Source organism: Oncorhynchus keta, chromosome 26 (genome assembly GCF_023373465.1).
Source record: "Oncorhynchus keta strain PuntledgeMale-10-30-2019 chromosome 26, Oket_V2, whole genome shotgun sequence".
Lineage (NCBI taxonomy): Eukaryota > Metazoa > Chordata > Actinopteri > Salmoniformes > Salmonidae > Oncorhynchus > Oncorhynchus keta.
The window spans coordinates 40,884,484-41,028,662 of record NC_068446.1 but is presented as its reverse complement, the minus strand read 5'-3'; the positions used below and the strand labels follow the sequence as shown (position 1 = coordinate 41,028,662).

At 42.8% G+C, this 144,179-nt stretch overlaps 4 protein-coding genes and 2 long non-coding RNA genes across 9 annotated transcripts in view; 4 read left to right on the top strand and 2 right to left on the bottom strand.

Annotated features, from left to right (window-relative positions):
- The window catches only part of LOC118371259 (ubiquitin-conjugating enzyme E2 Q2-like), a 20,201-nt gene extending 12,410 nt beyond the window's left edge, over nucleotides 1–7,791 (top strand). The window contains exons 5-14 of one of the 4 annotated variants that reach the window (XM_035756640.2): nucleotides 288–374; nucleotides 2,415–2,471; nucleotides 2,788–2,872; nucleotides 3,942–4,002; nucleotides 4,105–4,195; nucleotides 4,325–4,383; nucleotides 5,717–5,765; nucleotides 5,934–6,029; nucleotides 6,131–6,197; nucleotides 6,301–7,791. In XM_035756640.2, coding sequence (XP_035612533.1) covers nucleotides 288–374; nucleotides 2,415–2,471; nucleotides 2,788–2,872; nucleotides 3,942–4,002; nucleotides 4,105–4,195; nucleotides 4,325–4,383; nucleotides 5,717–5,765; nucleotides 5,934–6,029; nucleotides 6,131–6,197; nucleotides 6,301–6,332 — 684 coding nt within the window. In that variant the 3' untranslated portion in view covers nucleotides 6,333–7,791. Of the gene's footprint in view, nucleotides 1–287; nucleotides 375–2,414; nucleotides 2,487–2,787; nucleotides 2,873–3,941; nucleotides 4,003–4,104; nucleotides 4,196–4,324; nucleotides 4,384–5,716; nucleotides 5,766–5,933; nucleotides 6,030–6,130; nucleotides 6,198–6,300 lie in introns of all 4 variants that reach the window. The other 3 variants (XM_035756638.2, XM_035756641.2, XM_035756639.2) reach the window with 3 other exon arrangements.
- A 1,099-nt stretch (nucleotides 7,792–8,890) lies between these two features.
- On the bottom strand, nucleotides 8,891–9,410 carry LOC127912107 (uncharacterized). Its single transcript, XR_008080769.1, has 2 exons — nucleotides 9,263–9,410; nucleotides 8,891–9,090 (listed from the first exon to the last, which is right to left on the bottom strand). It is a non-coding gene; the product is annotated as an uncharacterized LOC127912107 (long non-coding RNA).
- Nucleotides 9,411–13,608: 4,198 nt separating this feature from the next.
- On the top strand, nucleotides 13,609–31,550 carry LOC118371264 (neuronal acetylcholine receptor subunit beta-4-like). Its single transcript, XM_052480856.1, has 10 exons — nucleotides 13,609–13,872; nucleotides 17,524–17,669; nucleotides 17,842–17,886; nucleotides 18,006–18,115; nucleotides 18,279–18,459; nucleotides 22,370–22,531; nucleotides 22,776–22,968; nucleotides 23,406–23,724; nucleotides 23,996–24,161; nucleotides 31,183–31,550. The coding sequence occupies exons 1-10, from the start codon at nucleotides 13,830–13,832 to the stop codon at nucleotides 31,372–31,374; spliced, it is 1,557 nt and encodes a 518-aa protein (XP_052336816.1). The 5' UTR covers nucleotides 13,609–13,829; the 3' UTR covers nucleotides 31,375–31,550.
- A 23,946-nt stretch (nucleotides 31,551–55,496) lies between these two features.
- On the top strand, nucleotides 55,497–115,488 carry LOC118374997 (neuroplastin-like). The gene is made up of 8 exons (XM_035761490.2): nucleotides 55,497–55,806; nucleotides 93,231–93,405; nucleotides 93,990–94,084; nucleotides 104,389–104,522; nucleotides 105,078–105,351; nucleotides 109,494–109,515; nucleotides 109,865–109,947; nucleotides 110,532–115,488. The coding sequence occupies exons 1-7, from the start codon at nucleotides 55,716–55,718 to the stop codon at nucleotides 109,923–109,925; spliced, it is 852 nt and encodes a 283-aa protein (XP_035617383.2). The 5' UTR covers nucleotides 55,497–55,715; the 3' UTR covers nucleotides 109,926–109,947; nucleotides 110,532–115,488.
- LOC127912106 (uncharacterized) lies at nucleotides 89,352–90,153 on the bottom strand. Its single transcript, XR_008080768.1, has 3 exons — nucleotides 90,037–90,153; nucleotides 89,473–89,500; nucleotides 89,352–89,398 (listed from the first exon to the last, which is right to left on the bottom strand). It is a non-coding gene; the product is annotated as an uncharacterized LOC127912106 (long non-coding RNA).
- Nucleotides 115,489–134,296: 18,808 nt separating the features above from the next.
- Nucleotides 134,297–144,179, top strand: part of LOC118358797 (potassium/sodium hyperpolarization-activated cyclic nucleotide-gated channel 2-like) — a 52,918-nt gene continuing 43,035 nt past the window's right edge. The window contains exon 1 of the mRNA XM_052481117.1: nucleotides 134,297–134,937. Coding sequence (XP_052337077.1) covers nucleotides 134,297–134,937 — 641 coding nt within the window. The remainder of the gene's footprint in view (nucleotides 134,938–144,179) is intronic.

The window sequence follows — 144,179 nt, the reverse complement described above, 5'->3', positions numbered from 1 at the left end:
ATTTGTAAATCATTCTTTCGCCTAGACTTGCCAAAATAACAAGGTCTAACACTGTTTAGGCCTAGCAATGTGTCCTTGTATATTGCTTTCTTCCCGCCAATTGACCCCTATTGTCTATTCCTGCCATGTTTGGATTGGACGATCTGTCATTTTAAGACCGCCCAACCCTACTATGTGTAATGATATGGAGACTGATAATGTCCACATTCATCAAAAACTTATTGTGCTGTATATACATTCTCTTGTGTTTCTATACAATATGCAATAAAACTGTAGATTATGTTCAGCAGGACATTGAAGACTTGGACCACTATGAGATGAAGGAAGAGGAGCCAGTGGACGGGAAGAAGTCAGAGGATGACGGAATAGAGAAGGTAATTACCCTGCATGCATCTGTCTGTCTACAAAACATTATGAACACTTGCTCTTTCCATGACAGACTTATTGATGTCACTTGTTCAATCCACTTAAGTGTATTTGTAGAGGGGGAGACGGGTGAAAGAATGATTTTTTTATGCCTTGAGACATGGATTGTGTATGTGTGCCATTGAGTGCTTGAGGTGTCACTACAGACCCGGGTTTTAATCCCGGGCTGTGTTGCAGCCGGCCTCGACCGGGAGACCCATGAGGCGCCGTACAATTGGCCCAGTGTTGTCCAGGTTAGGTGAGGGTTTGGCCACCCGAGATGTCCTTGTACCGTTGTGCCCCAGCTACTCCTGTGGCGGGCCTGGAGCATGCACGCTGACACGGTCACCAGGTGTGCTGTGTTTCCTCCCGACACTTTGGTGCGGCTGGCTTCCGGGTTGGATGGGCACTGTGTTAAGAAGCAGCACGGCTCGGCTGGTTGTTTTTCGAAGGACGCACGGCTCTTGACCTTCGCCTCTCCCGAGTCCGTACAGGAGTAGCAGCGATGGGACAAGACTGTAACTACCAATTGGATACCACAAAATTGGGGAGAAGGGGGGGGGGTGCCAACAAAAAAAATCTGTATCAAGAATAATCCAACCACCCAAAGGGCATTCAACCAACTTGACCATACTGTGGGAAGCATTGGACTCAACATGGGCCACCAGCCCTGTGGAACGCTTTTCTTTTTACCGTCTTCCCTAGCCTGGTTGCGTCTGTTCAGCTATTACGTTCCACTCCTTGTACTCCGTGTCGTTTACCAAAGAGGCCAATAGCGTCTGGTTCCAGCAGATGCACGTTTCAGGAAACGGACGCTGCGAGACCTACGAGCTCACACAAGACGCAATGGTGCAAGAGGACTAGCTAGTGTTAGCAGAACTGAGTGATTTACCTTTTAGCTATATTGTAGAATTAATGGAAACGAACACAAACGGCTTTGGCATTATGAATACTCTGTTAAAAAAAAACGGAAAAATCCCTGACCAGGAAATGTAAAAAAGAGAGAACAGAATTCAGGAAATACAAAATCTAATTTTATGTAATCCCCCCTGATAGTTTATTAACCATTATTTTACCAGGTATATTTACAGGACACATCTCTTGTACACCAATGACCTGGTGAAGTGTTGCAGGGTAGAGGAGAAGAATGTGCTTATTTGAAAGCTATACAAAAATAGCAGCTCGCAACCTTTTCAGTTTTTAAAAAGTAGCTGATTTTGTCCGGTCGAAACCAGTCTGTCAAAAGTTGCTAGCTAATGTCTTTAAATACGCTAACTAAATACGCTAACTAAATACATGCAATTGTGACCCTTCGCTAAGCCCCGCCACCCTTGGTTACTGTTGCCTTTTCCTGGGAAGTCCCTATTTTCCTATTTTCCCATTCAACCACTGCTGAAGACCCCTCACAATGATCTCAAACTGTGTTAAATACTCAATGAAAATGAACACATACTACCCCCTTGCTAATCAAGAAACTCTTGGGTGTGTTGTGGTGGACTTGTCATTACAATTGCTTCAGTGGAAACCTGTCAAAATGTTATTTCCAACCACCAATGACCAACTCGGCCATAAATCCCAGCTGCATATTGAATGTTGAGATTTGACGAAAAGGCCAGTCTCGTTGTAAAATGACATGGAGTGGCGTGTTAGACTGTTAGGCGTGTTAGTCTTCCCTACATGTCATTTTTTTTTTTATGCCTCTTACATTTTTTTTTTACACAATACCTTTTTTATACTTTTATTCGCTAATGTAATTCATAGGAGAAATTTGCAAGTAACCATTTCATTATACATACATACATACATACATACATACATACATACATACATACATACATACATACATACATACATACATATTTTACTATTGCTTTACTATCTTATATTTATATATATTTATATTCACAAAAAAAAAATGTCATCTAACTTTTTATTATTAAATTAAGCACTTCCTACTGCATTTCTTTTTTGGTACGAAATGTGCTATATAAATACAATTTGATTTGAAGGAGAACCTGGCCATCCTCGAGAAGATCCGTAAGAACCAGAGGCAGGACCACTTGAACGTAAGTGCTCATTCGGTAAGGTTTCTTTCTTCTTTTTCAGGGGGGGATGGGAACATTTCTACAGTTATATAGTGTCTCTGTTTTTTTCTTTCTTAACCTAGTCCTTGGGGACCACCGGCAAAATTGAATCCATTCCAAAAACTAGCTCGCCTGATTCAACAAGTTCACTAATCATAAAGCCCGTGATTGGCTAAATCAGGTGTGTTAAGTGTTTTGGAATAGATTAAAAGTAGGTGTGGTCCTGGAGGACTGGATTGAGAAATGGTCCTCTGTTAGCCTGGTTCTGATCCCAGTGGTGTTGTTATGCCTGTTTCAGGGTGCCGTCTCTGGTTCCGTTCAGGCCTCCGATCGTCTCATGAAGGAACTCAGGGAGATCTACAGATCACAGAGTTACAAGACAGGTGAGTCCTGGCCTGGTTCAGTTTAGGACTGAGGTATATATATATTCCCGTTTAAAAAAAAAAAACCTCACGCCAACTAAGTTGAGAGATCATATCTTCCTCTCTGACAAGCGGTTTCAACTCACTATTTACATTTGAGGTTTGGTCCAAAATAATTGGTGTTATGGACACAAACACATTGAGACCTTATTTTACTGTAATAGAGGAGTTCACTTCTCTATCAATACCCTTTTTATGTCTCAACTAGTCAAATTGCATGCAGATCAGACACTACTAAGATACTCCATTCCTTTAGTGTCTACCCCTCCCCAGTTGGCCCTCCCCCTTTAGTGTCTGCCCTCCCCCTTTAGTGTCTACCCCTCCCCCTTTAGTGTCTGGGCCTCCCCCTTTAGTGTCTGGGCCTCCCCCTTTAGTGTCTGGGCCTCCCCCTTTAGTGTCTGGGCCTCCCCAGGTGGCCCTCACCTTTTTTTAGTCATTCAGTTTTTGTAATGATTTAGTTTGTTGTGTAGTGAAGATTTCAGCTTTTATTTTCATTGTTTTTGTATTAGTTTTCTCCTGTGAAGCACATTGCGTTGCATTCCTGAAATGTGTTGTATAAAAATAGCTGGATTTTGTCTACTCCTCCCCATTGGTTCAAACTGTTCAGTGTCTACTCCTCCCCATTGGCTCAAACTGTTCAGTGTCTCTCCTCCCCATTGGCTCAAACTGTTCAGCGTCTACTCCTCCCCATTGGTTCAAACTGTTCAGCGTCTACTCCTCCCCATTGGTTCAAACTGTTCAGCGTCTACTCCTCCCCATTGGTTCAAACTGTTCAGCGTCTACTCCTCCCCATTGGTTCAAACTGTTCAGCGTCTACTCCTCCCCATTGGCTCAAACCCTTCAGTAGTGCTTGTAGATCTGGGCTGATGAAAACAATCATAACCTGTTTATTAACTCCTTAGGGTCCATGTCCACGCTCCTTGGAAAATGTTATTGGCATAATTGGGAGAGAGAAAAAAATCCCCATCAAAATCCGCCTGTTTTTTTTACAGTGATGTTCACCTGTATATATCTTGTTATTCATTTCCAGGTATTTATTCAGTGGAGCTAGTCAATGACAGCCTTTATGAATGGCACGTCAAAATAAGAACGTAAGTATTCAGATCCGGGTATTATTTCATAGAGATGTGTAGTTTCCTAGCTGTCCAAGTCTGGATAATATAGTCTAATCATTCGGTCATTTATTTTAACAGGGTAGACCCAGATAGTCCGTTACATAGTGACTTGCAAGTTATGAAGGAGAAGGAAGGGGTGGACTACATTCTGCTCAGTTTCTCATATAAAGTAAGTTTCATTTGTTGATCGATTAAAAAATATATATTTATTATTATTATTTTATACGTTAATTTGTCTTTTATTTGACGTGAAAGAGGTTTTGAGCTAAAAATATTTCTTCTTGTTTGACTCTTGCAGGATAACTTTCCTTTTGACCCACCGTTCGTACGGGTCGTCTCTCCTGTGCTGTCTGGCGGGTGAGTGCTGCTCAGTGACGTCCTCGGAGGGATCGGTTCATTGTGTCCTCGGAGGGATCGGTTCATTGTGTCCTCGGAGGGATCGGTTCATTGTGTCCTCGGAGGGATCGGTTCATTGTGTCCTCGGAGGGATCGGTTCATTGTGTCCTCGGAGGGATCGGTTCATTGTGTCCTCGGAGGGATCGGTTCATTTGTGTCCTCGGAGGGATCGGTTCATTTGTGTCCTCGGAGGGATCGGTTCGTTGTGTCCTCGGAGGGATCGGTTCGTTGTGTCCTCGGAGGGATCGGTTCGTTGTGTCCTCGGAGGGATCGGTTCGTTGTGTCCTCGGAGGGATCGGTTCATTTGTGTCCTCGGAGGGATCGGTTCGTTGTGTCCTCGGAGGGATCGGTTCGTTGTGTCCTCGGAGGGATCGGTTGGTTGTGTCCTCGGAGGGATCGGTTGGTTGTGTCCTCGGAGGGATCGGTTGGTTGTGTCCTCGGAGGGATCGGTTGGTTGTGTCCTCGGAGGGATCGGTTGGTTGTGTCCTCGGAGGGATCGGTTGGTTGTGTCCTCGGAGGGATCGGTTCGTTGTGTCCTCGGAGGGATCGGTTCGTTGTGTCCTCGGAGGGATCGGTTCGTTGTGTCCTCGGAGGGATCGGTTGGTTTGTGTCCTCGGAGGGATCGGTTGGTTTGTGTCCTCGCAGGGATCGGTTCATTTGTGTCCTCGGAGGGATCGGTTCATTTGTGTCCTCGGAGGGATCGGTTCATTTGTGTCCTCGGAGGGATCGGTTCATTTGTGTCCTCGGAGGGATCGGTTCATTTGTGTCCTCGGAGGGATCGGTTCATTTGTGTCCTCGGAGGGATCGGTTCATTTGTGTCCTCGGAGGGATCGGTTCATTTGTGTCCTCGGAGGGATCGGTTCATTTGTGTCCTCGGAGGGATCGGTTCATTTGTGTCATTATCCATCACAAATGCAAATCATTCTGAACTACTGTTTTAACCAATGAGAATAGTTTGATGATAAAAGGAACATGACCTTTTAAAAAAAAAAAAACTTAAAATAAAAAGGTTTAAACAAAAAATAAAAATATATATATATACACATTTTTATTTTTTGTTTAAACCTTTTTATTTAACGAGGCAAGACAGTTAAGAACAAATTATTATACCTACTATGATATGTAGTTGTCGTACAGAGCTACTTTATGTTGAATACACTGGTACGTTGAGTGTCTGCTAAATGACAATGATGAGATGGGCCTAATCGTTGTCTGGTTACGTGGACCGGTCCTGGTACTTCTCCATCTTGAACTGGTACTGAGCTAATACTTCTCTTCATTCATTCTGTTACAGTTACGTTCTTGGCGGAGGGGCCTTGTGTATGGAACTTCTCACAAAACAGGTCTGGATCATATTTAACCATTCACACAATGTTCATCCCTAACCAAAGTGGTTGAGGAAGTTGGCTCTTTCTCTTAGCTCAATTGTCTTCTCTCCTTTGTTGCTCTCTTCTGACAGAAGTGACCAGGTGAAAATCGGCCTAATGATGTATTTCTTTACGTTGTTTCAGGGCTGGAGCAGTGCCTATTCCATAGAGTCTGTGATCATGCAGATCAATGCCACTTTAGTCAAAGGAAAAGCCAGAGTGCAGTTTGGAGCCAATAAGGTAGGCTAATGCATTCAACATCCTGGTAATTGGTACCAGAGTTATGAGGTTGTTGAAGATGAGTCTGATCTGCTTTAATTAATTAATTCATTTCCTTTCAGAACCAGTACAACCTTGCCAGAGCACAACAGTCATACAAATCCCTGGTCCAGATTCACGAAAAGAATGGTAAGTCCCAACTATCAATCCATAGGAGGTTGAATGATGTATAATATTGATAATATATACACCAGTGGGTACTATGGCAACCTCCTGTGTTATTTTTGTTCAGGCTGGTACACACCTCCTAAAGAAGACGGCTAAAGAAGTCACTCCTCATACTCACTGGGAACAGAATAATATCTTTGGGTCAAAAACTTTCTTTTTTTTCCTTCTTTTTTTTTTTGAGGGGGGGGGGGTGACTATTTTCTCCCTTCTGACTTATCAGGAGTAAGTAAATAATTTTTCTCCTGGAAACCAACTGACAAAATTCTTCCATCTCGCCTGTCGTCGTCGTCGGCTCAGTTGACCGGTATCTCTGCCTGGTCCAACAATAGGCTAGCCCCCCCCCCCATCCCCGTCGCTAGGCTCCCCGTCGTCACTCCACTTCCTCTGAGGGCCGTGTTTGTGGAGACTGAGGGCATCGTGCACATCTTTTTTTTTTTTCTTTTTTCTCTACACAGAAAGGTTCTTGTTTTCCCTTCTCTTAAAAATGTGGAGAATGTTTTTTTTTTTTTTTTTCTGTACATACGCTGGTGTGACAACGTGGGCTTGACATAAAATCACCATCTGTTTCTCCTGGGAGAGAGAGAGAACACTGATGTTCTGACGAGACGAGAGCTAGTTGGTTTGTTCGTAGCCATGTCCTTCTCTGTTTTTAGTGTGACTGTCAGCTCTTACCTTACAGCCACGGCATGGTCAGTGGGATTTAACTGAAAGCTCTGTGATGACCGTTTGAATTTAAAGCGAAGAAGATGATGATGAGGATGATGTTTCAGTGATGTCATCTTTCGTGACACTGCTCCTTATTCCTCTTCACTTTGTGTAATATTTACTGGTACAAATTGCAGGCATTGTTAAAATATTATACGCTTAAAATTGTAATTGTACTTGCTGGCTTGTTTAATGTCCCTTGAGCCAGATTGGTGAAAAAATGGTGTGTGACTTGGATGCAGGAGGGGCTTTAAACTGAGTCTGAGGTTCTGTCCTAAATAACGTCCTTTTCCCTATACACTACACTACTTTTGACCAGGGCCCTATGGGAATACAAACAGAATGTTGACCAAGCTCTTAGAAATAAAGCAAAGCATCTCTGCTATGGGTTTCAGAAAAATGGTTGGGCAAAAGCAGTTAACTATGTAGCCCAGGGCTGCCCAACCCACTTCCTGGAGATCTACTGTCCTGTAGGTTTTCAGCCCAACCCACTTCCTGGAGATCTACTGTCCTGTAGGTTTTCAGCCCAACCCACTTTCTGGACTGAAAACCCACAGGACGGTACATCTCCAAGAAGAGGGTTGGACTGAAAACCCACAGGACTGTAGATCTCCAAGAAGAGGGTTGGACTGAAAACCCACAGGACTGTAGATCTCCTGGAAAAGGGTTGGGCAGTCCTGATATAGGGAATCACTCAATACCATCTCATTGCTGTCCTGTAGCATGCAGCTATTGATCCCCAGTCACCACACCCAGTCTGAATATTATTAATGTACTATAGTTGAACTGGGCTCCACCTGTCATTTTGTAAATCCATGTACCTGTCTTAAATATAACATTGGGGGGGGCAGAACAGGTGTGCTTACCGGCCACAGACTGATGTCTCAGAATGCAGGAGGATGTCTCTGGTGTGAGGCCAGAAGGTTTTGTCTGTCCCAAAAGGCACCCTATTCCCTACATAGTGCACTACTTTTTTGACAAGAGCTCTATTGGTCCCTGGTCTAAAATATTGCAGTATCTTGGGAATGGGGTGCCATTTTGGATCTAGGTGTTGTCTGACATAGCACTGTATTCTCTTCATAGTGCACTATATAGGGAATGGGGTGCCATTTTGGATCTAGGTGTTGTCTGACATAGCACTGTATTCTCTTCATAGTGCACTATATAGGGAATTGGGTGCCATTTTGGATCTGGGTGTTGTATGAGCATTATGACCCTCTTGTTTTATTCGTAAGGAATGCAAACTAGGATAGTTTTGTTCCTCCCAACCGACACTGAGGTTAATATACCTTCTCGTGCTCTTTCACAACGCGCAGTTCTTCGACTTGCACCGCAAAAGGTATAGCCATCTGAAGTAAGCATTAGCAGAGCTAACGCAACCCTGTAGAGAGTGGTTAGCGCCATGCTAACATTAAGAGGCCTTTATGAGTAGCTAACAATCCAGTGTTTTTATTTGGTGGTTGGTGGGTCTGCTCATGACATGGCGACCACTTGTTGTACTTGCATTTAAAGACGCCGGTGGTTCCAGATCTGTTTTGTGCGTTCTTTCCAAAATGCCACAGGACTTGGCAAGACCGCACAAAACATACCTGGGACCAACCGGGCGAGAGCGTAGTGTACGAGGCTTCCGTGGCACAACACACATGAGATGTAGAGGGATGAAAGATGCTGTGGCTATGTACCGTTCACTCTTATCCATTCCTGCACCAAACTTGTAAAGTAAAGCTCAGATTTTTTTTTTTTTTTACCTCTCCCTCAGACAAACACCCTCCTTCAGTTAGTAGTCAGTTTACTATAGTCAGTTTTCATTGGAGGTTGAAGCATTTGTGAGACTTACACAATTGTGTGTTTTCAATCGATCATATTATTACAGGACAGTGTTTTCATTGGGCTATAGCAAGGCAGCCCAACCCTCTGCCTGGAGATCTACTGTCCTGTAGGTTTTCAGCCCAACCCTCTGCCTGGACATCTACTGTCCTGTAGGTTTTCAGCCCAACCCTCTGCCTGGAGATCTACTGTCCTGTAGGTTTTCAGCCCAACCCTCTGCCTGGAGAGCTACTGTCCTGTTGGTTTTCAGCCCAACCCTCTGCCTGGAGATCTACTGACCTGTGGGTTTTCAGTCCAACCCTCTGCCTGGAGATCTACTGACCTGTGGGTTTTCAGTCCAACCCTCTGCCTGGAGATCTACTGTCCTGTTGGTTTTCAGCCCAACCCTCTGCCTGGAGATCTATTGTCCTGTTGGTTTTCAGCCCAACCCTCTGCCTGGAGATCTATTGTCCTGTTGGTTTTCAGCCCAACCCTCTGCCTGGAGATCTACTGACCTGTAGGTTTTTAGTCCAACCATAATTTATTGGTTTTGATTCATCTTGCTACGGTCTTGTTGAGCAGTTAATTAGTAGTGAACCTACAGGACGGTAGATCTCCTGGAAGAGGGTTGGACTGAACCTACAAGACTGTAGATCTCCAGGAAGAGGGTTGGACTGAAAACCAACAGGACTGTAGATCTCCAGGAAGAGGGTAACATATTCTAAATTCTATAGCTTCCTAAGTTGAAACACAGTTCACTATTTGGAGGGGGATCTTCCTTGTCCTGGTAAAGTAATAACATCTTATGCATGTCCCAGATGACACCCCTATTTCCTTTATATAGTGAACTACTTTTTTTTTAGTAGGGCTTAGATCAAACAAAAGTAGTTCACTATGTGAGGAATAAGCTGCCGTTTGGGAGGTAGAATACAAGGCTTGGCTGAACATATAAACAGTGTATGGGGAGGTTCTGTGTTTTTCACCGTGTATACCAAGAATGTTGGGCTAAATATCTCAATTTTTTATTTTTTTTGTGTACTAATAAGAAGGATTACTGTATTATACTGTGTAAGTATAAATTGCTCTTATGAACTGATGTGGAAGTTTTGGAATGATGTTACTTCCCCCTTGTTATTTTTTTTTTTTTTCGCGTTTCTCATGTAACACATCTGCAGTGCAACTATAATATGTCTCCCAAATGGCACCCTATGGAGTGCACTACTTTTGACCAGGTCCAATAGGATATAGGGTGCACTGCTTTTGACCAGGGCCAATGGGAAATAGGGCGCACTTCGTTTGACCAGGGCCAATGTGGAATAGGACGCACTTCTTTTGACCAGGGCCAATAGGGAATAGGGCGCACTTCTTTTGACCAGGGAATAGGGCGCACTTATTTTTACCAGGGCCAATAGGATATAGGGTGCACTGCTTTTGACCAGGGTCAATGGGGAATAGGGCGCACTTATTTTGACCAGGGTCAATGGGGAATAGGGCGCACTTATTTTGACCAGGGTCAATGGGGAATAGGGCGCACTTCGTTTGACCAGAGGAAATGGGGTGCCATTTGGGATGCAGTCTTGTGTTTTGTCCTATGGGGTGTCTCAACCTTTCTGCAACAGCAGTTTTGAACTGAATGAAACTCGGGTAAACAAACTGTTTACCTTTTGGAGGGGATATTCTGTGGCCCAAATAGCAACCTATTCCCTATTCCCTATCATTTTGATCAGAGGCCCATATAGGGAATAGGGCCCTGGTCAAAGGTAGTGCACTATATAGGGAATAGCATCTGGGGACACCCAGGGCCCTTTCTGCATGTCCACCCCCATGCTTTGACTGGTATCAAAAACATTATGGGCATCTGCTGTATGTTTGTCTTTTAGCCTCTTAACTAATACATATATGCAGGCTAGGCTACTATGGTTTTTTTTTTGATAGTGCAAGAGGTCTTTTAAATATCTCATGTAATGTTAAATATATATTTGCACAAAATGGCAAGGATGTGCCTCAGTGGTCAATATATACCTAAAATAACAAATCAAGTCCTTCAAGAACCTCACCTTTTCTGAATCAGGGGGAAACATTTTTATTTCTATATCAACTCTTCTATTCCTTATTGATAGCGGTCTGAATGATGTTTCCAGTCTGAATCACACAGGCTGTGTCTCCCTTCTCCACCTTCATCCCAAAGTGTACGACTTTGCATACTTCATGTAATGGATTTACATTGCTGGAGGGAGTTTCAACCATTTGTTAAATCTACGACCGTTGAGCATGCGGGTGCCCATTTTCTGGAGAAATGTGGAAAATGGCGATGTTAGCCACAGGTTGTTGTATTTCTAGGGGTCGACGGGGGGGTTTAATTCTGTACTACATCTACTTAACTCCAGATGACCGGTGTACTGTCTTAAATGGCACAATTTTATTCCCTACATAGTGCACTACTGTTGACCAGGGCTCTGGTCTAAAGTAGTGCACTACGTAGGGAATAGGGTGCCATTTGAGATAAGCCAAAGGCTTGTCCCGTTAACTTCTGCACAGAATTGATTGTTAGTATACGATTATAACTTCACTTCACATGATGAATCCATTTAAAGTATCTTAGGGTCAACTCAGTAGAACATTTTAGCATGTCTCTAGAACCCTGCGGATACCCAGATCCTGTCCAGATTACACCCCCTGTCCAGATTACACCCCCCCCAGCCCCCTTTCCTACCCCCAGACACGGACTTGTGGAGAACTGAGGCTGTATGTATTAAGTGTCTTTAGCAGGAGTGGCAGATCTAGGATCATTCCTCTTCATAGATTATGATGACTGTGGACAGGAGGGACCTGATCCTAGATCAGCTCTACTACTCTTGACGTTGGATACTCTTTACCCTGATTACAATTTGATAGAGGTTAAGCAATATGATAGGATAGGTGGATATGTTGCCATATTGCTTACACGTGCCCAATACTTTCAGATCTAGGGGGGGTAGGTAGTCTGTTTCTGGACAGGGCCCAAATCTCTGGTCAGGGTTTAGGAGTTCAATCACTTTGGGGTAGTCAGTCAGTTCAGTCAGTTCATTCTGTGATGAATAGGTTTCCGTGCTTCTCTGTGACTGGACCAGTGTTTTTCATTAAAAAAAAAAAAGTTCAGTTATCTTCTCTTATCTAGACTAATTGTGAATTCATTTTCTGCTCGTCAGCAAATGGTGGACAGATTGTCAAGTTTTGCACCGTTGGGCTTGCTTTTGATTTGTGTTCATTTATTTTATTATTTTTTCCATTTCAAAACGAATTTTGACCATGTACAGTAATTTATAAACTTGCATCAAGTTTATGAATAAAGAATTTTAAGATTATTTGTTGGTGATTTGTTTTTTTTTTTGTTTTTTGTTACTTTCATTTATTTTGTTGGGGTGGATTGGGAGACAACTGTCACATCAATAAACTAGTTTTGGGGGTGGCTGTGCATGTTTCGTGAAGGGTAGGCTACCAATGCAAAAACAAACAAAATACTTTACTGAAATACGTTACGTTGTCACTTCACGAGGATAAGTAGCAAATGGCTTCAGTCAGGGTTTGGGGTTTGTAGTCAATTACTTACTTAAAAAAAATATTGCTTGTAGTATTCCTTCACAGCCACGGGGAGGGGGGCTGATTTAAAGTTGCACTTGTGCTCAAATCACATAAAGTAGCAGCTGGCCATATTACAGATTGTACTTTGTAAATTAATGCTATAGATTATTAGATTAACTCGTAGATGCCATTGGGAAACACTGGCATCTATCCCAAATCTTCTTTTGCTCCTTAAACAACAAGTACAGTACACCCTTTTGGTTCCCCATGATTGGGGAAACACTGATATAGACTAACATCCAGCCACCATCATGAGCTTTGGGGAAGAGAGACGCCGAGTCTGCATCTGTTAAGGAAAAGAACAAGGGATGGATTGCTAGTTGTCAGTTCATCGGTTCTGAGTGTTTATAGTTGTCAGATCTATGGGAGTCTGATATCAAGCCAACTCATTGTCATGACGAGCACAAACAGATCTGGGACCAGGCTGTAGGAGACAACAGATCTGGGACCAGGCTATAGGAGACAACAGGTCTGGGACCAGCTTATAGGAGGAAACAACAGATCTGGAACATTATGGCCACACTGCTGATCTTAATATTTGTTTTATTTTTTAATAAATGTAACCTTTTATTTAAGTAGGAAAGTCGGTGAAGAAAAAAATTATCTACAATGACTGCCTACACCAGTCAAACCTGGACGACGCTGGGCCAATTGTGCACTGCCCTATGGGACTCCCAATCACTTCCGGTTGTGATACAGCCTGAGCACTTACTGGCCAGGTCGTGACAACAGAAAGGTTCTGGTTTAGGCCCCCAAATATCTGGACTTAAGAAAAGTATAATTGGAATCTTTTCTACCGTATCTTGGTCTATGCCGCTCTGACATTGCTCGCCCAAATATTTATATATTCTTAATTCCTTTACTTTAGATTGTGTATTGTTGTGAAATTGTTAGATATTACTGCACTGTCGGAGCTAGAAACACAAGCATTTCGCTACAACCGCAATAACATCTGCTAAACACGTGTCTGTGACAAATAAAACATGATTTGATTTTGTATTTGGTAGTTTCATGACACATTATGCGTTGAATGCATATGATTTTAAATGGTCTATAATCACATTAGTTTTTTGTTTTGTATAATATTGTATTGTTTCTGGGATAAGTCTATGCTGGATATGGACGTCTGATTCTCACATTAATATGCAACCCAGAACTGTCAGGTCAGTGAATTTGAAACGGCCCCTTGCGGCTAATAGAACCCATCTATATTTTTAACTGTGTCTGATCACAGGATTTTGAGGTCTGCAATACCGATTGGGTTTCCGTTATCGTTAATACTAACTTTTTAATACATTTTCATCTGAAACTGTAAATCGATCCTTATTCTTTAGAGTAAAAGTTGTTTTACTCAATTTTGATTGGGTTGATTTAAAAAAAAATAATAATTATGGTCCATTGAACCTTACAGTACTTCAGTCCACATCATTTGTGTGGGGATCGCCTGTCTATGCCGTCGCTATGATGAGGACTGTCTGCCTCTGCTTTTGTATCCTGATCCAAGGTAAGTTTACAGATATGTTATTTCATCTATTTATATTAACACATAGTTGATATCTAACCTGGTCCCAGATCTGTTTACCTCTGTGGTTACCATACCAACCCTTATGGAACAGGGGGCTGTGAAGAGAGACACGCAGGTACAGACACGGATACGCACACAGACCATAGGAGATGGCAAGACGGCACAAACAGGAACATCTGGAACCAGGCTAGAATCGATCTACACTGAATAGTGGTTATTGTCTCGTGGGAATTGTCCGTTTGAAATATTATCTTCCCTGATGTTTTAGGTGCAGACTCAGAGGAGAGGTTGGGATTTTAGATTGTTCTGGGTACGTTAGGGAATATGGATGCAAGCAGTAGAATCAGATTTGACAAAAACATCAATAACCCTTACGGAACTGCGGGGGGGGCTGAAGATAGAGACACGCAGGTACAGACACGGATACGCACACAAACGCTAGCACACTACACGCATGTACATTTAAATAACATTGTATGGTGGTATACATTTTGAATTGTAGATATGTAGTAGTGTAATAATGTTATATAATGTACTATTTTATGTGTAATATAAGTTCCTTAATGTGTTTGGACCCCAGGAAGAGTAGCCGCTGCCTTGGCAGGAACTAATGGGGATCCATAATAAACCCCAGGAAGTGTAGCTGCTGCCTTGGTAGGAACAAATGGGGATCCATAATAAACCCCAGGAAGAGTAGCTGCTGCCTTGGTAGGAACAAATGGGGATCCTTAATAAATACAAAACAGATTATTGGTTTATTTATTGGGAATAGGATGCGTTTCCATAATATATCCTCTTCCTATACAGTGCATTCTGAAAGTATTCAAGACCCCTTGACTTTTTCCACATTTTGTTACGGTACAGACTTTCCCTCATCAATCTACACACAATACCCGTAATGAAAAAGTCAAATGTATTCAAAATAAAATACAGAAATACCTTATTTACATAAGAATTCAGTCCTTTTGCTCCGAGACAGTATTGTGTCGAGGTACAGATCGGGAAGGTTACCAAAACATTTCTGCGGCATTGAAGTTCCCCAAGAACACAGTGGCCTCCATTATTCTTAAATGGAAGAAGTGACCAAGAACCAGATGGTCACTCTGACAGAGTTCCTCTGTAGAGATGGAAGAACATTCCCAAAGGACAACCATCTGCAGCACTCCACCAATCAGGCCTTTATGATAGAGTGGCCAGACGGAAGCCGTGCCTCAGTAAAAGGCACATGACAGCCCGCTTGAAGTTTGCCAAAAGGCACCTAAAGGAACTTAGATTCTCTAGTCTGATGAAACCAAGATTGAACTCTTTGTCCTGAATGCCAAGCATCACGTCTGGAGGAAACCTGGCACCATCCCTACAGTGAAGCATAGTGGTGGCAGCATCATGCTGTGGGGATGTTTTTCAGGGGCAGGGAATAGTCAGGATTGAGGGAAAGATGAACGTAGCAAAGTACAGAGAGATCCTTGATGAAAACTTGCTCCAGAGGGCTCAGGGCTTCAGACTGGGGCGAAGGTTCACCTTAAAAACAGGACAACGAATCTAAAAACACAGCCAAGACAGCTCAGGAGGGTCTTTGGGACAAGTCTCTAAATGTCCTTGATTGGCCCAGCCAGATCCCAGACTTGAACCCGAACATCTCTGGAGAGACCTGAAAATAGCTGTGCAGCGATGCTCCTCATCCAATCTGACAGACTGAGAGGATCTGCAGAGAAGAATGGCAGAAACTCCCCAAATACAGCTGTGCCAAGCTTGTGGCATCACACCCAAGAAGTCTCAAGGCTGTAATCGCTGCCAAAGATGCTTCAACAAAGTACTGAGTAAAGGGTCTGAATGCTAATGTAAATGTGATATTTCAGTTTTTTTTATTTTTAATAGATTTGTAAACATTTCTAAAAACGTTTACATTGGGTATTTTTTAAAATCCATTTTAGAATAAGGTTGTTACATAACAAAATGTGGAATAAGTCAAGGGGTCTGAATACTTTCCAAATGAACTGTATCCTCCTTTTTTATTTCTATTTGTATTTTATTTCATCTTTATTTAACCAGGTTCTCATTTACAACTGCGACCTGGCCAAGATAAAGCAAAGCAGTGCGACACAAACAACAACACAGAGTTACACATGGAATAAACAAGACTACAGTCAATAACACAATAGAAAATAAAGTCTATATACAGTGTGTGCAAATGGAGTGAGGAGGTAAGGCAATAAATAGGCTGTAGTAGCGAAGTAATTACAATTTTGCAAATTAACAGATGTGCAGATGATGATGTGCAAGTAGAAATACCGTGTTTGCAAAATAATAGAAAAGTAAATAAAAACAATATGGGGATGAGGTAGGTAGATTGGGTGGGCTATTTACAGATGGGCTATGTACAGCTGCAGCGATCGGTTAGCTGATGTTTAAAGTTAGTGAGGGAAATATAAGGATCCAGCTTCAGCGATTTTTGCAATTCGTTCCAGTCATTGGCAGCAGAGAACTGGAAGGAAAGGCGGCCAAAGGAGGTGTTGGCTTTGGGGATGACCAGTGAGATATACCTACTGGAGTGCGTGCTACGGGTGGGTGTTGCTATCCTGACCAGTGAGCTGAGATAAGGCGGAGCTTTACCTAGCAAAGACTTATAGATGACCTGGAGCCAGTGGGTCTGGCGACGAATATGCAGCGAGGGCCAGCCGACGAGAGCATACAGGTCGCAGTGGTGGGTAGTATATGGGGCTTTGGTGACAAAACGGATGGCACTGTGATAGACTGCATCCAATTTGCTGAGTAGAGTGTTGGAGGCTATTTTGTAAATTACATCGCCAAAGTCGGGGATCGGTAGAATAGTCAGTTTTACTAGGGTATGTTTGGCGACATGAGTGAAGGAGGTTTTGTTGCGAAATAGAAAGCCGATTCTAGATTTAATTTTGGATTGGAGATGTTTAATATGAGTCTGGAAGGAGAGTTTACAGTCTTGCCAGACACCTAGGTACTTGTCCACATATTTTAAGTCAGAACTAATATACTACTATATATAGTATATAGGACGACAGGTAGCTTAGAGTGTTGGGCCAGTAACCTAAATGTTGCTAGTCCGAATCCCAGAGTCGGCAAGGTGAAAAGTAATCTGTCGATCTGCCCTTGGGCAAGGCACTTCACACTAATTTCTCCAGGGTCGCCGTCAATAATAGCTGATCACTAGCTCTGACCCCGCTCTCCAAGGGTGTCACGGGGGGAGTCGGGATATGCAACAAAAAACAGATTTCCAGGTCACACCTCAGACTCGTACAGGTTACAGGTTGTATATGCAATGAAACATATTTGACCTATAGCTTCACACCTTTTCACAGGGCATCTATTGTACATTGTCAATTCAGAGAGTAAACTGACACTCCAATTCAGAAAGTAAACTGACACTCCAATTCAGAAAGTAAACTGACACGCCAATTCAGAAAGTAAACTGACACTCCAATTCAGAAAGTAAACTGACACTCCAATTCAGAGAGTAAACTGACACTCCAATTCAGAGAGTAAACTGACACTCCAATTCAGAGAGTAAACTGACACTCCAATTCAGAGAGTAAACTGACACTCCAATTCAGAAAGTAAACTGACACTCCACTTCCTCATTGCTGTCTTTATTTCCAGGCGGTCTATGTGCGGAGTCCGAGGAGAGGTTGCTGAAGTGGCTACTGAGTAGAGAGCGTTACAACAAGCTGATACGACCGGCCAGTAACCGGTTTGAACCAGTTACCGTCAAACTGCAGGTCTCCCTGGCACAACTGATCAGTGTGGTGGGTTGATTGGATTGGATTCTATTGCACTTTACTGTTTTGTTATTCCATTGTATCAGTGTGGTGACCGTTCAGTTCTTTTATTTTCATTTGAGTTTATATAGAAATGACAAAACGTCATGGAATTCAGAAAAGTTTGATACATATTTAACAATATGTCTTCCCTTTGTAGCATGACAGGGAACAAATTATGATCACCAATGTCTGGCTAACACAGGTGAGAAGAACGCTCATCTGTCCAGAATACATACAGTATGTAACGCGGTGTCATTATTGAACACAACATTATGGTGTTTTACCTCTTGCTACTACTAATAACCATCCTTCTCGTCGTAGAACTGGGTTGATTACAGGTTGTCATGGGAACCCTCAGACTTTGATGGGATTGACAAGCTCCGCATTCCGTCCCGTCATATATGGCTCCCAGATATTGTACTGTACAACAAGTTAGTATCAAACCCTCCGGGAAAAGCATGTGCTTTAAAAAAAAAAGATTGTGTAGTCAATTGTATGGTGCTGCTGGGAATTCACAGACAAAGTCAAAAGGTATTCAACGCTGTTATTCTGAGAGCCTAAAATCTCACTGACGTGTCCTCCCTCCAACTGTAGTGCTGATGGTATCTATGAGGTGACGGTCTTCACCAACGCCATCGTCCTGTCCAACGGCACCATCTTCTGGCTCCCACCAGCTATCTATAAGAGTGCCTGCAAGATCGAGGTCAAACACTTCCCATTCGACCAACAGAACTGCACCCTGAAGTTCCGCTCGTGGACCTATGACCACACTGAGGTAATACATGGAAATGCATTGTGCTTTATCCTTGATATTGTGGTCCTCTGTAGCTCAGTTGGTAGAGCATAGCGCTTGCAACGCCTGGATATTGGATTTGATTCCTGGGACCACTCGTACTTAAAATGATACACATTTTTAGCTATATTGAATATGTCCGGATTTCTCTATTGAGGCGTAGAAATGGTATATCATGCAATGTGGTTGGAAGAAACATGGGAAAGTTATGCTGCTTTAAAAGGTGATACACATGTAGAAGAAAATGCCCTTTGAAAGATTTTGCTGAGATTTGTACCCTTCCTAGAGAGCTCTTCTTTGATTACGCCCATTCAGCATCGTTCACGCCCTCTTAAACCTTAACCCCACCCATCCACACCGCCAGCAACCGCAGGGCTCTCCAGATGGTGGGGCAGTCTGCCCAACGCATCACCGGGGACACACTACCTGCCCTTCAGGACATCTACAGCACCCAGTGTCACATGAAGGCCTAGAAGATCATCAAGGATCTAAGCCAGAAGCAGCACACCATTCTTCACCCTAAATTCCCTTTGCCCTCTGTGTCTCATTCACTCAATTGCGTTCCGACTGCTCCCTCCACACATGCCTGCTGAGTGCGTACACAAGCTCCACTTAGCGCCTATAAAAACATATCTAACTGATGCACAAGCTACATTCCTTGTCGAATGACGACAGCTTTATTACAGATTCCAAATGGACTGGTTGATTGAAGTAGGAAAATGTGTGTTCCAACAACGAGCTGCAGTTTGGGAATAATTGTGTCCCGTCTATTTTCCGCGTAAGCTGCTTTTCGAATTGCGGTTTACAATTGGTTAGCCTAGGCTATAACATAGACAAGTTCCACACTGAAAATATGCCAAAACATTATTTTTTTTAAAAATTAGGCTAAGTCAGAACAAATTCTTATTTTCAGTGACGGCCTAGGAACAGCCTTGTTCAGGGACAGAACGACAGATTTTTTAAAACCTTTTTCAGCTCGGTGATTTGATTTTGCAACCTTTCGGTTACTAGTCCAACACTCTCTAACCACTAGGCTACTCTGCCGTCCCAGTTTGATAAAGACAGAGAGCACATTTTCATCAGAATCATGAAGCATATGCCTACACTTTAAACAGATGTTGTGGCCATATGCCTACACTTTAAACAGATGTTGTGGCCATATGCCTACACTTTAAACAGATGTTGTGGTCGTCGTTCATCACCATGCAGTGTTCAATGTGGACTTGTTCATCCATTTTGAAAATGACAACGAACAGTTCTTTTTGAAGAAATTCTTTAAACTCGACAAATTCAGGCCCCTTTTTAAAATGATCCCTCTTTGACAATAACTGTTCCAGGCACGAGATGCGCATCACTTCGCACAAGCACCTTTGTCTGCTAATTTAACAAAACAAGGCTATGCATAGCCATGCGGTCATGGATGAACAGGGAGTACAGAAGGGGGCTGAGCACGCATCCCTTTGGGGGCCCCACCTTGTTGAGGATCAGCATGGCTCAAGTGTTGTTGTCTACCTTCACCACCTGGGATTGGCCTGTCAGGAAGTAGAGGTCCCAGTGCACAGGGAGGGTTCAGACCCAGGGCCCTGAGATTAGTTATGAACTTTGAGGGCACTATGGTGTTGAAGGCTGAGCTGTAGGCAATGAACAGCATTCTTACAAACATATTGCTCTTGTCCAGGTGGGATAGGGCAGTGTGCACTGCAGTGGCGACTGCTTCGCCTGTGGATCTGTTGGGGCAGTATGCAAATTGTAGTGGGTCTAGGGAGTCGGGTTAGGTGGAGGTGATATGGTCCTTAACTTGCCTCTCAAAGCACTTCATGATGACAGAAGTTAGTTCTACGGGGCAATAGTCATTTAGTTCAGTTATCTTTGCTTTCTTGGGTACAGGAACAATGGTGGACATCTTGAAGCAAGTGGGGACAACAGACTGGGATAGGGAGCGATTGAATGCCTCCTTAAATTCTCCAGTCAGCTGGTCTGCACAAGCTCTGAGGACGAGGCTTGGGATGCCGTCTGGGCCACAGTCTTGCCACGGAGATCGGGAGTACACAGTCTTCGTGAGCGACGGGGGCCCAAGTCGGCAGCTCAGTGTTTTCCTCAACACAGGGTGTTGTGTCTTTGGCTATGTCGGATTAAGTGATATGACATGCTGTTCTATAAAATCCTTTCTCTGTAATTAATATTACCTGATTGAGCTAATCATCTAAATGTAATTATCTAGAAAGTCGGGGAACCACAAATAATATTTATAGAGCCGTTATCTTCCGAATAAACTCGTTAAAGACCTAGTAATATTTGACATCAATAACAGTCAATATTAATCGTCACCTTATTTCAGTCTCATCTGAAAGTTGTAAAATCTTGGTTATCTTCGCGAACCCTGGCTAACAAGTTGAATCAGCAATATAAAATTGGGTTTAATTATTTATTTACTAAATACCTAACTAACCACACAGAACTACATATACACAGAATGATTACAAATTATGTCATAAAGGAAAACGTCCCTAGCGGGCGGAACAGATATGACAGCTTGTTACACAAAGGAAAGGGGGCTGGGTTTGAGTGAAAGAGCGGGAAGACTGAAGAACAAAGGGAGAAGTGATGTCTCTAACGGGCCGTAGGCAACTACTCTATCGTAAATATAGAATCTTATGCATTCTAAATTACCGCCCATTTGGAAAAGGAAAATGCAATAAATATACACTCTGAGCTGTGCTTCGGTAGGTTGGTGGTCGATGGAAGGCCGTGTTGCCCAACAGAGTCCTTTGTCCTTTGAAGAATGTCTCTGGTGGTAAATTGGATACGTTGTAGTAACGTCATTGTGTGGTAGACGGGATACTCTGTCTGTTTTTTCCTAGCCCACGTTTGCAGCTGCTGTTGCTAACTCAACGGCCAGGAAGTATCACTACTGTAGTGAATAAGAGTTCAAAGTTAATACCATTCGCCCTGAGCTCATCTACTTTATTGCCCAGGGACTGAACGTTAGCGAGTAATATATTGGATGGCTTGCTCGCCACCTGCACTTGAATAGTACCAAACTTCTCCTCCGGCGCAACGTTTTAGTGGAGCCTCCGAGATGAATAGAGCTGCCTCGGGAAGCACAAACAAAGGTTCCAGGTCAAGGAAGGTCGAATTTCTGGTGAATTAGATTCTGCCGATCTCATATCTTAATGTTCTTTTCGGTTGTAGGAAATAATACTAGAAATGGTCACTGTAAGAAATAACACACACAAAAAAAGCTAAATACTGGAAAGCTGGCTTGGAGCTAGAAACAGAGCGAATGTATCTGTTGGCGCCATCTTGTACAGCGCCAACATGTAAACACATGTGATTCAGCATGGCATTGTCCTCCAGAGTCTCTCTACGTATCCCAGCTAAATCCAGGGCAGCAATGTTTTTGAGACCTGTAGCAACACTTTGCAGTTGTCCAAAGCTACAACTTTACCTCAAGTCTGCGGTAGCAACGATAATCTATGTACTGACCAGCGAAGCTCCCATTGTGTTATAGACTGAAGCCTGTGACATGACAGACCAATCAGGACTATCTTGGCATGTCCAACCATTCTATTATCTCAGCCAATCACGACTAAACAGGAAGGATCTTTTACTTCTCACTGTATAGCTCAATGCTTCTCTTTGGCTGAACTAGTCTCATCAGTTTATTTATTCATATTTACAGACCCCAACAAGTTTATTATTAAGGCGTATGAATGTTCACATGTTCAAGAAGGCATTTCTGCCCCACATTTTTATAATAATAGCTTTTTCAGACGACCCTACTGCGAAGTAGGAACTGTCGTCAAATGCCTTAGATCCTGTAACCTGTTACGTGTGTGTATTGTTTCAGACGATGTATTTTAATTGTCAAATCTAAATCCAATCAAATCAGGTGGATCTGGTCCTCAGGACAGGTGTGGCCAGTATGGATGACTTCACGCCCAGTGGAGAGTGGGACATCTTGGCTTTACCCGGGAGACGTACTTTCTCCAGCTCAGAGCCCATCTACGTGGATGTGACCTACGACTTCCTGATCCAAAGGAATGAATATATAGTGCCATTTTTAAAATCTTATTCTTCGACTGTTTACAATATATTAGTTGTGTTACTTTTTCTAGTCCTTGTCATAAGATGTTATTATTTTTTACAATCGAGGACCACTTTGGAAATACTTGATTTTATCAATGCTTTTATGTGCTGTCATCTGGAATCATAGGCTACACAGCTTGTTGAGGTATTATTTGTACCTCAGATAAGATTCAATTCAATTCTGCTCAATTCAATTTATTTCCAGGAAGCCGTTGTTCTACACCATAAATCTGATTATCCCCTGTGTCCTCATCACCTCTCTGGCTGTGTTGGTCTTCTACCTGCCCAGTGACTGTGGAGAGAAGATCAGTCTGTGTGTCTCTGTGCTGTTGGCCCTCACTGTGTTCCTGTTGCTGATATCTAAGATCGTACCGCCAACCTCGCTGGATGTGTCCCTGATCGGTAAGCTCTGTGCCAGGGCCAGTATTAACCAAGGGTTAAGGATTTAGTAGGAGTGCTGAGCTGGAATCAGTTTGACTTTTTTTTAGATCATAATGAATAAGATTATATTGCCAGCGGGGACCTGATCCTAGATCAGCACTTTGTGCACACAGGTCCTGATATTCACCATGGTGCTGGTGACCTTCTCCATCACCATTATGTGATGGCTCATGCATAAGCTTAGTGTTAAGTAGGGCTGCAACAATAGTACTTAATTATTTATTTTTTATCCAACTTATCTGAGAAAATATTATTTGACTGTTGAATGTACAGTGTAAATTAAAAGAAAGGTCAAGTTCAACATTTAAATTAGGAAAAACAACATTGCATAATGAGATGAATGAGATGAATGAGATTAAATGAGATGCTTCTTCACACTCTTCTCTCTGATCTTCTAGGTAAATATCTGATGTTCACCATGGTTCTCGTAACCTTCTCCATCGTCACCAGTGTGTGTGTTCTGAATGTCCATCACCGTTCCCCCAGCACACACACCATGCCCCACTGGGTTAAAGTTTTGTTCCTGGACCGGCTGCCTGCCCTGCTGTGCATGAGGCACCCCCAGAACAACTCAGCCAGACAACGTCTCCGTCAGAGGAGGCAGCAGTCGCTCCAGAAGACCAAGGAGGCTAGCCCAGGGGTGGACCGTGGCGTGGCCTCCTCTCCTTCCTCTTCGCCATTCCTCCTATCTCCTGGGTCCTACTACCTCAGAAAAAGGTAATTATACTATTTCTATTATTATTATTTATTTTTCTTTCATTTTATTGTGGTCAGGTGATCACCAGAAGATGTAATCAACAGATCAACAGATTATGAATTTACTGTAAAAAAAAACCTGTAACGGATGGTTCCCTTGACATGTAAAGAAAATGGATAATTTATTAATGGAAAGTAATTAATTCATGCAGGAGTGTGAGGACACGAGGGGTTTCTCATATGTAAAGAAAATGTGTAATTTACTAATTCATTTATTCATTCATTCATTCAGGAGTGTGAGGACACAAGAGGGGTTTCTGCCCACGGAGCAACTGTCTGGTCGCCCGTGGTGTGGCAGCTCCAGCTCTGACATCAGTCACAGTCCTGACCTACAGGAAGCTGTGGACGCGGTGCGATACGTCCCTGACTACATGATTAGAGACGACGACAACAAGACTGTGAGTCAATCTGGTCTTATTTGAATTGTTGTTTTTGTTTGCTGCAAAAATTGGTTTATCGTATCTACCACATCAGAAATGCAGAAAATCAGAACACAATAAGATGGTATGAATGTAAAAAAAAAGTAAGAGAGATCGCAGGTTTGAAAAGCTACTTTTCTGTCCATCATAAAAACTGAAATCTGTCTGGAAGGACCATTTTTCTTCTGTCCAGCTGGAGATTGACCTTCAAAGCTCTTCAGTCTTTTGTTTTTATGTGTGTATGTGTCGTAATGTTTTTGGACCCCAGGAAGGAGTAGCTGCTGCCTTGGCAACGCCTAATGTGGATCCATAATAAACCCCAGGAAAGAGTAGCTGCTGCCTTGGCAACGCCTAATGTGGATCCATAATAAGCCCCAGGAAAGAGTAGCTGCTGCCTTGGAAACGCCTAATGTGGATCCATAATAAACCCCAGGAAAGTGTAGCTGCTGCCTTGGCAACGCCTAATGTGGATCCATAATAAACCCCAGGAAAGTGTAGCTGCTGCCTTGGAAACGCCTAATGTGGATCCATAATAAGCCCCAGGAAAGAGTAGCTGCTGCCTTGGAAACGCCTAATGTGGATCCATAATAAGCCCCAGGAAAGAGTAGCTGCTGCCTTGGAAACGCCTAATGTGGATCCATAATAAACCCCAGGAAAGTGTAGCTGCTGCCTTGGCAACGCCTAATGTGGATCCATAATAAACCCCAGGAAAGTGTAGCTGCTGCCTTGGCAACGCCTAATGTGGATCCATAATGAACCCCAGGAAAGAGTAGCTGCTGCCTTGGCAACGCCTAATGTGGATCCATAATAAACCCCAGGAAAGAGTAGCTGCTGCCTTGGCAACGCCTAATGTGGATCCATAATAAGCCCCAGGAAAGAGTAGCTGCTGCCTTGGAAATGCCTAATGTGGATCCATAATAAGCCCCAGGAAAGAGTAGCTGCTGCCTTGGAAATGCCTAATGTGGATCCATAATAAAGCCCCAGGAAAGAGTAGCTGCTGCTGCCTAATGTGGATCCATAATAAACCCCAGGAAAGTGTAGCTGCTGCCTTGGCAACGCCTAATGTGGATCCATAATAAACCCCAGGAAAGTGTAGCTGCTGCCTTGGCAACGCCTAATGTGGATCCATAATGAACCCCAGGAAAGAGTAGCTGCTGCCTTGGCAACGCCTAATGTGGATCCATAATAAACCCCAGGAAAGAGTAGCTGCTGCCTTGGAAACGCCTAATGTGGATCCATAATAAACCCCAGGAAAGTGTAGCTGCTGCCTTGGCAACGCCTAATGTGGATCCATAATGAACCCCAGGAAAGAGTAGCTGCTGCCTTGGCAACGCCTAATGTGGATCCATAATAAACCCCAGGAAAGTGTAGCTGCTGCCTTGGCAACGCCTAATGTGGATCCATAATGAACCCCAGGAAAGAGTAGCTGCTGCCTTGGCAACGCCTAATGTGGATCCATAATAAACCCCAGGAAAGTGTAGCTGCTGCCTTGGCAACGCCTAATGTGGATCCATAATAAACCCCAGGAAAGAGTAGCTGCTGCCTTGGCAACGCCTAATGTGGATCCATAATAAACCCCAGGAAAGAGTAGCTGCTGCCTTGGCAACGCCTAATGTGGATCCATAATAAGCCCCAGGAAAGAGTAGCTGCTGCCTTGGAAATGCCTAATGTGGATCCATAATAAGCCCCAGGAAAGAGTAGCTGCTGCCTTGGAAACGCCTAATGTGGATCCATAATAAACCCCAGGAAAGTGTAGCTGCTGCCTTGGCAACGCCTAATGTGGATCCATAATAAACCCCAGGAAAGTGTAGCTGCTGCCTTGGCAACGCCTAATGTGGATCCATAATGAACCCCAGGAAAGAGTAGCTGCTGCCTTGGCAACGCCTAATGTGGATCCATAATAAACCCCAGGAAAGAGTAGCTGCTGCCTTGGAAACGCCTAATGTGGATCCATAATAAACCCCAGGAAAGTGTAGCTGCTGCCTTGGCAACGCCTAATGTGGATCCATAATGAACCCCAGGAAAGAGTAGCTGCTGCCTTGGCAACGCCTAATGTGGATCCATAATAAACCCCAGGAAAGTGTAGCTGCTGCCTTGGCAACGCCTAATGTGGATCCATAATGAACCCCAGGAAAGAGTAGCTGCTGCCTTGGCAACGCCTAATGTGGATCCATAATAAACCCCAGGAAAGTGTAGCTGCTGCCTTGGCAACGCCTAATGTGGATCCATAATAAACCCCAGGAAAGAGTAGCTGCTGCCTTGGCAACGCCTAATGTGGATCCATAATAAACCCCAGGAAAGAGTAGCTGCTGCCTTGGCAACGCCTAATGTGGATCCATAATAAACCCCAGGAAAGAGTAGCTGCTGCCTTGGCAACGCATAATGGGGATCCCTAATAAATACAAAATACCTGTGGGCGGAGCTACAGCTCTGATACTAAACTTTCTTCTGCAGCATTTTGTACAGTTGATCATCCTCTCTCTTTTTTCACGTGTTCTGCAATGAATGGATGGATGTGTGAGTGAGTGAGTGAGTGAGTGAGTGAGTGAGTGAGTGAGTGAGTGAGTGAGTGAGTGGGTGGGTGGGTGGGTGGATGGATGTGTGAGTGGATGTGTAAGTGGGTGGGTGGATTACATTTACATTTAAGTCATTTAGCAGACGCTCTTATCCAGAGCGACTTACAAATTGGTGCATTCACCTCAATCAAATCAAATCAAATCAATTTTTATTTATATAGCCCTTCGTACATCAGCTGATATCTCAAAGTGCTGTACAGAAATCCAGCCTAAAACCCCAAACAGCAAGCAATGCAGGTGTAGAAGCACGGTGGCTAGGAAAAACTCCCTAGAAAGGCCAAAACCTAGGAAGAAACCTAGAGAGGAACCAGGCTATGTGGGGTGGCCAGTCCTCTTCTGGCTGTGCCGGGTGGAGATTATAACAGAACATGGCCAAGATGTTCAAATGTTCATAAATGACCAGCATGGTCGAATAATAACAAGGCAGAACAGTTGAAACTGGAGCAGCAGCACAGTCAGGTGGACTGGGGACAGCAAGGCGTCATCATGTCAGGTAGTCCTGGGGCATGGTCCTAGGGCTCAGGTCCTCCGAGAGAGAGAAAGAAAGAAGGAGAGAATTAGAGAACGCACACTTAGATTCACACAGGACACCGAATAGGACAGGAGAAGTACTCCAGATATAACAAACTGACCCTAGCCCCCCGACACAAACTACTGCAGCGTAAATACTGGAGGCTGAGACAGGAGGGGTCAGGAGACACTGTGGGCCCATCCGAGGACACCCCCGGACAGGGCCAAATAGGAAGGATATAACCCCACCCACTTTGCCAAAGCACAGCCCCCACACCACTAGAGGGATATCTTCAACCACCAACTTACCATCCTGAGACAAGGCTGAGTATAGCCCACAAAGATCTCCGCCACTGCACAACCCAAGGGGGGCGCCAACCCAGACAGGATGACCACAACGGTGAATCAACCCACTCAGGTGACGCACCCCCTGCAGGGACGGCATGAGAGAGCCCCAGTAAGCCAGTGACTCAGCCCCTGTAATAGGGTTAGAGGCAGAGAATCCCGGTGGAAAGAGGGGAACTGGCCAGGCAGAGACAGCAAGGGCGGTTCGTTGCTCCAGAGCCTTTCCGTTCACCTTCCCACTCCTGGGCCAGACTACACTCAATCATATGACCCACTGAAGAGATGAGTCTTCAGTAAAGACTTAAAGGTTGAGACCGAGTTTGCGTCTCTGACATGGGTAGGCAGACCGTTCCATAAAAATGGAGCTCTATAGGAGAAAGCCCTGCCTCCAGCTGCTTGCTTAGAAATTCTAGGGACAATTAGGAGGCCTGCGTCTTGTGACCGTAGCGTACGTGTAGGTATGTACGGCAGGACCAAATCAGAGAGATAGGTAGGAGCAAGCCCATGTAGTGCTTTGTAGGTTAGCAGTAAAACCTTGAAATCAGCCCTTGCTTTGACAGGAAGCCAGTGTAGAGAGGCTAGCACTGGAGTAATATGATCAAATTTTTTGGTTCTAGTCAGGATTCTAGCAGCCGTATTTAGCACTAACTGAAGTTTATTTAGTGCTTTACCCGAGTAGCCGGAAAGTAGAGCATTGCAGTAGTCTAACCTAGAAGTGACAAAAGCATGGATTAATTTTTCTGCATCATTTTTGGACAGAAAGTTTTCTGATTTTTGCAATATTACGTAGATGGAAAAAAGCTGTCCTCGAAATGGTCTTGATATGTTCTTCAAAAGAGAGATCAGGGTCCAGAGTAACGCCGAGGTCCTTCACAGTTTTATTTGAGACGACTGTACAACCATTAAGATTAATTGTCAGATTCAACAGAAGATCTCTTTGTTTCTTGGGACCGAGAACAAGCATCTCTGTTTTGTCCGAGTTTAATAGTAGAAAGTTAGCAGTCATCCACTTCCTTATGTCTGAAACACATGCTTCTAGCGAGGGCAATTTTGGGGCTTCACCATGTTTCATTGAAATGTACAGCTGTGTGTCATCCGCATAGCAGTGAAAGTTAACATTATGTTTTCGAATAACATCCCCAAGAGGTAAAATGTATAGTGAAAACAATAGTGGTCCTAAAACAGAACCTTGAGGAACACCGAAATTTACAGTTGATTTGTCAGAGGACAAACCATTCACAGAGACAAACTGATATCTTTCCGACACATAAGATCTAAACCAGGCCAGAACATGTCCGTGTAGACCAATTTGGGTTTCCAATCTCTCCAAAAGAATGTGGTGATCGATGGTATCAAAAGCAGCACTAAGGTCTAGGAGCACGAGGACAGATGCAGAGCCTCGGTCCGATGCCATTAAAATGTAATTTACCACCTTCACAAGTGCCGTCTCAGTGCTATGATGGGGTCTAAAACCAGACTGAAGCATTTCGTATACATTGTTTGTCTTCAGGAAGGCAGTGAATTGCTGCGCAACAGCCTTTTCTAAAATTTTTGAGAGGAATGGAAGATTCGATATAGGCCGATAGTTTTTTATATTTTCTGGGTCAAGGTTTGGCTTTTTCAAGAGAGGCTTTATTACTGCCACTTTTAGTGAGTTTGGTACACATCCAGTGGATAGAGAGCCGTTTATTATGTTCAACATAGGAGGGCCAAGCACAGGAAGCAGCTCTTTCAGTAGTTTAGTTGGAATAGGGTCCAGTATGCAGCTTGAAGGTTTAGAGGCCATGATTATTTTCATCATTGTGTCAAGAGATATAGTACTAAAACACTTGAGCGTCTCTCTTGATCCTAGGTCCTGGCAGAGTTGTGCAGACTCAGGACAACTGAGGTTTGGAGGAATACGCAGGTTTAAAGAGGAGTCCGTAATTTGCTTTCTAATAATCATAATCTTTTCCTCAAAGAAGTTCATGAATTTATCACTGCTGAAGTGAAAGCCATCCTCTCTTGGGGAATGCTGCTTTTTAGTTAGCTTTGCGACAGTATCAAAAAGGAATTTCGGATTGTTCTTATTTTCCTCAATTAAGTTAGAAAAATAGGATGATCGAGCAGCAGTAAGGGTGGATGGATGGATGTGTGAGTGGATGTGTTAGTGGGTGGATGGATGTGGATGTGTGAGTGGATGTGTTAGTGAATGTGGTTGGGTGGATGGATGTGGGTGGGTGGGTGGGTGGATGGATGGATGTGGGTGGATGGATGTGGGTGGGTGGGTGGATGTGTGAGTGGATGGATGTGGGTGGGTGGATGGATGGATGGATGTGGGTGGGTGGGTGGATGGATGTGTGAGTGGATGTGTTAGTGGGTGGATGGATGTGGGTGTGTGAGTGGATGTGGGTGGGTGGATGGATGGATGGATGTGGGTGGGTGGATGTGGGTGGGTGGATGGATGGATGTGGGTGGATGGATGTGGGTGGGTGGGTCGGTGGATGGATGTGGGTGGGTGGATGGATGTGGGTGGGTGGATGGATGGATGTGGGTGGGTGGGTGGATGGATGTGTGAGTGGATGTGTTAGTGGGTGGATGGATGTGGGTGTGTGAGTGGATGTGGGTGGGTGGATGGATGGATGGATGTGGGTGGGTGGATGGATGTGGGTGGGTGGATGGATGTGGGTGGATGGATGTGGGTGGGTGGGTGGGTGGATGGATGTGGGTGGGTGGATGGATGTGGGTGGATGGATGGATGTGGGTGGGTGGATGGATGGATGGATGTGGGTGGGTGGGTGGATGGATGTGGGTGGATGGATGGATGTGGGTGGATGGATGGATGTGGGTGGGTGGGTGGGTGGGTGGATGGATGGATGGATGTGGGTGGGTGGGTGGATGTGGGTGGGTGGGTGGGTGGATGGATGGATGTGGGTGGGTGGATGGATGTGGGTGGATGGATGGATGGATGTGGGTGGGTGGGTGGGTGGGTGGATGGATGTGGGTGGGTGGATGGATGTGGGTGGGTGGGTGGGTGGGTGGATGGATGGATGTGTGAGTGGATGGATGTGGGTGGGTGGATGGATGGATGTGGGTGGGTGGGTGGATTGATGTGTGAGTGGATGTGTTAGTGGGTGGATGGATGTGGGTGTGTGAGTGGATGTGGATGTGGGTGGGTGGATGGATGGATGGATGGATGTGGGTGGGTGGATGGATGTGGGTGGGTGGGTGGATGGATGTGGGTGGGTGGATGGATGGATGTGGGTGGATGGATGTGGGTGGGTGGGTCGGTGGATGGATGTGGGTGGGTGGATGGATGGATGTGGGTGGGTGGATGGATGTGGGTGGATGGATGGATGGATGTGGGTGGGTGGGTGGGTGGGTGGGTGGATGGATGGATGGATGTGGATGCATGTGGGTGGATGGATGGATGTGGGTGGGTGGGTGGGTGCATGTGGGTGGGTGGGTGGATGGATGTGGGTGGGTGGATGGATGGATGTGTGGGTGATCATGCTGCTTTACTCCCCCAGACATTTGAGTCTCTTCTCTAGACCGTTCTCTCTCTCCTTTTCTGACCCTGTGTTCTCCAGGTGATTGAGGACTGGAAGTACGTGGCGATGGTATTGGATCGTCTGTTCCTGTGGATCTTTGCAGTAGGCTGTATAGCCGGTACTCTTGGGATCTTCCTCCAACCTTTCTTCCAGCATCAGACCATTCCCATCCGGAATCTCAGCAGCCCCACCTCACCAAGGGACGTCATCTTGAAGGATTTCGTTGTTTAAAACTATATATATTATCCATGTAAAATAAATAATGTATAGCTTTAAAAGCAGACCCCACCACATGAAATGATCTGAAGGACTTTACTGTCAACTGGCTAATGCCGCTACTATTCTTAGCTACAATTTATTACAATAATGATGAAACAAATGATCCGGGATTCCTGCCGTCGTTATACGGGGGGTCAATAGCTCAAGGAAAAGGTGTTTGTGTTAGATAGGGCTTTGTGTTAGTGTTTTGTGATGATGGATAGACTTTAATTAACAACATGGTAACATCATGCATGTCCCCTAAACTAGAAATGAACAACATGGTAACATCATGCATGTCCCCTAAACTAGAAATGAACAACATGGTTAACATCATGCATGTCCCCTAAACTAGAAATGAACAACATGGTTAACATCATGCATGTCCCCTAAACTAGAAATGAACAACATGGTAACATCATGCATGTCCCCTAAACTAGAAATGAACAACATGGTTAACATCATGCATGTCCCCTAAACTAGAAATGAACAACATGGTTAACATCATGCATGTCCCCTAAACTAGAAATGAAAAACATGGTTAACATCATGCATGTCCCCTAAACTAGAAATGAACAACATGGTAACATCATGCATGTCCCCTAAACTAGAAATGAACAACATGGTTAACATCATGCATGTCCCCTAAACTAGAAATGAACAACATGGTAACATCATGCATGTCCCCTAAACTAGAAATGAACAACATGGTAACATCATGCATGTCCCCTAAACTAGAAATGAACAACATGGTTAACATCATGCATGTCCCCTAAACTAGAAATGAACAACATGGTAACATCATGCATGTCCCCTAAACTAGAAATGAACAACATGGTAACATCATGCATGTCCCCTAAACTAGAAATGAACAACATGGTAACATCATGCATGTCCCCTAAACTAGAAATGAACAACATGGTTAACATCATGCATGTCCCCTAAACTAGAAATGAACAACATGGTAACATCATGCATGTCCCCTAAACTAGAAATGAACAACATGGTAACATCATGCATGTCCCCTAAACTAGAAATGAACAACATGGTTAACATCATGCATGTCCCCTAAACTAGAAATGAACAACATGGTAACATCATGCATGTCCCCTAAACTAGAAATGAACAACATGGTAACATCATGCATGTCCCCTAAACTAGAAATGAACAACATGGTAACATCATGCATGTCCCCTAAACTAGAAATGAACAACATGGTAACATCATGCATGTCCCCTAAACTAGAAATGAACAACATGGTAACATCATGCATGTCCCCTAAACTAGAAATGAACAACATGGTAACATCATGCATGTCCCCTAAACTAGAAATGAACAACATGGTAACATCATGCATGTCCCCTAAACTAGAAATGAACAACATGGTAACATCATGCATGTCCCCTAAACTAGAAATGAACAACATGGTAACATCATGCATGTCCCCTAAACTAGAAATGAACAACATGGTTAACATCATGCATGTCCCCTAAACTAGAAATGAACAACATGGTAACATCATGCATGTCCCCTAAACTAGAAATGAACAACATGGTAACATCATGCATGTCCCCTAAACTAGAAATGAACAACATGGTAACATCATGCATGTCCCCTAAACTAGAAATGAACAACATGGTAACATCATGCATGTCCCCTAAACTAGAAATGAACAACATGGTAACATCATGCATGTCCCCTAAACTAGAAATGAACAACATGGTAACATCATGCATGTCCCCTAAACTAGAAATGAACAACATGGTAACATCATGCATGTCCCCTAAACTAGAAATGAACAACATGGTAACATCATGCATGTCCCCTAAACTAGAAATGAACAATATGGTAACATCATGCATGTCCCCTAAACTAGAAATGAACAACATGGTAACATCATGCATGTCCCCTAAACTAGAAATGAACAACATGGTAACATCATGCATGTCCCCTAAACTAGAAATGAACAACATGGTTAACATCATGCATGTCCCCTAAACTAGAAATGAACAACATGGTAACATCATGCATGTCCCCTAAACTAGAAATGAACAACATGGTTAACATCATGCATGTCCCCGAAACTAGAAATGAACAACATGGTTAACATCATGCATGTCCCCTAAACTAGAAATGAACAACATGGTTAACATCATGCATGTCCCCTAAACTAGAAATGAACAACATGGTAACATCATGCATGTCCCCTAAACTAGAAATGAACAACATGGTTAACATCATGCATGTCCCCGAAACTAGAAATGAACAACATGGTTAACATCATGCATGTCCCCTAAACTAGAAATGAACAACATGGTTAACATCATGCATGTCCCCTAAACTAGAAATTAACAACATGGTAACATCATGCATGTCCCCTAAACTAGAAATGAACAACATGGTTAACATCATGCATGTCCCCTAAACTAGAAATGAACAACATGGTTAACATCATGCATGTCCCCGAAACTAGAAATGAACAACATGGTAACATCATGCATGTCCCCTAAACTAGAAATGAACAACATGGTTAACATCATGCATGTCCCCTAAACTAGAAATGAACAACATGGTTAACATCATGCATGTCCCCGAAACTAGAAATGAACAACATGGTAACATCATGCATGTCCCCTAAACTAGAAATGAACAACATGGTTAACATCATGCATGTCCCCTAAACTAGAAATGAACAACATGGTTAACATCATGCATGTCCCCTAAACTAGAAATGAACAACATGGTTAACATCATGCATGTCCCCTAAACTAGAAATGAACAACATGGTTAACATCATGCATGTCCCCTAAACTAGAAATGAACAACATGGTAACATCATGCATGTCCCCTAAACTAGAAATGAACAACATGGTTAACATCATGCATGTCCCCGAAACTAGAAATGAACAACATGGTAACATCATGCATGTCCCCTAAACTAGAAATGAACAACATGGTAACATCATGCATGTCCCCTAAACTAGAAATGAACAACATGGTTAACATCATGCATGCCCCCTAAACTAGAAATGAACAACATGGTTAACATCATGCATGTCCCCTAAACTAGAAATGAACAACATGGTTAACATCATGCATGCCCCCTAAACTAGAAATGAACAACATGGTTAACATCATGCATGTCCCTGAAACTAGAAATGAACAACATGGTAACATCATGCATGTCCCCTAAACTAGAAATGAACAACATGGTAACATCATGCATGTCCCCTAAACTAGAAATGAACAACATGGTTAACATCATGCATGTCCCCTAAACTAGAAATGAACAACATGGTAACATCATGCATGTCCCCTAAACTAGAAATGAACAACATGGTAACATCATGCATGTCCCCTAAACTAGAAATGAACAACATGGTAACATCATGCATGTCCCCTAAACTAGAAATGAACAACATGGTAACATCATGCATGTCCCCTAAACTAGAAATGAACAACATGGTAACATCATGCATGTCCCCTAAACTAGAAATGAACAACATGGTTAACATCATGCATGTCCCCTAAACTAGAAATGAACAACATGGTAACATCATGCATGTCCCCTAAACTAGAAATGAACAACATGGTTAACATCATGCATGTCCCCTAAACTAGAAATGAACAACATGGTAACATCATGCATGTCCCCTAAACTAGAAATGAACAACATGGTAACATCATGCATGTCCCCTAAACTAGAAATGAACAACATGGTAACATCATGCATGTCCCCTAAACTAGAAATGAACAACATGGTTAACATCATGCATGCCCCCTAAACTAGAAATGAACAACATGGTTAACATCATGCATGTCCCCTAAACTAGAAATGAACAACATGGTAACATCATGCATGTCCCCTAAACTAGAAATGAACAACATGGTAACATCATGCATGTCCCCTAAACTAGAAATGAACAACATGGTAACATCATGCATGTCCCCTAAACTAGAAATGAACAACATGGTAACATCATGCATGTCCCCTAAACTAGAAATGAACAACATGGTAACATCATGCATGTCCCCTAAACTGAATGTCACAAACTGAGAAAATATATGAAGTGTGCTGCCACCCTCTGCCAATGTTATGAATTTAAAATGATGTCGTAAAGTAGGCTACTCAACAACACGCTGAATGGATGATTGGTTTGAACATTCGCAGGTTCTTATTATGAGGCGTGTTGTGATCTCTCAATTTTTAATCCTCTGTGCTCATTTGCCATGTGGTGACAATATTACATCATCGCAGGTCCAATTTAACTAATGTGCTGCCTGTGTTTGTGAAAGAGTGTCGTGGGGGGGATGCTTTATTCAACACACTTTTCGAGGTCCATCTAATGAAACATAACCTAATGTGATGGTCTACATATTCATCTCATACTCATACAGTCCCAATTCATTTTATGACATGAGTGGTCTGCGTAGCCTGGAGAAATCCAGTCTGTTTGTGCTAACATTCCACTCCTTGTCATGCCAAACAATGACACAAGAGTACAAGGAATAGAATGTTAGCACAACAAAAAAAGGTGATGGATTTCAGGCTATGTCCTGTGGGATTTATCAAACAATTTCTTAGGATGTATGAGCAGTAGGAGTTGATACATAGCTTGGTTCCAGATCGGTTGGTGTTGCCATGACAACGCCGATGGTGATTGTCAAACCAAACAAACAGGCTTGACAAGACGGCACTGTTACGAAACCAACGACTAGACTGCTGATATTGTTGCACTCGCTTTGTCGAGGGGTCACGTCTAGCCTGACGTCCACCGAACCAACCAGCAGCCTCACGTCCACCGAACCAACCAGCAGCCTGACGTCCACCAAACCAACCAGCAGCCTCACGTCCACCAAACCAACCAGCAGCCTCACGTCCACCGAACCAACCAGCAGCCTGACTTCCACCAAACCAACCAGCAGCCTCACGTCCACCGAACCAACCAGCAGCCTCACGTCCACCGAACCAATCAGCAGCCTGACGTCCACCAAACCAACTGATCAGCGTCATCGTTTGCTGCCACCTGTGGATGGAGTGTGCAAGAGTATCCTGGGTTGTGTGTGTGTGTGTGCGTGTGTGTGTGTGTGTGTGTGTGTGTGTGTGTGTGTGTGTGTGTGTGTGTGTGTGTGTGTGTGTGTGTGTGTGTCCTAACACTGACCTTCCCCCCCATTTCATAACAGTAACAACAGATCTGGGACCACCAGACCAGCTGCTCCTCCTATCCGCGACCCATTCTGTGCTTTCTAATGTGATTTTCAGCAGTCAGAATATACTATGGAATGGCTGGTTGCATAACCATAAACCCTCCCCCAGATAAGACCTGGGTTTAGACACTATTTGAAATCTTTCAAATACTTTTGAGCGTTTGCTTAAGTCTGCTTGGAATGCCGGATTTGTACCTTTTCTACCAGTTTCATCCCCACAGCAAAGCTCTATGAAAGCTTATTCACAGCTAAAGTACTTGAAATTATATCAAATTGTATTTGAACCCAGGTCTGACCCAGATGTATCATATGATCTTGCGCAACTATGAGTCTATCTGAATATGACCCAGTATAATCATTTTTTTTAAATATATTTTTTTGTGATATCCAATTGGTAGTTACAGTCTTGTAACATTGCTGCAACTCCCGTACTAACTCGGGAGAGGTAAAGGTCGACAGCCATGCTTCCTCCAAAACACGACCCCGCTAAGCATGAGCCAGTATGAAATTGTGACCTAGGTAGGATAGGACCAGGATGACAGTATATGTTAGCATAGATTAGGTTACCTATTAGTTGAATATTGAACTAACAGCTCAAAAACAAATGTATAAAAAGGACCGAATAGAGATTTTTATTAGTTGATATACATGTCTGATGTTATAGAATGTGATCAAAACTATAGCCGATAGCTAGTTAATTAATGGGATTGATTGACATCTACTTCCTTGTATTTTATTAAGGTTTCCAGTGAACGATTCACCATGGGTGAGTGGATATATCAACCAACCCTGATCTCATTGGCTGCACTGCTCGTCACTCTGTCCAATAGTGTCTATAGGGGTAAAATCCTGGTGTACCCATTGGACGGAAGCCACTGGGTCAACATGAGAGTTGTCATGGAAGAGCTTCATTCCAAAGGCCATGACATCACAGTGGTGCAAGTGTCAAACCACTGGCACATTTTTTAAAACAGTTTTTATTTCACCTGTATTTAACAAGGTGGGCCGGGCCAGTTGAGAACAAGTTCTCGTTTACAACTGTGACCTGGCCAAGATGAAGCAAAGCAGTGTGACACAGACAACAACACAGAGTTACGTATGAGATAAACAAACGTACAGTCAATAACACAATAGAAAAATCTATGTACAGTGTGTGCAAATGTTTTTTAAATTTTTAGATTTAACCTTTATTTAACCAGGAAGGGCTTATTGAGGTTCAAATCTCTTTTTCAAGAGCGTCCTGGCCAAGATAGGCAGCACCAAGTCATTACAAAAAAATTACAGACAGACAACATGAAAAACTACAAGTAATCTAGTAAAAACCATTGAATTCACAAGAGTATAAAACAGCAAATTAAAAACATTGACAGGTCAGGCAATCAACCTCAAAATCCTTCATCAGTGATTTAAAAACACCAATCGGGACAAGTCCTTCCAGTTTAAAAGTATTTTGTAAGGTGTTCCAAGACGATGGCACAGAGTACATAAAAGCCCTTTTACCAAATTCAGTTCGGACATTTGGAACAGTTAGCAGGATAAAGTCCAGCGAACGAAGAGAGTACCCACCACATTTCTGAACAATAAAAATGCACAAATAAAAAGGTAGTAAACCCAAAATGGCTTTGTAAATAAAAGTATACCAGTGACTGAGCCTACGAGTGACTAGAGAAGGCCAGCCAACCCTGGTATACAAAGTGCAGTGGTGCGTAAGGGTCATCAATTAAAAGTCCAAGATATTTAAATGTAGTAAGGTTGGGGAGGTAAGGCAATAAATAGGTCATATTGGCAAAATAATTACAATTTAGCATTAACACTGGGGTGATGGATGTGCAGATGATGATGTGCAAGTGGAGATACTGGCGTGCAAAAGAGCAACACAAATAATAACAATATGGGGATGAGGTAGTTGGGTGGGCAAATCACAGATGGGCTATGTACAGGTACTCTACAATGATCTGTAAGCTGCTCTGACAGCTGATGCTTATTAAAGTTAGAGAGGGAGATATAAGTCTCCAGCTTCCGTGATTTTTGCAATTCGTTCACGTCATAGGCAGCAGAGAACTGGAAGGAAAGGTGGCCAAAGGAAGTGTTGGCTTTGGGGATGACCAGTGAAATACATAAAGTAGAATTCCCCACACTACATCTACATCACCATCCTTTAACACTGGCGCCTTCCATTAAAACTTCTTTAATTTATATTACGTAAACATCTGAAAATCATGCTTCACTCAAGTGTCCTTTTTCGGGTTTCACGAGAACATGGCTGAAATGATTGCTCGGGTCCTTGAAGACAGCGAGTTGATCCATTCTCACCAGGATGGAAGTTTTATGGATCCTGGGATTGGTGGAGGGACGATCTTCCTCTGGTATACAGTGTCAGATGGACCATCCAAGGTGAAGCTCATTTGGTCATCGCCCTGTCACCTCTGTCCTACATCATTGTGGCTCAGTTGGTAGAGCATGGCGCTTGTAACGCCAGGGTAGTGGGTTCGATTCCCGGGACCACCCATACGTAGAATGTATGCACACATGACTGTAAGTCGCTTTGGATAAAAGCGTCAGCTAAATGGCATATATACATATATATATATATATATATCCCATTCACACCCACAGAGTTGACAGACAAGATGACATTCCCCCGGAGAGTCACCAACGTCATAGCTCACATTCTGGAGACTTAGTGCCCACTGAAAGTATTCACACCCCTTGACTTTTCTCACATTTTGTTGTGCTACAAAGTGGGATCAAAATGGATTTAATTGTAATTATTTTTACACAAAAACATTCTAACAACATTTGTAAATATATATCTTGATCAGATAAGTATTCAACCCACTGAGTAAAAACATGTTAGAATCACCTTTGGCAGCGATTACAGCTCTGAGTATTTCTGGGTAAGTCTCTAAGAGCTTTCCACACCTGGATTGTACAATATTTGCCCATCATTTTTTCCCCAAAATTCTTCAAGCTCTGTCAAATTTGTTTTTGATCATAGCTAGATAACCATTTTTAGATCTGTAACTGTAACTCAGCCACTCAGGAAAATTCACTGTCTTCTTGGTAAACAACTCCAGTGTATATTTGGCCTTGTGCTGAAAAGGTTCATTAATCTCCCAGCGTCATGTGGAAAGTAGACTGGACCAGGTTTTCCTCTAGGATTTTGCCTGTGCTTAACTTCATTCCATACATTTTTTTATCCTGAAAAACTCCCCAGTCCTTAACAATTACAAGCATACCCATCACGATGCAGCCACCATTATGCTTGGTACTCAATCATGTGTTTAGATTTGCCCCAAACATAACACTTTGTATTCAGGACAAAATGTAAATTGCTTTGCCACATTTTTTGCCGTTTTAATTTAGTGCCTTGTTGCAAACAGGAGGCATGTTTTGGAATATTTTTATTCTGTACAGGCATACTTCTTTTCACTCTGTCAATTAGGTTAGTATTGTGGAGTAACTAAAATGTTGTTGATCCATCCTCAGTTTTCTCATATCGCAGCCATTAAACTCTGTAATCATTTCAAAGTCACCATTGGCCTCATGGTAAAATTCCTGAGCAGTTTCTTTTGTCTCCGGCAACTGAGTTAGGAAGGACACCTGTATCTTTGTAGTGACTGGGTGTATTGATACATCATCCAAAGTGTAATTGGTAACTTCCATCATGCTCAAAGTGATATTCATTATTTACCCATCTACCAATAGGTGCCTTTCTTTGTGAGGCACTAGAAAATCTCCCTGGTTTTTATGGTTGAATCTGTGTTTGAAATTCACTGATCGACTGAAGGACCTTAAAATTATCTATATGTGTTGGGTACAGATATGAAGTAGTTATTCAAAAATCATGTTAAACACTATTATTACATACAGAGTGAGTCCATGCAACGTATTATGTGACTTGTTAAGCAAATGTTTACTCCTGAACTTATTTAGGCTTACCCAAGAATGTTTGTACCATGTTTTGTGCTGCTACCATGTTTGTGTTGCTGCCATGTTGTTGTCATGTTGTGCTGCTACCATGTTGTTGCTACCATGTTGTTGTCATGTGTTGCTGCCTTGCTATGTTGTTGTCTTAGGTCTCTCTTTATGTAGTGTTGTGTTGTCTCTGTTGTTGTGATGTGTGTTTTGTCCTATATTTATGTAGTGTTGTGTTGTCTCTGTTGTCGTGATGTGTGTTTTGTCCTATATTTATGTAGTGTTGTGTTGTCTCTGTTGTTGTGATGTGTGTTTTGTCCTATATTTATGTAGTGTTGTGTTGTCTCTGTTGTCGTGATGTGTGTTTTGTCCTATATTTATGTTATTTTTCATTTTTAATCCCAGGCCCCCGTCCCCGCAGGAGGCCTTTTGCCTTTTGGTAGGCCGTCATTGTAAACAATCATTTGTTCTTAACTGACTTGCCAAGTTAAAGAAAGGTTAAATAAATAAATACAAATAACAACGGGGTTGAATAGTTATTGACCCAAGACATTTCAACTTTTCATTAATTTGTCAAAAAAAATTGTTGATAAAATAAAACACTTTGATATTATGGGGTATTGTGTGTAGGCCAGTGACAAACATCTCCAACAACAAAATGTAGAAAAAGTGAATGGGTGTGAATACTTTCTGAAGGCACTGAATACTTTCTGAAGGCGCTGAATACTTTCTGAAGGCGCTGAATAATTTCTGAAGGCGCTGAATACTTTCTGAAGGCACTGAATACTTTCTGAAGGCGCTGAATACTTTCTGAAGGCACTGAATACTTTCTGAAGGCGCTGAATACTTTCTGAAGGCGCTGAATACTTTCTGAAGGCACTGAATACTTTCTGAAGGGACTGAATACTTTCTGAAGGCACTGAATACTTGCTGAAGGCGCTGAATACTTTCTGAAGGTACTGAATAATTTCTGAAGGCACTGAATACTTGCTGAAGGCACTGAATACTTTCTGAAGGCACTGAATACTTTCTGAAGGCACTGAATACTTTCTGAAGGCACTGAATTATTTCTGAAGGCACTGAATACTTTCTGAAGGCACTGAATACTTGCTGAAGGCGCTGAATACTTTCTGAAGGCACTGAATAATTTCTGAAGGCACTGAATACTTGCTGAAGGCACTGAATACTTTCTGAAGGCACTGAATACTTTCTGAAGGCACTGAATACTTTCTGAAGGCACTGAATTATTTCTGAAGGCACTGAATACTTTCTGAAGGCACTGAATACTTTCTGAAGGCACTGAATACTTGCTGAAGGCACTGAATACTTGCTGAAGGCACGGAATACTTTCTGAAGGCACTGAATACTTTCTGAAGGCACTGAATACTTTCTGAAGGCACTGAATACTTTCTGAAGGCACTGAATACTTGCTGAAGGCACTGAATACTTGCTGAAGGCGCTGAATACTTTCTGAAGGCGCTGAATAATTTCTGAAGGCACTGAATAATTTCTGAAGGCACTGAATACTTGCTGAAGGCACTGAATAATTTCTGAAGGCACTGAATACTTGCTGAAGGCGCTGAATACTTTCTGAAGGCGCTGAATACTTTCTGAAGGCACTGAATACTTTCTGAAGGCACTGAATACTTTCTGAAGGCGCTGAATACTTGCTGAAGGCGCTGAATAATTTCTGAAGGCGCTGAATACTTTCTGAAGGCGCTGAATACTTTCTGAAGGCGCTGAATACTTTCTGAAGGCGCTGAATACTTTCTGAAGGCGCTGAATACTTTCTGAAGGCGCTGAATACTTTCTGAAGGCACTGAATACTTTCTGAAGGCACTGAATACTTTCTGAAGGCACTGTACTCCATTTACCAGAACCTGGTACAAACCGGCGGTTCAGTGTTACATCAGCCCTGACGTCGATTACGAACGCCGCCTTCCAGGAAGTAGATTTCTGACTCATGCCGAATATGGGTGGGTTCCTCTTCCACAGGACCTGGAGGACTTTGGTCATGATTTATTTAATTTAACTAGGCAAGTCAGTTAAGAACAAATTCTTATTTTCAATGACGGCCTAGAAACAGTGAGTTAACTGCCTTGTTCAGGGGCAGAACGACAGATTTTTACCTTGTCAGCTCAGGGGATTTGATCTTGCAACCTCTTGCAACCCAGTGTTTCCGAATCGACTTTGTTAAGAGACATAAAGGAGCTCGTCACCTGAGGACAAACTCCCATAAAATGTCCTGGATTGTGTCCCACTTCAGCTAATATGAAAGCGACTCTGCTGATGTGGGTGTTGCTCGTAACCCTGGCTTGCCTGGCAGACGTAAGATGGGTTTTGCGTTTTGTAGGATTAAAGTGAAGTGATTAAGTCATGTTTTGAGATATGAATATATTCATTGATCAATCAGCAAATGATCAATACCATTCATATTTTATCCATAAAATGAATATTTTATCAATACCAAAATATATATTTTTGTATATAATACGTCATTCTCAATTTTCTTGAACATATGGATTCAAAAAAAATTCTAATGCAGTATACTCGAGAGACAGACAGTGACATAGAGGAGGGAAAATGTCATGATGACCTCATTCGTTGTATCAATCATGATTGGCCGACATTCTGTCACTGTAAATGGAAAGTTATCTTCTGCTGCGAGGATCATTGAAACCCTATGGCTGCTTCAGAAGTAATGGGCTTCCTCTTCCTTTGTAAGTTACTTTGTTATTATGTTTTTAGAATAGTACGTAGCCTGGTCCCAGATCTGTTTGTGTTGTCTTGACAACTTATATGGGTCTTTAATAGTTGGAAAGACAAGCACAGATCTGGGATCAGGTCGGATGTGTTTACTACTCCTTATGTTTCTATTAATATTTGAACCCTAACAATTCTATCCTTACTGGGGCAGGTTGATAACAAACTGCCCCAGTCGACAAAAGGCAGGATGCAGTGTCTATCACTCCAGACATTAGTCCCTGGACTGAGCCAATCAGAAACTGAGTAACGAGGTACTCCCTGACCTTTGACTCCCACAGCACCGAGTCAGTTCCATGCCGGATATTCTGTGCTGGGACCAATGATAACCTGCTAAATCGTCATAATCCATTGAACACAGGGACTAACTCACGCAAAAGTAAAATGGCCTTTGTTACTTTGTACCCTTGTCCTGGTCCACAATGTAACCAAAGCTCAACACAAGAGCTGACACATTAGACAGCCCAGTAACCAGGGTTGGGGTTAAAACTGGGAGTCGATATTTATGTCCACAGCTCCTGCTGGGTCTCAGAAGTTGTGCCAGATAGCGTGTGTGAGTCCATCTGCTGTTTGGCAAAGAGAGGTACAGACGTCACCCAATTGAATAAACACATAATTTGTACCGATGTTTGTAAAAGCTCCTATTTGATTGTTGAGTATAAATGATAGCTGGGCTAGTTGATTGTTGAGTATAAATGATAGCTGGGCTATTTGATTGTTGAGTATAAATGATAGCTGGGCTATTTGATTGTTGAGTATAAATGATAGCTGGGCTATTTCATTGTTGAGTATAAATGATAGCTGGGCTATTTGATTGTTGAGTATAAATGATAGCTGGGCTATTTGATTGTTGAGTATAAATGATAGCTGGGCTATTTGATTGTTGAGTATAAATGATAGCTGGGCTATTTGATTGTTGAGTATAAATGATAGCTGGGCTATTTGATTGTTGAGTATAAATGATAGCTGGGCTATTTGATTGTTGAGTATAAATGATAGCTGGGCTAGTTGATTGTTGAGTATAAATGATAGCTGGGCTATTTGATTGTTGAGTATAAATGATAGCTGGGCTATTTGATTGTTGAGTATAAATGATAGCTGGGCTATTTCATTGTTGAGTATAAATGATAGCTGGGCTAGTTGATTGTTGAGTATAAATGATAGCTGGGCTAGTTGATTGTTGAGTATAAATGATAGCTGGGCTAGTTGATTGTTGAGTATAAATGATAGCTGGGCTATTTGATTGTTGAGTATAAATGATAGCTGGGCTATTTGATTGTTGAGTATAAATGATAGCTGGGCTATTTGATGTCAACGTAACCTGACCAAATCTATCCCCAAAAAATTAGGAAATAATTATTTTATTAGTCGCTATAACTACCTTACATACAAACGTGACCATACCTTAACACATTTTAATATTTACAAAAATTGGGACACATTTTGACACCTACAGAGAACATTTCTAAAGCGCAGATAGACCTACAAAAATACCCCCCCCTGCTACGATAAAAAACTGTTCATCAGAAAAGTATCATTTCCAAACGTATAACATTCATGTACAGTTTGCAGGAAAGGTAAAAGTCACTGGACCCTGAAGAAGGCTACATGTTGGTTTTTAACAAGAACAAGCATTTCTATCGCCAAGAGTTGGCGAATTTCCTCCTCTCCTCCAGTTTGCACCTCTGTTCATGCACCTTGGTTGGAGAGGGAGGTACCGGCAGTGTTCCCTTCCCTTTAGAAGTTGCTGGAGAAACAAGGTCTTGCTGTCTTGAGGCATTTGTAGAGAAAACATTATGAATTCTCTTCCCCTTAGCTTCAAAAAACAGGTTTTGGCTTAACGTTGTTGTCGAAGTCATGTCATCTCATACATCTCGTAAGTGTTGTTGACTTCCTGCAGTTCCTCTTCCTGCTGGCAGCTCTCTCTGATCACGTACACTATGAGTCCCACACAGATGAATATCAACAGAGCAATACCAATAACCTAGAAGGAGAAGAAGACTTCATTAGAAGAAAATACATCTTGTGGATGTAGTGGACATGTCGGTCAGGGGGCCTCCTGAGTGGCGTAGCGGTCTAAGGCACTGCATCTCTGCTAGAGGCGTCACTACAGACCCTGGTTCAGCGGTCTAAAGGCACTGCATCTCTGCTAGAGGCGTCACTACAGACCCTGGTTCAGCGGTCTAAAGGCACTGCATCTCTGCTAGAGGCGTCACTACAGACCCTGGTTCAGCGGTCTAAAGGCACTGCATCTCTGCTAGAGGCGTCACTACAGACACCCTGGTTTGAATCCAGGCTGTATCACAACTAGCCGTGATTGGGAGTCCCATAGGGTGGTGCACAATTGTCCCAGCGTTGCCAGGGTAGGCCGTCATAGTAAATATGAATTTGTTCTTTACTGACTTCCCTAGTTAATTGTTTTGCTATTTTTATGGTCACGTGATGAGGTAACTCTGCCTGCGAACTTCAAAACCAGTGTCTGCACAGTGCCCAACAGTTCATTTCCTATTGGTCTAAGACGTTGGTTGCTCCCGTGGGAGACCTGGGTTTGTATCCCGTGTGCTACTTGGAAAACAGAAATGTGTTTTCTTGCTTACAAGTCAACCCCCCCCAGGAAAACCAAGACACACATACAGATGGGATGAAAACACAGGGTCAACCGCAGTGCTTCGACCCTGGAGCAATGCCTAAGTGCATTGCTCATGGGCACAATGTCAGGAAACAATATGTAGGAAATGTTTCCCGTTGGACCTGGGAATCGAACCGGCGAGCCTCCAGTTGTCTGGCCCACCTCTATGCTACCTACCACCCCACATGTACAAGGGTCAAGGAAGAATAAGCCTGTTCAGTATAGACACACATTACAACAACAAAAAAATTATATTCATCATAAACACATTTTTAAAAATAGTTTATGATATACTTTACTTTTCTTAATGGCACAGACACCAACAATACAAATCAGGGGCCGGTTTACCAGACCCAGATTAAGCATAGTCCTGGACTAAAAATCAGGGGCCGGTTTACCAGACCCAGATTAAGCATAGTCCTGGACTAAAAATCAGGGGCCGGTTTACCAGACCCAGATTAAGCATAGTCCTGGACTAAGAATCAGGGGCCGGTTTACCAGACCCAGATTAAGCATAGTCCTGGACTAAAAATCAGGGGCCGGTTTACCAGACCCAGATTAAGCATAGTCCTGGACTAAAAATCAGGGGCCGGTTTACCAGGCCCAGATTAAGCATAGTCCTGGACTAAAAATCAGGGGCCGGTTTACCAGACCCAGATTAAGCATAGTCCTGGACTAAAAATCAGGGGCCGGTTTACCAGACCCAGATTAAGCATAGTCCTGGACTAAAAATCCTTGTCATTGAAACATTTCCATTGATAGTGTGTTTTAGTCCAGGGCAAGGCATAATCTTCATCCGGGATACTGATCCCAGTGTGTTTTCCTCACCTGAGACTCCACAAATAATTCCTGAGAGTGCACCATGAGATCCTGCAGCGTGCCATCGTCATGCGGCGGCTCACACCACTTCTGAGGAGCCGCCTTGTCAACAATCACAAACCTGCCGTTCCAGTCTGTTAGCGCGCACGCAAAGTACTGTCCATCCAGGAAGAGCAGGATCAGCCAGACGATGGGCGGAACCAGGCTGGAGATGGACACTGTCCTGGGGCAGCCGCTCAGGTCGTACCTGCAGTCCTGGATGATTAGCATCAGCATGAAGGCCATGATAGCCGGAATGACGAAGAAGGCGGAAGAAAACAGCCCGTTCCATTTGGGGTCGCACGGACACTCGAACTCCAGCTCAACCAGCTTCTCCAAGCCCATCAGGATGAAGCCGAAAGCCACGTTGGAGACCAAGGGGCTGTTGCCAAATTCACTCTTCAGTCGGGAGAGCCATTGTTGTCTCCTTTCCATACTAGATGACACTACATAAAGTGTGAACAGAGACTGAGAAGTCTGAGAGAGGAGAGCGGTGGTAGAATATGCAGACATGCAGGAGCTCCAGTGATGCATGATGGTTAACACTGGTTTTGTGGGAAGGCTTTGCCCTCGAGGCACAGAATACACATTTCTGGTCTCGTTGGTTGACATCAAAGGAAGGCGTAGCCGCTGTGTCTGGGTTTATACAACCCATTGGCCCTGTGGGGCTGACAGACATGGTGTCCAGGGAGATGAACCCTCCCCTCAGACCCCGAGAGAGGGTGGGTGCTATAGAGTGGAGGGAAAGTTTATGTCACGGGAATGTGATGTCTCTACAGGTTTAGGATCTTAATTTGCCCAGTTTCTCACAGCAGGAAACTAATCCTGCAGCAATAGGACATTTTTATTATTGTGTGGATTATAATTAATGGATATTTTTGCTTCGGTTGATACATTTTTAGTTAGGGCAAATTAAGTCTGACATTTTTAAGTGGAAGCCTTTTTAAACCTTGAATACAATCCAAGTTTGCATTTCCTGCTAAGCACGACATGTCCTGCAACAACAAGGTGATCAACTTAAGATCCTACACCTGTATATTGTATGCAGATGTGAATCCGGAATGTTCTATGCATATGGTATTATATATGTGGAGGGTTGACATTTAAATATGTAATATATATGTGGAGGGACGCATACAGTGCTTAGTGAACGTCTACACACCCCTTGCACAGGCTTCATATTTTGTTGCCTTAAAAGAAAATCTAAACATTTTAGAAAATTAGATTTCTTTCCGACCGATGTGCACAACCTATTCCACATTGCTAAAGTGAAGGAAAAATTTGAAATCATTTTCCAAGTTAATTAAAAATTTAAAACAAAAGCACCTTTGGCAGCCATTACAGCTGTGAATCATTGTGAATCAGCATAAACTCAGTAAATTTGGTTGGGAGTCATTGACGAACAGCAATATTCAAACCTTTGCAAAAACGCAGTTAAGTAACACAGTAAATTAAAAATATTAATTTTTATTTTTAAATAGTACTAAAAAAGAGATTCAAACTACAGGGTTGGGTCAAATCCAATAAAACAGAATACAAAGTGAAATCCTCTAATATGTTCAAGTATTTTGGTGGCAGCATCATGTTATCTTGCAATATTGTGGTGGCTGCATCATGTTATGGGTATGCTTGTCACCGGCAGGGACTTGGGAGTGTGTCAGGATCAAAAGAAATATGAAAGGAGCAAAGCCCAGGTTTTTACAGCGTTTTTGGCAGCGTTTCCTCTAAGTCTTCTGAATACCTATCTCTGAGTTAGAGTTGTGTTTGTAAGTGGTACAATAACAAAAATTGTAATGCCAAAAACACTGTGTAGTGAGTTGTGTGTAGTGGGTTGTGTAGTAGGTTATGTAGTGGGTTATGTAGTAGGTTGTATAGTAGGTTATGTAGTGGGCTGTGTAGTGAGTTGTGTGTAGTTGGTTGTACAGTAGGTTATGTAGTGGGCTGTGTAGTGAGTTGTGTGTAGTGGGTTGTACAGTAGGTTATGTAGTGGGTTATGTAGTAGGTTGTATAGTAGGTTATGTAGTGGGTTTTATATTAGGTTATGTAGTGGGTTGTACAATAGGTTATGTAGTGGGTTATGTAGTAGGTTGTATAGTAGGTTATGTAGTGGGTTATGTAGTAGGTTGTGTAGTAGGTTATGTAGTGGGTTGTACAATAGGTTATGTAGTGGGTTGTACAATAGGTTATGTAGTGGGTTATGTAGTAGGTTGTGTAGTAGGTTATGTAGTGGGTTTTATATTAGGTTATGTAGTGGGTTGTACAGTAGGTTATGTAGTGGGTTATGTAGTAGGTTGTGTAGTAGGTTATGTAGTGGGTTATGTAGTAGGTTATGTAGTAGGTTATGTAGTAGGTTATGTAGTGGGTTATGTAGTGGGTTATGTAGTGGGCTGTGTAGTGGGTTGTACAGTAGGTTATGTAGTGGGTTATGTAGTAGGTTGTGTAGTAGGTTATGTAGTGGGTTTTATAGTGGGTTGTGTAGTGGGTTGTGTAGTGGGTTGTGTAGTGGGTTGTGCAGTAGGTTATGTAGTGGGTTTTATAGTAGGTTATGTAGTGGGTTTTATAGTAGGTTGTGTAGTGGTTTGTGCAGTAGGGTATATAGTGGGTTTTATAGTAGGTTGTGTAGTAGGTTATGTAGTGGGTTTTATAGTAGGTTGTGTAGTAGGTTATGTAGTGGGTTTTATAGTGGGTTGTGTAGTGGTTTGTGCAGTAGGGTATATAGTGGGTTTTATAGTAGGTTGTGTAGTGGGTTTTATAGTAGGTTGTGTAGTGGGTTGTATAGTAAGTTATGTAGTGGGTTTTATAGTAGGTTGTGTAGTGGGTTTTATAGTAGGTTGCGTAGTGGGTTGTATAGTAAGTTATGTAGTGGGTTTTATAGTAGGTTGTGTAGTGGGTTTTATAGTAGGTTATGTAGTGGGTTGTATAGTAAGTTATGTAGTAGGTTGTGTAGTGGGTTGTATAGTAGGTTGTGTAGTGGGTTTTATAGTAGGTTATGTAGTGGGTTTTATAGTAGGTTGTGTAGTGGGTTGTATAGTAAGTTATGTAGTGGGTTTTGTAGTAGGTTGTGTAGTGGGTTGTGTAGTAGGTTGTGTAGTGGGTTGTGTAGTAGGTTGTGTGTAGTATAGTAAGTTATGTAGTGGGTTTTATAGTAGGTTATGTAGTGGGTTTTATAGTTGGTTATGTAGTGGGTTTTATAGTTGGTTATGTAGTGGGTTTTATAGTTGGTTATGTAGTGGGTTTTATAGTAGGTTATGTAGTGGGTTGTGTAGTAGGTTATGTAGTGGGTTATGTAGTAGGTTATGTAGTGGGCTGTGTAGTGGGTTATGTAGTGGGTTGTGTGTAGTATAGTAAGTTATGCAGTGGGTTTTATAGTAGGTTATGTAGTGGGTTTTATAGTTGGTTATGTAGTGGGTTTTATAGTTGGTTATGTAGTGGGTTTTATAGTTGGTTATGTAGTGGGTTTTATAGTAGGTTGTGTAGTGGGTTGTATAGTAAGTTATGTAGTGGGTTTTATAGTAGGTTGTGTAGTGGGTTGTGTGTAGTGGGTTGTGTAGTGGTTTTTATAGTAGGTTGTGTCGTGGGTTGTGTAGTGGGTTATGTAGTGGGTTGTGTAGTGAGTTGTGTGTAGTGGGTTATGTAGTAGGTTATGTAGTGGGTTGTGTGTAGTGTTGTGTAGTGAGTTGTGTATATCGGTAGGGGGAAGAAACTAAAGTATTTGAGATGTAATTTTAAGGACTGTGCAAAGGGTGTGTACTTTTACTCGCAACAGTAAAGTCCCATAAGATATGATGTGTATCTTATTGATCTAAAACGTTATTCAAGGAACGCTATCTGAAAAGATGCTTTAAATTTTAAAAAAGAAGACAAATGTCATTTAAAGGAAACTCTATAGTAGACCACAGCCATATCGAAATGTTAGATATTTAATACAATGTGTATACATTAGTAATTACCATAACATTAAAATAAGTTTTTATTAGATCCATTAAAAAAACTATTTCTGGACAAGTATATACAGTAGTATTGTATATATTATGGATCCCCATTAGCTGCTGCCAAGGCAGACCATAACATACCAAGGCAGCAGCTACTCTTTCTACTCTTCGTTGTGTTGTGTTTATCACTGATTGTCTAATATAGCATCCCATGATTTGTATCATTGATTGGAGAGTCTTTTTTGTTCATATGTAAAAAAGAAAAAAGAAAAATAAGAAATGACTAGTTGATTTGGTAGATCTATTTCCATTGTATTTTTGTGATGCTACTCATTGCGATAAACGTCAGATTCAAATGAGAACAAGTGTTTTTTTTTTGGTGTTTAAAAAAACAAAACATCAGAAGTATTATTTATCATACACTGTCAGCAGAGCGGAAGGTAGCGTAGTGGTTAGAGTGTAGAGGCGGCAGGTAGCCTAGTGGTTAGAGTGTAGAGGCGGCAGGTAGCCTAGTGGTTAGAGTGTAGAGGCAGCAGGTAGCCTAGTGGTTAGAGTATAGAGGTGGAAGGTAGCCTAGTGGTTAGAGTGTAGAGGTGGCAGGTAGCCTAGAGGTTAGAGTGTAGAGGTGGAAGGTAGCGTAGTGGTTAGAGTGTAGAGGCGGCAGGTAGCCTAGTGGTTAGAGTGTAGAGGCGGCAGGTAGCCTAGTGGTTAGAGTGTAGAGGCGGCAGGTAGCGTAGTGGTTAGAGTGTAGAGGCGGCAGGTAGCCTAGTGGTTAGAGTGTAGAGGCAGCAGGTAGCCTAGTGGTTAGAGTGTAGAGGTGGCAGGTAGCCTAGTGGTTAGAGTGTAGAGGCGGCAGGTAGCCTAGTGGTTAGAGTATAGAGGTGGAAGGTAGCCTAGTGGTTAGAGTGTAGAGGTGGCAGGTAGCCTAGAGGTTAGAGTGTAGAGGTGGAAGGTAGCGTAGTGGTTAGAGTGTAGAGGCGGCAGGTAGCCTAGTGGTTAGAGTGTAGAGGCGGCAGGTAGCCTAGTGGTTAGAGTGTAGAGGCGGCAGGTAGCCTAGTGGTTAGAGTGTAGAGGCAGCAGGTAGCCTAGTGGTTAGAGTATAGAGGTGGAAGGTAGCCTAGTGGTTAGAGTGTAGAGGTGGCAGGTAGCCTAGAGGTTAGAGTGTAGAGGTGGCAGGTAGCCTAGAGGTGGAAGGTAGCCTAGTGGTTAGAGTATAGAGGTGGCAGGTAGCGTAGTGGTTAGAGTGTAGAGGCGGCAGGTAGCCTAGTGGTTAGAGTGTAGAGGCGGCAGGGTAGCCTAGTGGTTAGAGTGTAGAGGTGGCAGGTAGCCTAGTGGTTAGAGTGTAGAGGTGGCAGGTAGCCTAGTGGTTAGAGCGTTGTGCCAGTAAGCAAAAGGTTGCTGGATTGAATCCCTGAGCTGACAAGGTTTCAATTGTGTTGTTCTGCCCCTGAACAAGGCAGTTAACACACTGTTCCCCGGTAGGCCGTTATTGTAAGTAAGAATTTGTTAACTGACTTGCCTAGTTAAATAAAAATTAAAATCTTTGTCGGGGTCATCTACAGCAGCGGTGTAAAGTATTTAAGTAAAAATACTTTTAAAGTACTATTTAAGTAGTTTTTTTGGGGGTATCTGTACTTTACTATTTACATTTTAATTCACTACATTCCCAAAGAAAGGAACGTATTTTTTACTCCATACATTTTCCCTGACACCCAAAAGTACTCGTTACAATTTGACAGGAAAATGGTCCAAAGGTCACGCACTTTGTCAAGAGAACATCTCTGGTCATCCCTCGTCCCTCTTATCTGGCGGACTCACTAAACAGAGAACATCTCTGGTCATCCCTCGTCGCTCTTATCTGGCGGACTCACTAAACAGAGAACATCTGTGGTCATCCCTCGTCCCTCTTATCTGGCGGACTCACTAAACAGAGAACATCTCTGGTCATCCCTCGTCCCTCTTATCTGGCGGACTCACTAAACAGAGAACATCTCTGGTCATCCCTCGTCCCTCTTATCTGGCGGACTCACTAAACAGAGAACATCTCTGGTCATCCCTCGTCCCTCTTATCTGGCGGACTCACTAAACAGAGAACATCTGTGGTCATCCCTCGTCCCTCTTATCTGGCGGACTCACTAAACAGAGAACATCTGTGGTCATCCCTCGTCCCTCTTATCTGGCGGACTCACTAAACAGAGAACATCTCTGGTCATCCCTCGTCCCTCTTATCTGGCGAACTCACTAAACAGAGAACATCTCTGGTCATCCCTCGTCCCTCTTATCTGGCGGACTCACTAAACAGAGAACATCTGTGGTCATCCCTCGTCCCTCTTATCTGGCGGACTCACTAAACACAAATGCTTTGTTTCTAAATGAATGTCTGAGTGTTGGAGTGTGCTCCTGGCTTTTTAATTTTTACTCAAGTTTAATACTTGAGACTTTTTTTCCCCCACCACTGATCTACAGTATCTGTACATTAGGTGGCAGCAGAACTGCACTGTTCTAGGAACGCTCGGACAACATTCAGACCACAAATTGGTTCTTTCTTTTTGGTGGTTTATTTGACATATGGGGTAGCAATGAATCGATTCATGCTTGCACTGTATACATATGAACCACATTTGTGTTGAAAGTTTTCTGTCATTGCCTTTCAACTTTACCTTTGTATGATCTTGCAATTAATTGTAGGCCTAATTCTTTCAGGGATGGTCAAAAAGCAATGGAAGGTGTCATGTAAAGTTAACATGAAGGGTTTACAGTAGGCCTAGTGTTTATCATTTAGCCTAGGAGAGAGAAATGTTTTGGTCATTCAGACACAAGATAAGATCAACCATTTCCAGAATGATTGCCACCATGTACTAATGCTGTTGGACGGCTGAGTTGACAGTGAAATTGGATTAAAAGTCCCAGTAAAGCCTGACTGCAAACTGAGGTCAGGGCTTAGCCAGGTGTCTGTGTGTCCGTTTCAGACTGTGGTGGGGTCATCTTGACAAGTCAATCGTTCAAATAGGCCATTTATAATGGCTTGTAGTCTTAACATATGGAACATAATAAGGCACAATTGCCTTATTAAAAGTTCATCCAAGTGTTTCTTGCGCTGATTTCGAGAACCTCTGTCCAACTTTCATCACTCAAACTCTCCAGTCGCATTTAGTTATGCACACGCCAAAAGGGATTTATTTACAATTATAAACTGGGTGGTTGGAGCCCTGAATGCTGATTGGCTAACAGCCGTATACCACGGGTATGACAAAACATTTTTACTGCTCTAATTACGTTGGTAACCCGTTTATAATAGCAATAAGTCACCTCAGGGTTTGTGATATATGGCCAATATACAAAAGGGCTGTGTCCAGGCACTCTAAGAACAGACATTTACCACACCTCCTCGGGCTCATTGTTTAATCATAGCAGTCAAACGAGTTAAATCGACTTCCATTAATGGAAAATTATCTGGCGAGTGTAGTTTATTCAAATTCGTTTATTAAGTCACGCTAGCTCGCAATAATTATTATTTTGAAGGAAAAACGAATTTTGATCATTACGTCGTTAGTTACGTAGATATTCCTTCTTAATTATCTCGGTAATGTTATGAAAATGGGGTTTATTGGATAAATGTGGCAACTCCCTCTTGCTGCGAAACCCCCCCATATTGGGACAGTTTTCAGGCCTTGTGGGTGGGTTTTGAGTGGTTAGTCTGGACATTTTTGAACTGGCAAACCTGAGCAATTAGCACCGACCGAGCTGTGAAACACAGCTTCAGCTTGATCACCAAATTAATTGGGAAATAAATGAAACCATCACCAGCTAGCTAACAATCTATTTTAGTTTCACTGTCCGATCATTCAAAAAAGGGGGCAAACGAATAGTTTTTTTTCCCCTTCACCTTTCCACAAACAGTATTGACTACTGCATGGCCAGTGTGAGTTAGCATGCTAGCCAGCCAGCTTGCTAGAGTTGCGTCAGTTGCTATTCTTCTAAATGCGGTGGTCACTGGATAAACTAACTATGAGTTGGAACATATTTAGCTGAAAACGAACTGGTAACTACTTGTTGTTGCCCATGGTGTTATAATAACTAGCTAACCCGCTGGCTCCGGAAGCCTACAGTATGTCCCCTGGCATGTCGAGCTCGTCGAGTTTCATAAGAAAATGCCTGATGTGAATCAAACACCGTAGCATGCCCTCCTCGGCGGGATTGTCAGATTCGTATTTCAATTGTTACTAATAATAACTGATTGAAGTTGGTGGTTACTACTGGTTTCAGATCCAAGGCGAGAAGAAATTGTCCGCCATGTTGTATGTTTTGGTAAGGGCTCAGAGTGACTACATGCGCTCAAGAAGGCTCAACCAATCACCCGAGGGGTTCTATGTCAAGACTCATGGATATTCATGAGTTTGTTTCCTTCCTTCCTTCCTTCCTTCCTTCCTTCCTTCCTTCCTTCCTTCCTTCCTTCCTTCCTTCCTTCCTTCCTTCCTTCCTTCCCTCCTTCCCTCCCTCCCTCCCTCCTCACCTTCTCTATCCTTCTTGCCTTCTCTCCACCCTTCCTTCCTACGGCAGGTAATTTGGCACCTTGTAGACGGCTAATATTTATGTATGAATTACAATCTGTGATCTCGCGGGATTTGTCATGGTGGGTGAGAAATGTAGTTGCTTAAGCACAAACCATGATTAAATTGTTCCACCTGGGATCTCTCTACCCCCCTATTGCAGGTGAAATGTAAAATGGTAAGGGTTATTGTTAAGGCTAGGGTAAGAGCAGGGGTTAAGGTTAGACACTGACCATTTATCACTGCGCACCAGGCACTGCACAGGTGGCGTCAGCACCCTTCTGGTGAGCGAGCGCGCCGCTGTTTTTGCGTGACCTGATTGGAGAATTAGACGGGGCCGCTCTTCCATCAGCTCCGTATCTACCCGGTAACCCGGTCCACTCACACAATCATTCAGACCACCCCACCACACCCAATTTCCCCGCTACCGGCATCTACAATCGTCCACCCGAGTCGATGCTAGCTGGAAAAAGAAGAGCAGAAATTATGTCGGTCTCGGTGGCGTTCATTGGAGTGCTGATGCTTCATTTGGTCTCCTCACAGAACGGTAAGAATGTCAAGTGCACGCCTGCCTGCCTGCGGATTGATAGAAATACCGGGACATCATGGCTTCATGCGGGTTTTTGACTGGAGACACAATGATTAAGCTTTAAAATCATATCGTTGCTCAGGATTGTAATTTTGTGCGTCAAATCATTGCAGTGAATATTTACTTATATTATCCACATTATTTTCAGTGCATAGTAGAAAATAGAACCCCCTCTTATATCTTTTATTTAATTATTTATGTTCATACCCAGTCAATGCAGTGAATAGAATGACAGAATAAAGGCTTTAAATGTAATGAAATTAGAACGGAATAATATCTCCCATGCGAGCCATTTGTTATAAACGGTCAATAAACCATATCTTTGATGTTTTCCGTTGTTAATATAAACACTATTACTTTAAAATTAAACATCCAGATAAACATTTAGACTAGTTAATCTGTGTCCACAAAATACATTTAGTAATTTGTACGTTAAATCTTTATGACCGTTAAATCGTCATTAGAATGTGAAGGGGACTTGAACGTGATCGGAGGGGCCGTTGGTTGGTTTATAACAAGGACAAATACGTACAGAAGGTTAAAGGAGAGGGGCAGGATTCAGAAATCATCATGCACAGTAAAGTAAGCTGTGATATCATCGACCATCCATAGTCTATGTCCTACCAGCCCAAAACGTTCTTCCTCCTTGTCATTTCAAATAACAAGTAGGCTACATTAATAGTACATTCACCTGCGACTGGTCAGGTCATGGTACATCACTAGTGTTGGTGCTGTTTAAGATGAGGGAGGACAACCATTTTTTTCATGAGCATGGCCTTGTTTCTATTACAGCATATTGGATGACTGCTATTCACATTCCATTCACCCAGTTCAATGTAACATGGATAGGTTTGGTCTACTACATGATACTGTTCCCTATACCCATCATGGGGGGTTAGCCAGCTAGCCATAGCCAGCTAGCTAACATATCATCCCTCTGTTTGAGTAGGCCAGACTCGGCGCCGGAACAGATCAGTTGGATGGCCCCGTAGACGGGCCCTGTTGTTTCACTGGAACACCTATATGTGCACACACTTGCGCGTTCACCTTTTGTTGTTTGTTTAGGGAAGCTTACAGTTTATCCAACCATTTCTACCTATCCGTGTGCCAGTTAAGATTATTTTTATATGTACATCTTCGTGGAACAGTTCTATTTCAATAATAACGTTTTTTTGGTTTCTCAAAATCATTGTCGTGTGGTTAATACTTCGAATCTGAAGTAAAATTATAAAAATGTTACAATTTAAAATGAACTACGGTGAGAGTAGTAGCCTCTGTCATACAGACAGATTGATACTCTGTGATCCATTGGCGGCTAAAGACACGAGAGCATATAACTCAGAGATAGCCTATAGGCCAATGAGGCAGGAGACCTATAATTCCATAGAACTCAGAGATAGCCTATAGGCCAATGAGGCAGGAGACCTATAATTCCCATATAACTCAGAGATAGCCTATAGGCCAATGAGGCAGGAGACCTATAATTCCCATAGAACTCAGAGATAGCCTATAGGACAATGAGGCAGGAGACCTATAATTCCCATAGAACTCAGAGATAGCCTATAGGACAATGAGGCAGGAGAACTATAATTCCATAGAACTCAGAGATAGCCTATAGGCCAATGAGGCAGGAGACCTATAATTCCCATATAACTCAGAGATAGCCTATAGGCCAATGAGGCAGGAGACCTATAATTCCCATAGAACTCAGAGATAGCCTATAGGCCAATGAGGCAGGAGACCTATAATTCCCATAGAATTCAGAGATAGCCTATAGGCCAATGAGGCAGGAGACCTATAATTCCCATATAACTCAGAGATAGCCTATAGGACAATGAGGCAGGAGAACTATAATTCCATAGAACTCAGAGATAGCCTATAGGCCAATGAGGAAGGAGACCTATAATTCCATAGAACTCAGAGATAGCCTATAGGCCAATGAGGCAGGAGACCTATAATTCCCATAGAACTCAGAGATAGCCTATAGGCCAATGAGGCAGGAGACCTATAATTCCCATATAACTCAGAGATAGCCTATAGGACAATGAGGCAGGAGACCTATAATTCCATAGAACTCAGAGATAGCCTATAGGCCAATGAGGCAGGAGACCTATAATTCCCATAGAATTCAGAGATAGCCTATAGGACAATGAGGCAGGAGACCTATAATTCCATAGAACTCAGAGATAGCCTATAGGCCAATGAGGCAGGAGACCTATAATTCCCATAGAATTCAGAGATAGCCTATAGGCCAATGAGGCAGGAGACCTATAATTCCCATATAACTCAGAGATAGCCTATAGGCCAATGAGGCAGGAGACCTATAATTCCCATAGAATTCAGAGATAGCCTATAGGCCAATGAGGCAGGAGACCTATAATTCCCATAGAATTCAGAGATAGCCTATAGGCCAATGAGGCAGGAGACCTATAATTCCATAGAACTCAGAGATAGCCTATAGGACAATGAGGCAGGAGACCTATAATTCCATAGAACTCAGAGATAGCCTATAGGCCAATGAGGCAGGAGACCTATAATTCCCATAGAACTCAGAGATAGCCTATAGGCCAATGAGGCAGGAGACCTATAATTCCCATAGAACTCAGAGATAGCCTACAGGCCAATGAAGCAGGAGACCTATAATTTCCATCATCAACTAAGTAAGATACCATATTAGCCTAAAACTGAGAAATAAAAACAGTAGAAAACAGTTATTTAAATCAAATTAATCTCTTTTCTCCATCTGTCTGCCTCCCTTTTTAAAAAATCTGTCTTGACTTGAGCTATTGCTAGTGAAGTTCAACATTGTATTAAATCATCACAGGGTCTGCCTGGAAACTGTCGCTAAAACTTGCAACATTGTAGCAACTAGCCTATTCCAGGCCCTAAAAGTTTCCTGTGCCAGTGAGCTCGGGACAGAAAGATGTTTCTTTCTACTGGGTATATGGGATCATGATATTTTGCTCTTTCACACTGAGTCTTAGTGATTTTTTGAGGCCGGGACTGTTGGAAAGATAAATAAATACTGACGAATTATCATTCACAATGGAGTTTTACAACGAACAAAAAAACAGACTTTGTTGACTTGTGTGAGGCGATGAATCAACAAGTGGTGTAAGTGGGGAGTTAAGAGTTAAACAGAAAAAAGATGTTGACAAAATGGACACTTTCCTACATATTTATACATTCGGGAGACCCCCCGTTCTTGAAGCTACATTTTAAAATATTCTTAAGACACATTTATCTTCACACATATTTTTGACGCTTTTCTCCGACAGCCGCAACTCAATCTGCTAGACGTGTTCCCACGCTCACTGCCCAAATTGCTGGCTTCCCAAACACACTTTGATTTTAAACAATCCACAGCAATTTTTTTTGTTTGTTTGTTAAAGAAGCTAATGATCCTCATTGAGTCATGCTCCCTCGTGAAGTATTTAGAATAATATTTTTGTTGATGGCAGGAATGATTTAGATAATTTTGGCGAAACATCAATATACTTTAGGGTAATCCAGCATCCTAACAGTGCACTGTGCGCCCAACAACCTTCCTTTACCATTCAATAGAGGCTGAAACCAGAGATCTGTATATAATGATGAGATATTCACCTCTTCACCCTAAAAATCTGCATTCCAAAGGCAGGAAGGCAGGTGAAAAGCTTAGGTCTGCTTATTATTCCCATAGAAACGTACTGGTTTTACACTGGACAGATTTTGGCGAGAGTGAGACCTCTCGCTTCACCTCTTCCTCTTTGCTGAAACTACCGTGCATTCGGCAAGTATTCAGACCCCTTGACTTTTTCCAGTCAGAGTAGCTCCACCAGTCCATTTTGCTGCATGTGTCTATTTATAGACTTGAGATGCAGCAGGACAGCACTGGGACAGGTGCCCCCCCACTATGGCTTTATTAATGTCGCCCCCTATCCTTGAAAAGAAGAGTGGATTGGTTAACTCTTCACAGAGAGAGAGAGACGCACAACAAGGCACTGTGGAATGGAATTGATTTCATTCTCAATGGAGTTGTACTTTACTCTGAAATAGCCCACCCACTGCACCCAGTCCCTATAGAGCTGGGTTGAGATGTATTTCACCTGTCCTAAGTCTTTAGATAAAAGGTTTAGAATGGAACACTACAGCCTAGTGGGATGGAAGCTTCTATTCTGTTCCGTTGATACATTTAGAATGGAACACTACAGCCGAGTGGGATGGAAGCTTCTATTCTGTTCTGTTGATACATTTAGAATGGAACACTACAGCCGAGTGGGATGGAAGCTTCTATTCTGTTCTGTTGATACATTTAGAATGGAACACTACAGCCGAGTGGGATGGAAGCTTCTATTCTGTTCTGTTGATACATTTAGAATGGAACACTACAGCCGAGTGGGATGGAAGCTTCTATTCTGTTCTGTTGATACATTTAGAATGGAACACTACAGCCTAGTGGGATGGAAGCTTCTATTCTGTTCTGTTGATACATTTAGAATGGAACACTACAGCCTAGTGGGATGGAAGCTTCTATTCTGTTCTGTTGATACATTTAGAATGGAACACTACAGCCGAGTGGGATGGAAGCTTCTATTCTGTTTTGTTGATACATTTAGAATGGAACACTACAGCCGAGTGGGATGGAAGCTTCTATTCTGTTCTGTTGATACATTTAGAATGGAACACTACAGCCGAGTGGGATGGAAGCTTCTATTCTGTTCTGTTGATACATTTAGAATGGAACACTACAGCCGAGTGGGATGGAAGCTTCTATTCTGTTCTGTTGATACATTTAGAATGGAACACTACAGCCGAGTGGGATGGAAGCTTCTATTCTGTTCTGTTGATACATTTAGAATGGAACACTACAGCCTAGTGGGATGGAAGCTTCTATTCTGTTCTGTTGATACATTTAGAATGGAACACTACAGCCTAGTGAGATGGCAGCTTTTATTCTATTCTGTTCCGTTGATACATTTAGAATGGAACACTACAGCCTAGTGGGATGGAAGCTTCTATTATTCTGTTCTGTTGATACATTTAGAATGGAACACTACAGCCTAGTGAGATGGCAGCTTTTATTCTATTCTGTTCTATTCCGTTCTGTTTATACTTTTAGAAGAGACCACTAAAGCCTACTGGGATAGGAGTTGTTCTATTCAATTATATTCTGTTGATACGTTTAGAAGGGACCACTACATCCTACTGGAACCTAGTGATGTGGAAGCTTCCACAGTGGACCTATTTTATCATACCTGTTAATTATTGAATGATTCAGCAAGCTGGCTCATAATCCCATTGTTCAGATTCAATGGAACTTTATTTGTATGTGACACAGAGACGTGTTGTTCTCACAAGGCAAGATCCTGTTACTGTGTATCAGTTACTGTTGAAGCCATATCTTTCCCTGAATGCCTCCGGAGTTGTGCAGTGGTCTGAGGTGCTGGATTTCCCTGCTAGAGGCGTCACTACAGACCCTGGTTCCATTCCAGGCTGTATCACAACCGGCCGTGATTGGGAGGAACCATAGGGCGGTGCACAATTGGCCCAGTGTTGTCCGGGCTTGGCCGGTGTAGGCCGCCATTGTAAATACAAATTTGTTCTTAACTGACTTGCCTAGTTTAAATAAAGGTTACATAAAATATATATATTTTTAAACTATCAGTGTGCTAGCCTACCTGCTGTCCTTACACCTGTCTGTCTAGAGGCAGGCTAAACACACCTGTCTGTCTAGAGGCAGGCTAAACACACCTGTCTGTCTAGAGGCTGGCCAAACACACCTGTCTGTCTAGAGGCTGGCCAAACACACCTGTCTGTCTAGAGGCAGGCTAAACACACCTGTCTGTCTAGAGGCAGGCTAAACACACCTGTCTGTCTAGAGGCTGGCCAAACACACCTGTCTGCCTAGAGGCAGGCTAAACACACCTGTCTGTCTAGAGGCAGACTAAACACACCTGTCTGTCTAGAGGCAGGCCAAACACACCTGTCTGTGTAGAGGCAGGGCAAACACACCTGTCTGTCTAGAGGCTGGCCAAACACACCTGTCTGTCTAGAGGCAGGCTAAACACACCTGTCTGTCTAGACGCAGACTAAACACACCTGTCTGTCTAGAGGCAGGCCAAACACACCTGTCTGTCTAGAGGCAGGCCAAACACACCTGTCTGTCTAGAGGCAGGCTAAACACACCTGTCTGTCTAGAGGCTGGCCAAACACACCTGTCTGTCTAGAGGCAGGCTAAACACACCTGTCTGTCTAGAGGCAGGCCAAACACACCTGTCTGTGTAGAGGCAGGCTAAACACACCTGTCTGTCTAGAGGCAGGCTAAACACACCTGTCTGTCTAGAGGCAGGCCAAACACACCTGTCTGTTTAGAGGCAGACTAAACATACCTGTCTGTCTAGAGGCAGGCCAAACATACCTGTCTGTCTAGAGGCAGGCCAAACATACCTGTCTGTCTAGAGGCAGGCCAAACATACCTGTCTGTCTAGAGGCAGGCCAAACATACCTGTCTGTCTAGAGGCAGGCCAAACGCACCTGTCTGTCTAGAGGCAGGCCAAACATACCTGTCTGTCTAGAGGCAGGCTAAACGCACCTGTCTGTCTAGAGGCAGGCTAAACGCACCTGTCTGTCTAGAGGCAGACCAAACATACCTGTCTGTTTAGAGGCAGACTAAACATACCTGTCTGTCTAGAGGCAGACTAAACATACCTGTCTGTCTAGAGGCAGACCAAACATACCTGTCTGTTTAGAGGCAGACTAAACATACCTGTCTGTCTAGAGGCAGACCAAACATACCTGTCTGTCTAGAACCAGGCCCAACGCGCCAGCAGTGTGCTCCTTAGTTACAGGTACAGCTCTGTTCTGTTCTCCTCGTCATCCCTCCTTAGTTACAGGTACAGTTCTGCTCTGTTCTCCTCGTCATCCCTCCTTAGTTACAGGTACAGCTCTGCTCTGTTCTCCTCCTCCCTCCTTAGTTACAAGTACAGCTCTGTTCTGTTCTCCTCGTCATCCCTCCTTAGTTACAGGTACAGCTCTGCTCTGTTCTCCTCATCTCTCCTTAGTTACAGGTACAGCTCTGCTCTGTTCTCCTCGTCATCCCTCCTTAGTTACAGGTACAGCTCTGCTCTGTTCTCCTCGTCATCCCTCCTTAGTTACAGGTACAGCTCTGCTCTGTTCTCCTCATCATCCCTCCTTAGTTACAGGTACAGCTCTGCTCTGTTCTCCTCATCTCTCCTTAGTTACAGGTACAGCTCTGCTCTGTTCTCCTCGTCATCCCTCCTTAGTTACAGGTACAGCTCTGCTCTGTTCTCCTCGTCATCCCTCCTTAGTTACAGGTACATCTCTGTACATCTAGTCCTCCCATTTTTCTTCCTTTCCTTCTTTCATTATGTTTGCCATTTTGTCATTATTCATGATGTGATTACTAAGATGAATTATAAAGGTCAAATGTCACAGAATTAAGTAGAACTCCTCCTGTTCTATCTCTCTATGCCATCTGCAGTTTAGGTTCAGGATTAATGCCGGGGTCTTGATCAACAGTCTTCGATTGTCTTTTTCTCTTTTAATTTGCTGACGTACACACACACTCCCCTCCCACACATTTGAGTCAGACTGTCACTTGAGTCTGCCTGGCTCTATCTCCAATCGTCTTTTTCCTTTCTTCTCACCTCCTTCTCAAAACCACAGGAAGAAAAGGCCTTAGTGAAGGAAGGAGGCGAGGACAGAGGAGACCCTGTGTTGGTACCCTGGTTAAACTAGATGTTAAAACGTTGCTGTTGTTTTACTTCACTTAGTGAGCAAAGCTTTCCATCTTGTTCAACCAGACTGTGTTGTGGCAATTCTTTTAATGACTCTCAACACGGTGTGTGTATGTGCGTTGTGTGTGTGTGTGTGTGTACTGTGTGTGTGTGTGCAAGTGTTCCACTTGGCCTCAATGCCAGTAAGGTATTGGGTGATTCCACTCCAGCGTTTTGTTTTTTTTGGGGGGGGGGGGGTCTCAGATTTTTCTGGAAATTCTCACATAGAAACTTCATTAGGAGGAAGGATGTTTGATATGATTTTTACATTTTTATGTTGATGAAATTGACTGTTTTTATTAAGCTCCTTGTAGACCTACAGTGTAGGCACGCCTCCTGTGACATGCAAACCTTACCAGCCACTTTGCGTGCACTCCTCAATAAATGTACACTACCGTTCAAAAGTTTGGGGTCACTTAGAAATGTCCTTGTTTTTGAAAGAAAAGCAAATTTTTTTGTCCATTAAAATAACATGTTAATGAGTATTGTAGCTGGAAATGGCAGATTTTTAATGGAAAATCTACGTAGGTGTACAGAGGCCCATTATCAGCAACCATCACTCCTGTGTTCCAATGGCACGTTGTGTTAGCTAATCCAAGTTTACCATTTTAAAAGGCTAATTGATCATTAGAAAACCCTTTTGCAGTCATGTTAGCACAGCTGAAAACTGTTGTCCTGATTAAAGAAGCAATAAAACAGACGTTGAGACTAGTTGAGTATCTGGAGCATCAGCATTTGTGGGTTCGATTACAGGCTAAAAATGCCCAGAAACAAAGACCAAACTTCTGAAACTCGTCAGTCTATTCTTGTTCTGAGAAATGAAGGCTATTCCATGTGAGAAATTGCCAAGAAACTGAAGATCTCGTACAACTCTGTGTCCTACTACAGAACAGCGCAAACTGGCTCTAACCTGAATAGAACGAGGAGTGGGAGGCCCCGGTGCACAACTGAGCAAGAGGACAAGTACATTAGAGTGTCTAGTTTTAGTTACAGACGCCTCACAAGTCCTCAACTGGCAGCTTCATCAAATAGTACCCGCAGAACACCACTCTCGACTTCAACAGTGAAGAAGCGACTCCGGGATGCTGGCCTTCTAGGCAGAGTTCCTCTGTCCAGTGTCTGTGTTCTTTTGCCCATCTTAATCTTTTATTTTTATGGGCCAGTCTGAGATATGGCTTTATCTTTGCAACTCGGCCTAGAAGGCCAGCATCTCGGAGTCGTCTCTTATTGTCATTATACAGACAACATGACACAGACAACATCTTGATGTCATTATACAGACAACATGACACAGACAACATCTTGGTGTCATTATACAGACAACATCTTAGTGTCATTATACAGACAACATCTTATTGTCATTATACAGACAACATGACACAGACAACATATTGATGTCATTATACAGACATGACACAGACAACATCTTGATGTCATTATACAGACAACATCTTGATGTCATTATACAGACAACATCTTGATGTCATTATACAGACATCTTGGTGTCATTATACAGACAACATGATACAGACATATTGGTGTCATTATACAGACAACATCTTAGTGTCATTATACAGACAACATCTTAGTGTCATTATACAGACAACATCTTGATGTCATTATACAGACAACATGATACAGACAACATCTTAGTGTCATTATACAGACAACATGATACAGACAACATCATAGTGTCATTATACAGACAACATGATACAGACAACATCTTAGTGTCATTATACAGACAACATGATACAGACAACATCTTAGTGTCATTATACAGACAACATGATACAGACAACATCTTAGTGTCATTATACAGACACCATCATGGTGTCATTATACAGACACCATCTTAGTGTCATTATACAGACAACATGATACAGACAACATCTTGATGTCATTATACAGACAACATCTTGATGTCATTATACAGACAACATCTTGATGTCATTATACAGACAACATCTTGATGTCATTATACAGACAACATGATACAGACATCTTAGTGTCATTATACAGACAACATGATACAGACAACATCTTGATGTCATTATACAGACAACAGCTTGATGTCATTATACAGACAACATGATACAGACATCTTAGTGTCATTATACAGACAACATCTTGATGTCATTATACAGACAACATGATACAGACAACATCTTAGTGTCATTATACAGACAACATCTTGATGTCATTATACAGACATCTTAGTGTCATTATACAGACAACATCTTGATGTCATTATACAGACATCATCTTAGTGTCATTATACAGACAACATCTTAGTGGCATTATACAGACAACATCTTAGTGTCATTATACAGACAACATCTTAGTGTCATTATACAGACAACATCTTAGTGTCATTATACAGACAACATCTTAGTGTCATTATACAGACAACATGATACAGACAACATCTTAGTGTCATTATACAGACAACATCTTAGTGTCATTATACAGACAACATCTTAGTGTCATTATACAGACAACATGACACAGACAACATATTGATGTCATTATACAGACATGACACAGACAACATCTTGATGTCATTATACAGACAACATCTTGATGTCATTATACAGACAACATCTTGATGTCATTATACAGACATCTTGGTGTCATTATACAGACAACATGATACAGACATATTGGTGTCATTATACAGACAACATCTTAGTGTCATTATACAGACAACATCTTAGTGTCATTATACAGACAACATCTTGATGTCATTATACAGACAACATGATACAGACAACATCTTAGTGTCATTATACAGACAACATGATACAGACAACATCATAGTGTCATTATACAGACAACATGATACAGACAACATCTTAGTGTCATTATACAGACAACATGATACAGACAACATCTTAGTGTCATTATACAGACAACATGATACAGACAACATGTTAGTGTCATTATACAGACACCATCATGGTGTCATTATACAGACACCATCTTAGTGTCATTATACAGACAACATGATACAGACAACATCTTGATGTCATTATACAGACAACATCTTGATGTCATTATACAGACAACATGATACAGACATCTTAGTGTCATTATACAGACAACATGATACAGACAACATCTTGATGTCATTATACAGACAACAGCTTGATGTCATTATACAGACAACATGATACAGACATCTTAGTGTCATTATACAGACAACATCTTGATGTCATTATACAGACAACATGATACAGACAACATCTTAGTGTCATTATACAGACAACATCTTGATGTCATTATACAGACATCTTAGTGTCATTATACAGACAACATCTTGATGTCATTATACAGACATCATCTTAGTGTCATTATACAGACAACATCTTAGTGGCATTATACAGACAACATCTTAGTGTCATTATACAGACAACATCTTAGTGTCATTATACAGACAACATCTTAGTGTCATTATACAGACAACATCTTAGTGTCATTATACAGACAACATCTTAGTGTCATTATACAGACAACATGATACAGACAACATCTTAGTGTCATTATACAGACAACATCTTAGTGTCATTATACAGACAACATCTTAGTGTCATTATACAGACAACATGATACAGACAACATCTTAGTGTCATTATACAGACAACATCTTAGTGTCATTATACAGACAACATCTTGGATGTCATTATACAGACAACATCTTAGTGTCATTATACAGACAACATGATACAGACAACATCTTAGTGTCATTATACAGACAACATCTTAGTGTCATTATACAGACAACATCTTAGTGTCATTATACAGACAACATCTTAGTGTCATTATACAGACAACATCTTAGTGTCATTATACAGACAACATCTCAGTGTCATTATACAGACAACATCTTAGTGTCATTATACAGACAACATCTTGGATGTCATTATACAGACAACATCTTAGTGTCATTATACAGACAACATCTTAGTGTCATTATACAGACAACATCTTAGTGTCATTATACAGACAACATCTTAGTGTCATTATACAGACAACATCTTAGTGTCATTATACAGACAACATGATACAGACAACATCTTAGTGTCATTATACAGACAACATCTTAGTGTCATTATACAGACAACATCTTGGATGTCATTATACAGACAACATCTTAGTGTCATTATACAGACAACATGATACAGACAACATCTTAGTGTCATTATACAGACAATATCTTAGTGTCATTATACAGACAACATCTTAGTGTCATTATACAGACAACATCTTAGTGTCATTATACAGACAACATCTTAGTGTCATTATACAGACAACATCTTAGTGTCATTATACAGACAACATCTTAGTGTCATTATACAGACAACATCTTGTATGTCATTATACAGACAACATCTTAGTGTCATTATACAGACAACATCTTAGTGTCATTATACAGACAACATCTTAGTGTCATTATACAGACAACATCTTAGTGTCATTATACAGACAACATCTTAGTGTCATTATACAGACAACATGATACAGACAACATCTTAGTGTCATTATACAGACAACATCTTAGTGTCATTATACTCCTTTTCGTGTGCTCTAACATATGGAATATGTCTAGATTCTGAAATACACATCTTCACATTCATTTATTCAAATTAGAAAATAGGAATATCTCAAAAGTACCCTTTTTTGATTTTGTACATTTTAACACATATTATTTAAACTATATACTGTACATCAAGTACATCAAATGTACAGAGTGGGCTCTCTGCTAATTATGTAAGTAATCATCAATTACTTGAGCACCACCAACACAGTGAATGGGGAAAATGGATTAAAAGGGATCTCCTTCTGCTGGTTATTTGCTGACTGTGCAATCCTAAAGGAGGGATGTGATTGGTTTATGACCTATAATGTCAATGTCTATGTTATTCAATGGGTAAGTATCAGAGAGCTCACTATGGAAATCACTGATTTGTTGACTGTGCAATCCTAAAGGAGGAATGTGATTGGTTTATGACCTATAATGTCAATGTCTATGTTATTCAATGGGTAAGTATCAGAGAGCTCACTATGGAAATCACTGATTTGTTGACTGTGCAATCCTAAAGGAGGGATGTGATTGGTTTATGACCTATAATCACTGGATTCTCTGGTCCCACCTCACGACTTTCTCTAAACTGTTATGTTTTCTGTTGTTTGAGTTGTTCTTACACCCATGTTGTGTATAGTAACACTGGTCTTTACTGTCTGTTGGTCTTTATGCCCCTTTTTTGATGTGATACATTTCTTTTGACATTTTTGCAGACACAACGCAACCTAACTCAACCCCAAAAGAAAGTCCTAACCTACCCCCACCACCCACTACCCTCTCTCCCACCCTAGCAGTCCCAGCCCCTGACACGCCCCCAAAAGGTAAAATAAAGAAGAAGAAGAAGAACCGGCTAAGGTCTTCAAAGGAGGTCAAGGTCAAACTGGGGGGGTTGTGTTTTTCAAGAGCAAGCAGGTTGGTATTCATAGCTGTATTTTTCTACTGGAACATGCTTAAAAAGAGCCACATACATCAATTTTAATTTCCTAATGTTGTTCTCTTTTGTAGACAAAACTGGTGGGGGGGATACAGTTATAAATAGTAACGTGCGTTCTCTTTCTCAAACATTACCGTATAAACCCCTCAGCTTTACCTTGACATCAGTTTATGACCGTATCTCTAACCCTCTTGTTATACTGCAAACACAAACCCATATGCCTTATTCTCTCTCTATTTGAACAGAGAGTTAAATACCTAGCATTTTCTCAGAACACAAACCCATATGCCTTATTCTTTCTCTATTTGAACAGAGAGTTTAAATACCTAGCATTTTCTCAGAACACAAACCCATATGCCTTATTCTAGCTCTGTTTGCGACACGTAGCCTAGCAGTTAAGTGCTGTTGGCCCAGTAACCGAAAGATCGTTGGTTCAAGTCCCTTAGCCGGCTAGGCAAAAAAATCTCTCCATGAGCCCTTGAGCCAAGGCACTTAACCCTAATTGCTCCTGTAAGAGTGTCTGCTAAATGCTATCATTGACCTTGTTCTAACTTCGACTATAGCTCGGTTCATATATTTAACATTTTCTCAGAACCACCTCAAGAAAAGGCCTGAAGGCCTGTATGGTTCAAAGCTGAATTTATTAACCAGCTGAAATGATTTTTTGAGATGAGGAAAATGCATTTTTCCTTGTTGAAAGATGATTTATTGTATTGCTGTAGAAGGTACAGTAGGACTGTAGCGATGGGTTTGTGTTGTGTTTTTGTGTAGAGCTATCTGTGTGGTGTGGTGTGGTGTGGTGTGGTGTGTTGTGTTTTTGACATCTCTTTGTGTAGGGCTATCTGTGTGGTGTGGTGTGGTGTGGTGTGGTGTGGTGTGAGACTGTTAATGAAGCTTGTTTTGTTTGGCAACACTTTACTTTAAATCGGCAGTTTAATGTATTATGATGCCGTTATACGGGCTGGGAACCGCCAGGGACATCACGATACGATATTATCACGATACGATCACGATACGATATTATCACGATACGATATTATCACGATACGATATTATCACGATACGATATTATCACGATACGATATTATCACGATACGATCACGATACGATATTATCACGATACGATATTATCACGATACGATATTATCACGATACGATATTATCACGATACGATATTATCACGATACGATATTATCACGATACGATATTATCACGATACGATATTATCACGATACGATATTATCACGATACGATATTATCACGATACGATACGATATTATCACGATGCGATATTATCACGATATTATACGATTATTATCACGATACGATATTATCACGATACGATATTATCACGGTACGATATTATCACGATACGATCACGATACGATATTATCACGATACGATATTATCACGATACGATCACGATACGATATTATCACGATACGATATTATCACGATACGATATTATCACGATACGATATTATCACGGTACGATATTATCACGGTACAATATTACCCCAATACGATATTATCACGATACGATATTACCACAGTATAATATTATCACAATACGATATTATCACGATACGATATTATCACGATACGATATTATCACGGTACAATATTACCCCAATACGATATTATCACGGTACGGTATTATCACGGTACAATATTACCCCAATACGATATTATCACGATACGATATTATCACGATACGATATTATCACAGTATGATATTATCACGATAATATCACGATACGATATTATCACGGTACCATATTATCACGATACAATATTATCACGGTACAATATTATCCCAATACGATATTACCACAATATAATATTATCACGGTACGATATTATCACGGTACGATATTACCCCGATACTATATTATCACCATACGATACTATCATGACACGATGTTATCACGATACGGTATTACCGCAATACGATATTATCACAACACGATATTATCACGATACGATATTGCCACAATACAATATTATCACGATTTGATATTATCACAATACGATATTACCACAATAAGATATTTTATTTCACCTTTATTTAACCAGGTAGGCAAGTTGAGAACAAGTATATGTGCTGTCTGGCTGTTACCCCCTCCCCTGTACCCGGACCCTAACCCCCACCTCGTACCCCCAGACCAACTGCTGCTGTGGAACTGAAATAATGATTTGAATGAACTGAGAAACTTATCCTTATTTTAGATTTGTGTTTTCTCTTTAAAAACGAAACATACAAACATAGTATGGCATATGTTTTTGGTTTGATACGATATTATCACAATACTTAGGTGCCAATACGATATGTATTGCGATTCTCATGATTCTATATGTTTTGCGAGTCGATGCTGTGATTTTATTGCAATTCGATGTTCCAAACATATTGCTCACTATATTTCTGCTGCAGAGGGACGAGAGAGAGATGTGAGAAAAACTAGTTTTGATCAGTCAGGGAAATAAAAGTGCTGAAAATAAATTGTCTTTCTACTTAAAAAGAAGATGGAGAACAAGCTATGAAGGATAAATACAGGAGTTTTAGTACAGGGACAGACAACTAGTTATGAAGGATAAATACAGGAGTTTTAGTACAGGGAGAGACAACTAGTTATGAAGGATAAATACAGGGGTTTTAGTACAGGGACAGACAACTAGTTATGAAGGATAAATACAGGAGTTTTAGTACAGGGACAGACAACTAGTTATGAAGGATAAATACAGGAGTTTTAGTACAGGGACAGACAACTAGTTATGAAGGATAAATACAGGAGTTTTAGTACAGGGAGAGACAACTAGTTATGAAGGATAAATACAGGAGTTTTAGTACAGGGAGAGACAACTAGTTATGAAGGATAAATACAGGAGTTTTAGTACAGGGAGAGACAACTAGTTATGAAGGATAAATACAGGAGTTTTAGTACAGGGAGAGACAACTAGTTATGAAGGATAAATACAGGGGTTTTAGTGCAGGGACAGCCAACTAGTTATGAAAGATAAATACAGGGGTTTTAGTGCAGGGACAGATAACTAGTTATGAAGGATAAATACAGGAGTTTTAGTACAGGGAGAGACAACTAGTTATGAAGGATAAATACAGGAGTTTTAGTACAGGGAGAGACAACTAGTTACGAAGGATAAATACAGGAGTTTTAGTGCAGGGACAGACAACTAGTTATGAAGGATAAATACAGGGGTTTTGGTGCAGGGACAGCCAACTAGTTATGAAGGATAAATACAGGAGTTTTAGTACATGGACAGCCAACTAGTTATGAAGGATAAATACAGGAGTTTTAGTGCAGGGACAGGCAACTAGTTATGAAGGGTAAATACAGGCATTTTAGTACAGGGACAGACAACTAGTTATGAAGGATAAATACAGGAGTTTTGGTGCAGGGACAGACAACTAGTTATGAAGGATAAATACAGGGGTTTTGGTGCAGGGACAGCCAACTAGTTATGAAGGATAAATAAAGGAGTTTTAGTGCAGGGACAGACAACTAGTTATGAAGGATAAATACAGGAGTTTTAGTACAGGGACAGCCAACTAGTTATGAAGGATAAATACAGGGGTTTTAGTACAGGGACAGCCAACTAGTTATGAAGGATAAATACAGGAGTTTTGGTGCAGGGACAGACAACTAGTTATGAAGGATAAATACAGGAGTTTTGGTGCAGGGACAGACAACTAGTTATGAAGGATAAATACAGGGGTTTTGGTGCAGGGACAGACAACTAGTTATGAAGGATAAATACAGGAGTTTTAGTGCAGGGACAGACAACTAGTTATGAAGGATAAATACAGGGGTTTTGGTGCAGGGACAGACAACTAGTTATGAAGGATAAATACAGGGGTTTTGGTGCAGGGACAGACAACTAGTTATGAAGGATAAATACAGGAGTTTTGGTGCAGGGACAGACAACTAGTTATGAAGGATAAATACAGGGGTTTTGGTGCAGGGACAGACAACTAGCACAACAATAATATAGAGATATTGTCAAAACGATACGATACAAAATAGTATCCTGATGTGTGACTGTATAGATTTTGTTGACCTCATCACTAGTTATAATGCATTAAAAGACTTGTCATGAGCATGTATTCTAACCAAAATATTCTAAAATAAGTTAATATTTTCTAGAAATAGGCATGGGAATAATTGATGAGACAACCCATATTCAAGAGTAGCTTAGGAAAATAAACCCCATCTAAAAACATTGTTTTGAATTACCTTAAACCGAGTGAAGCTTTGTGACATCCCTCTGGTAGTGGATCAAAAACAAACATAAAACCAACAGACAACCAAACAAACAAACAAACTTGGGGAAACAATAGAAAAATACCGTTTTGTCATCTCCTAATGATCCTATCTTAATAACAACCAGATAGCAATTTTACACGGAGAGGCATTACATATTGTTATCCTCATAATAATACATTATAAAGGCTCATACGTGCGAGCAACAAGTAGTAAAGCCTTCCACTTGCAGGCTGTTGGTTCTCCTGTTTTTGCCAGAGGCTGGAGGAGGCACCTAGGGGACCTGTCACTATGGAGGCACATCCTCCCTAGAGAGACAGAACACTGAGCTGCAGCAAACTAGACATCTCTCTCTTCTCTCTCGCTCGCTCTCCCTCTCTGCTCTCTCTCCCTCTGCTCCGCTCTCCTCTCTCTCTGCTCTCCCCCCCCCCTCTCTCTCCTGCTCTCTCTCCTCCCCTCTCTCTTTCTCATTTTCTCCCTCTCTCGCACTCTCTCTATAGCTCTCTTGCTCTGTCTGTCACTCTTTCTCCATCACTCTCCCTCCCTCTCTCCGGCTCTCTCTATCTCTCTCTCTCTGTCTCTCGTGTTCTCTCTCTCTCTCTCTCGCACTCTCTTTCTCCCTCTCTCGCCCTCTATCACTCTATTGTTTTTTATATCTCAAGGAGACAGAACTCAACAACATCTTCAGATATCAGTATTGGACTGCTATTTGTACTGAGGGTTCTCTTCGTGTAACCTACTACTGTAGCGTTTGACGAGCTCGTCATCTCTATATTCTGTGAACTATAGATCACGTCATTTATATATGTTTTGTATGTTGTCAGTGTTTCCAAAGGATGATGTGCAGCATCAGGATGGAAATTACTTGAAGTGATGACAAGGTCATTGATTCACATCCTGAGTCTCTATGACAGACAGTATTTATTTTGCGAGCAAAGCAAAGAACTCATTAACCATGTGTCCTTCCCTTTTCAGCCCTTTTATTGAGCCTCACAATAATAATGTGGATCAGCCCTTTTTATCGAGCTCCACAATAATAATGTGGATCAGCCCTTTTTATCGAGCTCCACAATAATAATGTGGATCAGCCCTTTTTATCGAGCTCCGCAATAATAATGTGGATCAGCCCTTTTTATCGAGCTCCACAATAATAATGTGGATCATTTCTGAGAAAAGAGGAATTTGCAAATGATTGATCTTTATGTAATACTACTCAGTTGCTGCCTGGCTGGTGGCATTGTAGATTACATCAGATTGTAGCCTCTTTTATTAATTCACACTGGGAATTAGCTTGCCATCTTGGCCGCAACATAAATACGTACAAGACTTTTTGCACAGTGTATTCTGTCGGTGTACTAGCAATCAAATTCAATCGGCCAATCAAATGCATTTTATAAAGTTGTTATTTACATCAGTAGTTGTCACAATGGGCTTTACAGATACCTAGCTTAAAACCCCAAAGAGCAAGGAATGCAGATGCACAGTGACTAGCGTCAGGGTTGGGATCAATTCAGAATTTAATTCAATTCAACCCATGAATTGAAATTTGAATGTGAATTAGCCACACACCACAGGAATCAGAGTTTGAATTGAATTTGAATGACAGGAATTTGAATTTAATTTAAACAAATTCAAATAAATTCAAACTGGAAACTTGTAAGTATCATTCCTTTGACAAATATTTTGACCGAAGCATCTGTCACCTCTGAAGAATACAGATACCATTTCAAATATTAGCTTGATGATAATCGAAGATGTCAAGTAGTATTTGGTTTCTATTGTTGTCATGAGATGTTAGATTCCCTTTCGTTGTGTTCTGAGTGGTTGATCTAATGTATTCTGGAAAAGGTATTTTTCTAATATTTTATAACTTAATAATTTCAATTATTGAAGACAGCCTATACAATGATCTTACAATATTTCCACATCACTGTAATTGTTATAAACTTGTTGAAGGAGAATTGAGTTTTAAAAATGAAATGTTTAAAGAACATGTTAAACTTAGTAGTGATAGCATGATATAAAAATTACTTTTTACACATTTTGTTACGTTACAGCCTTATTCTAAAAAAGGATTAGATTAGATTTCCCTCATGAATATACACACAATACCCCATAATGACAAAGCAAAAACTGGATTTTAGATTTTTTTTAAACTGAAATATTCTATTTACATCAGTATTCAGACCCTTTACTCAGTACCTTTTTGAAACACCGTTGGCAGCAACTACAGCCTCGAGTCGTCTTGGGTACACCTGAGTCGTCTTGGGTACACCTGAGTCGTCTTGGGTACACCTGAGTCGTCTTGGGTACACCTGAGTCGTCTTGGGTACACCTGAGTCGTCTTGGGTACACCTGAGTCGTCCTGGGTACACCTGAGTCGTCTTGGGTACCCTTGAGTCGTCTTGGGTACACCTGAGTCGTCTTGGGTACACCTGAGTCATCTTGGGTACACCTGAGTCGACTTGGGTACACCTGAGTCATCTTGGGTACGACTGTATTTGGGGAGTTTCTCCCATTCTTCTCTGATGATCCTCTCCAGCTCTGTCAGGTTGGATGGGGAGCTTCGCTGTACAGCTATTTTCAGGTCTCTCCAGAGATGTTAGAACGGGTTCAAGTCCAGGTTCAAGTTGTAGAAACATCTCGAGGATGATCAATGGGAACAGGATGCAAAACTGAGCTCAATTTCGAGTCTCATTGCAAAGGGTCTGAATACTTATGTATTTACATGTTTTATTTTTTATACATTTGCAAAAATGTCTATAAACCTGTTTTTGATTGGTCATTATATTATATTATTTATTTAACCTTTATTTAACCAGGAAGGGCTCATTGAGATTTAAAATCTCTTTTTCAAGAGTGTCCTGGCCAAGATAGGCAGCACCAAGTCATTACAAAAATTACCGACAAACAACATGAAAAACTACAAGTAATCTAGTAATAAAAACCATTGAATTCACAAGAGTATAAAACAGCAAATTAAAAACATTGACAGGTCAGGCAATCAGTCTTATTCTAAATGAGGCTATAACATAACTAAATGTTGCAAAGGGGAAGGGGGTCTGAATACTTTCCGAATGCACTGTTACCCTAATTCATATTCTATTCAAATTCTGCTTCCTGTGGGGTGTGGCCAATTCAATAATTAAATTGGAATTAATGACCAATTCGCAACTCAATTCTGAATTGACCCCAACCCTGACTAGCAGTTGACTAAGGGAGCCAGCCAGTCAGTGCTATAGTTAATGAACCAGCAATAGCAGTAATTCATGTACAGGTTCAAATGGTGAGTCGGTATGAAAGACATAATTTCTCTCACGAGCAAAGCACTCAAAAAATCTGTCCAGCCTTCATCCAACATAATGTGGATAATTTCAAAAGAGAGGCATTTTAAAAGAGGCATTACAACAGATGTAGACATCACAGTGAAATACTTACTTACAAGCCCATAACCAACAATGCAGTTTTAAGAAAAATAAGTGTTAAGTAAAAAAAAAAAAAAAAAAAGTAACAAATAATTAAAGAGCATCAGTAAAATAACAATAGTGAGGCTATATAAAGGGGGTACTGGTACAGAGTCAATGTATGGGGGCACCGGTTACTCGAGGCAATTGAGGTAATATGTACAATACTTGTAGGTAGAGTTAAACTGACTATGTATAGATAATTAACAGAGAGTAGCAGCAGCGTAAAAGAGTGGGACGGGGGCAATGCAAATAGTCTGGGTAGCCATTTGGCTAGCTGTTCCGGAGTCTTATGGCTTGGGGCGTCAAAGCTGTTAAGAAACCTTTTGGACCTAGACTATCACTCGCCGTGTGGTAGCAGAGAGCAGTCTATGACTAGGGTGGCTGGAGCCTTTGACAATTTTTAGGGCCTTCCTCTGACACCGCCTGGTATAGAGGTCCTGGATGGCAGGGAACTTGGCCCCAGTGATGTACTGGGCCGTACACACTACCTGCTGTAGTGCCTTGCGGTCGGAAGCCGAGCAGTTGCCATGCTAGGCGGTGATGCAACCAGTGGTGCAGCTCTCGATGGTGCAGCTGTTGAACTTTTTGAGAATCTGAGGACCCATGCCAAATCTTTTCAGTCTCCTGATGATCTATAATGTTTGTAGACCTTGTAGTTGGTTAATAGTATAACTGCTATTGGGTAATGGTATTACTGTCTTACTGCCTGGCTGGCTGCATTGTGGATGTGAGCAGCATTATGATCCAGACACAAGCCCAGAAACGTCATTAGAGGACAAGTATTGCATCCCAAACCGCACCCTATTCACTATTTAGTGCACTATTTGAGTCCCTATTCCCTATTTAGTGCACTATTTGGGTGTCATTTGGGATGCAAACACTGTTTTTCAAATGAGGTGATATGCATGATGACAAAGTCACGGGTTCAAATGTTCAGTTGCTATGGCAGTACTGTTATTTTTCTGTTCCCCCAAAAAGTAGTGCACGACATAGGGTGCCATTTGGGCCTCATTTGGCATCCTCAGAGTCGAGGGATAGGAATGACTATCGTCTGACATTTTGAATGACAATGTCTCAGAAATAACAGGTATAGAAATTCGAGATCGTATTGAGGTCACTGCCAACTGATACTCAGACAGCCAGTGAATGTTGACGTTTACGGTTACACAGTATGCCTGTGGTAGTCTCTTCTGGATGATTTAATATTAATACTAATTATAGATAATAATAGTATTAATACTCATTATAAATAATATAGAGGATTTATTATAATGAGACCTAAAGACGTTTTTTTTTCTCCTGTAGAACGTTTAAAAAAGGAAAATGTTTTACCTTTATTTAACTATGCAAGTGTCATGATGTTGCCCTCTTTGGGTACAGCGAGCACCATCCCCCTCTCTCTGCCTCCTACAACCAGGCTGCTGTGGGCAGAGAGGTCGTACATTCCTAGGGAAGATTCTGCCTCATGGCCACACAGTATAGAGACAGAGTGAAGTTTCATAGAGAACAAAGGAATTTCTTCCACCTCACAGAACTTGAGGTCTGAACAACATTTATGTTCCGGAGAAGGTAGAAAAGATCGGTGAAGAATCCAGCTATGAACTGGTCCGTTTGTAAATATCTGAAAAGTTACATTAGGAAATTATAACTTTGTAATCTGAATATGTTCCTTGGTGCTCCGACTTTCTAGTTAATTACAGTTACATGATAAATCAGTTTAATCGCGTAATACTAATTACCGAGAGTCTTTGATAAAAACTAAAAGTCTTCATTTAATGATAGTAAAGACACGACACAAGTCAGTTAAGAACAAATTCTTATTTTCAATGACGGCCTAGGAACAGTGGGTTAACCGCCTTGTTCAGGGGCAGAACGACAGATTTTTAGCTTGTCAGCTCGGGGGATTCGATCTTGCAACCGTTTCGGGTTACTAGCCCCAACGCTTTAACCACTAAGCTATCCCATTTAGCCGCCCCATTTAGGTCACTGACGGTGTAACACAAAGGTTATTACGTTTTTTAATTTTTTTTTATTTTACTCAGTCGATCGCTGTCTGGTTTCTAACATCACCATATTATTTGCTGTGATATTTTTCTGATTCTGATTGAGTCTACCGTAGCCTTATGATTTAACATTTTACTTCTCTTTTTTTTCCCTCCCAACTGATTCCTTTTTGTTTATCCTTTCTCATTCTCTCACCTTTTCATCCATCCTACACACTTACCCTTTATCTCTACCCTCCCCGGCTCACTTGGATGGTTGCACACTATTCTCCTTTGGGATGGCAACACTACTCTCTATTCTCATCCTCTCCTGTGGATGACAACACTACTCTCTACTCTCATCCTCTCCTCCACCTCCATAGCTGGCTTTGTGAAGTCTCCCCTGTCTGAAACCAAACTAACAGGCGACACCTTTGAGTTAAACTGTGACGTGGTCGGTAACCCGACCCCAGAGGTTCAGTGGTGGTACTCTGAGATCAACCGGGCCGACTCCTTCCGCCAGCTCTGGGACGGTGCCCGTAAACGTCGCGTGTCCATCAACACGGCGTACGGAACCAACGGCGTGAGCGTTCTGGGCGTCACGCTTCTCGGTCTGGAGGATTTTGGGACGTACGAATGTCGGGCCAGTAATGATCCAAGGCGTAACGATCTGCACCAAGCCTCTGCCTGGATCAGAGCACAAGCTACCATTACTATGCTGCAGAGTGAGTGGTCAGAGACAGTAGAGTAACCCCCACGCCCCTCAGGGTTAGCGGCTCCATTAGTAGCCAGTCCCAATTCATCCCTACCCTTCCCCATATCAATCAATCAAATTTACATCCAGCATAAAACCCCAAACAGCAAGCAATGCAGGTGTAGAAGCACGGTGGCTAGGAAAAACTCCCTAGAAAGGCTGGAACCTAGGAAGAAACCTAGAGAGGAACCAGGCTCTGAGGGATGGCCAGTCCTCTTATGGCTGTGCCGGGTGGAGATTATAACAGAACATGACCAAGATGTTCAAACGTTCATAGATAACCAGCATGGCCAAATAATAATAGTCACAGTAGAGAGAGAGAGAGAGAGAGAGAGAGAGAGAGAGAGAGAGAGAGAGAGAGAGAGAGAGAGAGAGAGAGAGAGAGAGAGAGAGAGAGAGAGAGAGAGAGAGAGAGAGAGAGAGAGAGAGAGAGAGAGAGAGAGAGAGAGAGAGAGAGAGAGAGAGAGAGAGAGAGAGAGAGAGAGAGAGAGAGAGAGAGAGAGAGAGAGAGAGAGAGAGAGAGAGAGAGAGAGAGAGAGAGAGAGAGAGAGAGAGAGAGAGAGAGAGAGAGAGAGAGAGAGAGAGAGAGAGAGAGAGAGAGAGAGAGAGAGAGAGAGAGAGAGAGAGAGAGAGAGAGAGAGAGAGAGAGAGAGAGAGAGAGAGAGAGAGAGAGAGAGAGAGAGAGAGAGAGAGAGAGAGAGAGAGAGAGAGAGAGAGAGAGAGAGAGACTGGAGGCTGAGACAGGAGTGACCCTTTGATGTTTTGTACCTCTGTGAGGTGTAAGCAACATGGTTGATTCTACACGACTAGTTCAGCCCTCATGGGGTTAGCAACTCAACTAGCTCTACCTGTGTACTTCCAAAAGCCACCCTTCAAAAACCTCCAGGTCATCCACCAGTTCCCTTATAGAAGCCGTCACTGTATTATATCATGTTATATCGTATTATATTGTATTACATCGTATTGTATCATATTGTATTATATCGTATCGTATTGTATCATATTGTATCGTATTGTATTGTATCATATCGTATTACATTGTATTGTATTGTATTATATTGTATCATATCGTATTACATCTTATTGTATTACATCGTATTGTATTGTATCATATTGTATCATATCGTATTACATCTTATCGTATTGTATTGTATCATATTGTATCATATCGTATTACATTACATCGTATTGTATCGTATTGTTGTCACGGCTGTCGTAAGGAGAGGACCAAGGTGCAGCGTGGTAAGCGTACATTTTCTTTATTGAATCAAAATGATGCCAAACAAAATAATAAACACAACAAAAACAAACCGTGAAGCTCAAAGGCAAAGTGCCCTAAACAAAGTCAACTTCCCACGATAGACCGCTGTCCCTGATTGAGAACCATACCCGGCCAAAACATAGAAATAGAAAATCATAGAAACACAAAACATAGAATACCCACCCCAACTCACGCCCTGACCAAACCAAAATAGAGACATAAAAAGGATATCTAAGGGCGGGACAGTTGTATCGTATTATATAGTATTACATTGTATTGTATCATATTGTATCGTATTACATCACATTACATTGTATTACATCGTATTACATTGTATTGTATTACATCGTATTACATTGTATTGTATCATATTGTATTGTATCGTATTGTATTGTGTTGTATTACATTGTTTTGTATCGTATTACATCGTATTTTATTGTATTACATAGTATTGTATTGTATCGTATTATATTGTATTGTATCGTATTACATCATATTATATCGTATTATCTCCCAGAGAAATAGAAGTGCAGTGAATGTAAGTAACCTAATCTATGTTCCTTTACCAGTTATCTCCATTTTAACATATGTAGCCTGAGAAACAAGGTTCATGAAATAGACAACTTATTAACATCAGAAAACATTCATATTCGGCCGTCTCTGGAAAAACACTTAGATAATTCCTTTAAAGAAATATATTTTATTTCACCTTTATTTAACCAGGTAAACCAGTTGAGAACAAGTTCTCATTTACAACTGCGACCTGCTATGATACCGTTGATGATACAGTAGTAGCTGTACATGGTTATAGAATATACAGGAAAGATAGAAATGCAAATGGAGGAAGTGTTGTCATGTATTTCCAGAGTCATTTTTCTGTTAGGCGTAATATGTAATATAGCTACAGGTTAATCTACCTAAACTAAAGCCTATTCTCAAAGTTGCTATAGAAACCACCAAGTGGTAAAAGTCAGTATTTGGACTAGACAATATGTGTGAAATGTTGGATAATGTAATGTGATATCAACAGAGAGGTATATTTTCTGGGTGACCTAAATATTGTCTGGTTGTGATCAAAAATGTAATAGCCATATCTAGAAAAAAAAGACTGGACCTAAAATTGTGTAAAAACGATCATACAAGAGGTTTTGTAATGATTTCTATGTCGAATATGTGAAAAAATATTTTGTAGGTCTAATGTGTGTAATGAGGAACATCCGGATGCTTCACTTGAAGCAGTTATGAAACGGCTTCTTCCGGTTACTGATAGTTATGGGCCCATCAAGAAACAAACATTTAAAACTGCCAAATCCCCATGGGATTGATGCTTCTTCCGGTTACTGATAGGCATGGGCCCATCAAGAAACAAACATTTAAAACTGCCAAATCCCCATGGGATTGATGCTTCTTCCGGTTACTGATAGTCATGGGCCCATCAAGAAACAAACATTTAAAACTGCCAAATCCCCATGGGATTGATGCTTCTTCCGGTTACTGATAGTCATGGGCCCATCAAGAAACAAACATTTAAAACTGCCAAATCCCCATGGGATTGATGCTTCTTCCGGTTACTGATAGTCATGGGCCCATCAAGAAACAAACATTTAAAACTGCCAAATCCCCATGGGATTGATGCTTCTTCCGGTTACTGATAGTCATGGGCCCATCAAGAAACAAACATTTAAAACTGCCAAATCCCCATGGGATTGATGCTTCTTCCGGTTACTGATAGTTATGGGCCCATCAAGAAACAAACATTTAAAACTGCCAAATCCCCATGGGATTGATGCTTCTTCCGGTTACTGATAGTCATGGGCCCATCAAGAAACAAACATTTAAAACTGCCAAATCCCCATGGGATTGATGCTTCTTCCGGTTACTGATAGTTATGGGCCCATCAAGAAACAAACATTTAAAACTGCCAAATCCCCATGGGATTGATGCTTCTTCCGGTTACTGATAGTTATGGGCCCATCAAGAAACAAACATTTAAAACTGCCAAATCCCCATGGGATCGATGATGATTTTAAAAACTGTATGGCTGAGAGGGATGAAGCAAAGAGAATAGTAAATCATTCAACACAGCAGACTGGCAAACACACAGTCAATTGAGAAATCACCTAACTAAACTAAACGTGTCTGTAAAAATGTATGTCAGTCTCTCCTGGCTCAAAGTTGAGTGATTGACTGCATCTCTATTGGTCTTTGTGCGAGGTATTGATGTGTTGAAAGTACCGAACTGTCTGTTCAAGCAGTTGGCACACAGTTCACACGCTCATCGGTACAACACAAGACATGCAACCAGCCGTCTCTTCACAGTCCCCAGGTCCAGAACAAAGGCTGGGAAACACACACAGTGTTAAATAGAGCCACGACGACATGGAACTCTCTGGTAACCCAGGTAACTCAAACAAGCAATAACACTAAATAACACTTTACCGCACAAAGGGGACTGTGAAGAGCCATTTTATATACCTTGTATTATAATGTGCACTGTATTATGTATTAGACCTAGATATCGTGTGTATGTGCTGATATGTAGGCTATGTGTGACAGTTTAAATGTATGTATTTCAGTCCTTGACTAATAATATTCTGTGTTATGTATTATGTCATGTTTCATGTGGACGCCAGGAAGAGTAGCTGATGCCTTTTTAGCAGCTAATGGGGTTCCTAATGAATACCAAATCACCAACCATACACCCTGGAAATGAATAAATAGCAGAGCTCTCCCTCTGTGCCCCCCCATACATCCTGAAAATCAAGAACGATCTCCCTCTGTGCCTAAGCTCCTTAGTTAGCAGCTTCACTAGACCTCCCAGTGTACCCCATGCAGCCTCCTAGGTCTTGCAGCTTCTCCCAGTGTACCCCATACAGCCTCCTAGGTCTTGCAACATCTCACAGTGTACCCCATACAGCCTCCGAGGTCTTGCAGCTTCTCCCAGTGTACCCCATACAGCCTCCTAGGTCTTGCAGCATCTCACAGTGTACCCCATACAGCCTCCTAGGTCTTGCAGCTTCTCCCAGTGTACCCCATACAGCCTCCTAGGTCTTGCAGCATCTCACAGTGTACCCCATACAGCCTCCTAGGTCTTGCAGCATCTCACAGTGTACCCCATACAGCCTCCTAGGTCTTGCAGATTCTCCCAGTGTATCCCATGCAGCCTCCTAGGTATTGCAGCTTACACTGAGACCAGTGTTTAGTAAGGTTCTCTCCCGTCTACACTGAGACCATAGTGTTTAGTAAGGTTCCCTCCCGTCATCTACACTGAGACCATAGTGTTTAGTAAGGTTCCCTCCCGTCTACACTGAGACCATAGTGTTTAGTAAGGTTCCCTCCTGTCTACACTGAGACCATAGTGTTTAGTAAGGTTCTCTCCTGTCTACACTGAGACCATAGTGTTTAGTAAGGTTCTCTCCCGTCTACACTGAGACCATAGTGTTTAGTAAGGTTCCCTCCCGTCTACACTGAGACCATAGTGTTTAGTAAGGTTCCCTCCCGTCTACACTGAGACCATAGTGTTTAGTAAGGTTCCCTCCCGTCTACACTGAGACCATAGTGTTTAGTAAGGTTCCCTCCCGTCTACACTGAGACCATAGTGTTTAGTAAGGTTCCCTCCCGTCTACACTGAGACCATAGTGTTTAGTAAGGTTCCCTCCCGTCTACACTGAGACCATAGTGTTTAGTAAGGTTCTCTCCCGTCATCTACACTGAGACCATAGTGTTTAGTAAGGTTCCCTCCCGTCATCTACACTGAGACCATAGTGTTTAGTAAGGTTCCCTCCCGTCTACACTGAGACCATAGTGTTTAGTAAGGTTCCCTCCCGTCTACACTGAGACCATAGTGTTTAGTAAGGTTCCCTCCCGTCTACACTGAGACCATAGTGTTTAGTAAGGTTCCCTCCCGTCTACACTGAGACCATAGTGTTTAGTAAGGTTCCCTCCCGTCTTCTACACTGAGACCATAGTGTTTAGTAAGGTTCCCTCCCGTCTACACTGAGACCATAGTGTTTAGTAAGGTTCCCTCCTGTCTACACTGAGACCATAGTGTTTAGTAAGGTTCCCTCCCGTCTACACTGAGACCATAGTGTTTAGTAAGGTTCCCTCCCGTCTACACTGAGACCATAGTGTTTAGTAAGGTTCCCTCCCGTCTACACTGAGACCATAGTGTTTAGTAAGGTTCCCTCCCGTCTACACTGAGACCATAGTGTTTAGTAAGGTTCCCTCCCGTCTACACTGAGACCATAGTGTTTAGTAAGGTTCTCTCCCGTCTACACTGAGACCATAGTGTTTAGTAAGGTTCCCTCCCGTCTACACTGAGACCATAGTGTTTAGTAAGGTTCTTCCCGTCTACACTGAGACCATAGTGTTTAGTAAGGTTCCCTCCTGTCTACACTGAGACCATAGTGTTTAGTAAGGTTCCCTCCCGTCTACACTGAGACCATAGTGTTTAGTAAGGTTCCCTCCCGTCTACACTGAGACCATAGTGTTTAGTAAGGTTCCCTCCCGTCTACACTGAGACCATAGTGTTTAGTAAGGTTCCCTCCCGTCTACACTGAGACCATAGTGTTTAGTAAGGTTCCCTCCCGTCTACACTGAGACCATAGTGTTTAGTAAGGTTCCCTCCCGTCTACACTGAGACCATAGTGTTTAGTAAGGTTCCCTCCCGTCTACACTGAGACCATAGTGTTTAGTAAGGTTCCCTCCCGTCTACACTGAGACCATAGTGTTTAGTAAGGTTCCTCCCGTCTACACTGAGACCATAGTGTTTAGTAAGGTTCCCTCCCGTCTACACTGAGACCATAGTGTTTAGTAAGGTTCCTCCCGCCATCTACACTGAGACCATAGTGTTTAGTAAGGTTCCCTCCCGTCATCTACACTGAGACCATAGTGTTTAGTAAGGTTCCCTCCTGTCTACACTGAGACCATAGTGTTCAGTAAGGTTCCCTCCCACCGTCTACACTGAGACCATAGTGTTTAGTAAGGTTCCCTCCCGTCTACACTGAGACCATAGTGTTTAGTAAGGTTCCCTCCCGTCTACACTGAGAACATAGTGTTTAGTAAGGTTCCCTCCCGTCTACACTGAGACCATAGTGTTTAGTAAGGTTCCCTCCCGTCTACACTGAGACCATAGTGTTTAGTAAGGTTCCCTCCCACCGTCTACACTGAGACCATAGTGTTTAGTAAGGTTCCCTCCCGTCTACACTGAGACCATAGTGTTTAGTAAGGTTCCCTCCCGTCTACACTGAGACCATAGTGTTTAGTAAGGTTCCCTCCCGTCTACACTGAGACCATAGTGTTTAGTAAGGTTCCCTCCCGTCTACACTGAGACCATAGTGTTTAGTAAGGTTCCCTCCCACCGTCTACACTGAGACCATAGTGTTTAGTAAGGTTCCCTCCCGTCTACACTGAGACCATAGTGTTTAGTAAGGTTCCCTCCCGTCTACACTGAGACCATAGTGTTTAGTAAGGTTCCCTCCCGTCTACACTGAGACCATAGTGTTTAGTAAGGTTCCCTCCCCGTCTACACTGAGACCATAGTGTTTAGTAAGGTTCCTCCCGTCTACACTGAGACCATAGTGTTTAGTAAGGTTCCCTCCCACCGTCTACACTGAGACCATAGTGTTTAGTAAGGTTCCCTCCCGTCTACACTGAGAACATAGTGTTTAGTAAGGTTCCCTCCCGTCTACACTGAGACCATAGTGTTTAGTAAGGTTCCTCCCGTCTACACTGAGACCATAGTGTTTAGTAAGGTTCCCTCCCACCGTCTACACTGAGACCATAGTGTTTAGTAAGGTTCCCTCCCGTCTACACTGAGAACATAGTGTTTAGTAAGGTTCCCTCCCGTCTACACTGAGACCATAGTGTTTAGTAAGGTTCCTCCCGTCTACACTGAGACCATAGTGTTTAGTAAGGTTCCCTCCCGCCATCTACACTGAGACCATAGTGTTTAGTAAGGTTCCCTCCCCCATCTACACTGAGACCATAGTGTTTAGTAAGGTTCCCTCCCGTCTACACTGAGACCATAGTGTTTAGTAAGGTTCCCTCCCGTCTACACTGAGACCATAGTGTTTAGTAAGGTTCCCTCCCGTCTACACTGAGACCATAGTGTTTAGTAAGGTTCCCTCCCGTCTACACTGAGACCATAGTGTTTAGTAAGGTTCCCTCCCGTCTACACTGAGACCATAGTGTTTAGTAAGGTTCCCTCCCGTCTACACTGAGACCATAGTGTTTAGTAAGGTTCCTCCCGTCTACACTGAGACCATAGTGTTTAGTAAGGTTCCCTCCCACCGTCATCTACACTGAGACCATAGTGTTTAGTAAGGTTCCCTCCCATCTACACTGAGACCATAGTGTTTAGTAAGGTTCCCTCCCGTCTACACTGAGACCATAGTGTTTAGTAAGGTTCCTCCTGTCTACACTGAGACCATAGTGTTTAGTAAGGTTCCTCCCGTCTACACTGAGACCATAGTGTTTAGTAAGGTTCCCTCCCGTCTACACTGAGACCATAGTGTTTAGTAAGGTTCCCTCCCACCGTCTACACGACCATAGTGTTTAGTAATGTTCTCTCCCGCCGACTCTGATACGATAGTGTTGAGTAGTGAGGCTTCCCCCCGTCTACACTGAGACCATAGTGTTTAGTAAGGTTCTCTCCCGTCATCTACACTGAGACCATAGTGTTTAGTAAGGTTCCCTCCCGTCTACACTGAGACCATAGTGTTTAGTAAGGTTCCCTCCCGTCTACACTGAGACCATAGTGTTTAGTAAGGTTCCTCCCGTCTACACTGAGACCATAGTGTTTAGTAAGGTTCCCTCCCGTCTTCTACACTGAGACCATAGTGTTTAGTAAGGTTCCCTCCCCCGTCTACACTGAGACCATAGTGTTTAGTAAGGTTCTCTCCTGTCTACACTGAGAACATAGTGTTCAGTAAGGTTCCCTCCCGTCTACACTGAGACCATAGTGTTTAGTAAGGTTCCCTCCCGTCTACACTGAGACCATAGTGTTTAGTAAGGTTCCCTCCCGTCTACACTGAGACCATAGTGTTTAGTAAGGTTCTCTCCCGTCATCTACACTGAGACCATAGTGTTTAGTAAGGTTCCCTCCCATCTACACTGAGACCATAGTGTTTAGTAAGGTTCCCTCCCATCTACACTGAGACCATAGTGTTTAGTAAGGTTCCTCCCACCGTCTACACTGAGACCATAGTGTTTAGTAAGGTTCCCTCCCGTCTACACTGAGACCATAGTGTTTAGTAAGGTTCCCTCCCGTCTACACTGAGACCATAGTGTTTAGTAAGGTTCCCTCCCGTCTACACTGAGACCATAGTGTTTAGTAAGGTTCCCTCCCGTCTACACTGAGACCATAGTGTTTAGTAAGGTTCTCTCCCGTCATCTACACTGAGACCATAGTGTTTAGTAAGGTTCCCTCCCGTCTACACTGAGACCATAGTGTTTAGTAAGGTTCCCTCCCGTCTACACTGAGACCATAGTGTTTAGTAAGGTTCCCTCCCATCTACACTGAGACCATAGTGTTTAGTAAGGTTCCCTCCCGTCTACACTGAGACCATAGTGTTTAGTAAGGTTCCCTCCTGTCTACACTGAGACCATAGTGTTTAGTAAGGTTCTCTCCTGTCTACACTGAGACCATAGTGTTTAGTAAGGTTCCCTCTTCACTCAACATCCTCTGTTTTCTTCTTTCTCCTTCTCGTAGGCCTACTACCTTATGTTTCTCCTACCTAACCCATCTCACCCATGTTACCCATCTCACCCACCCTAACCTAACTAACCCATCTCACCCATGTTACCCATCTCACCCACAATAACCTAACTAACCCATCTCACCCACCCTAACCTAACTAACCCATCTCACCCACCCTAACCTACCTAACCCATCTCACCCACCCTAACCTATCTAACCCATCTCACCCACCCCTAACCTATCTAACCCATCTCACCCACCCTAACCTATCTAACCCATCTCACCCACGTTACCCATCTCACCCACCCTAACCTATCTAACCCATCTCACCCATCCTAACCTAACTAACCCATCTCACCCACCCTAACCTAACTAACCCATCTCACTCATGTTACCCATCTCACCCACCCTAACCTATCTAACCCATCTCACCCACCCTAACCTAAACTCAACCCATCTCACTCATGTTACCCATCTCACCCACCCCTAACCTATCTAGGAAAAACCCATCTCACCAAATCCTAGGAAGAAACCTAAGGAACCCATCTCACCCATCCTAACATGACCAAACAAATGTTCATAAACCCATCTCACCCATCCTAACCAGGTGGAAACTAACCCATCTCACCCATCCTCCGAGAGAGAGAGAAAGAAAGAGAGAATTAGAGAACACACTTAGAACCCATCTCACCCATCCTAACCTAACTAACCCATCTCACCCACCCTAACCTAACTAACCCATCTCAGGGCCAAACAGGAATGTTACCCATCTCACCCACCCTAACCTATCTAACCCATCTCACCCACCCTAACCTAACTAACCCATCTCACTCATGTTACCCATCTCACCCACCCTAACCTATCTAACCCATCTCACCCATCCTAACCTAACTAACCCATCTCACCCATCCTAACCTAACTAACCCATCTCACCCATCTCACCCATCCTAACCTAACTAACCCATCTCACCCACCCTAACCTAACTAACCCATCTCACCCATCCTAACCTAACTAACCCATCTCACCCACCCTAACCTAACTAACCCATCTCACCCATCCTAACCTATCTAACCCATCTCACCCACCCTAACCCATCTCACCCATGTTACCCATCTCACCCACCCTAACCTATCTAACCCATCTCACCCATCCTAACCTAACCCATCTCACTCATGTTACCCATCTCACCCACCCTAACCTATCTAACCCATCTCACCCATCCTAACCTAACTAACCCATCTCACCCACCCTAACCCATCTCACCCATCCTAACCTAACTAACCCATCTCACCCATCCTAACCTAACTAACCCATCTCACTCATGTTACCCATCTCACCCACCCTAACCTATCTAACCCATCTCACCCATCCTAACCTAACTAACCCATCTCACCCACCCTAACCCATCTCACCCATCCTAACCTAACTAACCCATCTCACCCACCCTAACCTAACTAACCCATCTCACCCATCCTAACCTAACTAACCCATCTCACCCATCCTAACCTAACTAACCCATCTCACCCATCCTAACCTAACTAACCCATCTAACCCACCCTAACCCATCTCACCCATCCTAACCTAACTAACCCATCTCACCCATCCTAACCTAACTAACCCATCTCACCCATCCTAACCTAACTAACCCATCTCACCCATCCTAACCTAACTAACCCATCTCACCCATCCTAACCTAACTAACCCATCTCACTCATGTTACCCATCTCACCCACCCTAACCTATCTAACCCATCTCACCCATCCTAACCTAACTAACCCATCTGCACCGATACTTTGATTTCCCTTTCATTTTGTCCTTTTGTGTTCTTTCATATTTCATTCTTAGAAATGTTTGTGTATGTTAGGGTAGCTCCACACTTTTAAACATGGGTTTGGACAGTCTCATGTATTTACATTTGAGTCATTTTGCAGACACTCATATCCAGTGAATATGTACTGTATCTATACTGAACAAAAATGTAAATGCAACATGCAACAATTTCAAAGATTTTACTGAGTTACAGTTCATATAAGAAAATCTGTCATTTTAAATAGGCCCTAATCTATGGATTTCACATGACTGGTAATACAGATATACATATTTTGGTCACAGATACCTTTTTTTTTTTTTAAGTAATGGTGTGGATCAGAGAACCAGTCAGTATCTGGTGTGACCATTTGCCTCATGCAGCACAACACAACTCCTTCGCATAGAGTTGATCAGGTTGTTGATCAGGCCTGTTGTGGCCTGTAGAATGTTGTCCCACTCCTCTTCAATGGCTGTGTGAAGTTGCTAGATATTGGCGAGAACTGGAACACACTGTCGTACACGTTGATCCAGAGCATCCCAAACATGCTCAGTAGGTGACATGTCTGGTGAGTATGCAGGCCATGGAAGAACTGAGACATTTTCAGCTTCCAGGAATTGCCGTGCATTATCACGCTGAAACATGAGGTGATGGCGGCGGATGAATGGCATGTCAATGGGCCTCAGGATCTCGCCATGTTATCCCTGTGCATTCAAATTGCCATCGATAAAATGCAATTGTGTTAATTGTCCGTAGCTTATGCTTGCTCATAGCATAACCCCACTGCCACCATGGGGCACTCTGTTCACAGCGTTGACATCAGCAAACCGCTCGTCCACACGACGTCATACACGTGTTCTGTGGTTGTGACGCCGGTTGGACGTACTGCCAAATTCTCTAAAATGACATTGGAGGCGGCTTATGGTAGAGAAATTAACATTCAATTATCTGGCAAAAGCTCTGGTGGACATTCCTGTAGTCAGCATGCCAATTCCACACTCCCTCAAAACTTGAGTCATCTGTGGCATTGTGTTGGGTGACAAAACTGCACATTTTTAGAGTGGCCCTTTTATTGTGCCCAGCACAAGGTGCACTTGTGTAATGATCATGCTATTTAATCCTGTTCTTGATATGCCACACCTGTCAGGTGGATGGATTATCTTGTCAAATGAGAAATGCTCCCGAACAGGAATGTAAATACATTGGTGCACAACAATTTTTGAGAAATAAGCTTTTTTGTGCGTATGGAAAAATTCTGGGATCTTTTATTTCAGCTCATGAAACATAAGACAAACACTTTACATGTTGCGTTTATATTTTTGTTCAGCATATATAAATATATATGGTTCAGGGTTACGAAGGACATGGAAACCTATCAAACACTAGCCCTAAATCACTACCCAGTCCCAGAACCCTGACTTCTAACCTTTAACCCCTATGTCAGCTCTACAACCTTCTGTGCTGAATTGCTGGATGCCAAGTAGATTTCAAACCAACACTGACTGCTCTGTCTGCAAATCAATGGAGGTAGAGACCAGAGCCATTTATAGACATCCTGTTTATGTGTATGGCTCTGGTATGGGAAAGTACTTATACTGTATGTGTATGGCTCTGGTATGGGAAAGTACTTATACTGTATGTGTATGGCTCTGGTATGGGAAAGTACTTATACTGTATGTGTATGGCTCTGGTTTGGGAAAGTACTCATACTGTATGTGTACGGCTCTGGTAGGGGAAAGTACTCATACTGTACAGTATGTGTATGGCTCTGGTTTGGGAAAGTACTCATACTGTATGTGTATGGCTCTGGTAGGGGAAAGTACTCATACTGTATGTGTATGGCTCGGCTTATACTGTACAGTATGTGTATGGCTCTGGTTTGGGAAAGTACTCATACTGGCTCTGGTAGGGGAAAGTACTGTATGTGCGCTCTGTATGGGAAAGTACTCATACTGTATGTGTATGGCTCTGGAATGGGGCTCTGGTACGGCTCTGGTATGGGAAAAACGGTATGTGTACTCATACTCATACTGTATGTGTATGGGGTACTCATACTGGTACTGCTCTGGTATGGGAAAGTACTCATACTGTACAGTATGTGTGCGACTCTGATATGGGAAAGTACTCATACTGTATGTGTACGGCTCTGGTAGGGGAAAGTACTCATACTGTATGTGTACGGCTCTGGTATGGGAAAGTACTCATACTGTACAGTATGTGTACGGCTCTGGTATGGGAAAGTACTCATACTGTATGTGTACGACTCTGGTATGGGAAAGTACTCATACTGTATGTGTACGGCTCTGGTATGGGAAAGTACTCATACTGTACAGTATGTGTACGGCTCTGGTATGGGAAAGTACTCATACTGTATGTGTACGACTCTGGTATGGGAAAGTACTCATACTGTATGTGTACTGCTCTGGTATGGGAAAGTACTCATACTGTATGTGCCTACCACTCACTCATTGTGCTTGTTTGAAGTGAACTACAGGGTTGTTTAGTAACACAAGCATGTGTGATGTCTCTATCAGAGCTGGGGTCAATTCCATTTCAATTCAGTCAATTCTGGGAGGAGCCTGAAATTCCAATCCAATTGTCCTCATTGCTTTTCAACTCATTTCAATGAACTACATTGAAAATGACAAGAATAAGATACCATTTGAAATGGAATTGACCTTAACACCGATGTCTTATCGGTGTTTCAGAGCCTTTCATCAACTGAAATGTACATTTTCCTAATTGTTTTTCAGTTCATTGGAAACGTCAGTTTAACTTCATGTGTTGAATCTATTGAAATGGAATTGAATATCGGAAGTATTTTATTGGTGTTTCAGAGCCTTCCATCAACTCGTCGGACCACATCATGCTGCCCACTGATCACCACAGCCTGCCCATCACTTTGCAGTGCAACCTAACTTCAGCCCACAGTGCCCACAAGGAGAGCTTCTGGATGAAGAATGGGGAGGAGATCCAAGAGACCCGCGGAGAGAGAGCCAACACTGAGTACTAGTACGTCCCCATCTATAAGGGTTTAACAACAGTCATGGCAGGGAGAGTTTAGATCATTATCTGTCCTCCTATTTCCTTATTTATTCCTTATATGTAATAAAGCTCTTATTGGTTAATAAAGTAGATCGGTTGGGCCCTCTTGTCTCTTCCTCAACTCTTTTTTTGAATTGACGTCCTAGTGAATATTTTTGATGATTGATTAGTGGCCTTCAGTCCTATTTAGTGTTGTGTTGAGGATCCCTGGCTGTCACGCTGGAGACCGGGGTTCATTTCCCCCGACGGGGGAGGCTTAAACATATAAGTGTTGACTAACTTTGAAAAGATCCTCTCTGCTGTGTTAGAATTCTGGGGGTTTCTTGATTGTTCCTGATTATTAGAGATGTTGAAGATGGGTTGGTGTAGGTGCTACAGTATTTGCCCCGCTTGGCCCCTTATGGGTAACAGTCCTCTAACCTAAGTACACATTTCTGAAGAAACAACAGATTATTGGGACGCAGGCAATGCCTCTGACATCAGAGTGCCTTTCAGAGTTAGAACTAAACCAGGATTGATTGACTTGTGGTGTTTGTTTTGTGTAAATCCAGCCTGAAGAAGCCCCGAGGAGAGGATTCAGGGGAGTACATGTGTGTCTACACCTTCGATCAGGCCCCGTCTGCTAACGCCACCATCGAGATTAAAGGTACGACATATCCCTAACCCTCCGTTAACATAACATAGTGTTGTATGAAGTTAGCCACACCATCGAGATTAAAGGTACGACCTATCCCTAACCCTCCGTTAACATAACATAGTGTTGTATGAAGTTAGGAAATTAAACGACCTATCCCTAACCCTCCGTTAACATAACATAGTGTTGTATGAGGTTAGCCACACCATCGAGATTAAAGGTACGACATATCCCTAACCCTCCGTTAACATAACATAGTGTTGTATGAGGTTAGCCACACCATCGAGATTAAAGGTACGACCTATCCCTAACCCTCCGTTAACATAACATAGTGTTGTATGAGGTTAGCCACACCATCGAGATTAAAGGTACGACATATCCCTAACCCTCCGTTAACATAACATAGTGTTGTATGAGGTTAGCCACACCATCGAGATTAAAGGTACGACCTATCCCTAACCCTCCGTTAACATAACATAGTGTTGTATGAGGTTAGCCACATCCCATAACGAGTGTTGTATGAGGTTAGCCATACCAGAGATTAAAGGTACGACTATCCCTAACCCTCCGTTAACATAACATAGTGTTGAATAGTAATTCATCCCTAACCCTCCGTTAACATAACATAGTGTTGTATGAGGTTCACATGAATCATATCCCTAACCCTCCGTTAACATAACATAGTGTTGTATGAGGTTAGCCACACCATCGAGATTAAAGGTACAGTACTACTCCCACCCGCCAGTGTTGAATAGTAATTCACATGAGTCATTCACATGAATCATTCGCGAGTCATTCACATTCACATGAATCATTGACATGAATCATTCCAAGGCGCAATGATGACCTAATAGGCTGCCCAATTTAGCACTGTCATATAGTCCCTGAAATACCGCCTTTCATAGGGCCTCCCTGCCTACATCAGACCTGGGTTCAAATACTATTTCAGGTATTTCAATTACTTTTTAATATATTTCCAAAACAAGTATTCAGATAACCTTTATTTGAAAAAACAAGTAGTACAATATTGGAATGTATTTGGAGATACACTTGGAAGGTGTTTGAAAATACTCAAATACACTGACTCACACATTCCCATGCATTGAATCCAGGTATTTGATAATATTATTTGAAAAAATTATTAACTAAAATACTCAAAAGTACTTGTTTTGTGCAGTGTATTTGAAAATACTAAAATAAGACAGGAAAAACATATTTAAATAACAAATACTCAAATACACATGTATTTGTCCCCATGTCTGGCCTACACCACCAGTGAGTGTTGAAAGGTAAACATTGTATTAGGTACACCTCGTTCACAAAAATGGATCGCTTCTACAAACAGTGAGTCACATGGCTGTGGCTTGCTACTCTATATAAAGCAGGCAGACAGGCATCGAGGCATTCAGTTACTGTTTGATTAAACGTTAGAATACGCAAAGCTAGTGACCTAAGCAACTCTGAGCATGGTATGATCATCAGTGCCAGGCGTGTCGGATCCAGTATCTCAGAAATGTCCTCCTGACACGACAGTGTCTAGGGTTTACTGAGAATGGTGCGACAGGCCTCCCGAGTGGCACAGTGGTCTAAGGCACTGCATCGCAGTGCTAGCTGTGCCACCAGAGATTCTGGGGTCGAGTCCAGGCTCTGTCGTGACCGGGAGACCCATGGGGCGGCGCACAATTGGCCCAGCGTCGTCCGGGTTAGGAGAGGTTGTGGCCGGCAGGGATGTCCTTGTCCCATCGGGCACTAGTGACTCCTGTGGTGGGCCTGGCGCATTACACGCTGACACGGTCGCCAGGTGTACGGTGTTTTCTTCGACACATTGGTACGGCTTAAGTGGGCATTTTGGGCATTGTGTCAAGAAGCAGTGCGGCTTGGCAGGGTTGTGTTTCGGAGTACGCACGGCTCTCGACATTCGCCTCTCCCGAGTCCGTACGAGAGTTGCAGCGATGAGACAAAACTGTAACTACCAACAGGATACCACGAAATTGGGGAGAAAAAGAGGTTAAAAAAAAACAAGAGAGAGAGAGAGAAATGGTGCAAGAAACAAAAAACATCCAGTCAGTGGCAGTCCTGTGGCAGTCCTGTGGCAGTCCTGTGGCAGTCCTGTGGCAGTCCTGTGGCAGTCCTGTGGGCGAGAACAGATAATTGATGAGAGAAGTCGAAGGGAAATGCAAGCTAACAGGTGGGCCACAAATGGACAACATCTCGGAACTCATCGATCCTTGTCACCGATGGGCTATTGCAGCAGACGACTTCACCTGGTTCCGCTCCTATCAGCGAAAAACAAGAAGAAGAAGTGGTGCCAGTGGGCACGACATCACCAACACTGGACAATTGAGGAGTGGGAAAACGTTGCCTGGTCCAACGAATGCTGTTACATCACGCTGATGGCAGAGTCCGGATTCAGCGTAAAACTTGCTTTTGCCAGCCAATCATCTGTGGACTGAACTGACATGGTTTGTAAATAATAATGTGAATAATAATAGTCCTTCCACAGTGACCTTTCAGTGACCGGATTCTGAATTCTTATTCCTTACACTCATTGCTGCTCCTTTATTCGCACACATGCACGCACACACACACACACACACACACACACACACACACACACACACACACACACACACACACACACACACACACACACACACACACACACACACACACACACACACACACACACACACACACACACACACACACACACACACACACACACACCGTAAACACACGCACCGTACACAAACACAAACACACACAGCAGTGAATGGATTCCCATGGAGCTAGTACTGATCGTTCCCAATAGACAGCAAGAGATACCTTCATTTAGGATTAGAGCGAATGCAGAGTGTTTATGAATCAAGATGCCATAACAACAGAACAACAGCTGTTAAATGAATAACACAGGTTATTCAAAGGTTGATCATTACCCACGAGGCAATGTACAGCTGGAGATGCTGTTGTAATTGAATCTCAGCGTACAATTGTAATTGATGATTTTAATATTTACTAGAGCATACTTATTCTAATAGAGAACTCTATATACCTTCACATTGGAATTGGAACGACAGTTTAAATTCTGTAATAGACTGATTTGGAATGTAATGGAACCCTGCCCTGATGTTAGTACACCAATGGGGTTCTATTATGAGATAATACTATTAGTGAAACTATCATTACTTTCATTGGTTGCGTCCTAAGTGGTGCCCTGAAATGGTGCCCTATTCCTTTTATAGTGCACTTCTTTTGACCATATCCTATAGGGTTCTATGTAGTGGGAAGTAATATTTGATACACTATATTATATAAACATCACATACGACTCGTTAGAAGACTAAGCCATTCTCTTATTAAAAGCGTTATCTGACTCCATAAAGATAATTAGCAATATGCAAGAGCCTACGGTTGAGTTAGAGTAATAGACAATGAAGAAATGGCTGAGAATGTAATTCTAAATACAAGTGTATTTGATTACGCTGTAGAACGAATGGATAGACATGCAAGCCCTAAAGCTTAAGTTACAAAGCATTAACAAGGCATTATTCTGAGGGAGGGAGGGGGGGGAGGGAGGGAGGGAAAGGAGGGAGGGAGGAGGGAGGGAGGGAGGGAGGGAGGGAGGGAGGGAGGGAAGGAGGGAGGGAGGGAGGGAGGGAGGGAGTAGGTTTCTCACCACAGCAAGTCAGGGACACAAGAGAAATAATCATTCATCTAAGACCATTTTTTATGCATCTGAGATGTTTGGACTCAGGATCTGAATTGTTGACCAATAGTATTAATGTAAAGGTAACCTCCAATCAGATATCACATGTACATGATGTAACCTCTACTTATCAGAGTTTAAACAATGAGGTTGGTATGACAACACAGAGAATGCTGAATTCTTAAGACAACACAGAGAATGCTGAATTCTTAAGACAACACAGAGCATGCTTAATTCTTAGGACAACACAGAGAATTATGAATTCTTAAGACAACACAGAGGAAATTCTTGCATCTAGTTGATAAGAAGAGTCACTTCGTGCCCTGGGTCGCCCTACATCTATAGGTATATACACAGTACAGGAAATGGGCTGGGCTGGCCTACATCTATAGATCTATACACATTACAGGAAATGGGCTGCCCTACATCTATAGATATTTACACAGTACAGGAAATGGGCTGGGCTGGCCTACATCTATAGATCTATACACATTACAGGAAATGGGCTGCCCTACATCTATAGATATTTACACAGTACAAGAAATGGGATGGGCTGGCCTATATCTATAGGTCTATACACAGTACAGGAAATGGGCTGGGCTGCCCTATATCTATAGGTCTATACACAGTACAGGAAATGGGCTGGGCTGGCCTATATCTATAGGTCTATACACAGTACAGGAAATGGGCTGGGCTGGCCTATATCTATAGGTCTATACACAGTACAGGAAATGGGCTGGGCTGGCCTATATCTATAGGTCTATACACAGTACAGGAAATGGGCTGGGCTGGCCTATATCTATAGGTCTATACACAGTACAGGAAATGGGCTGGGCAGCCCTACATCTATAGGTCTATATATAGTACAGGAAATGGGCTGCCCTACATCTATAGGTTTATACACAGTACAGGAAATGGGCTGGGCTGGCCTATATCTATAGGTCTATACACAGTACAGGAAATGGGCTGGGCTGCCCTATATCTATAGGTCTATACACAGTACAGGAAATGGGCTGGGCAGCCCTACATCTATAGGTCTATATATAGTACAGGAAATGGGCTGCCCTACATCTATAGGTTTATACACAGTACAGGAAATGGGCTGGGCTGGCCTATATCTATAGGTCTATACACAGTACAGGAAATGGGCTGGGCTGCCCTATATCTATAGGTCTATACACAGTACAGGAAATGGGCTGGGCTGGCCTATATCTATAGGTCTATACACAGTACAGGAAATGGGCTGGGCTGGCCTATATCTATAGGTCTATACACAGTACAGGAAATGGGCTGGGCTGGCCTATATCTATAGGTCTATACACAGTACAGGAAATGGGCTGGGCTGGCCTATATCTATAGGTCTATACACAGTACAGGAAATGGGCTGGGCAGCCCTACATCTATAGGTCTATATATAGTACAGGAAATGGGCTGCCCTACATCTATAGGTTTATACACAGTACAGGAAATGGGCTGGGCTGCCCTATATCTATAGGTCTATACACAGTACAGGAAATGGCCTGCCCTACATCTATAGATATTTACACAGTACAGGAAATGGGCTGGGCTGCCCTACATCTATAGGTCTATATATAGTACAGGAAATGGGCTGGGCTGGCCTATATCTATAGGTCTATACACAGTACAGGAAATGGGCTGGGCAGCCCTACATCTATAGGTCTATATATAGTACAGGAAATGGGCTGGCCTATATCTATAGGTCTATACACATTACAGGAAATGGCCTGCCCTACATCTATAGGTCTATACACAGTACAGGAAATGGGCTGGGCAGCCCTACATCTATAGGTCTATACACAGTACAGGAAATGGACAGGGCAGCCCTACATCTATAGGTCTATACACAGTACAGGAAATGGACAGGGCAGCCCTACATCTATAGGTCTATATATAGTACAGGAAATGGGCTGCCCTACATTTATAGGTCTATACACAGTACAGGAAATGGACAGGGCAGCCCTACATCTATAGGTCTATACACAGTACAGGAAATGGGCTGGGCTGGCCTACATCTATAGGTCTATACACAGTACAGGAAATGGGCTGGGCTGGTCTACATCTATAGGTCTATACACAGTACAGGAAATGGCCTGCCCTACATCTATAGGTCTATACACAGTACAGGAAATGGGCTGCCCTACATCTATAGGTTTATACACAGTACAGGAAATGGCCTGCCCTACATCTATAGGTCTATACACAGTACAGGAAATGGGCTGGGCTGGGCTGGCCTACATCTTTAGGTCTATACACCGTACAGTAAATGGGCTGGGCTGCCCTACATCTTTAGGTCTATACACAGTATAGAAATGGGCTGGGCTACATCTATAGGTCTATACACCGTACAGTAAATGGGCTGGGCTGCCCCTACATCTTTAGGTCTATACACAGTACATGAAATGGGCTGGCCTACATCTATAGGTCTATACACCGTACAGTAAATGGGCTGGGCTGCCTTACATCTTTAGGTCTATACACCGTACAGGAAATGGTCTGCCCTACATCTATAGGGCTATACACAGTACAGGAAATGGGCTGGGCTGCCCTACATCTATAGGTCTACACACAGTACAGGAAATGGGCTGCACTACATCTATAGCTCTATACACAGTACAGGAAATGGGCTGCCCTACATCTATATGGCATATATATATATATATATATATATATAGCTCTATACACAGTACAGGAAATGGCCTGCCCTACATCTATAGGTTTATACACAGTACAGGAAATGGGCTGGGCTGGCCTACATCTATAGGTCTATACACCATACAGGAAATGGCCTACCCTACATCTATACGTCTATACACAGTACAGGAAATGGGCTGCCCTACATCTTTAGGTCTATACACAGTACAGGAAATGGGCTGCACTACATCTATAGGTCTATACACAGTACAGGAAATGGGCTGCCCTACATCTATAGCTCTATACACAGTACAGGAAATGGGATGGGCTGCCCTACATCTATAGGTCTATACACAGTACAGGAAATGGGCTGCCCTACATCTATAGGTCTATACACAGTACAGGAAATGGGCTGCCCTACATCTATAGGTATATACACAGTACAGGAAATGGACAGGGCAGCCCTACATCTATAGGTCTATATATAGTACAGGAAATGGGCTGCCCTACATCTATAGGTCTATACACAGTACAGGAAATGGGCTGCCCTACATCTATAGGTCTATACACAGTACAGGAAATGGGCTGCCCTACATCTATAGGTCTATACACAGTACAGGAAATGGCCTGCCCTACATCTATAGGTCTATACACAGTACAGGAAATGGACAGGGCAGCCCTACATCTATAGGTCTATATATAGTACAGGAAATGGGCTGCCCTACATCTATAGATATTTACACAGTACAAGAAATGGGATGGGCTGCCCTACATCTATAGGTCTATATATAGTACAGGAAATGGGCTGCCCTACATCTATAGGTCTATACACAGTACAGGAAATGGGCTGCCCTACATCTATAGGTCTATACACAGTACAGGAAATGGGCTGCCCTACATCTATAGGTCTATACACAGTACAGGAAATGGCCTGCCCTACATCTATAGGTCTATACACAGTACAGGAAATGGGCTGGGCTGGTCTACATCTATAGGTCTATACACAGTACAGGAAATGGACAGGGCAGCCCTACATCTATAGGTCTATACACAGTACAGGAAATGGACAGGGCAGCCCTACATCTATAGGTCTATATATAGTACAGGAAATGGGCTGCCCTACATTTATAGGTCTATACACAGTACAGGAAATGGGCTGGGCTGGTCTACATCTATAGGTCTATACACAGTACAGGAAATGGCCTGCCCTACATCTATAGGTCTATACACAGTATAGGAAATGGGCTGGGCTGGGCTGGCCTACATCTTTAGGTCTATACACCGTACAGTAAATGGGCTGGGCTGCCCTACATCTATAGGTCTATACACAGTATAGGAAATGGGCTGGGCTACATATATAGGTCTATACACAGTACAGGAAATGGGCTGCCCTACATCTATAGGTTTATACACCGTACAGTAAATGGGCTGGGCTGCCCTACATCTATAGGTCTATACACAGTATAGGAAATGGGCTGGGCTACATCTATAGGTCTATACACAGTATAGGAAATGGGCTGGGCTGCCCTACATCTTTAGGTCTATACACCGTACAGGAAATGGTCTGCCCTACATCTATAGGGCTATACACAGTACAGGAAATGGGCTGGGCTGCCCTACATCTATAGGTCTACACACAGTACAGGAAATGGGCTGCACTACATCTATAGCTCTATACACAGTACAGGAAATGGCCTGCCCTACATCTATAGGTTTATACACAGTACAGGAAATGGGCTGGCCTACATCTATAGGTCTATACACCATACAGGAAATGGGCTGGGCAGCCCTACATCTATAGGTCTATATAGTACAGGAAATGGGCTGCCCTACATCTATAGGTTTATACACAGTACAGGAAATGGGCTGCCCTACATCTATAGGTATATACACAGTACAGGAAATGGGCTGGGCTGGCCTACATCTATAGGTCTATACACCATACACCATACAGGAAATGGCCTACCCTACATCTATACGTCTATACACAGTACAGGAAATGGGCTGCCCTACATCTATAGGTATTTACACAGTACAGGAAATGGGCTGGGCTGGCCTACATCTATAGATCTATACACATTACAGGAAATGGGCTGCCCTACATCTATAGATATTTACACAGTACAGGAAATGGGATGGGCTGCCCTACATCTATAGGTCTATATACAGTACAGGAAATGGGCTGCCCTACATCTATAGGTCTATACACAGTACAGGAAATGGGCTGCCCTACATCTATAGGTCTATACACAGTACAGGAAATGGACAGGGCAGCCCTACATCTATAGGTCTATATATAGTACAGGAAATGGGCTGCCCTACATCTATAGGTCTATACACAGTACAGGAAATGGGCTGGGCTGGTCTACATCTATAGGTCTATACACAGTACAGGAAATGGGCTGCCCTACATCTATAGGTCTATACACAGTACAGGAAATGGGCTGCCCTACATCTATAGGTCTATACACAGTACAGGAAATGGCCTGCCCTACATCTATAGGTCTATACACAGTACAGGAAATGGGCTGGGCTGGTCTACATCTATAGGTCTATACACAGTACAGGAAATGGACAGGGCAGCCCTACATCTATAGGTCTATACACAGTACAGGAAATGGACAGGGCAGCCCTACATCTATAGGTCTATATATAGTACAGGAAATGGGCTGCCCTACATTTATAGGTCTATACACAGTACAGGAAATGGGCTGGGCTGGTCTACATCTATAGGTCTATACACAGTACAGGAAATGGGCTGCCCTACATCTATAGGTTTATACACAGTACAGGAAATGGCCTGCCCTACATCTATAGGTCTATACACAGTACAGGAAATGGGCTGGGCTGGGCTGGCCTACATCTTTAGGTCTATACACCGTACAGTAAATGGGCTGGGCTGCCCTACATCTATAGGTTTATACACCGTACAGTAAATGGGCTGGGCTGCCCTACATCTATAGGTCTATACACAGTATAGGAAATGGGCTGGGCTACATCTATAGGTCTATACACCGTACAGTAAATGGGCTGGGCTGCCCTACATCTTTAGGTCTATACACAGTATAGGAAATGGGCTGGGCTACATCTATAGGTCTATACACAGTATAGGAAATGGGCTGGGCTGCCCTACATCTTTAGGTCTATACACCATACAGGAAATGGCCTACCCTACATCTATACGTCTATACACAGTACAGGAAATGGGCTGCCCTACATCTTTAGGTCTATACACAGTACAGGAAATGGGCTGCACTACATCTATAGGTCTATACACAGTACAGGAAATGGGCTGCCCTACATCTATAGCTCTATACACAGTACAGGAAATGGCCTGCCCTACATCTATAGGTTTATACACAGTACAGGAAATGGGCTGGGCAGCCCTACATCTATAGGTCTATATATAGTACAGGAAATGGGCTGCCCTACATCTATAGGTTTATACACAGTACAGGAAATGGGCTGGGCTGGCCTACATCTATAGGTCTATACACCGTACAGGAAATGAGCTGGGTCGCCCTACATCTATAGGTCTATACACAGTACAGGAAATGGGCTGGGTCGCCCTACATCTATAGCTCTATACACAGTACAGGAAATGGCCTGCCCTACATCTATAGGTTTATACACAGTACAGGAAATGGGCTGGGCAGCCCTACATCTATAGGTCTATATATAGTACAGGAAATGGGCTGCCCTACATCTATAGGTTTATACACAGTACAGGAAATGGGCTGGGCTGGCCTACATCTATAGGTCTATACACCGTACAGGAAATGAGCTGGGTCGCCCTACATCTATAGGTCTATACACAGTACAGGAAATGGGCTGGTATTGGGAACACCATCCCTGAGACTTTATTATGTGATAACATGGTATTATTACTGAAACTTATCATTGCCTTCCTTTAAAAAAAATGTAATTTGTTCTTATTTGTCGTTTTCCCTCATTCCAGCTGTTCCTGACATCATAGGCCACAAGCGTAGTGACAATAAGAATGAGGGCCAGAAGGCCTTGCTATACTGTAAGTCCACTGGCTACCCCTACCCTATCTGGACCTGGCGCAAACTGGACAACGGGTTCTACATGGTACGTTGTTGTTGTTCTTGTTCTTGCTGTTGTTGTTCTTGTTATTGTTGTTGTTCTTGTTCTTGTTCTTGCTGTTGTTGTTCTTCTTGTTATTGTTGTTGTTGTTGTTCTTGCTGTTGTTGTTCTTGTTATTGTTGTTGTTCTTGTTCTTGTTCTTGCTGTTGTTGTTCTTCTTGTTATTGTTGTTGTTGTTCTTCTTGTTATTGTTATTGTTGTTGTTGTTGTTGTTGTTGTTGTTATTATTATTGTTGTTGTTGTTGTTGTTGTTGTTCTTCTTCTTGTTATTGTTGTTGTTGTTATTGTTATTGTTCTTCTTCTTGTTATTGTTGTTGTTCTTCTTCTTGTTGTTGTTGTTGCTCTTGTTGTTGTTGTTCTTCTTGTTATTGTTGTTGCTCTTGTTGTTGTTGTTCTTCTTGTTCTTGTTGTTGCTCTTGTTGTTGTTGTTCTTCTTGTTCTTGTTGTTGCTCTTGTTGTTGTTGTTCTTCTTCTTGTTCTTGTTCTTCTACTTCTTCTACTTCGCATGACCATCACTTCTCCTCCTGCGTCTCCCGACAGGACATCAACAACTCCTCCGGCCGTTTCTTCATTAACAACAAAGACAACTACACTGAGCTGAGCATCATCAACCTGGACATCGACTCCGACCCGGGGGAGTACCAGTGTAACGCCACCAACATGATCGGCACCTCGTCCATCGTGTCTGTGCTGCGGGTCCGGAGCTACCTGGCCTGGCTTTGGCCTCTGCTGGGCGTCCTGGCCGAGGTCGTTATCCTGGTCGTCATCATCGTGGTCTATGAGAAACGCAAGAAGCCAGACGACATACAAGACGGTGAGTCAGGAGTCTGAGACCATATCAGCCATGGTAGCCATTTTGGTTTGTGGTTCTTTCTCCTCATTTCAATGTTTTTATTGTTGTTTGTGGTCAAATATAGTTTGCAGATAGCCATTTCAAATGATTCATTATTTTCCAAGAGGAGAAAAACAATAATCAGCATAATTCAATACTACAGATTACTTCCCTGAATAAGCTAATACTCAATTCTTAAATCATAGTTCTCTCTGTATATGGAGGCATCCTTGCCAATACTACAGATTACTTCCACGAATAAGCTAATACTCAATTCTTAAATCATAGTTCTCTCTGTATATGGAGGCATCCTTGCCAATAATACAGATTACTTCCACGAATAAGCTAATACTCAATTCTTAAATCATAGTTCTCTCTGTATATGGAGGCATCCTTGCCAATACTGCAGATTACTTCCCTGAATAAGCTAATACTCAATTCTTAAATCATAGTTCTCTCTGTATATGGAGGCATCCTTGCCAATACTGCAGATTACTTCCCTGAATAAGCTAATACTCAATTCTTAAATCATAGTTCTCTCTGTATATGGAGGCATCCTTGCCAACCAGCTGATGACCTAACAACCAGTGATGTAGTGGAGGGTTAACTCAAGTACTCTGTGTACCCTCCTATTTACCCGTAGTGTTCAGGGTTTACCTTCCTGTTAACCCACAGTGTTCAGGGTTTACCTTCCTGTTAACCCATGGTGTTCAGGGTTTACCCTCCTGTTAACCCACAGTGTTCAGGGTTTACCCTCCTATTTACCCATGGTGTTTAGGGTTTACCCTTCTATTTACCCGTGGTGTTTAGGGTTTACCCTCCTGTTAACCCACAGTGTTCAGGGTTTACCCTCCTGTTAACCCACAGTGTTCAGGGTTTACCCTCCTGTTAACCCACGGTGTTCAGGGTTTACCCTGCTGTTAACCCACGGTGTTCAGGGTTTACCCTCCTGTTAACCCACAGTGTTCAGGGTTTACCCTTCTGTTAACCCAGTGTTCAGGGTTTACCCTCCTGTTAACCCACAGTGTTCAGGGTTTACCCTCCTATTTACCCGTGGTGTTTAGGGTTTTACCCTCCTGTTAACCCACGGTGTTCAGGGTTTACCCTCCTGTTAACCCACGGTGTTCAGGGGTTACCCTCCTGTTAACCCACAGTGTTCAGGGTTTACCCTCCTGTTAACCCACAGTATTCAGGGTTTACCCTCCTGTTAACCCACGGTGTTCAGGGGTTACCCTCCTGTTAACCCATGGTGTTCAGGGTTTACCCTCCTATTTACCCGTGGTGTTTAGGGTTTACCCTCCTGTTAACCCACAGTGTTCAGGGTTTACCCTCCTATTTACCCGTGGTGTTTAGGGTTTTACCCTCCTGTTAACCCACGGTGTTCAGGGTTTACCCTCCTGTTAACCCACGGTGTTCAGGGGTTACCCTCCTGTTAACCCACAGTGTTCAGGGTTTACCCTCCTGTTAACCCACAGTGTTCAGGGTTTACCCTCCTGTTAACCCACAGTGTTCAGGGGTTACCCTCCTGTTAACCCACGGTGTTCAGGGGTTACCCTCCTGTTAACCCACAGTGTTCAGGGTTTACCCTCCTGTTAACCCACGGTGTTCAGGGTTTACCCTCCTGTTAACCCACAGTGTTCAGGGGTTACCCTCCTGTTAACCCACGGTGTTCAGGGGTTACCCTCCTGTTAACCCACGGTGTTCAGGGTTTACCCTCCTGTTAACCCACGGTGTTCAGGGTTTACCCTCCTGTTAACCCACAGTGTTCAGGGTTTACCCACCAAATTGTTACCACTACATCCTTGCTAACAACGTCCCAGCTGGCCTAATCATATTACCCATGAATATTCAATCTGTTAGATTGTCCTGACAAGGTGTGTTCTACAGCAACAGTGTTGTGTGTGTGTGTGTGTGTGTGTGTGTGTGTGTGTGTGTGTGTGTGTGTGTGTGTGTGTGTGTGTGTGTGTGTGTGTGTGTGTGTGTGTGTGTGTGTGTGTGTGTGTGTGTGTGTGTGTGTGTGTGTGTGTGTGTGTGTGTGTGTGTGTGTGTGTGTGTGTGTGTGTGTGTGTGTGTGCCTGTTGGGTGAAGCTACTCAGACTGAATTATTGAGTACAGGTGTAGCCAGTATAGTGTCAGGTAACGACAGAGCAGATGTCTGCTGACCTGCAAAAGCAGACTTCAAAGTATTTTTCTGTCTAGACAGACTGCAATTTCTGATCCATTCTGATCAACTGGCTCGTTCCTGTGTCAGGAAAATAAATACCACATTAATCAGATCATATACTGTACCTGGCCATTACGACAGATCAAAGTTGTTTCTGCTTTTGGCCTTTTGTTGGGCAAAAGACTCACTCACTCACTCACTCACTCACTCACTCACTCACTCACTCACTCACTCACTCACTCACTCACTCACTCACTCACTCACTCACACACACACACACACACACACACACACACACACACACACACACACACACACACACACACACACACACACACACACACACACACACACACACACACACACACACACACACACACACACACACACACACACACACACGGTACAACAACCCTTAGTTAATAAATGTTGGCAGGGTATTACTGTGTAATATTTTTCCCCCTCTTTCCCGAATTGCATAACACAACCTATGTTTGGTAAGTGACAGACTGCATGTCTCTTGAGATTCAATCAGCATCTAAGCTTATGTCCAAACCATCCAAGCTAGCCTGATCAGTTTGTACTGTGTACAGTAGCTTACTCCTGTGATTGTTGTCATGCCAAACAACGACCATAGGAGTTGGCAAGACAGCACAAACAGATCTGACCCCAGGCTACATCCACACAACATTCTGTACATTCATCTATCCCCAGTGGGCAAGATTTGGCACGTGATGTCAAACGGATGTCATTTTCTGGTTTTAAAACAGATTTTCTGGTTGAGAGGATGTCATATTACCAGTTTACAATCAAACCGTGACTGTAAAGATATTTAGTTTTTTTCTTCACGACGGGCACCAAGACGTCATCATGACGTCATATTTTGGTTGTTATCTGTTCGTATAACCAGTTTTGCTAGCTGGGTTTTCTATAGAACCTTAAATTAGAATGTCTCTTACCTTACTGCTTAGGCTACTTCTCTATGGACGTTCACAGTCAGACAGCTTGTATTAAACAGCAACAAAATAGTATGTCGTGCCAAGGTCACCTTCAAGGTCATCAGTTTTCAATGATTGTAATTCCCTATTTGATGCTAGTAGCATAATAGGCTTTTGTAAGGAGTCCATTAATATAATATATGCCATTCAGCAGACACTTTTTATCAAAAGTAGCTTACAGTCCTGCATACATTTTTAGTATGGGTGGCCTCAGCGGGAATCGAACCCACAACCCTGGCGTTGCAAACACCATCCTCTATCAACTGAGCCACACAGGACTAAAATTGTTTACTTTGTGTTGGTCAATTTCAATGCAGTGAGTGAATAGACCTTTTGGTGCGCAGCTTGTCTGTCTTTGCATGTATGTTTTTTAACGAAAAGGAATTTAAACTTCTGCTTGAAATTCATAATCACTTTCTCATCTCATGTGGGTTTTGTGGCTCTTTTTGACTGCATTTGGTGTGATTGTGACTGTGAGTGTCCTTCCCTGTTAAGTTTAAAGATGGCTTCCATTCAGCATAGGGCCAATACACTATTTAACTTCACCTGCGATTCCATCCCATCAGCATGGTTTTGAGCTCAAGTTTAGTTCATTCACTTATGTAATTTATGGAACTTAATTAAATAAATTTATGGAACTGGTGGAACTTAAATTGTATCAATTTATGGAACTAGTGGAACTAAGTTAAATTCCAAAATCATGGAATTGTGTAACACACAAAACTGTCTATGAACATCATTTAACCAAGCATCCAACCAGACAATGTGTTACAGTCATTCATATTAGCACTGTAACACGTTGCTTCTTTAAGGAATACTGTACTTTCTACCCAAACAATTCCCCACCAGCATGCACCATTTTCTTCCTGTCATTTTTTTCAGAAGATTTTTTCAGCTGATAATCTAAAACAAAGTTGTTGTTTTTTGTCTTGGTTTCTTCATATTTTCCCTTTGTGCATCAGATGACGAACCAGCTGGACCCATGTAAGTGCATCCATGTTACAACCATTTCTTGATTTAGAGGTCTATGTTTTGCTCCAGTGTTTTTGTGTTGTGTTGTTTCTGTCAACTGCTGTACACTAGAGTTGGGCTCAATTATATTTAGTAAAACTGAAATTGATCTTCCAATTCAAAATGTTCCTAATTGACAGGAACCCTGGGGTACATTGTCTTTAAGTCATGCATACAGTATATTCTACAAACCTTTTTTTTTTTACTGCTAAGTAGATGTAAAGTTTTTGACCAATGATCAGCGATCAGGTGTATTATTAGTGTGTTAGCTGTGTTTTGTTGGTAACCCAGTCTAACTCAGCCTGTGTGTATCCTATTACAGGAAAACTAACTCCACCAACAACCACAAAGACAAGAACCTTCGTCAGAGGAACACAAACTGAGCAGATTGATGTCTCATTATTAGTGAGTATTTTTCCTCTCTGAAGTCAATGCCAGAGTTGTCTGGTCAAAACACAGAGAAAAGAAATGAGCTGGCAGCCATTTTGTTTTCCCAAATTCACGTTGTTGTCATTTACTTCATGTAGCAGCAACCTGTCAATCACCACAGATAGTCAATCACATGTTGTGCAGGAAATTAATATTGCTAAAAAGTTTATCCTACTTTATCAATAACTTGTCATCGTATATCTTCCTGTCAATGCTACAGACATACAGACACATATCGTGACATGTAATCTGCAAGTGGTGTGTAACAGCCAGGGTTGGGGTCAAACCCATTTAAATAAATCCAGGAATTAAACTAAATGTAAATAAATCCAGGAAGTAAACAAAATTTAAATAAATCCAGGAAGTAAACAAAATTTAAATAGATCCAGGAAGTAAACACAATTTAAATAAATCCAGGAAGTAAACTAAATTTAAATAAATCCAGGAAGTATACTAAATTGACTGAATGGAAATGGAATTCGTCCCCCAACCCTGGTGCCAGTACAAACAAAGCACAATAGAACACACTAATAACTTCCTTCCACTTTTTTCCCCCACAGATAATAACATATTATACATGTATTGACCATATGAAGGTAACCAGGAGAGGGATCCATAGCAATGTGGTAATGAGGAGGAGGAAGAGGAGGAGGAGCTACTGTAAATGTCTGTATTGTATGATGAGGCATGCCTTCTGATTTGATTATCTGTTTATCGTGTGATGGGGGTGAAGAAGGAGATCAATGAATGTGATCCCCATAACATTATGAATGGTTTACGAAGTGTCTATGAAGCATTATAACCATTGTGGCTGCATGCAGTTATTGATTGTTGCTGTTTATTTATTTATTATTTATTCTTATCAGATTCTTGTCATTTTCTATTTTTTTTAAACTAATTCTGAAGTAACGCATGCAAGGTATTCTAACCTTCTGTTTGGTGTTGACATGACATGACTTTTTCCTCTCCGTCTCAAAGGGCACCCTAGGCCATATACAGTGCACTACTTTTTGACCTGGGGCCTGGGTCTCAAATCCAAAATGGCACCCTAGTCCCTATATAGTGATCTACTCTTGATCAGGGCTCGCAGGGTAGTGCACTGTATAGGACAGGGGTATTCTGACCCTACTGTATAGGACAGGGGTATTCTGACCTTACTGTATAGGACAGGGGTATTCTGACCCTACTGTATAGGGCAGCGGTATTCTGACCCTACTGTATAGGACAGGGGTATTCTGACCCTACTGTATAGGACAGGGGTATTCTGACCCTACTGTATAGGGCAGGGGTATTCTGACCCTACTGTATAGGACAGGGGTATTCTGACCCTACTGTATAGGACAGGGGTATTCTGACCCTACTGTATAGGACAGGGGTATTCTGACCCTACTGTATAGGACAGGGGTATTCTGACCCTACTGTAGGGCAGGGGTATTCTGACCCTACTGTATAGGACAGGGGTATTCTGACCCTACTGTATAGGACAGGGGTATTCTGACCCTACTGTATAGGGCAGGGGTATTCTGACCCTACTGTATAGGACAGGGGTATTCTGACCCTACTGTATAGGGCAGGGGTATTCTGACCCTACTGTATAGGACAGGGGTATTCTGACCCTACTGTATAGGGCAGGGGTATTCTGACCCTACTGTATAGGACAGGGGTATTCTGACCCTACTGTATAGGGCAGGGGTATTCTGACCCTACTGTATAGGACAGGGGTATTCTGACCCTACTGTATAGGGCAGGGGTATTCTGACCCTACTGTATGGCAGGGGTATTCTGACCCTACTGTATAGGGCAGGGGTATTCTGACCCTACTGTATGGCAGGGGTATTTTGACCCTACTGTATGGGACAGGGGTATTCTGACCCTATGAGGTCCGGAGCACTGCTGGTTTTCTGTTCTATATGATAATGATTTACACCCACCTGATGTCCCAGGTCTAAATCAGTCCATGATTACAGGGGAATAATGGGATCATTTTTTAAAATGAATTTGAGGGATAGACTTTTAGAGTAAAAGGTGCTATCTAGAACCTAAAAGGGTTCTTCGGCTGTCCCCATAGGAGAACCCTTTGAAGAACCCTTTTTGGTTCGAGGTAGAACCCTTTTGGTTCATGGATCCCAAAAGAGTTCTACCCGGCACCAAAAAGTGTTCTACCTGGAACCAAAAAGAGTTCTACTATGGGGCACAGCCGAGGAACCTTTTGGAACCCTTTTTTCTAAGAGTATATAAGGAATAGGTTCCCATAGGGAGGAATAGGTTCCCATAGGGAGGAATAGGGTGCCCTTTGAGATGCTGGTCTGGTTTTGTTGACTTTGAGATGCTGGCCTGGTTTTGTTGACTTTGAGATGCTGGCCTGGTTTTGTTGACTTTGAGATGCTGGCCTGGTTTTGTTGACTTTGAGATGCTGGCCTGGTTTTGTTGACTTTGAGATGCTGGCCTGGTTTTGTTGACTTTGAGATGCTGGCCTGGTTTTGTTGACTTTGAGATGCTGGTCTGGTTTTGTTGACTTTGAGATGCTGGCCTGGTTTTGTTGACTTTGAGATGCTGGCCTGGTTTTGTTGACTTTGAGATGCTGGCCTGGTTTTGTTGACTTTGAGATGCTGGCCTGGTTTTGTTGACTTTGAGATGCTGCCCTGGTTTTGTTGACTTTGAGATGCTGGTCTGGTTTTGTTGACTTTGAGATGCTGGCCTGGTTTTGTTGACTTTGAGATGCTGGCCTGGTTTTGTTGACTTTGAGATGCTGGCCTGGTTTTGTTGACTTTGAGATGCTGGCCTGGTTTTGTTGACTTTGAGATGCTGGCCTGGTTTTGTTGACTTTGAGAGTGGCTTCATGTTGATAGATAATCATTATTTATTTGTGTTGACTATGAGAATCTAAAGACTTTGCAATGTAAAAGAAAATCTGTACATCATTCTGCTGCATACTATTTTATAAGTTGGTAACTTGTTTAACATTTCATCAGATTAGATTTGGTTTACATTTTAATGAGGGCTTTACAATGTCCCCCCGTCTTTTGACTTTGATTGATAATTCCTATATTTGACATGTTCTGTATGTATATCTTTATGAAATCACCTTCATATATAATGATATATGAAGGATATTCATTCATAAGATGCACTTAAGTGTTGAAAAAGAATGGGAATTTAAAAAAAATCTGTATGAATTTCATTCAGTAGCTAAGCAACTGAACTCCACCCAATCCTAACCCTATTGCTAGAGTATGTGTATTGTGTATAGCATGGCTATTATCCTATGCAATAATAATAATAATAATCAATATTGATATTTATATATAGAAGTCCCTCTTAGCAGCTTTAGATTTTACTGAGTAAGACATCTTTATTAGAGTAAGGGTAATCACCTTTAGAGCATTTATAGATACCGTACTGCTCAGCTGTATGCTGAAGGATAATCACCTTTAGAGCATTTATAGATACCGTATTGCTCAGCTGTATGCTGTATCAGTTGATCTCTATATATGACAATGATATACATCTATACAGTGGCCTTAAGAATGTATTCATAACCATTCACTTATTCCATATTTTGTTGTGTTACAGCCTGAATTCAAAATGGATGACATATATTTGTTTTTCTCACCCATCTACACAGAAAACCACATCATGACAAAGGGAAAACATGTTTTTAGAAATGTAGCACATTTATTGAAAATTAAATACAGAAATATATAATTTAAATAAGTATTCAGTCCCCTAAATCAATACATGTTAGAATCAACTTTTAACAGTGATTACAGTTGTGAGTCTTTCTGGGTAAGTCTCTTAAGAGCTTTGCACATCTGGATTGTACAATATTTGAACAATGTTCTTTTTAAAATGATTCAAGCTCTGTCAAGTTGGTTGTTTATAATTGCTAGACAGCCATTTCAAGTCTTGCCATAGATTTTCAAGCAGATTTAAGTCAAAACAGTTACTAGGCCACTCAGTACCAACTCCAGTGTATATTTGGCCTTGTGTTTTAGGTTATTGTCCTGCTGAAAAGTGAATTTGTCTCCCAGTGTCTGTTTGAAAGTTTTCCTTTAAGGATTTTCCCTGTGGTTAGCTCTACTACATTTATTTTTATTTATAAAAAAAAAAAACTCCCTAGTCCTTAACAAGCATACCCATAACATGATGCAGCCACCACCATGCTTGAAAATATGAAGAGTGATACTCAGTGATGTGTTGTGTTGGATTTGCCTCAAACGTAACGCTTTGTATTCAGGACAAAATGTTAATTTCTTTGCTGCAGTTTTTGCAGTTTTATTTTAGTGCCTTGTTGCAAACAGGATGCATGTTTTGCAATGTTTGTATTCTGTACAGGCTTCCTTCTTTTCACTCTGTCAATTAGTTTAGTTTTGTGGAGTAACTACAATGTTGTTGATCCATCCTCAGTTTTCTCCTATCACAGCCATTAAACTATGTAACTGTTTTAAAATCACCATTGGCCTCATGGTGAAATCCCTGAGCGGTTTCCTTCCTCTCCACCAACTGAGTTAGGAAGGACACCTGTATCTTTGTAGTGACTGGGTGTATAGATACACCGTCCAAAGTGTAATCAATAACTTCACCATGATCAATGTCTACTTATTTTTTTTATTTTTACAATTGACCAATAGGTGTACTTATTTTTGAGGCATTGGAAAACCTCCCTGGTTTTTTGTGGTTTAAATTGTTTTTGAAATTCACTGCTCGACTGAGTGACCATGCAGATAATTGTATGTGTTGGGTACAGAGATGAGGGACCTTGCAGATAATTGTATGTGTTGGGTACAGAGATGAGGGACCTTGCAGATAATTGTATGTGTTGGGTACAGAGATGAGGGACCTTGCAGATAATTGTATGTGTTGGGTACAGAGATGAGGGACCTTGCAGATAATTGTATGTGTGGGGTACAGAGATGAGGGAACTTACAGATAATTGTATGTGTTGGGTACAGAGATGAGGTAGTCATTGAAACATCATGTTAAACACTATTATTACACACAGAGTGAGTCCATGCAACCTATTATGTGACTTGTTAAGCAAATGTTTACTCCAGAATTGATTTAGGCTTGGATTAATAAAGGGGTTGAATACTTATTGACTCAAGACATTTCACCTTTTCATATGTAAACATTATATGTAAACATCATTCCTCTTTTACATTATGGGGCATTGTGTGTAGGCCAGTGATGAAAGAAATATCTACATCTTTTTTTATAAATGTTTAATTCAACAAATGTAACACAACAAAATGCAGAGAAAGTCAAGGCGTATGAATACTTTCTGAAGGCACTGTGTATGGGAGCTAGTGGAGGAAGCAGTGCAAAAACAGGGCCTATTTTATCCATGTACGCATTGACACTTGTAAAGCTATGCCAAATCAATCCCAACGTCTATCCCACGGTCAAGATCAATCTCAAGATTAATCCCAAGATCAAGATCAAGATCAACCCCAGGATCAATCCCATGATCAAGATCAATTCCGAGTCATTTTTAGGAATAAAAACCTTTAAAATGAATGGCTTGTTTCAGTTGATGACCTGTGTTCCATTTAAACTGGCAATGCAACTTTACCTTGATATTACAGTTTACACCTGTGTTCAAAGAATCAGTCACACACACACACACACACACACACACACACACACACACACACACACACACACACACACACACACACACACACACACACACACACACACACACACACACACTCGCACACACACACACACACACACACACACTCATGCACACCCACACCCACACACTCCTATGTACTTGTGTATTTGTATACGTACAAACATGCCTTCACAACCAGCAGACAGGCATATATACTGAGTATACCAAACATTAAGAACACCTTCCTAATATTGAGTGGGACACCCCCTTTTGTCCTCAGAACAGTCTCAATTCATCGGGGCATGGACTCTACAAGGTGTTGAAAGCGTTCCGCAGGGATGCTGGCCCATGTTGACTCCAATGTTTCCCACAGTTGTGTCAAGTTGGTTGGATGTCCTTTGGGTTGTGGACCATTCTTAATACACCCAGGGATCTGTTGAGCGTAACCAAATCCAGCAGCATTGCAGTTCTTGACACACTCAAACCGCTGTGCCTGGTACCTACTACTATACCCTGTTCAAAGGCACTTCAATCTTTTGTCTTGCCCCATTCACCCTCTGAATGGCACACATACACAATCCATGTCTCGAGGCTTATAAATCATTCTCTAACCTGTCTCCTCCCCTTCATCAACACTGACTGAAGTGGATTTAACAAGTGACATCAATAAGGGACCTAAACTTGGTTACCTGGTTTCATCTAGCTCCGACTCTATTGATAGCTACGTTAATGAGGAAAAAATGTAGTTGCTATGCCTGTGATATGTGGTGGTCCCACCTAACTATCTTAAGATGAATGCACTAAATCACAGCCGATAAGAACGTCTGCTAAATTACTAAAATGTCAAATATGTCATCTTTCAACATCCAGCTGTCTCCTTGTCGTGGCTTGATGTTGAAAACAGCACAACCTAGTGGTCATATGAGGTGCCAACGATACTGTGAGCATAGTAAGCGACTGGGTGATGTATGAAAATAGGCTACTGGTAAATCAGGCTATGAAGATCTTAACCACCTTCCACTGGGTTCCTAAGTTAAGTTTCTATGTAAGGATGAAGTTAATTAGTCACATGTATTTATAAAGCCTTTTTTTTATATCAGCAGGTATCACTAAGTGCTATAGAGAAAAGATAACAAACAACGCTCAATGTAGATGACATTTGTGGAAAATGTTACATGAGTCATAGGACTGTTGTGTAGCACTTAAACAACAGCAAGGAAAGCAGTTCTTCATGGTTTACTTTTCAGTATCATCTTGAATAGTGTTGAACTTGTTACTTCTGTGTATTGTTCATGACTCGCCCGGGAACAGTCAGGGGATTATGTCTCAACGGTCTACGTTCTGTCTCTTCTCCTTCATCTGCAATGATCTGAAGCCACAGGGTAGGTGAAAGCAACATGGATACCTATTCAGCTATCTGTCTGCTACCAGTTCAGTTCTTTTTCACCTCAGTGGCAGGACATAGATAATAGAGATGAGGACAGATAGGAGAGATGAGGACAGATAATAGAGATGAGGACAGATAATAGAGATGAGGACAGATAGGAGAGATGAGGACAGATAATAGAGACGAGGACAGATAATAGAGATGAGGACAGATAGGAGAGATGAGGACAGATAGGAGAGATGAGGACAGATAGGAGAGATGAGGACAGATAGGAGAGATGAGGACAGATAGGAGAGATGAGGACAGATAATAGAGATGAGGATAGATAATGGAGATGAGGACAGATAATAGAGATGAGGACAGATAGGAGAGATGAGGACAGATAGGAGAGATGAGGACAGATAGGAGAGATGAGGACAGATAGGAGAGATGAGGACAGATAATAGAGATGAGGATAGATAATGGAGATGGGGACAGATAATAGAGATGAGGACAGATAGGAGAGATGAGGACAGATAATAGAGACGGGGACAGATAATAGAGATGAGGACAGATAGGAGAGATGAGGACAGATAGGAGAGATGAGGACAGATAGGAGAGATGAGGACAGATAGGAGAGATGAGGACAGATAATAGAGATGAGGATAGATAATGGAGATGAGGACAGATAATAGAGATGAGGACAGATAGGAGAGATGAGGACAGATAGGAGAGATGAGGACAGATAGGAGAGTTAAGGACAGATAGGAGAGATGAGGACAGATAGGAGAGATGAGGACAGATAATAGAGATGAGGACAGATAGGAGAGATGAGGACAGATAGGAGAGATGAGGACAGATAGGAGAGTTAAGGACAGATAGGAGAGATGAGGACAGATAGGAGAGATGAGGACAGATAGGAGAGATGAGGACAGATAGGAGAGATGAGGACAGATAGGAGAGATGAGGACAGATAGGAGAGATGAGGACAGATAGGAGAGATGAGGACAGATAGGAGAGATGAGGACAGATAGGAGAGATGAGGACAGATAGGAGAGATGAGGACAGATAGGAGAGATGAGGACAGATAGGAGAGATGAGGATAGATAATGGAGATGGGGACAGATAATAGAGATGAGGACAGATAGGAGAGATGAGGACAGATAATAGAGACGGGGACAGATAATAGAGATGAGGACAGATAGGAGAGATGAGGACAGATAGGAGAGATGAGGACAGATAGGAGAGATGAGGACAGATAGGAGAGACGAGGACAGATAATAGAGATGAGGACAGATAGGAGAGATGAGGACAGATAGGAGAGATGAGGACAGATAGGAGAGATGAGGACAGATAGGAGAGATGAGGACAGATAGGAGAGATGAGGACAGATAATAGAGATGAGGATAGATAATGGAGATGAGGACAGATAAGAGAGATGAGGACAGATAGGAGAGATGAGGACAGATAGGAGAGATGAGGACAGATAGGAGAGATGAGGACAGATAATAGAGATGAGGATAGATAATGGAGATGAGGACAGATAATAGAGATGAGGACAGATAGGAGAGATGAGGACAGATAGGAGAGATGAGGACAGATAGGAGAGTTAAGGACAGATAGGAGAGATGAGGACAGATAGGAGAGATGAGGACAGATAATAGAGATGAGGACAGATAGGAGAGATGAGGACAGATAGGAGAGATGAGGACAGATAGGAGAGTTAAGGACAGATAGGAGAGATGAGGACAGATAGGAGAGATGAGGACAGATAGGAGAGATGAGGACAGATAGGAGAGATGAGGACAGATATGAGAGATGAGGACAGATAATAGAGATGAGGACAGATAGGAGAAATGAGGACAGATAGGAGAGATGAGGACAGATAGGAGAGATGAGGACAGATAATAGAGATGAGGACAGATAATGGACATGAGTATAGATAATGGAGATGAGGACAGATAATAGAGATGAGGACAGATAAAAGAGATGAGGACAGATAGGAGAGATAAGGACAGATAGGAGAGATGAGGACAGATAGGACAGATAGGAGAGATAAGGACAGATAGGAGAGATGAGGACAGATAGGAGAGATAGAAGAGATGAGGACAGATAATAGAGATGAGGACAGATAGGAGAAATGGTAGGAGAGATGAGGACAGATAGGAGAGATGAGGACAGATAATAGAGATGAGGATAGATAATGGAGATGAGGACAGATAATAGAGATGAGGACAGATAATAGAGATGAGGACAGATAGGAGAGATGAGGACAGATAGGAGAGATAAGGACAGATAGGAGAGATGAGGACAGAGGAGAGATGAGGACAGATAGGAGAGATAAGGACAGATAGGAGAGATAGAAGAGATGAGGACAGATAATAGAGATGAGGACAGATAGGAGAAATGGTAGGAGAGATGAGGACAGATAGGAGAGATGAGGACAGATAATAGAGATGAGGATAGATAATGGAGATGAGGACAGATAATAGAGATGAGGACAGATAGGAGAGATGAGGACAGATAGGAGAGATAAGGACAGATAGGAGAGATGAGGACAGATAGGAGAGATGAGGACTGATAGGAGAGATGAGGACAGATAGGAGAGATAAGGACAGATAGGAGAGATGAGGACAGATAGGAGAGATGAGGACAGATAATAGAGATGAGGACAGATAGGAGAGATGAGGACAGATAGGAGAGATGAGGACAGATAGGAGAAATGGTAGGAGAGATGAGGACAGATAGGAGAGATGAGGACAGATAGGAGAGATGAGGACAGATAATAGAGATGAGGATAGATAATGGAGATGAGGACAGATAATAGAGATGAGGACAGATAATAGAGATGAGGACAGATAGGAGAGATGAGGACAGATAGGAGAGATGAGGACAGATAGGAGAGATAGAAGAGATGAGGACAGATAGGATAAATGGTAGGAGAGATGAGGACAGATAGGAGAGATGAGGACAGATAGGAGAGATGAGGACAGATAGGAGAGATGAGGACAGATAATAGAGATGAGGATAGATAATGGAGATGAGGACAGATAATAGAGATGAGGACAGATAATAGAGATGAGGACAGATAGGAGAGATGAGGACAGATAATAGAGATGAGGACAGATAGGAGAAATGAGGACAGATAGGAGAGATGAGGACAGATAGGAGAGATGAGGACAGAAAGGAGAGATGAGGACAGATAGGAGAGATGAGGACAGATAGGAGAGATGAGGACAGATAATAGAGATGAGGACAGATAATAGAGATGAGGATAGATAATAGAGATGAGGACAGATAATAGAGATGAGGACAGATAGAGATGAGGACAGATAGGAGAGATAAGGACAGATATGAGAGATGAGGACAGATAGGACAGATAGGAGAGATGAGGACAGATAATAGAGATGAGGACAGATAGGAGAGATAAGGACAGATAGGAGAGATGAGGACAGATAGGAGAGATAGAAGAGATGAGGACAGATAATAGAGATGAGAACAGATAGGATAAATGGTAGGAGAGATGAGGACAGATAGGAGAGATGAGGACAGATAATAGAGATGAGGATAGATAATGGAGATGAGGACAGATAATAGAGATGAGGACAGATAATAGAGATGAGGACAGATAATAGAGATGAGGATAGATAATGGAGATGAGGACAGATAATAGAGATGAGGACAGATAATAGAGATGAGGACAGATAGGAGAGATGAGGACAGATAGGAGAGATAAGGACAGATAGGAGAGATGAGGACAGATAGGAGAGATAAGGACAGATAGGAGAGATGAGGACAGATAGGAGAGATGAGGACAGATAGGAGAGATGAGGACAGATAGGAGAGATGAGGACAGATAATAGAGATGAGGACAGATAATAGAGATGAGGATAGATAATAGAGATGAGGACAGATAATAGAGATGAGGACAGATAGGAGAGATGAGGACAGATAGGAGAGATGAGGACAGATAGGAGAGATGAGGACAGATAGGAGAGTTAAGGACAGATAGGAGAGATGAGGACAGATAGGAGAGATGAGGACAGATAGGAGAGATGAGGACAGATAGGAGAGATGAGGACAGATAGGAGAGATGAGGACAGATAGGAGAGATGAGGACAGATAGGAGAGATGAGGACAGCTAGGAGAGATGAGGACAGATAGGAGAGATGAGGACAGATAATAGAGATGAGGACAGATAGGAGAGATGAGGACAGATAGGAGAGATGAGGACAGATAGGAGAGATGAGGACAGATAGGAGAGATGAGGACAGATAATGGAGATGAGGACAGATAATAGAGATGAGGACAGATAGGAGAGATGAGGACAGATAGGAGAGATGAGGACAGATAATAGAGATGAGGACAGATAGGAGAGATGAGGACAGATAGGAGAGATGAGGACAGATAGGAGAGATGAGGACAGATAATAGAGATGAGGACAGCCTTATTTTATTTTTTTAAATATATTTTTTTTACCTTTATTTTACTAGGCAAGTCAGTTATTCTTATTTTTGACGGCCTAGGAAAATTAACTGCCTGTTCAGGGGCAGACCTTATTTTTATAATAGAGATGAGGATAGATAATGGAGATGAGGACAGATAATAGAGATGAGGACAGATAATAGAGATGAGGACAGATAGGAGAGATAAGGACAGATATGAGAGATGAGGACAGATAGGACAGATAGGAGAGATGAGGACAGATAATAGAGATGAGGACAGATAGGAGAGATAAGGACAGATAGGAGAGATGAGGACAGATAGGAGAGATAGAAGAGATGAGGACAGATAGGAGAAATGGTAGGAGAGATGAGGACAGATAGGAGAGATGAGGACAGATAGGAGAGATGAGGACAGATAGGAGAGATAATAGAGATGAGGATAGATAATGGAGATGAGGACAGATAATAGAGATGAGGACAGATAATAGAGATGAGGACAGATAGGAGAGATGAGGACAGATAGGAGAGATGAGGACAGATAGGAGAGATGAGGACAGATAATAGAGATGAGGACAGATAATAGAGATGAGGATAGATAATGGAGATGAGGACAGATAATAGAGATGAGGACAGATAATAGAGATGAGGACAGATAGGAGAGATAAGGACAGATATGAGAGATGAGGACAGATAGGACAGATAGGAGAGATGAGGACAGATAATAGAGATGAGGACAGATAGGAGAGATAAGGACAGATAGGAGAGATGAGGACAGATAGGAGAGATAGAAGAGATGAGGACAGATAGGAGAAATGGTAGGAGAGATGAGGACAGATAGGAGAGATGAGGACAGATAGGAGAGATGAGGACAGATAGGAGAGATAATAGAGATGAGGATAGATAATGGAGATGAGGACAGATAATAGAGATGAGGACAGATAATAGAGATGAGGACAGATAGGAGAGATGAGGACAGATAGGAGAGATAAGGACAGATAGGAGAGATGAGGACAGATAGGAGAGACGAGGACAGATAGGAGAGATAGAAGAGATGAGGACAGATAATAGAGATGAGGACAGATAGGAGAAATGGTAGGAGAGATGAGGACAAATGATAGGAGAGATGAGGACAGATAATAGAGATATGAAGAGATGTGTGTGTGTGATTGTGTGTGTGTGTGTGTGTGTGTGTGTGTGTGTGAGTGTGTGTGTGGGGGGGGCTGGTCTAAAGCAGTTCAGTATATAGCCTTATGGGCCCTGGTCTAAAGCAGTTCACTATAGAGCCTCATGGGCCCTGGTCTAAAGCAGTTCACTATATAGCCTTACGGGGCCTGGTCTAAAACAATGTACTATATAGCATTATGGGCCCTGGTCTAAAGCAGTTCACTCTATAACCTTCTCGGCCCAGGTCTAAAGCAGTTCACTATAGAGCCTCATGGGCCCTGGTCTAAAGCAGTTCACTATATAGCCTTATGGGCCCTGGTCTAAAACAATTTACTCTATAGCCTTATGGGCCCTGGTCTGAAGCAGTTCACTATATAGCCTTATGGGACCTGGCCTTAAGCAGTTCACTATATAGCCTCATGGGCCCTGGTCTGAAGCAGTTCACTCTATAGCCTTATGGGACCTGGCCTTAAGCAGTTCTCTATATAGCCTTATGGGCCCTGGTCTAAAGCAGTTCTCTATATAGCCTTATGAGCCCTGGTCTAAAGCAATTCACTATATTGCCTTATGGGCCCTGGTCTAAAACAATGTACTTTATAGCCTTATGGGCCCTGGTCTAAAGCAGTTCAATATATAGCCTTATGGGCCCTGGTCTAAAGTAGTTCACTCTATAGCCTTATGGGCCTTGGCCTAAAGCAGTTCACTCTATAGCCTTCTCGGCCCTGGTCTAAAGCAATTCACTATATTGCCTTATGGGCCCTGGTCTAAAACAATTCACTATATTGCCTTATGGGCCCTGGTCTAAAACAATGTACTATATAGCCTTATGGCCCTGGTCTAAAGCAGTTCACTCTATAGCCTTATGGGCCCTGGTCTAAAACAATGTACTATATAGCCTTATGGCCCTGGTCTAAAGCAGTTCACTCTATAGCCTTATGGCCCTGGTCTAAAGCAGTTCACTCTATAGCCTTATGGGCCCTGGTCTAGAGCAGTTCACTATATAGCCTTATGGGCCCTGGTCTAAAACAATGTACTATATAGCCTTATGGCCCTGGTCTAGAGCAGTTCACTATATAGCCTTATGGGCCCTGGTCGAAAACAGTTCACTCTATAGCCTTATGGGCCCTGGTCTAAAACAATGTACTATATAGCCTTATGGCCCTGGTCTAAAGCAGTTCACTATATAGCCTCATGGGCCCTGGTCTGAAGCAGTTCACTATATAGCCTTATGGGACCTGGCCTTAAGCAGTTCACTATAGAGCCTTATGAGCCCTGGTCTAAAGCAGTTCACTGTATAGCCTTATGGTCCCTGGTCTAAAACAATGTACTATATAGCCTTATGGGACCTGGTCTAAAGCAGTTCACTCTATAGCCTTATGGGCCCTGGTCTAAAGCAGTTCTCTATATAGCCTTATGGGACCTGGTCTTAAGCAGTTCACTATATAGCCTTATGAGCCCTGGTCTTAAGCAGTTCTCTATATAGCCTTATGGGCCCTGGTCTAAAACAATGTACTTTATAGCCTTATGGGCCCTGGTCTAAAACAATGTACTTTATAGCCTTATGGGCCGTGGTATGAAGTAGTTCACTCTATAGCCTTATCGGCCCTGGTCTAAAACAATGCACTATGTAGCCGTATGGGCCCTGGTCTAAAACAATGCACTATATAGCCTTACGGGCCCTGGTCTAAAGCAGTTCACAATATAGCCTCATGGGCCCTGGTCTAAAGCAGTTCACTATATAGCCTTATGGGCCCTGGTCTAAAGTAGTTCACTCTATAGCCTTATGGGCCCTGGCCTAAAACAATGTACAGTTTTATAGCCTTATGGGCCCTGGTATGAAGTAGTTCACTCTATAGCCTTACGGGCCCTGGTCTAAAGCAGTTCACAATATAGCCTCATGGGCCCTGGTCTAAAGCAGTTCACTCTATAGCCTTATGGGCCCGTGGTATGAAGTATTTCACTCTATAGCCTTACGGGCCCTGGTCTAAAGCAGTTCACAATATAGCTTCATGGGCCCTGGTCTAAAGCAGTTCACTCTATAGCCTTATGGCCCTGGTCTAAAGCAGTTCACTATATAGCCTCATGGGCCCTGGTCTGAAGCAGTTCACTATATAGCCTTATGGGACCTGGCCTTGAAGCAGTTCACTATAGAGCCTTATGAGCCCTGGTCTAAAGCAGTTCACTATATAGCCTTATGGTCCCTGGTCTAAAACAATGTACTATATAGCCTTATGGGACCTGGTCTAAAGCAGTTCACTCTATAGCCTTATGGGCCCTGGTCTAAAGCAGTTCTCTATATAGCCTTATGGGACCTGGTCTTAAGCAGTTCACTATATAGCCTTATGAGCCCTGGTCTTAAGCAGTTCACTATATAGCCTTATGCGCCCTGGTCTAAAACAATGTTCACTTTATAGCCTTATGGGCCCTGGTCTAAAACAATGTACTTTATAGCCTTATGGGCCCTGGTATGAAGTAGTTCACTCTATAGCCTTATGGGCCCTGGTCTAAAACAATGTTCTATATAGCCTTATGGGACCTGGTCTAAAGCAGTTCACTATATAGCCTTTTGGGCCCTGGTCTAAAGCAGTTCACTATATAGCCTTATGCGCCCTGGTCTAAAACAATGTACTTTATAGCCTTATGGGCCCTGGTCTAAAACAATGTACTTTATAGCCTTATGGGCCCTGGTATGAAGTAGTTCACTCTATAGCCTTACGGGCCCTGGTCTAAAGCAGTTCACAATATAGCCTCATGGGCCCTGGTCTAAAGCAGTTCACTCTATAGCCTTATGGGCCGTGGTATGAAGTAGTTCACTCTATAGCCTTACGGGCCCTGGTCTAAAGCAGTTCACAATATAGCTTCATGGGCCCTGGTCTAAAGCAGTTCACTCTATAGCCTTATGGCCCTGGTCTAAAGCAGTTCACTCTATAGCCTTATGGGCCCTGGTCTAGAGCAGTTCACTATATAGCCTTATGGGCCCTGGTCTAAAACAATGTACTATATAGCCTTATGGCCCTGGTCTAGAGCAGTTCACTATATAGCCTTATGGGCCCTGGTCGAAAACAGTTCACTCTATAGCCTTATGGGCCCTGGTCTAAAACAATGTACTATATAGCCTTATGGCCCTGGTCTAAAGCAGTTCACTATATAGCCTCATGGGCCCTGGTCTGAAGCAGTTCACTATATAGCCTTATGGGACCTGGCCTTAAGCAGTTCACTATAGAGCCTTATGAGCCCTGGTCTAAAGCAGTTCACTATATAGCCTTATGGTCCCTGGTCTAAAACAATGTACTATATAGCCTTATGGGACCTGGTCTAAAGCAGTTCACTCTATAGCCTTATGGGCCCTGGTCTAAAGCAGTTCTCTATATAGCCTTATGGGACCTGGTCTTAAGCAGTTCACTATATAGCCTTATGAGCCCTGGTCTTAAGCAGTTCACTATATAGCCTTATGCGCCCTGGTCTAAAACAATGTACTTTATAGCCTTATGGGCCCTGGTCTAAAACAATGTACTTTATAGCCTTATGGGCCCTGGTATGAAGTAGTTCACTCTATAGCCTTACGGGCCCTGGTCTAAAGCAGTTCACAATATAGCCTCATGGGCCCTGGTCTAAAGCAGTTCACTCTATAGCCTTATGGGCCGTGGTATGAAGTAGTTCACTCTATAGCCTTACGGGCCCTGGTCTAAAGCAGTTCACAATATAGCTTCATGGGCCCTGGTCTAAAGCAGTTCACTCTATAGCCTTATGGGCCCTGGCCTAAAGCAGTTCACTCTATAGCCTTCTCGGCCCAGGTCTAAAACAATGTACTATATAGCCTTATGGGCCCTGGTCTAAAACAATGTACTATATAGCCTTATGGCCCTGGTCTAAAGCAGTTCACTATATAGCCTCATGGGCCCTGGTCTGAAGCAGTTCACTATATAGCCTTATGGGACCTGGTCTAAAACAATGTACTATATAGCCTCATGGGCCCTGGTCTGAAGCAGTTCACTATATAGCCTCATGGGCCCTGGTCTGAAGCAGTTCACTATATAGCCTTATGGGCCGTGGTATGAAGTAGTTCACTCTATAGCCTTACGGGCCCTGGTCTAAAGCAGTTCACAATATAGCCTCATGGGCCCTGGTCTAAAGCAGTTCACTCTATAGCCTTCTCGGCCCTGGTTTAAAACAATGTTCTATATAGCCTTATGGGCCCTGGTCTAAAACAATTTACTATATAGCCTTATGGGCCCTGGTCTAAAAGAATGTACTATATAGCCTTATGGCCCTGGTCTAAAGCAGTTCACTATATAGCCTCATGGGCCCTGGTCTGAAGCAGTTCACTATATAGCCTTATGGGACCTGGTCTGAAGCAGTTCACTCTATAGCCTAATTGGCCCTGGTCTAAAGCAGTTCACTATAGAGCCTTATGAGCCCTGGTCTAAAGCATTTTACTATATAGCCTTATGGTCCCTGGTCTAAAACAATGTACTATATAGCCTTATGGGCCCTGCTCTAAAGCAGTTCACTATAGCCTTATGGGCCCTGGTCTAAAACAATGTACTATATATTCTTATGGGCCCTGGTCTAAAACAGTTCACTATATAGCCTCATGGGCCCTGGTCTATAACAATGTACTATAGAGCATTATGGGCCCTGGTCTAAAGCAGTTCACTCTATACCCTTATGGTCCCTGGTCTAAAACAATGTACTATATATTCTTATGGGCCCTGGTCTAAAACAATGTACTATATAGCCTTATGGGCCCTGGTCGAAAGCAGTTCACTCTATAGCCTTATGGGCCCTGGTCTAAAGCAGTTCACTATAGAGCCTTATGGGCCCTGGTCTAAAGCAGTTCAATATATAGGCTTATAGGCCCTGGTCTGAAGTAGTTCACTCTATAGCCTTATCGGCCCTGGTCTAAAACTATGCACTATATAGCCTTATGGGCCCTGGTCTAAAGCAGTTCACTATATAGCCTTATGGGCCCTGGTCTAAAGCAGTTCAGTATATAGACTTATGGGCCCTGGTCTAAAACAATGTACTATATAGCCTTACGGCCCTGGTCTAAAGCAGTTCACAATATAGCCTCATGGGCCCTGGTCTAAAGCAGTTCACTATATAGCCTTATTGGCCCTGGTCTAAAGCAGTTCACTCTATAGCCTTATGGGCCCTGGTCTAAAGTAGTTCACTCTATAGCCTTATGGGCCCTGGCCTAAAGCAGTTCACTCTATAGCCTTCTCGGCCCAGGTCTAAAACTATGTACTATATAGCCTTATGGGCCCTGGTCTAAAACAATGTACAATATAGCCTTATGGGCCCTGGTCTAAAGCAGTTCACTATAGCCTTATGGGCCCTGGTCTAAAACAATTTACTCTATAGCCTTATGGGCCCTGGTCCAAAGTAGTTCACTATATAGCCTTATGGGCCCTGGTCTAAAGCAGTTCACTATATAGCCTTATGGGCCCTGGTCTAAAACAATTTACTCTATAGCCTTATGGGCCCTGGTCTAAAGCATTTAACTTTATAGCCTTATGGGCCCTGGTCCAAAGTAGTTCACTATATAGCCTCATGGGCACTGGTCTAAGCAGTGCAATTTATAGGGAATATAGGGTGTCATTTGGGATGCACACTAAATCCTAATATCTTCTATCCAGACCAAATGGCAGCAGTACAACTGAAGGGGGCATATAGGGAGTCAGCTATCTGGCAGAACCTTTTATCCCGTATAGGGAGTCAGCTATCTGGCAGAACCTTTTATCCTGTATAGGAGTCAGCTATCTGGCAGAACCTTTTATCCCGTATAGGGAGTCAGCTATCTGGCAGAACCTTTTATCCTGTATAGGGAGTCAGCTATCTGGCAGAACCTTTTATCCTGTATAGGGAGTCAGCTATCTGGCAGAACCTTTTATCCCATATAGGGAGTCAGCTATCTGGCAGACCATTTTATCCCATATAGGGAGTCAGCTATCTGGCAGAACCTTTTATCCCATATAGGAGTCAGCTATCTGGCAGAACCTTTTATCCCATATAGGGAGTCAGCTATCTGGCAGAACCTTTTATCCTATATAGGAGTCAGCTATCTGGCAGAACCTTTTATCCTATATAGGGGAGTCAGCTATCTGGCAGAACCTTTTATCCTATATAGGGAGTCAGCTATCTGGCAGAACCTTTTATCCCGTATAGGGAGTCAGCTATCTGGCAGAACCTTTTATCCCGTATAGGGAGTCAGCTATCTGGCAGAACCTTTTATCCCGTATAGGAGTCAGCTATCTGGCAGAACCTTTTATCCTGTATAGGGAGTCAGCTATCTGGCAGAACCTTTTATCCTGTATAGGAGTCAGCTATCTGGCAGAACCTTTTATCCCGTATAGGGAGTCAGCTATCTGGCAGAACCTTTTATCCTGTATAGGGAGTCAGCTATCTGGCAGAACCTTTTATCCTGTATAGGGAGTCAGCTATCTGGCAGAACCTTTTATCCCATATAGGGAGTCAGCTATCTGGCAGAACCTTTTATCCCATATAGGGAGTCAGCTATCTGGCAGAACCTTTTATCCCATATAGGGAGTCAGCTATCTGGCAGACCATTTTATCCCATATAGGGAGTCAGCTATCTGGCAGAACCTTTTATCCTGTAGGGAGTCAGCTATCTGGCAGAACATTTTATCCTGTATAGGGAGTCAGCTATCTGGCAGAACCTTTTATCCTGTATAGGAGTCAGCTATCTGGCAGAACCTTTTATCCTGTATAGGGAGTCAGCTATCTGGCAGAACCTTTTATCCCATATAGGGAGTCAGCTATCTGGCAGAACCTTTTATCCCATATAGGGAGTCAGCTATCTGGCAGACCATTTTATCCCATATAGGGAGTCAGCTATCTGGCAGAACCTTTTATCCCATATAGGGAGTCAGCTATCTGGCAGAACCTTTTATCCCATATAGGGAGTCAGCTATCTGGCAGACCATTTTATCCCATATAGGGAGTCAGCTATCTGGCAGAACCTTTTATCCCATATAGGGAGTCAGCTATCTGGCAGAACCTTTTATCCCATATAGGGAGTCAGCTATCTGGCAGAACCTTTTATCCTGTATAGGAGTCAGCTATCTGGCAGAACCTTTTATCCCATATAGGGAGTCAGCTATCTGGCAGAACATTTTATCCCGTATAGGGAGTCAGCTATCTGGCAGAACCTTTTATCCCGTATAGGAGTCAGCTATCTGGCAGAACCTTTTATCCTGTATAGGGAGTCAGCTATCTGGCAGAACCTTTTATCCTGTATAGGGAGTCAGCTATCTGGCAGACCATTTTATCCCATATAGGGAGTCAGCTATCTGGCAGACCATTTTATCCCATATAGGGAGTCAGCTATCTGGCAGAACCTTTTATCCTGTATAGGAGTCAGCTATCTGGCAGAACCTTTTATCCTGTATAGGGAGTCAGCTATCTGGCAGAACCTTTTATCCCATATAGGGAGTCAGCTATCTGGCAGAACCTTTTATCCCATATAGGGAGTCAGCTATCTGGCAGACCATTTTATCCCATATAGGGAGTCAGCTATCTGGCAGAACCTTTTATCCTGTATAGGAGTCAGCTATCTGGCAGAACCTTTTATCCCGTATAGGAGTCAGCTATCTGGCAGAACCTTTTATCCTGTATAGGGAGTCAGCTATCTGGCAGAACCTTTTATCCTGTATAGGGAGTCAGCTATCTGGCAGAACCTTTTATCCCGTATAGGGAGTCAGCTATCTGGCAGAACCTTTTATCCCATATAGGGAGTCAGCTATCTGGCAGAACCTTTTATCCTGTATAGGGAGTCAGCTATCTGGCAGAACCTTTTATCCCGTATAGGGAGTCAGCTATCTGGCAGAACCTTTTATCCTGTATAGGAGTCAGCTATCTGGCAGAACCTTTTATCCTGTATAGGAGTCAGCTATCTGGCAGAACCTTTTATCCTGTATAGGGAGTCAGCTATCTGGCAGAACCTTTTATCCCATATAGGGAGTCAGCTATCTGGCAGAACATTTTATCCCATATAGGGAGTCAGCTATCTGGCAGAACATTTTATCCCATATAGGGAGTCAGCTATCTGGCAGAACCTTTTATCCTGTATAGGAGTCAGCTATCTGGCAGAACCTTTTATCCTGTATAGGGAGTCAGCTATCTGGCAGAACCTTTTATCCCGTATAGGGAGTCAGCTATCTGGCAGAACATTTTATCCCATATAGGGAGTCAGCTATCTGGCAGAACCTTTTATCCCGTATAGGAGTCAGCTATCTGGCAGAACCTTTTATCCTGTATAGGGAGTCAGCTATCTGGCAGAACATTTTATCCCGTATAGGGAGTCAGCTATCTGGCAGAACCTTTTATCCTGTATAGGAGTCAGCTATCTGGCAGAAACGTTTAATTTAACAGAGTACAACGTCTGGACTGAAGTACATCACATATGTTATAATGAATACACACAAACACACACAATACAATGACTCCAGGCCATACTGCAAGTTCAGAGGCAGTATTTCCCTTTTCCACATTTTGTTACGTTACAGCCTTATTCTAAAATGTATTACATCATTTTTTTCCCCTCATCAATCTACACACAATACCCCATAATGAAAAAGTGAAAACAGTTTTTTTTAATACTTTTTGCAAATGTATTAAAAAACATAAATACCTTATTTTCATAAGTATTCAGACCCTGTGCTATGAGACAATCAAAAATTGAGCTTCGATTGATCATCCTTGAGATGTTTCTAAAACTTGATTGGAGTCCACCTGTGTTAAATTCAATTGATTGGACATGATTTGGAAAGGCACACACCTGTCTATATAAGGTCCCACAGTTGACAGTGCATGTCAGAGCAAAAACCAAGCCATGAGGTCAAAGGAATCCGAGACAGGATTGTGTCGATGCACAGATCTGGGGAAGGGAACCAAAATATTTCTGCAGTATTGAAGGTCCCCAAGAACACATTGGCCTCCATCATTCTTAAATGGAAGAAGTTTAGAACCACCAAGACTCTTCCTAGAGCTGGCCGCCCGGCCAAACTGAGCAATTGGGAGAGAAAGGCCTTGGTCAGGGAGGTGCCAAGAACCCGATGGTCACTCTGACAGAGCCCCAGTGTTCCTCTGTGGAGATGGGAGAACCTTCCAGATGGACAACCATCTCTGCAGCACTCCACCAATCAGGTCTTTATGGTAGAGTTGACAGACGGAAGCCACTCCTCAGGAAAAAGGCACATGACAGCCCGCTTGGAGTTTGCCAAAAGGCACCTAAAGGACTCTCAGACCATGAAAAACAAGATTCTCTAGTCTGATGAAACAAAGATTGAACCGTTTGGCCTGAATGCCAATCGTCATGTCTGGAGGAAACGTGACACCATCCCTATGGTGAAGCATGGTGGTGGCAGCATCATGCTGTGGGGATGTATTTCAGCGGCAGGGACTGGGAGACTAGTCAGAATAGAAGGAAAGATGAATGGAGCAAAGTACAGAGTGATCCTTGATGAAAACCTGCTCCAGAGCGCTCAGGACCTAAGACTAGTTCGAAGGTTCACCTTCCAACAGGACAACGACCCTATACACACAGCCAAGACAACGCAGGAGTGGCTTTGGGACAAGTCTCAATGTCCTTGAGTGGCCCATCCAGAGCCGGGACTTGAACCCGATCGAACATCTCTGGAGAGACCTGAAAATAACTGTGCAGCGACATTCCCCATCCAACCTGATAGAGCTTTAGAGGATCTGCAGAGAAGAATGGGAGAAACTCCCCAAATCAAATGTTATTTGTCACATGCCGAATACAAGCCCTTACCCAACAATGCAGTTTTAAGAGAAATATGTAGAAAATAGATAAGTAAAAAATAAATATAACAAATTGTTAATTAAAGAGCCGTAGTAAAATAACAGTAGCGAGACTATAAACAGGGGGTACCGGTACAGAGTCTATGTGCAGGGGCACCGGTTCGTCGAGGTAATTGAGGTAATATGTACATGTAGGTAAAGTTACAGGTGAGCCAAGCTTGTAGCTTCATACCCAAGAAGACTCGAGGCTGTAATCACTGTTAAGATGCTTCAACAAAGTACTGAGTAAAGGGTCTGAATACTTACATAAATGTGATATTTCATTATTTTTGTATTGTTTTTAATTTGCAAAGAAATTCTACAAACCTGTTTTTGCTTTGTCATTATGGGGTATTGTGATGTCATTATGGGGTATTGTGTGTAGATTGATGAAGGGGGGGGCAATATTTAATACATTTTAGAATAAGGCTGTAACATAAGAAAATGTGGAAAAAGTCAAGGGGTCTGAATACTTTCCGAATGCTCTGTACCTAGGTAATAGGGCACCATTTGGGATGCATACTTTCTCTGGAATGAGATCATCAGGGATAACACCACCACAGACTCTTCAGTGTTCTCAGGTGCCAGTCCCAAATGGCACCCTATTCCCTATATAATGCACTACTTTTGAAAAAAGTTGCACACTGTGGAATATGGTGCCATTTGCTGAGTCAGACATTATAGTTCTGTATGACCTGCAGGGGTGGGGTCAATCCCATTTCAGTCCAGTGAATTCAGGAAGTAAACTGAAAATTCCAATTCCAAAATGTCTCTATTTTCCTGTGTATGTAGACTGAATTGAATGGAATTGACCCCACACCTTCTGACCATTGTATAGTTGTCACCTGCATACAACCATATAACTTTTCCCAGGATCTCAAACCAATGAAAGTGCAGTGTGGAAAGTAGCACTTGCTTCAATAATTATGGTCAATATTGCTTAACTGATCAATTATAGGCCTAAAGACAATGGGCTGTTTAGCGTGTGGTTTATCATTTACAACAACAAAAAATCTGTCATCAGCAACCGCAGGGAGTTTATAAATTATATCCTCCATAATCCTGCCTGGACTGGGATGCTGAGTGCATGTGCTGTCCTGTCTATCCTCGTGCAGCGCTCCTATGGCAACCCGGTAAATTAGCCCCATTAATATCCACGTTATTAGAGAGCACTACAGGGATGGAACCGTGATGTCAGCACACACACCAGCCAGCGGTCTTTGAATGCAAGCTGGTGAGGACTGACTGACTGACTGACTGACTGCGTGGAAGGAAGCGTGTCATTCTTTTCCTATTGACAGCTAAGCTAGCCAGGGATATAAATATTTGGGGAGGAGGAGAATCAGAAGAGTGATCATGCTTTGTCATTGAGGACCTCAGTTTAGCCACCAGCCAGCATCCATCCTCACTGTCTCCGGCTGGCACGTCCGACGCTCAGAGCAGTCAGCATACAGGCAGCATCAGCACCCCGATCTGTTGTCATCATCTAGGAAACACTCTGATTTAGCAACACCTGGATACCTGGACGTCATTCATCGATTTACTGGTCATGCACCCTAATATGACCGTCGCGCCGAAGCGGTACAAACTGTTGCAACCGGGAGAGCAAGAAGCAGCACGTTCCAAGTGTCAAGTAAGATTCGACCTGTTCCTGTCCTGCTGCAGAACGCCGTCACTGCTTTTGGTATCCTGATCCGTTTGAGTTGATGAAATATATGATTTGTTATCATCACAGCTCATATATTCTTGTTTCATTTTCAAACGCGTTTTATTTTTTAGCCCAGGCTAGTGAGCGTCTGTATCATCCTTTCTTCAATAGGCCTATCCATAATGGATAGGGTTCATTTTTCCATGCGCAAAAGGCTGTACAGCTTGCCGCAAAACATTGGCCAAAGAGGCTCTGTCTCTGTGATGATTGACGACGGAGGAGAATACCGTGGTGGCGACAAGGACACAAACAAGAAAAGTGCCGGTATCAGGCTGAAGCCTCTTCTCCTTCCTGGATCTCCTCCCCCCGCTAGCAGCTCTAAGAGAAACAGAGACAGGGACCCAAAGAGCGGAACCGCCGGAGACTTGGAAACGGACGTTGCCGTTAAGACCAACTTAAACGGGGACTGTCGCCTTTTTAGAGGTAACCGCTCTTCCATCACTGGTCAGCACACTATTGGATCAGATCCAGCGGAGCAGCGGAGGCTGATCCCCGAGGTAGACGCCGGCGCTAACGAGGAGAGTTACACCGGAGGAGAGACTGGTTCTGGGGCCGAACAGGGAGCGCAGGATTCCGTTGGTCGCAGTGCTAGCGCACACCGCCGCTCGTCCGTCTTCGATCATTCCACTTTAATCAAGTTAGAAGGAACCGAACCGATCATGCCAGACGAAGTAGAGCAGTTGTACCGGGCGGGTTTCATGCACCGGCAGTTCGGAGCGATGCTACAACCAGGAGTCAACAAGTTCTCTCTGAGAATGTTGGGGAGCGAGAGGGCCGTGGAGCACGAGAGGGAACGCGTGAAGTCTGCAGGATTCTGGATCATTCATCCGTACAGTGATTTTAGGTAATTGTTCAGAAAATCTGTATCAATCATTGCTGATCAATTTGATTGATCTATTGGTCTGGTTAGATTAGGCCTCTCGGAGTTTACATATCCTATCCAATACACTATTATGATTGAAAAAATATACTATCTGACTAAGTGTAAGCTCAGTTTGGCTAAGAAAATACATGTTTGTGGTGTTCTCAAAGTACAAATATACTGTTTGGATATCTTAGATCATATTAGAAAACCTCTTAGGGGGTTAATTGTACCCTACCCTCTGACCTAACTGGGTTAGAAATTGGTCCAAAGTAAAGGTCAAAGATACATACCAGTCAAATTTAAATACAGTATTTAGATTTGACTGCTGGCATGCATATTCATTTTGCAGTTCCAGTCATATTCATACCCCACTAATACTGCTAGCATGCATATTCATACCCCATTAATACTGCTGGCATGCATATTCATACCCCATTAATACTGCTGGCATGCATATTCATATCCCACTAATACTGCTGGCATGCATATCCATACCCCATTAATACTGCTGGCATGCATATTCATACCCCATTAATACTGCTGGCATGCATATTCATATCCCACTAATACTGCTAGCATGCATATTCATACCCCATTAATACTGCTGGCATGCATATTCATACCCCATTAATACTGCTGGCATGCATATTCATATCCCACTAATACTGCTAGCATGCATATTCATACCCCATTAATACTGCTGGCATGCATATTCATACCCCATTAATACTGCTGGCATGCATATTCATATCCCATTAATACGGCGTGCATGCATATTCATATCCCACTAATACTGATGGCATGCATATCCATATCCCACTAATACTGCTGGCATGCATATTCATAGCTGACTAATACTGATGTCATGCATATTCATATCCTACTAATACTGTTTGCATGCATATTCATATCCCACTAATACTGCTGGCATGCATATTCATAGCCCACTAATACTGCTGGCATGCATATTCATATCCCACTTATACTGCTGGCATGCATATTCATATCCCACTAATACTGCTGGCATGCATATTCATATCCCACTTATACTGCTGGCATGCATATTCATATCCCACTAATACTGCCGGCATGCATATTCATATCCCACTAATACTGCGGGCATGCATATTCATATCCTACTAATACTGCTGGCATGCATATTCATATCCTACTAATACTGCTTGCATGCATATTCATATCCTACTAATACTGCTGGCATGCATATTCATATCCCACTAATACTGCTGGCATGCATATTCATATCCCACTAATACTGCTGGCATGCATATTCATATCCCACTAATACTGCTAGCACTGATCTTTTATGCTCAGTTTTTTTTCTGGCTCAATAATGATATGTAATTTGGCCACAAAATGTCTAGTCCTGTCTGTGTGTTTGTGTGTGTGTGTGTGTGTGTGTGTGTGTGTGTGTGTGTGTGTGTGTGTGTGCGTGCGTGCGTGCGTGCGTGCGTGCGTGCGTGTGTGTGTGTGTGAGAAAAAAAAAGTTTATATATTAATTACCACGCTATCAACACTTGTCTATGAAAAGCAGATGCTTTTGTAGGAATCTTATCAATGTTATAGTTACAAAGAAAAATCTAATTGAAGCCACCAAAACGGGAGACGATATGATGAGGAGTGAATTTCCAAACTGATAATGTGTTCTTTAAGGAACACTGTGACAAGTCTGTTTGTTCCAGAATTCTATCTTTTCATCATCACACACATAACAGTTTTTTTTCTTGTATCACTTTAACCTTGAGTTCCCTCTCTCTCTCTGATCTAACATCAGGACATTTACACTGGCCTGTAGTATCCTATCTTTCTGTCCTGATGTGGGGTTTTTCCACTCTTCTGAATTATACTTTTTTTTTTTTATAATTTAGTGAGGCCATCGGATTACACAGAGAGAGAGAGTGCAGCAGGCCGGGCCGATAGAGTTAGGTCGGGGCTTTTTGAAAATGGGGTAATCAGAATAGGTTAACATGACCGTTCAAAATATTAGAAGCACACATCAGGTGGGATTATGACCAGACAATTAGTCTAATGTGAGGGTGTTTGGAGGGAGGGGGGAGGACAGGGGAAGGTAGGAGGGGGAGGGTGGCACTAACCACTCACAACTCAACTGTAGAGTGATTGAAATGATGTGAGAGTGGGAAATCAGGACAGGACGCTAAACTACACAGTCATCATGCCAGCTGTCCGCGCAGCTCTGAAGTGAGTTTAAACTGTGACATAATGATATGTGTTGTTTTGAGGTTAAAGTAAAACCTTACCACTGCTGTCTCAGGATAACAGCTGCTGTGCCATGTCTAATCAAACCACATTTTATTTGTCAAATAGGCCGAATACAACAGGTGTACAGGTGTACAACAACTTACATTGAAATGCTTACTTACAAGCCCTTAACCAACAATGCAGTTTTTAGAAAAATACCTACAAATAGAAAATAAATAAAAGTAACAAATAATTAAAGAGCAGCAGTAAAATAACAATAGTGAGGCTATATACAAGGGGTACCGGTACAGAGTCAATGTGCAGGGGCACTGGTGAGTCGAGGTAGGTCGCCTAGTGGTTAGAGCGTTGGTCTTGTAACCGGAAGATTGCATGATCAAATCCCTGAGCTGACAAGGTAAACATCTGTAGTTCTTCCCCTGAAAAAGGCAGTTTTGTTCATAGGCTGTCATTGAAATTAATAATTTGTTCTTATTAACTGACTTGCCTCGTTAAATATAGGTTTTTAAAAAAGTGCAACCAGAGGGAAAAAAACTCAATCACCTCATTCATCGGCTTCATCCATAAATGTATCGACGACGTCGTCCCCACAGTGACCGTATGTACATACCGCAACCAGAAGACATGGATTACAGGCAACATCCGCATCGAGCTAAAGGCTAGAGCTGCCGCTTTCAAGGAGCGGGACACTAATCCGGACGCTTATAAGAAATCCCGCTATGCCCTCAGACGAACCATCAAACAAGCAAATCGTCATTACAGGATTAAGATTGAATCCTACTACACCATCTCTGACTCTGGTCGGATGTGGCAGGGCTTGAAAACTATTATGGACTATAAAGGGAAACCCAGTCGCAAGCTACCCAGTGACGCGAGCCTACCAGACGAGCTAAATGCTTTTTATGCTCACTTCGAGGCAAGCAACACTGAAGCATGCATGATAGCACCAGCTGTTCTGGACGACTGTGTGATAGCGCTCTCGGTAGCCGGTGTGAGCAAGACCTTTAAACAGGTCAACATTCACAAAGCCGCAAGGCCAGATGGATTACCAGGACGTGTACTCAAAGCATGCGCGGACTAACTGGAAAGTGTCTTCACTAACATTTTCAACCTCTCCCTGACCCAGTCTGTAATAGCTACATGTTTTAAGTAGTCCACCATAGTCCCAGTGCCCAAGGAAGCGAAGGTAACCTGCCTAAAGATTACCGCTCCATAGCACTCACGTCGGTAGCCATGAAGTGCTTTGAAAGGCTGGTCATGACTCACATCAACAGCATCCTCCCAGATACCCTAGACCCACTCCAATTCACATACCGCCCCAACAGATCCACAGATGATGCAATCTCAATTGGACTCCACTGCCCTTTCCCACCTGGGCAAGAGGAACACCTATGTGAGAATGCTGTTCATTGACTACAGCTGAGAGTTCAACACCATATAGTGCCCACAAAGCTCATCACTAAGCTAAGGATCCCTGGGACATAACACCTCCCTCTGCAACTGGATCCTGGACTTCCTGACGGGCCGCCCCCAGGTGGTAAGGGTAGTCAACAGCACGTCTGCTACGCTGATCCTCAATACCTGAGCCCCCCAGGGGTGCATGCTTAGTCCCCTCCTGTACTCCCTCTTCACCCACACTGCGTGGACAAACAGGACTCCAACAACCATCTTTAGGTTTGCTGACGACACAACAGTGGTAGGACTGATCACCGACAACGATGAGACAGCGAGGAGGTCAGAGACCTGGTCGTGTGGTGCCTGGACAACCTCTCCCTCAATGTTAACACAACAAAGGAGATGATCGTGGACTACAGGAAAAGGCGGGCCGAACAGGCCCCCATTAACATTGACAGGGCTGTAGTAGAGCCGGTCGCGAGTTTCAAGTTCCTTAGTGTCCACATCACCAACAAACTATCATGGTCCAAACACACCAAGACAGTCATGAAAAGGGCACGAATACACCTTTTCCGACTCAGAAGACTGAAAAGATTTGGCTCCTCCGATCCTCAAAGAGTTCTACAGCTGCACCATTGAAAGCATCCTAACCGGTTCCATCACCGCCTGGTATGGCAACTGCTCGGCATCTGACCGTCAGGCGCTACAGAGGGTAGTGCGTATGGCTCAGTACATCACTGGGACCAAGCTTCCTGCCATCCAGGACCCCTATACAAGGCGGTTTCAGAGGAAAGCCCCAAAAATGGTAAAAAACTCCAGTCACCCAAGACTAGACTGTTTTCTCTACGGTACCGGAGCATCAAGTCTAGCACCAAAAGGCTCCTTAACAGCTTCTACCCCCAAGCCATAAGACTGCTGAACAATTAACCAAATGGCAACCAGATTATTTAAATTGCCCCCCCCCCTCCATTATGTTTTTTACACTGCTGCTACTCGCTGTTTATTATCTATGCATAGTCACTTCACCCCTACCTACATGTACATGTACAAATTACCTCAGCTAACCTGTACCCCCGCACATTGACTCGGTACCGGTACCCCCTCCCCTGTATACAGCCTCGTTGTTATTTTATTGTGTTACTTAAAACATTTTTTTTTTTTAACTTTCGTTTATTTGGTAAATATGGTTCAAGTAAAACCTCACCACTGCTGTCTCAGGATGGGAGCGTAGTTAGGAGGTTAGAGTAAAACCTTACCACTGCTGTCTCAGGATGGGAGGGTAGTTAGGGTAGTTAGGAGGTTAGAGTAAAACCTTACCACTGCTGTCTCAGGATAGGAGGGTAGTTAGGGGGTTAAAGTAAAACCTTACCACTGCTGTCTCAGGATGGGAGGGTAGTTAGGAGGTTAGAGTAAAACCTTACCACTGCTGTCTCAGGATGGGAGGGTAGTTAGGATTAGTTAGGAGGTTAGAGTAAAACCTTACCACTGCTGTCTCAGGATGGGAGGGTAGTTAAGGTAGTTAGGAGGTTAGAGTAAAACCTTACCACTGCTGTCTCAGGATGGGAGGGTAGTTAGGGGGCTAAAGTAAAACCTTACCACTGCTGTCTCAGGATGGGAGGGTAGTTAGGGTAGTTAGGAGGTTAGAGTAAAACCGTACCACTGCTGTCTCAGGATGGGAGGGTAGTTAGGAGGTTAGAGTAAAACCTTACCACTGCTGTCTCAGGATGGGAGGGTAGTTAGGGTAGTTAGAGTAAAACCTTACCACTGCTGTCTCAGGATAGGAGGGTAGTTAGGAGGTTAGAGTAAAACCTTACCACTGCTGTCTCAGGATGGGAGGGTAGTTAGGAGGTTAGAGTAAAACCTTACCACTGCTGTCTCAGGATGGGAGGGTAGTTAGGAGGTTAGAGTAAAACCTTACCACTGCTGTCTCAGGATGGGAGGGTAGTTAGGGTAGTTAGGAGGTTAGAGTAAAACCTTACCACTGCTGTCTCAGGATGGGAGGGTAGTTAGGGTAGTTAGGAGGTTAGAGTAAAACCTTACCACTGCTGTCTCAGGATGGGAGGGTAGTTAGGAGGTTAGAGTAAAACCTTACCACTGCTGTCTCAGGATGGGAGGGTAGTTAGGGTCGTTAGGGGGTTAGAGTAAAACCTTACCACTGCTGTCTCAGGATGGGAGGGTAGTTAGGGTAGTTAGGAGGTTAGAGTAAAACCTTACCACTGCTGTCTCAGGATGGGAGGGTAGTTAGGAGGTTAGAGTAAAACCTTACCACTGCTGTCTCAGGATGGGAGGGTAGTTAGGAGGTTAGAGTAAAACCTTACCACTGCTGTCTCAGGATGGGAGGGTAGTTAGGAGGTTAGAGTAAAACCTTACCACTGCTGTCTCAGGATGGGAGGGTAGTTAGGGTAGTTAGGAGGTTAGAGTAAAACCTCACCACTGCTGTCTCAGGATGGAAGGGTAGTTAGGGTAGTTAGGAAGTTAGAGTAAAACCTCACCACTGCTGTCTCAGGATGGGAGGGTAGTTAGGAGGTTAGAGTAAAACCTTACCACTGCTGTCTCAGGATGGGAGGGTAGTTAGGGGGGTAGAGTAAAACCTTACCACTGCTCTCTCAGGATGGGAGGGTAGTTAGGGGGTTAGAGTAAAACCTTACCACTGCTGTCTCAGGATGGAAGGGTAGTTAGTGACATCATGATGATGTAGCTAGTGCGGAAGTTTGCTTTTGTAAATAACTGTGAGTGACAATCATCTAAAAACTATTTGAAATACTGGTATTGTGGACCTACTTTGTTTCTTATATGATTATCCTTTTCAATTTGAGGGAGAAAAAAATTATTGATAATTTCCACTGTGTTCCAAGGCAAATCCACACAGATAAACAGCAGAACCAGACCATCTGGCTGGGTCAATCCACACAGATAAACAGCAGAACCAGACCATCTGGCTGGGTCAATCCACACAGATAAACAGCAGAACCAGACCATCTGGCTGGGTCAATCCACACAGATAAACAGCAGAACCAGACCATCTGGCTGGGTCAATCCACACAGATAAACAGCAGAACCAGACCATCTGGCTGGGATAAACAGCAGAACCAGACCATCTGGCCAAACAGATAAACAGCAGAACCAGACCATCTGGCTGGGTCAATCCACACAGATAAACAGCAGAACCAGACCATCTGGCTGGGTCAATCCACACAGATAAACAGCAGAACCAGACCATCTGGCTGGGTCAATCCACACAGATAGACAGCAGAACCAGACAATCTGGCTGGGTCAATCCACACAGATAAACAGCAGAACCAGACCATCTGGCTGGGTCAATCCACACAGATAAACAGCAGAACCAGACCATCTGGCTGGGTCAATCCACACAGATAGACAGCAGAACCAGACCATCTGGCTGGGTCAATCCACACAGATAAACAGCAGAACCAGACCATCTGGCTGGGTCAATCCACACAGATAAACAGCAGAACCAGACCATCTGGCTGGGTCAATCCACACAGATAAACAGCAGAACCAGACCATCTGGCTGGGTCAATCCACACAGATAAACAGCAGAACCAGACCATCTGGCTGGGTCAATCCACACAGATAAACAGCAGAACCAGACCATCTGACTGGGTCAATCCACACAGATAAACAGCAGAACCAGACCATCTGGCTGGGTCAATCCACACAGATAGACAGCAGAACCAGACCATCTGGCTGGGTCAATCCACACAGATAAACAGCAGAACCAGACCATCTGGCTGGGTCAATCCACACAGATAAACAGCAGAACCAGACCATCTGGCTGGGTCAATCCACACAGATAAACAGCAGAACCAGACCATCTGGCTGGGTCAATCCACACAGATAAACAGCAGAACCAGACCATCTGGCTGGGTCAATCCACACAGATAGACAGCAGAACCAGACCATCTGGCTGGGTCAATCCACACAGATAAACAGCAGAACCAGACCATCTGGCTGGGTCAATCCACACAGATAAACAGCAGAACCAGACCATCTGGCTGGGTTAATCCACACAGATATACAGCAGAACCAGACCCTCTGGCTGGGTCAATCCACACAGATAGACAGCAGAACCAGACCATCTGGCTGGGTCAATCCACACAGATAAACAGCAGAACCAGACCATCTGGCTGGGTCAATCCACACAGATAGACAGCAGAACCAGACCATCTGGCTGGGTCAATCCACACAGATAGACAGCAGAACCAGACCATCTGGCTGGGTCAATCCACACAGATGAATTGTAGAACCAGAACATCTGGCTGGGTCAATCCACACAGATATACAGCAGAACCAGACCATCTGGCTGGGTCAATCCACACAGATAGACAGCAGAACCAGACCATCTGGCTGGGTCAATCCACACAGATAAACAGCAGAACCAGACCATCTGGCTGGGTCAATCCACACAGATAAACAGCAGAACCAGACCATCTGGCTGGGTCAATCCACACAGATAAACAGCAGAACCAGACCATCTGGCTGGGTCAATCCACACAGATAAACAGCAGAACCAGACCATCTGGCTGGGTCAATCCACACAGATAAACAGCAGAACCAGACCATCTGGCTGGGTCAATCCACACAGATAAACAGCAGAACCAGACCATCTGGCTGGGTCAATCCAAACAGATAAACAGCAGAACCAGACCATCTGGCTGGGTCAATCCACACAGATAAACAGCAGAACCAGACCATCTGGCTGGGTCAATCCACACAGATAAACAGCAGAACCAGACCATCTGGCTGGGTCAATCCACACAGATAGACAGCAGAACCAGACCATCTGGCTGGGTCAATCCACACAGATAAACAGCAGAACCAGACCATCTGGCTAGGTCAATCCACACAGATAAACAGCAGAACCAGACCATCTGGCTGGGTCAATCCACACAGATAAACAGCAGAACCAGACCATCTGGCTGGGTCAATCCACACAGATAAACAGCAGAACCAGACCATCTGGCTGGGTCAATCCACACAGATAGACAGCAGAACCAGACCATCTGGCTGGGTCAATCCACACAGATAAACAGCAGAACCAGACCATCTGGCTGGGTCAATCCACACAGATAAACAGCAGAACCAGACCATCTGGCTGGGTCAATCCACACAGATATACAGCAGAACCAGACCCTCTGGCTGGGTCAATCCACACAGATAGACAGCAGAACCAGACCATCTGGCTGGGTCAATCCACACAGATAAACAGCAGAACCAGACCATCTGGCTGGGTCAATCCACACAGATAGACAGCAGAACCAGACCATCTGGCTGGGTCAATCCACACAGATAGACAGCAGAACCAGACCATCTGGCTGGGTCAATCCACACAGATGAATTGTAGAACCAGAACATCTGGCTGGGTCAATCCACACAGATATACAGCAGAACCAGACCATCTGGCTGGATCAATCCACACAGATAGACAGCAGAACCAGACCATCTGACTGGGTCAATCCACACAGATGGACATTAGAACCAGACCATCTGGCTGGGTCAATCCACACAGATGGACATTAGAACCAGACCATCTGACTGGGTCAAACCACACAGATGAACTGTAGAACCAG

Bases quoted from the DNA above. Each gene is read 5' to 3' on its own strand.
- LOC118374997 (XM_035761490.2), top strand. From the start codon at position 55,716: ATGCTAGCTGGAAAAAGAAGAGCAGAAATTATGTCGGTCTCGGTGGCG. The intron at 55,807-93,230 runs GTAAGAATGTCA...TTGGTGTTTCAG, and splicing joins TTTGGTCTCCTCACAGAACG to AGCCTTCCATCAACTCGTCG. The intron at 93,406-93,989 runs GTACGTCCCCAT...GTGTAAATCCAG, and splicing joins AGAGCCAACACTGAGTACTA to CCTGAAGAAGCCCCGAGGAG.
- LOC118371264 (XM_052480856.1), top strand. From the start codon at position 13,830: ATGATGAGGACTGTCTGCCTCTGCTTTTGTATCCTGATCCAAG. The intron at 13,873-17,523 runs GTAAGTTTACAG...CTTTATTTCCAG, and splicing joins CTTTTGTATCCTGATCCAAG to GCGGTCTATGTGCGGAGTCC. The intron at 23,725-23,995 runs GTAATTATACTA...TCATTCATTCAG, and splicing joins TCCTACTACCTCAGAAAAAG to GAGTGTGAGGACACAAGAGG.